The 124,399-nt window shown below is 43.3% G+C and overlaps 14 protein-coding genes and 1 long non-coding RNA gene across 21 annotated transcripts; 7 read left to right on the top strand and 8 right to left on the bottom strand.

Annotated features, from left to right (window-relative positions):
• The first annotated feature begins 26,469 nt into the window (after positions 1 to 26,469).
• LOC108029797 (zinc finger CCCH domain-containing protein 15 homolog) lies at positions 26,470 to 28,104 on the top strand. The gene is made up of 3 exons (XM_017102311.3): positions 26,470 to 26,647; positions 26,794 to 27,228; positions 27,288 to 28,104. Exons 1-3 carry the CDS (start codon positions 26,576 to 26,578, stop codon positions 27,996 to 27,998), a joined length of 1,218 nt encoding a protein of 405 aa, XP_016957800.1. The 5' UTR covers positions 26,470 to 26,575; the 3' UTR covers positions 27,999 to 28,104.
• A 93-nt stretch (positions 28,105 to 28,197) lies between these two features.
• Positions 28,198 to 30,414, bottom strand: LOC108029762 (mRNA export factor Gle1). Its single transcript, XM_017102267.2, has 2 exons — positions 30,306 to 30,414; positions 28,198 to 30,253 (listed from the first exon to the last, which is right to left on the bottom strand). The coding sequence occupies exon 2, from the start codon at positions 30,248 to 30,250 to the stop codon at positions 28,274 to 28,276; it is 1,977 nt and encodes a 658-aa protein (XP_016957756.1). The 5' UTR covers positions 30,251 to 30,253; positions 30,306 to 30,414; the 3' UTR covers positions 28,198 to 28,273.
• Positions 30,415 to 30,791: 377 nt separating this feature from the next.
• On the bottom strand, positions 30,792 to 31,542 carry LOC108029408 (vacuolar protein-sorting-associated protein 25). Its single transcript, XM_017101641.3, has 2 exons — positions 31,402 to 31,542; positions 30,792 to 31,349 (listed from the first exon to the last, which is right to left on the bottom strand). The coding sequence occupies exons 1-2, from the start codon at positions 31,449 to 31,451 to the stop codon at positions 30,875 to 30,877; spliced, it is 525 nt and encodes a 174-aa protein (XP_016957130.1). The 5' UTR covers positions 31,452 to 31,542; the 3' UTR covers positions 30,792 to 30,874.
• Positions 31,543 to 32,235: 693 nt separating this feature from the next.
• On the bottom strand, positions 32,236 to 43,185 carry LOC108029563 (latrophilin Cirl). Of its 4 annotated transcripts, none has more exons than XM_050888141.1 (13): positions 42,659 to 43,185; positions 42,476 to 42,539; positions 41,887 to 42,071; positions 41,454 to 41,643; positions 39,758 to 41,229; positions 39,471 to 39,698; positions 39,205 to 39,415; positions 38,908 to 39,148; positions 37,200 to 37,365; positions 36,917 to 37,146; positions 36,706 to 36,803; positions 34,864 to 36,639; positions 32,236 to 33,885 (listed from the first exon to the last, which is right to left on the bottom strand). In XM_050888141.1, exons 3-13 carry the CDS (start codon positions 41,963 to 41,965, stop codon positions 33,408 to 33,410), a joined length of 5,169 nt encoding a protein of 1,722 aa, XP_050744098.1. In that variant the 5' UTR covers positions 41,966 to 42,071; positions 42,476 to 42,539; positions 42,659 to 43,185; the 3' UTR covers positions 32,236 to 33,407. The 4 variants fall into 4 exon arrangements, with proteins under 4 accessions (XP_050744098.1, XP_050744099.1, XP_016957404.1 ...); XM_050888142.1 differs by having other exon boundaries at positions 39,205 to 39,403; XM_017101915.2 differs by having other exon boundaries at positions 41,972 to 42,071.
• On the top strand, positions 33,885 to 34,623 carry LOC127011057 (uncharacterized). Its single transcript, XR_007764092.1, has 2 exons — positions 33,885 to 34,335; positions 34,394 to 34,623. It is a non-coding gene; the product is annotated as an uncharacterized LOC127011057 (long non-coding RNA).
• Positions 43,186 to 43,596: 411 nt separating the features above from the next.
• LOC108029662 (fibrinogen-like protein 1) lies at positions 43,597 to 46,934 on the top strand. Of its 2 annotated transcripts, none has more exons than XM_017102089.3 (2): positions 43,597 to 44,758; positions 46,105 to 46,934. In XM_017102089.3, the coding sequence occupies exons 1-2, from the start codon at positions 43,644 to 43,646 to the stop codon at positions 46,283 to 46,285; spliced, it is 1,296 nt and encodes a 431-aa protein (XP_016957578.1). In that variant the 5' UTR covers positions 43,597 to 43,643; the 3' UTR covers positions 46,286 to 46,934. The 2 variants fall into 2 exon arrangements, with proteins under 2 accessions (XP_016957578.1, XP_016957579.1); XM_017102090.3 differs by lacking the exon at positions 46,105 to 46,934 and adding an exon at positions 44,823 to 44,894.
• LOC108029661 (uncharacterized) lies at positions 46,926 to 58,693 on the bottom strand. Of its 2 annotated transcripts, XR_006367668.2 has the most exons (6): positions 57,934 to 58,693; positions 49,589 to 49,804; positions 48,751 to 49,095; positions 48,301 to 48,693; positions 47,160 to 48,241; positions 46,926 to 47,097 (listed from the first exon to the last, which is right to left on the bottom strand). XR_006367668.2 is itself a non-coding variant. In XM_017102088.3 (5 exons), the coding sequence occupies exons 1-5, from the start codon at positions 58,552 to 58,554 to the stop codon at positions 47,264 to 47,266; spliced, it is 2,553 nt and encodes an 850-aa protein (XP_016957577.1). In that variant the 5' UTR covers positions 58,555 to 58,693; the 3' UTR covers positions 46,926 to 47,263. The 2 variants fall into 2 exon arrangements, 1 of the variants encoding a protein (XP_016957577.1); XM_017102088.3 differs by having other exon boundaries at positions 46,926 to 48,241.
• Positions 58,694 to 59,447: 754 nt separating this feature from the next.
• Positions 59,448 to 61,966, top strand: LOC108029782 (endoplasmic reticulum junction formation protein lunapark). The gene is made up of 6 exons (XM_017102291.3): positions 59,448 to 59,602; positions 59,707 to 59,936; positions 60,005 to 60,137; positions 60,353 to 60,779; positions 61,228 to 61,404; positions 61,634 to 61,966. The coding sequence occupies exons 1-6, from the start codon at positions 59,576 to 59,578 to the stop codon at positions 61,798 to 61,800; spliced, it is 1,161 nt and encodes a 386-aa protein (XP_016957780.1). The 5' UTR covers positions 59,448 to 59,575; the 3' UTR covers positions 61,801 to 61,966.
• A 2,339-nt stretch (positions 61,967 to 64,305) lies between these two features.
• LOC108029416 (uncharacterized) lies at positions 64,306 to 65,663 on the top strand. The gene is made up of 2 exons (XM_017101652.3): positions 64,306 to 64,583; positions 65,054 to 65,663. The coding sequence occupies exons 1-2, from the start codon at positions 64,569 to 64,571 to the stop codon at positions 65,531 to 65,533; spliced, it is 495 nt and encodes a 164-aa protein (XP_016957141.1). The 5' UTR covers positions 64,306 to 64,568; the 3' UTR covers positions 65,534 to 65,663.
• A 1,207-nt stretch (positions 65,664 to 66,870) lies between these two features.
• Positions 66,871 to 67,642, bottom strand: LOC108029462 (uncharacterized). Its single transcript, XM_017101712.2, has 4 exons — positions 67,400 to 67,642; positions 67,258 to 67,346; positions 67,071 to 67,203; positions 66,871 to 67,010 (listed from the first exon to the last, which is right to left on the bottom strand). Exons 1-4 carry the CDS (start codon positions 67,521 to 67,523, stop codon positions 66,940 to 66,942), a joined length of 417 nt encoding a protein of 138 aa, XP_016957201.1. The 5' UTR covers positions 67,524 to 67,642; the 3' UTR covers positions 66,871 to 66,939.
• A 175-nt stretch (positions 67,643 to 67,817) lies between these two features.
• Positions 67,818 to 69,474, bottom strand: LOC108029407 (histidine-rich glycoprotein). Its single transcript, XM_017101640.2, has 3 exons — positions 69,401 to 69,474; positions 68,665 to 68,726; positions 67,818 to 68,201 (listed from the first exon to the last, which is right to left on the bottom strand). Exons 1-3 carry the CDS (start codon positions 69,419 to 69,421, stop codon positions 67,946 to 67,948), a joined length of 339 nt encoding a protein of 112 aa, XP_016957129.1. The 5' UTR covers positions 69,422 to 69,474; the 3' UTR covers positions 67,818 to 67,945.
• An 8,025-nt stretch (positions 69,475 to 77,499) lies between these two features.
• LOC108029696 (uncharacterized) lies at positions 77,500 to 90,861 on the top strand. Of its 2 annotated transcripts, XM_017102159.3 has the most exons (11): positions 77,500 to 77,884; positions 79,090 to 79,225; positions 79,311 to 80,368; positions 80,898 to 80,972; positions 84,608 to 85,801; positions 86,086 to 86,433; positions 88,072 to 88,389; positions 88,449 to 88,596; positions 88,654 to 88,859; positions 89,181 to 89,364; positions 90,229 to 90,861. In XM_017102159.3, exons 1-11 carry the CDS (start codon positions 77,755 to 77,757, stop codon positions 90,557 to 90,559), a joined length of 4,128 nt encoding a protein of 1,375 aa, XP_016957648.1. In that variant the 5' UTR covers positions 77,500 to 77,754; the 3' UTR covers positions 90,560 to 90,861. The 2 variants fall into 2 exon arrangements, with proteins under 2 accessions (XP_016957648.1, XP_016957649.1); XM_017102160.3 differs by lacking the exons at positions 77,500 to 77,884; positions 79,090 to 79,225; positions 79,311 to 80,368; positions 80,898 to 80,972 and adding an exon at positions 83,456 to 83,785.
• Positions 90,862 to 95,654: 4,793 nt separating this feature from the next.
• On the bottom strand, positions 95,655 to 97,250 carry LOC108029368 (probable cytochrome P450 6a13). The gene has a single exon (XM_017101595.2). It carries the CDS (start codon positions 97,238 to 97,240, stop codon positions 95,759 to 95,761), a length of 1,482 nt encoding a protein of 493 aa, XP_016957084.1. The 5' UTR covers positions 97,241 to 97,250; the 3' UTR covers positions 95,655 to 95,758.
• Positions 97,251 to 97,538: 288 nt separating this feature from the next.
• Positions 97,539 to 99,472, bottom strand: LOC108029367 (probable cytochrome P450 6a14). Its single transcript, XM_017101594.3, has 2 exons — positions 98,225 to 99,472; positions 97,539 to 98,171 (listed from the first exon to the last, which is right to left on the bottom strand). Exons 1-2 carry the CDS (start codon positions 99,327 to 99,329, stop codon positions 97,756 to 97,758), a joined length of 1,521 nt encoding a protein of 506 aa, XP_016957083.1. The 5' UTR covers positions 99,330 to 99,472; the 3' UTR covers positions 97,539 to 97,755.
• A 2,872-nt stretch (positions 99,473 to 102,344) lies between these two features.
• Positions 102,345 to 104,211, top strand: LOC108029347 (probable cytochrome P450 6a14). Its single transcript, XM_017101539.3, has 2 exons — positions 102,345 to 103,699; positions 103,757 to 104,211. The coding sequence occupies exons 1-2, from the start codon at positions 102,586 to 102,588 to the stop codon at positions 104,170 to 104,172; spliced, it is 1,530 nt and encodes a 509-aa protein (XP_016957028.1). The 5' UTR covers positions 102,345 to 102,585; the 3' UTR covers positions 104,173 to 104,211.
• The last annotated feature ends 20,188 nt before the right edge of the window (positions 104,212 to 124,399 follow it).

Below are 124,399 nucleotides of genomic sequence, written 5' to 3'. Positions count from 1 at the left end.
GGATTTTCGGTTGCATTTCAAAAAAGGTTTTTAAAATGTTCAATTATTTGGGTTAACTGTTGTCTACTCCCACTTGTTTGAGCAGACATTAAAGTATCAGTATCTTGGTAGTGTGCTCCTTTATTTCTTTATCGAGCTAACTCCCCTCCAACATTCACTGCGGAGCTCGCTAATTTCTATTGTTGTTATTCGCGTGCCATTATTTTTATTTTCGCAAAGACCACCCAAAGTGCTTTCGGCTGCTGTTTTTTGTTCTGTTTTTGTAGTTGCGGTGGTTTATTTTCATTGCAGTGTGGACCACCCAAAAATAAATTTGTAGCTGCCTTCATTAAACCGAAACCGCCGAGCGTTGTGGGTGGTCGCCCCACCCTCCCCGCCCCTTCCGCTGCGACGTCGGCCTTCAGCGTCAGCAGCGCAGACCGCTGGAGCTTTCATTTCTGTGGGTGTGTGAGTTTGATTGTGGGGAGCGCGTGCGTGGCAGGCTCCTGTGTGTGTGGGTTCGTGCCGCGAACTGTTGGCAAATTTGTTAGCTTTACATTGCTGTGCTGTTGGCTTTATGGCCGTTGTTGCTGCCCCATGCGATGATGTCTGTTTTTGCATGTTCCCGATGCTAAATTATGAGCGGCAGGATGTTTTTGCTTACCCATTGCCTTTGTTTTTGCAGCCTCTTCGCCCCATGAGTCTCAAATATTCGAGAGGCTGCGTAAAGTGTGTGCGGGGACCACCCAAGAAGTGATGTTTTTGCCGGCCAATTAGTTCTAAGAAAAAGTAATATATGTGAGCTGTAATCTACCCTTTATAAATATAATATCTACTTTATTTTGTGCATTAGAAAGCACATTATTATTGTTAGTAATGAAGTTTTAAGTTTCATAAAATAAGTATCTTAGTAACTTCAGAATAAAGTGTTCATCTTTCCAGGATAACTATGATATTGGGAAATGGATCTTCAAAATGGGAAACAAAAAGATTCAACAAAACCAGTGGAGCAATTAAATTAATTCATCAGAACTTATTTCTTCTGCATTTATGAATGAAAATGCATTTGGTGCTTGTGTACCCCTCACACACGCTTTTCCCTTCCAACTGAGGCAACGCCAACAAAACAAACAAATAAAAAAACTCTTCAGAACGACCGCAAAAATTGGCGCTCGCATCTTCAACTCCGTGGAAACTCAAATTCAAATTCGAATGCAACTGCAGCGTCATGGTGGTGCCCCTCTCGCTCGCACTTTGGGGGAGAAAGATACTGAGAGGGAGATGTGGATGTGAATGCGGACCCACCACCGAGCGGGCTATTATAATCAAAAAACAACAACTCTCTCTAACTCACTCACCTGAACTAGCGTTGCACCCATGTCCGTGTGATGTGCTCTCTTTCCAAGCTCACCCGCTCTTCTTGCCCCTCTCTCAGAGTCTGTCTCTTTCACTCTGCGTGTGGCGCATTTTGGCGACATGGGCGGCATTTTTTCTCCAACATGCATATTTCAGCTTTATTCCTCTCCCGATCTCCCAAGATTGCGCCATCTTTGGCTGGCTCTCGTGTTTTTGCTCTCAATGACTTGCAGTTTGTTTTGCTTTCGCTCAATTCGCCTGCAGCTCCAATTCCCCAAGAGAGGTAAAGAGGGAGAGAGCGATGCTCACACACACTCCTGCGCGAGCTGCGCCTGTGTGGCCAGCTGCCAATGGACCACCAACGAAGCGCAGTTCGCTTTGAGAGCTTCATTTGTCGTTTCGTTTGGAGTTGGCGGATGGAGAGAGCCGGAGAGTCGGGGGACGGGGAGAAAGATAAGGTCCAAAGGGGGAGAGACGAAAACAATGTTGTTGTTGTTGCTTTCATGGCTGGAGTTGAAGTTCGGATCTCTTCTTTGCCGGCCTGGAAGCAAAGGCAGCTTTTTATCGGGCGGGATCCACACTCGGTATCATTCACTTTTATGCCTCTTTTTTTCATTTATTAAATTTATTATCTGTCTGCACGTTTCTATTATTTTTAATAACTGTTCAAATTTGGTAAAAAATGCAAAAAAAAGTGGCCAGTTGATATTTATTATAAATTACTGCGTTATACTACGTTTCTAAGTAATTTAATATACTTTTTAGAAGTGCTTATTTCTTGTATCTTCAAGGCAACTTCTTTCAACAAAAAAATGTATTAAAGCAAATAGCAACGCTATTTCGTTAATTCAATTTTTGTTAATGTTTGCTTTCCATATTGCCCAGCAGGTGGCGTAGGTGTTTGTACATTTTCGCGACCAAAATTGAAATGTATCTTGTACTTAAAGAGTTCTGGGTACAACAAACTAACTGAAGAGATACTTGTGTTTTTTAACGTATAACTATCGCGTTTACTTTTACTATCCTTTTTCTTATTTCATTTTCCCGATTTATAAGTTATCACATGTTTTTTTAAATTGAAATGATTTCGCAGGGCTGATCTCGCCTAGCAACCCGTTGCTCAAGCTGGCTTCTAACCCTGATCTCCTCGCTCCACTCCCCCTCCTCCTCGCTCCTCCGTCGACTTTAACGACCGGCTGTTTGTTTTTAATCGCATAATGTCTTAATTTATAGTGCAGCGTTGCCTAGACCTCGACTTGATACACAGTCCCCACGTCCCCCTAACCGATCTCCATGGCCATGCAATTGCATTTGTCATTGGCCTATAGCGCCATTAACATTACCCGGCTGGTTGTATTCCGGTGGTTTCCCCTTTCCCCCCACACACTCATACAGCTGACTCGAAAGAAAGAGCGATCTACTTGCACTCCATGTAGAAGAGTCATACGCCCTTAATCTTTTAATGGTTCTGATATGACAAGATCAATTAAATGTCGTAAGGTTACACAGTTAATAAATTACATAATCAGTTTTCCAGAAGAATATCACCAAATTGTTTTCGGTGTACTCCTCGCTCCGCCACTTACAGCTTAACTGCATCTGCAGTCGCGGAGTGCAAGCAATTTTTATGGCTAAATGTTGACGTCGCTGCTGCATTATTGCGGTGCATTTAATGTAATAATTACTATTTGCCACCGGTAATACGTAGGCCCGCGATTCCGAGTCCCCAGCGACCTGGCGTGTGTGGTTCCTCGGCTCCTGCTCCCCCGGACTCCGGTGCCTGCGGTTTGGGCCTGGGTTTGGGTTAACTCGTTATCTTGGCGTCGGCTTTTGCGGTTGGGTCTGCGATCTGGGGGACCGGACCGGGACTGCAACCTGGCTCGGATCGTTCGGTTCGTTTGTTCATGTAATCAACCGCCCCGACCAACGGCAACTGGCGACCGGCACCCAACATCATCGACCGAGGAACCGGGGAACTGAGCAGTCTGCCCCCGCCCCTCGACGGTGTGTGGCTTTTCCAGCTTCGTGTGTGGTCCTGTCAGGCTTTCAGCCCTGCTCACAGTGCACTTGGCGAAAACATGAGCGAAAATTGAGGAAGTTATGTTGAACAAATGAAAACATGGCTTGATCTAACCAAAATGATAACCATGTTTTCCACTATCAAAAAAATTATTATAACCTTTGCATCAAGCCATTTTGAATGTAATTAAAATAGTCTAAGTAAGTGATGCAAGTGCTAGAAGCTTAAATAGCCATTGCCACTTCTGCTGTAATAAAAAGTTCACTTTTAAGATAAAAGGATGAATCAGGTACTAAAACACTTAGTGTTGCATACATTTTGGCAGCACCCGCAGTCCAGTAAGTCCCAAAAACCTACTGTTCCAAAGCAGAACCTTTTTTTCGACATAACACATTTTTTCGAAGTGTTCATGCCCCAACCACTGCGTCCCATTCAACCTTATTCTCCATCTACGACTGTTTCGGTCTTGGATTTTGTTTTCGATGGGATTGGCTCTTTCTTTTTTGCGGTACGGTTACGGATCGATGGGTTTTTGGTTATCATTTGGCGAACCCACGCGTGGCGACATTTGCACCAGAACTTCATTTCAGCTGGAAGGGAAAGTGCCATGCGGGTGGCCCTTTAGTTTTTGGAAGTCAATTATGTGGGCTGTCGAATAAATTGGGAAGCCCATTCAGTTAAACATAAGACATTTAAAATGATAAACAAAGATACTATCTTGGGTTTATAAAAACACTATTCCTTTTTTATCTCAGTAAATTAGTTCCGTGTCCGACTTTATATTACGAGGATTATTTGGAGGCCACAAGTGATATGAGCCCTGACATCTACGTTCCTTTCAATTCCAACATCTTCGCAATGCCTGCTGCAAGCCCCAACCCATTAGTTGCCTCGTAATCCCCACTCCAACGACAGCAGTAAGGCTCATCGCATAACCCTTTTTGAAGTCGGATGTGTTAATGTGACTGCAACGACGATAACGACAATGAGGGAGGTATGGCGGAGGGCGAAGGAGGCGAGCCAACAACAAGCTTAAGATAGATATAAAAGTAAGGCGATAAGCCCGGAACGTCAGTGGGTCTGCCTCTCGTCGTTGCCGAATCCCCGGGACTGCAGATAAATCCGGGGAGCAGAGGCCGGAGAGGTGTTAGGGGCGGCCGAGGTGGAGGCGAGGAATGTTGACGAAGCATGCGTTTTGCGTTGGCTGTCAAATTAATTTCGTTCGCTGCGCCGACTGCGATTACGGCGACCATGACGACACTGCGACTGCGTGGGCGTTATGCGCTGAGCCTTATTGCCCCGCACCGCCGTCACCACTGCGGGAATTTACATGAATACAGCGGTGTTCAGAGTAAGAGGATAAAAACATTTAAACAACAAATAGTTTAAATTTGCGAAGTAATCACAGAGATTTAGTAACGTCCAAAATAATTATTGGATTGTAAATCAATTGGTTAAATAATATAAGTAATAAAAACTTTTAATATACTGTAATATAGTGTAAGAGCTTCCTACAAAATATCATAGCGTCGGGAGGTTCCAAAAATTAAATATAAAAAAAATAATATAAAATAATATATGTTAATGCACTAAACCAATTCTGCAGGCTTTCTGAGTTTGCCCGCGACTGTCTGGTTATATTAAACATATCTCGGAGACGCATGCTTAATTTGGACTTTGACAGTGGTCACAGGCGGGTACCGTGGGCCATCCTTAGCACACTTGGTACTGGTGAAATGTGAAATGCCCCCAGCTCTCCCCGTCTGCAGAATTCGCCACAAAAGTCATCGACGAACAGACGCGACGCCCCCTCAGCTGGGAATTCGTGGAATGACTGCACAAATCGTTACCTGGGTGGTCTCCAACCCGATTCGATTCGACTTGACTCCACTCGGCTTGGGTTCAACTTAAGTGCACTGAAAACAATTGCATTTTGTTGAGGTGATTACATTTAGGTATCTCTAAAATATTAAAAAAATATAATATAAAATAAGAATATTTTCTAAATTAAATACAAGTCCTCAATTTCTGGAATTAGGGCGTTCATATCAGAATATTTTTGCTTAAACGACATACTAAGCATTTGTACATTTTATGCTCTATACATTAGCATTGTGATATTTGAATTACATTTCTTGAGCACGTTTTTTTCTCAGCGCATAAGTTCGGCTTGGAGCCTGGTGACTCGCCCGGTGGTTTATGAGGCACGTGCGCTGGCGTTCGCTGCTCATTGAGTTGCTTATTTACGGCCCGGAGGTATGCCTCGTTACTCCCCAACGCCCCTTGGCCATTTAACCCCCTGAACCCCACTCCGAGGCCCCATCCTAAGCCCGTCTTTATTTACACTGCCGTGAAGTGAAGTAATAAGAGTAGGTACTGTGTGTGCGAGCCCAACTAATTGAATGTTGAACTCGTGGGGAATAAGTATGAGAGACATGGGTTGATGTTTGGATGGTACCAACCGTGAGTGGGAGGCGCAAATGGCTTGCAGGAAACCATAATCGAAACCAATACTTCTTCGTTCTTTTTTATTTAAACTTATTTATAAAATGCGCTGTTACCAACCCCAAAACTCGATAGGTACTTTCCAAAAAACAGCCTGGCCAGTCACCTACACGCGGATCACCCAGGTGCAATCGAGAGTCCCAACTACCCAAACTACTTTTCCCACTGCTTAATACGATCAATTAGGCAAATGCCCCGGCAGAGTCGTAAAAACCAAACATTAAGCTAGCTTCGGCCTGAGATTAGGTTGAGATTCGGATTGAGAGTAAAACCCAGGACCGTCATAACTCAACGACACTTCACGAGGCCTGCGGAGCTGCGTTGACAACTCAACTTGTTTGGGCCGACATATCTGGCCAGATACGATCGCTGCGGATCGGATCGGCCGGGACCACCAGGCAGTCAAATGTAAGCCTAACCACAGGCCCGCTTTTTACGACTCAAACTCGAGCTCGGATCAAATGAAAATCTCTTTCGAATTGATTTGCAGCGACTGCAGAGCCGGTCGGCCGAGTCCAGCTGTGCGGCTGTCGCTTTTGTGGAAAAGGTAGAAACGTTTCAATCGCTACGGCCCGGAAAATGAAAATCGAGCTGAAACTGGAAATGGACCCCGAGCACAGAGGGACGACCTGACGTGACGCTGGCCCTGCGACCGTATATCATTTGTTTACATTGTATTGAGTTGTTAGCCGCCACCCGCTGCCCTCGGCCAGCGTTTTAATTGACCCAGGGGCGGGGGCGGGCCGCACACGTCGCCCTCTATCGGCTCTTGATAAGCCCAACAATGTCTCTCGCCCGTCGCCGTCGGGGTCAGGCGTGGGCCGTCATCCTTGCCTCCATCCACTTGCTTTTGCCAGCACTACACCAAGAAAAACACCCAATCTTAATTGTCTATAATGCATGTAACCAAAAGGGGAATCCTTTCAAGTTCAAGCTCATTTTCGAGATTTAGAAGCGACTACTATATATCCCCAAAAGGGGACTGTATACAAGGACTGTCAATACTGTGTAAAACTAAAAAAGGCTTATGTTAGGTCCGACGGGGAGCTAGTTGTATTTTTACTAAAAATACGCCTCGAATGACACCTCACTTGTCAGGTTCCGACACCCCGTAAAAAAGTTTCATGCAAAACAAGATTATGGCGAACTTTTTTTAAAATTACATGTTTTGTTAGATTGTAAGTTTCTCCCAAAAAGTGGTTTTAGAGTACGGAAAATTTTAGATAATGACCAACAGCTTAATATAAGAAATATTATTTGTGTCGCTTTTGGAAAAAAAATCGCTAGTTTTTAGTAGTTATATTAATTTCAGACGGCGTAAGTGGAGAACTGCTTAAGCAACAGACAGACAACAGACAGAACACCATAGATTAAAACACAAAGGAAGTTGACTTCGGCAAGCCGAAGTTTGTATACTCTTGCACTTATAGGAAATAATCAATGTTAGTAACACCATGTTAAGTTTTTGAGGATTATTGCCAGCTTCAGTGATATTAAAACAACAAAGCAATATTTTTTTAAAAATATTTATTTCATTATTTCCCCGAACGTTTCTTTGCAAGCTATATGTTAGAGTAGTCCGATTTTTATTAAATTTAGTTCGACATTCTTCGGCTTGCCGAAGTTGGTATACCCTTGCAGTTATAAGAAATAATCAACTTTTGTAACACCATGTGAAATGTTTAAGGAGTGTTGCTGACTTCAGGGATATTAAAAAACAAATTATTTCATTCTTTTTTTCAGACCGTTTTTTTGCCTTCTATATGTTAGAGTAGTCCGACTTTTATTAAAATCAATTCGATATGCTTGAAAATATAAAAAAGTATATTCCCAATATTATAAGATAATATGTCAAAAAGCACCAAAGCTATAATTTGTTTCATATTATTTTCCCACCAATTTTCCGATCGTTCCTATGGCAGATATATGAAATAGTTGTCCGATTTTGATAAAATTTAATTCGAAATTCAAAACCAATTAATAAATGTTATTGTAGAAGTGTAGAATGATATAGGTATGTTAAAAAACTCCAAAGATATAATTTTTTTTTATTTTTTTCCCCGATAGTTCCTATGGGAGCTATAAGATATGGTTGTCCAATCTGGCTGGTTCCGACTTATATACTACCTGCAATAGAAAGAAGAAGGGAAAGTTTCCGGCTGATAGCTTTGATAGCCGTACGGACAGACGGAGAGACCGACATGGCTAGCTCGACTCGTCTAGTGACGCTGATCAAGAATATATATACTTTATGGGGTCGGAAACGTCTCCTTCACTGCGTTGCAAACTTCTGTCTGAAATTATTATACCCTCTGCAAGGTATAACAAGGGAATATGCTACAGTCGATGGCATCGACTTTAGGATACCCGTTACTCAGTAATACATTAGTGCGCACCTAGCGGCTCACTGGCAATTTGTGTATTATATGATTGTGATTATATATGATTTTAACTTGATGAAGATCGACTTGGTGATCCTGGTCAAGAATATGTGTACTTCATGGGGTATGGACGCTTCCTACTGCCTCTTACATGCCCTGTATTTGAAGTGCAATGTATAAAAAATTTCAATTTTTATTAGTTCAAAAACAACTTACGCTGCTTGCTGAATTTTTCCAATTTTGGCAAAGTCAAAATTGTGATACTTTTCAATTATTTACAAATAAATTTAAAATTGGGATGTAAAAGTATCAGACCAATTTAACCTAACGGCACTTATAGATTAATAAATAAACTGATAGCTTTAAGTTTTCGATAAGGAGTACCAACTGAGACAAATTGATAACGCGTATTTATTAATTTGATTGTTTAGTTTCTTGATATCAGAACTTTTCTATGTTTAAGGTTCTTTTTAATTTTCTACGTAAAATACATAATATATAGACAAATATAATAACTTTTTATTTAATGGTTGGCAAAGCTATTAAGCCCATTACCCGAAGTTTTTACTAATCTTTCAGGACTGAATCATTACCGAAAACCGAAATGTGACACTCTCGACTGAAACATTTTTCTTGGTGTACGGAGAACTTAATTTATGAGCTTCAATGTGCCGGAAGTTTCCGATTAGCCCGCTCTAGGCGTGTGCCCATTTATCAAAAAAGCAGAGAGAGTGCGCTGAAGGAGAATCGGAATATCCAGTTAATAACTTGATCGACTCTAAAATGCGGGCTGAACTTTCTGGGGTTCTATATACGATTTCAGTGCTGCGGTAGGTAGAAACTGGAAATGCAGAAAGAAAAGAAGAAACGTTAAGAGCGCGCGTTAAACCTCTTAAGTTCCCATTCAGCTTTGACAGTTTTCCTAATGTATTGTGGCCGGGGCTGCGCTTCCTCTATTCAGAAGACCGAAAACGCACGGAGACAACAGATACGAAGACTCGGACGCCTTTGTTTGGGAACCCACCGGGAATTCGTCTTGAGAATCTATTTGTTTGTTGTCGCACTCGGTGTAATGATCTGCGTTTGTCATTCCGAAAGGTTAACTAAACACGGACTCCCATGCGTTGCGTGGGAGTTGATGCTGGAAAAGGGGCGGGGACGCGGAGGAGGGAGTTCCAGCGAACAGATGTTTCAGCAGAAGTGACAATCTGCCTTTAACGTTTACCCGGTAATTTTTCACTTTTTATGAAATTCATTAGGAATGTCAAACAGTTGAAAAGAGTATCTTCGGAAGCCAACCTTTTGTCCTTTTGGTGTTTATAGCAATTTAAAGCAGTATCTTACGGAAATAATTTGTTCTGATCAGCAAATAAATAGGGTTTTGTTAATCTTTGAAAATCAGAGCTTACTTGCTTTCACATGTGTAGTTTCCACACAGAAGGTAACAGCTCTGTCGTCAAAAAGCCGAATTTAATTTGGGACCCTACCTATGGTTTTGGTGAAAATTCGGTTCATTCGTTCAGTCAATAGGTTGTACAACAGAAAAAGTCTAGATTTACGAGTTCAGTGAGGAGAAATCAATTCGTTCTACCTTCCGAGAACATTGGTTGTTTCAGTTGCCAGCCATGATGATGATGATGGGCCCGTCTCCGAAGGAGGTCTGAACCCATAACTCATCATTAATAACCGAACCTAAATAAGAAGTTTTATTGTTGTAAACCAAATTGAATTCCCGCTGAGAGAAGAGAAAGAGATCAGAGCGGGCTGAGCCCGTAGGTTATCGATGCGAGTCTCCAGATATATCTGCCTCTCAGGTGTTACACGTTGTCGGCACTGGACCAAAGGAACAAGCCTTCAAAGGCCACTGGGAACGGGCAGTCCGTTGTTATTATTGTTATTATTATTATTGTTGTCCCGGCTCACACTTCCTACACCCGGGGCAATGTCATAATTAAAACAATTTCGGGCCCTGCCGTCCAGCCGTACCTACTTCGTATAATCTGATTTGCTGGGAATTCTCCTCGCTGGATTTGCTTTTTTGCGCAAGTGCAAAAGTCGCCGGAGATCAAAGTCAAAGTCGATGTCGAAGCCATCTCGCCCCGGGCGTTAATCTGGCGAATACGGCTTCTGTTACCTGTTGTCGTTGTCGTCGTCTCAACTCATCTCATCTCATCTGCCGGCTGATCTGCTGTCGGATCTGCGGTCCGTCCTCTGTCGTCCCACCTCGGACCCTCTTCTTACAACAGTTTCCGTAATTCCGTAAAAGCGATTTGTATTCTTCTTTCGGCTGGAGCGATTCTGCGAAACTAATTGATTATTTTGCTTTTTGCTGCCGGCAACGGAAGACAAGTTAATTTTCTCACACCTTTTCCTACGAATTAATTTGTTTGTTGGGGACTCCAATGGTGATTTCGGTTAATCAAGGTGGGCTCCCTGATTGCAGATAATCGTAAGATGTTATTATCACAGATTTCGTTGGAAAAGCAATAGAAGTCATTCCCACATTTGAAACAAACAGGTGAATGGAAAGCTCATTCCCCGCTCGCAACCTATTCAAATTCTTCGACTTATAAATAAATTCTTCAAAGAAACCACAGCTAATTCAAGCAGCTTTCAAATAGTAAATATGCTTCCGAATTTCAGCTGAAAAAACAAACAACTTGGGGAGCAAATTACCAAGGCAAATATTTGCTTAAAAAAGATACACAAAGCAATTCCAGAGATATAGCTGATTCCCGGGCCCCCCAAGTAAATATGATTATGCGCCCAATTTAACGAGGGCAAGGCAAATCTTTCGCTTCTCTTAACCCATTAAAATAGTTTGCGGGGGAAAGGAAAGGTCCGCTGCGATGAGGGAAACTTTTGAGGGACCACCACGAATTAACCTACCTACAAATTACGTTGGTATGGCTAGAAGATATTCCCAGATCAGGGTCCGAAATTGACAGACATACAGACATCCGGATTCGTGTAGATCTTTCAGATATACTCGTACATACAGACATACCCAGAACATGTGCTGCCAGCATTGAATAACCCGAACGAAGACACAGGAAAAAACTCTGCGGTCGCCTTACATTTATTGATTTCATCGCAACAACATCGCCGGCGCAGAAAAGCGAAGAGCAGGCTCGGGAGGATTCGGGACGGAGACGGAGATGGGCGAGGGCTGGCCAGGGAGCCGGGGCAAACGGGTCTTCTGGCTCTGCTGCGCATCGCATTAAGCGTAGAACAGTGGCAGCCGCACAGCCCAGAGGGATTTACCCCACACCCATCAACATTTCAACTTAATTCCTTTTTTGAGTCGGCCCGAAGTTGAAGATGCCCCACAGTTGGCATAGGCGACTGTTTGGGAGAGCTCCACTGCTCATGGTTGGAGCCACCTACTCTAATAAGACGAATTCAGGAAAATCTGAAAATATTTATGGGTTTACCTTCAATTCTTCTAAGAGTTTGTAACTGCAGCTAAAACTTTACCTTATATTTTCCTTGGGCTTTCTTAGTACTTTGATATATTTTCTTTGGGAGAAAAACTTTTTGGAAAATATTCAAAGAATTTTTAAAGATGAACCTAATTTAAAGGCATGGAAGGGAACATATTGTTATGTCTTGCAGACACAAAACATTTCCTTAACTTCAGCACCAAAAAACTTAAGATGTGCCGGCGTGCAAAAAAAAGTGCTATATCGGGTTGAATATATATATATGTTCTTAAGAATCTTGATCAATTTCAGCGCTAATCGATTTTGATGTTATAAGTATGGCCTTAATTACTTTAGAACTTCATTTTTATTAGTTATAAAGATCTTTATGTTTTACTATTTATAAAAATATGCAGTATATTATATTTGACATTTATTCTATAACTTTTTATTTCAGAGATGTAAACTTCTTAAGATTTTCTGGAAGTATAGTTTTCGAGCAGAAGAGTTGCCTTTGAAAAGCAGATCATTGGTCTAGTGCTGCTGGCCGAAATCCCTAAACCTTGATGTTTGCGTTGCTGATTGCCAAGGTGCTGCCTGCGATTGCCGCGTATGCCATGAATTTGTTCCACTATACGTGCAAGAGTCCGACTCCGCGGCTCTGTGACTCTGGACCTGGACCAGGCTGCTGGACCAGGCCTCTGGACCTGGCTCCTGGGATGGCTCGATCCCCACACCCCGATCCGAAACCAGCATGCATACATATGTACGTGTGTAAATCAGTAGCTCCGTATTGAGTCGTTGACGTTACATGAACTTTGGCTACGGTTCAATTCGGGCCGAGACCGGCCACTTTACGACTCTTGAGCGGCTTAGGGGAACTTCGCTTTATATTTACAGGACCACTTTGGCCATGGCCATGCCCAGTTGGCTTGATGCGATCGGGCTGACATATCGTTCAGGGAAGATGTAGAGCTCCTCAACTTCTCTTCGGACATTTGGAGACGTCGGTTTCGCTTTCGTTGGAATCGGATCATGAAAGAGAAAACTGCCTTGCAGTAATGCCTCTAAAGCATTTATTTTAGGCACTGTTTTGGCTTGGTTGGTTAAGACCTTTTTAAATATTGCCAGGCCACAGCACCTATGCTTATAAAGGAACGAATGAGTTCCTATGGATGAACTTATAGAGCTATATATATAGAAAATAATAAATATATAAAATAAATTTTCCCAACTTGGCCAGAAAACAAAAAGGTGATCTCTAAAGTTAATTGTCGATTATTGTAAGCTGATATATTTGATCAGTTTTTTTATTAGTAGATTGAAGACGGAAAGGTGGTGGACCAAAGCGCGGGTTCCTTTAAACATTAAAATTTTGGTAACAGAACTTGTGGTTGTAATGATGGTTGGTTAAACCATAAATAAACACCGTATCTCACGGTTATGAATGTAAGATCGTTTCTTGTTATTCTATAGAACCCTAATGAATAATATATATGAATAATACAAAAGCCGGCGGAAATTCTCACGACAGAGTCTTATAATCCTGCACACCTAATCCAATCAGAGGTGAGTAGGAAGTGCAGCATTTGCCATCGCTTATCGCCTTCGTGACGGCCACCCGCATAAGACGTCATCGGAGTGGATTTATGCAGCACCTTACCGCCCGACCACAAACCCAATGCCCAGTGCCCAGTCCCTAAGCCATTAGTCTGTCTTGGCAATTATCAACGCCGGGGCGGGTGACTCACGTATGACACTCAAGTCATAATGGAAATGGAGAAGGCACTTAGCCAAGGGCCGAATGGCCTTTACGGCCAACGCCGTTCGGGCCAAATTTAGACATTATCCGGGGATCCGAGAGACATTCAGATCATTGTTTGTTCAACTGCTTTGCGGTTGTGTGAATGCGTATAATTCCGTTTTATGGCTCCTGTGCACCACCACCGTCATCATCATCAGCAGCAGCTGCGACCACATCCACCTCCCACTCCGTCCACTCCGAAGACGTAGCCACATTCCTGATGGAACGGACCTCAAAGGCAGACGAGAGCCCCAGCCCCCGACTACATAAAATTGTATTTAGTCATGCTACATCACTTTGTAATAATTTTCATTTTGGCGCTTGCTTTGATCTTCAGCCGCTTTCCGTGTGTGAGGCCTCCGGCCCTGTAGCTCCACCTCATCGTCGCCACTTGGCCATAATCTTTGGACCAAAACTGCCACCGTGCGGCGTTCGTCGGGCTGCGTTAAATTTTTCTGAAATTATGAAGTCAGCCGAAACCGAATCCGAGCGCCAAGTTTGTTTTTTCAGCTTTTGTTGATTTGTTCCCCACTTTTTTGAGTTTTTTCCCATTGGTAGACTGTGCAATTTAATTGAGCAATCATCAATTGTGCATCAACCATTCGATTTGCGGTGAGGGAAAAGAATTGCACGGTCTTGTAAAAGATTGGAATGCAAATCTTCTTATGCAGGGAGTGGAGCCCACAAACCACAAAGCGTAAATTTATTGGTTGATTAATTATAGATGTTCGAATAAAAGTCTGCAACACACTGATGATAGCAAATCAAATTTATAAAACTATTTTCCTTTGTTTTCCAATTGTTCGAATTTTTTTCTTTTGCATAGAAAATTTATGTGTGTACCTGCCTTAATAGCAAAACGTTATACTCTCAACGTTAATCGCAAAGGATTTTATTATAGGCTCGTAAGAATAAAAATCTATTTGTACACATTTTTAATATCAAAATAGTTTGAAATACAAATCTGTTTGTACAGTGTACGCACCTATAATATCAACATTAAAATTCACCTATTCACCATTTCACCTTGGTCTGCCCTGAGATCCTTTACCCCATTCCCCGTCCTGATCTGCTACCCCACATGGAGTCTGTTTACCCACAAGTCTGCCACGGCTAAATATTCGGAAAATTGTTGACATGCAAATGGCAACGAGCCATGTAAACTGACCAGCCAAGTGAGCAGTGGCTCATATATCATCGTGTAGGCAGTTGACCGACCATTTTCCCTATAAATAGCACGTGTTGGCTGTGTGTTTGACCTTAGCACGGTTTCCAAGTGCAATGATTTCTTTGGAAATGGCATAGGATCTGGTTTTATGGACTCGACTAACTGCTGTGACCTTGTTTTCCCCCGTTAAAATGTTCTTGGTTCCTCGCATTCAAGTATTTTATAGCTGTTGACGTTGGCAATTAGCAAGGTAAGCGGTTTGAACCTGGATGTTTGGAGACATTCGGGAAAGTTGTAAGATACATTAAATAGATGCAACGTAAAATGGTTATATTTTAGGGTAACTCTAAGTTCGACAAGAAAAAGTTGGGTAGATTTATAAGTTTGATAATAGAATTTCACCTAAAACTTATTTTTTGGTATTGATCAACGTAAGGACTTTAGGCAGTGTTGTATAGTAAAAACCTTTATTTACGAAATTGTAAAATTATTTAAGCAAATAAACATGTAATAATTCAAGTAGTCCCTTCTTACATAGTTTCGGTATATAACATATATATATGCATATACATACATATATGTCAAAAACAAGAAAGATATAAGGTTTAATCCCGATAAATTTAAAACTAGTTTGCGCAGAAACGGACAGAGGGACGGACTAACGGACGTAGCTATACAATAAATGTCAAAATGTCAAAAAACACGGATTTTTTTTTTTTCTGGCAACGCATTAAATTGAAATTTAGTGTGATCTATGTGTTTATTTTTAATTATCTAAAATTCGGAACGCTCTGCACATATTGCTTCCACATGAGCTTCCTTTCTTGTGTTCATATCTCACGTGAAGCAAATTGGATCACCCTAAAGTATGCTGATCTTGGTTGTATACATGTATATATATTAGATTAACTAATTATTCATTGGGATTATTCTGTACTTCAGTTTTATGTAAATAACCTTAAGGGAATTTAAAAGACAGTATGTTTTTTCTGGGTCTAGAAAAATAAATTGAAGTGCCCAGCAACCGCTATACGATCATTGTTTGAAATTTGCATCTCATCCAAGTGCTCGGCTTGACTTAAGAGAGCAATTAATTATGGCCATTGGGCACGGGCAATATGTGTGACAGCCATGAAACACGAGCGAGGACCAGGCATCAGAAACAGAAACTGGAAATGGACATGGGATCTGGGATCTGGGGTCCGGGATACGGTCTCTGGATCTCGGATCTGGGATCTGCGACGGGACCACACGCATCGTGTGTGACGGCGATAAAAATCACAGCATGTTGCAAACAGCCCATTGACGTCCTCTTCGGCCGGCCGTTAATGCTGTTGTTGGGCAAATCTTTTGACAGTTGTGTTGAAGCATAAAGATGCCAAAAGCAACAACATAAGCCGCCAAGTGCGTATCTGAAGCGTCTGGGGCACTCCGACCCACGAAAAGCGCATCAATCAAACGTACCGCCAACCGATCCGCATTCCCAAGCCCCATATACATACGGATGGCTATGGCCATACCCACACGCTCGCGTTCGATCAATCATTTATTATGGCATCGCTGATGGCGGCCCCAACGTTGGTGGCCCCCACCCGAAAAAAATACAAAACACCCATGGCACACACAGAAAGCGACAGAAAATACTAGGAAAATATAGCTAATTTCCTATGGGCCATATAAATTCGTTTTTAGTTTCTGTTTTCGAGGGGGGCGGACAGTTAATTTTGAGCACGAAAAGCAATTGTATCGCACGGCTGTCAGATCCACTTATATGATCGTACTTGATGGGCCGGAGACGCATAATGGGGCATATGGCTTTCTTAATGGCTGGGGATCAAGTATATGAATTCACTATTTTTGGAGCAACTTGACGTCATGAGATACTGCATATAAGTGGTTATTGTTGAATATTTTATCTTTTTAGGTAATCTAGTAAATAACTCTGTAATATTTATAAGCAACTGAAAAAATAAAAAAGGTGAATTGTTTTCTTTGATTTAAAGTACATTTGAATACAACAAATACAGCTTGGTTTTGGAAATTTGAATACAATTTTGAACTTATTATTGATTTGTATAGATGGTAAATATGCAATCAAAAATACAACTATTTATCTGACTAAAATTTAATAAAGAGTTATAGTAAGTACTCAAAACGAATTTGAACCTCTACTACTTGAAGCTCCCTCGTTATCATTATTTTTAATGGCAGCACAGAAAAATGAGATATGATTAATCGTTCGCGCCGGAATACGAATTGCTTAATATTCCCCAGACTCATTTACTTGATTGACATTTTGCGCTTGCCTTATCGCGCCTAGTCCATGAAATAAACATTTTAATTCTAATTAAATTTCGGTGGAATTAATTGCAGCCCGTGCGGATGAAGACACGAAACGGAAGACACGAGCTTGGACCGCCCAAGTGGTTTTTTCTTCGTTGGTGGCCACACACCACATCCACATCCCCAATCAGTCGACAACGAAAATTTAGTTGTTTAGTTGTTGGTGTTTCTGGTGCTTTGGCTTTGCCGTGGCTCTTTATCGCCACCATAAATATGGAGATTTTTCATTAGCGATTTCCGTTTCCGATTTATCTTAATGGCCAGCTGGCTGTGGTTGTTTTGGTTGTTGTAATTAAGAAGAGCTACCGTTTGATGCTTTGGCAAAACATGTTGCAGCCAAAGCAAGCTGGAACCACCAATGAAACCACCAACAACCAAACCGGCAACCACCACACAACCACGACGGACATGGCTCCGAAGAAGAGCTACGCGTGTGGTCTTTTATCAGGCTTTTGGCCAACTTGGGTGGCAACATGCCATTCACCAATCACACATACACAGGGACACAAAAAAAAAATATTTTTATAATATTTCAAATGAATATACTCCAATTCAAATCTTTGTTTCTTTTTCAAGAAAAAGTACGGTTTAGTAAAATTCTACCTTATATAATGTGAGAGTTATAGAAAATCGACTTATCATTATCACTTCTTCAATACTTTAGATCTTATAGAATTGGTGATCTACTTATGTATAAAAGATATTAGTTACTATATATTTTATAAAATATTATATTCTTTAAAGAACTAAAAGTCAATCGGACTTGTCTCTACATTTTTAGAATTGGTGATCTACTTATGTATAAAAGATATTAGTTACTATATATTTTATAAAATATTATATTCTTTAAAGAACTAAAAGTCAATCGGACTTGTCTCTACATTTTTGAAATATTCTGGCTTGCAATGGATTTTTTCAACAAACAGTGAATGTGAAATTAACTTGTATCTACTGAATTTTAGTTGGTTTGTTGCAAATATTTGTCATAAAATTTATTTATAAAAGAAGAAATAATTAAAGGGGATTCTCTCAGTGTGGCCCAGTCTGTCGGCGGCGCCGCACAAAAAAGAAAGCGCGTGCAACGGGCAAAAAACCCAACCGACCGGAACTTCAACTGGCGCTATATGCAATTATACGACTGTTTCTGTGTCTGCGGCAAACAGTAGCAGCATTTGCCTTTTGCCAAGATTGACAGCAGAAACTAAGCTTGGGATGGAGATGCCGGGACCACCGTGAAGTCGGAATGCCCCCGATGTCTGGGGGATATAAGCACACACACAAATGTGCCTGTATCCCCGATCTGAGATGCTCCCAGTTGCTTGTCGCCACGCCGTTGCGTTATATTGTCAAAAGCAACATGTTGCTGCTGCTGCTCCCCTTTTGTTCCGCCTGCAACATGCATCTAGTTTTTGATCTCGCGCTGGAAGTAACACGCCCAACAGCCTCAAACAATTGCGCTTGGTTGTTCGGCGTCCCCAGTGATGGTGATGCAAATTATTCCTATCTATCTTGCTGTCAACAACACAATAATTGTTGCAAACATTCGATACTGGCGTTGCTTGTCATAATTTTATTGCTCCCGCCGGGCAAGTTCTAAGTTGTTTAGGCCAATTGCAGTGGAGCACAGCTCGAAAAGACAGAGTGGGAAACCAAGATATTTATGCACATGCATTTGAAAAAAGTTAAATCATTAAAAAATTGTCAATTAAATAAATCAAAAAGCGAGGAAAAGAATTCAGTAAAAGCTTTCGATAAGCCTAGCAACAATCAGATAATCTCTAAAAGCCAGGGACCGAAAATAAGAACTATTATATTATTTTTGGTCGAGAAAAAACCAGCTTTAGGGGGGTTAAACCGATCCAATTCCGCAATATTACCTTTTTATACCCTTGCAGAGGGTATAATGATTTCAGTCAGAAGTTTGCAACGCAGTGAAGGAGACGTTTCCGACACCATTAAGTACATATATTCTTGATCACAAGACGAGTCGATCTAGCCATGTCCGCCCGTACGTCCGTCTTTCTGAGCAAACAAGTCATCTTAACATTGTCCACTACACAAAAAACCCTCTCCTTAATAAACTATCAAAAATTGAACAAACCAAGCTTATACGGTTACGTCTTGGGCACACTAGACTGACCCATGCAAATAGATTTGTGCAACCGCCATATTGAATGAATGCCCAACCTACCACAATATCAGACCCAAAACCCCAAACTCCGATCTCATCCCCCTCCTAACTAATCCTAGCCCTGAAAACTTCCTCCTTACATTTCTAAAAAAGGCCAACACTATAGACGAATTATAAGGCTACAAAAAACAAAATGTAAAAACACATTCTAATTTCAAGTTTAAGATTAAGAATTCTATGTTTTCTAATTAAGTATTATTTGTTAATTGTAATCTGAATAGATAACCAGCCGAAAGCCCCAGCAGCTATGGCTGTCATCCGTACTACAGCTTAGTTTTTATAAGTAAGCCTACAGTGTACAGATAAATAAATAAATAATAAATAATATTCTTGATCAGCGTCACAAGACGAGTCCGTCCGTCCGTTTCTACGCAAACTAGTCGCTCAGTTTTAAAGCTATCGGGCTGAAACTTTCCCAAAAGTCTTTTTTCTATTGCAGGTGGTATATAAGTCGGAACCAGCCGGATCGGACAACTATATCTTATAGCTCCTATAGGAACTATAGGGGAAAAAATTAATAAAAAATCGGATAATTGGTGGGAAATAATGTGAAACAAATTATATCTTTGGGGCTTTTTGACATATTATCTTATAATATTGATTTATTATTGATTATTTTTTACAACTGCAAGGGTATAGAAACTTCGGCTTGCCAAAGATAACTTCCTTCTTGTTTAAATTGGTCATAACGTGAATCATAAAAAAAGGCTTACAAAACTGCCTAAAGGAATGGTTCTTTTTTTTAGGGTATATTTTATTTTCCCTCCAAGTGATAATTTGCTGATGAGTGTAAGACTAAACATAAAACCTTAAAACCGATTCGCATTCCCAAAAGCCCAACCCGCAATAAAAATATAATTTCGCTTTCCTCAGAACGACAATAATGAACTTAAAGTTAACTTCTGCACACTAGGATCGCCGGATTCCTAGAAAACCGAAAATGTCGAATCGCGGTATAAAGGCAGGGCAAATATAAATAGTGCCCCACGATCGGGACCACACACACAGCGCCCGCCCAGAAGCGCAAAGAATAAAGAACAGAGGAACGCCGGAGCGGCAGGAAAAACGAATAATTGCTAATTTTATGCTCGAATAAATGAGCGCGAGTGAGCAGCAGACGAAGGATCAAAAAAATGGCGCCCCACCATTCGGGCGGCATAAATTAGAGCGAGCGAGATAGCCGAACAGAGACGTCACGCACTATCAAACGAGAAAATGATCAATGGGGGCACAGCTAGCGCACTCGCTCACACTCCAAAGCGGAGGGAGGGAGAGAACTGGCCGGCTAATATGGACCACCCAAGAGGATGACGACGAATTAAGGGCCACCCACGAAGATACACGCCGCTGCTCTCCCGCTCGTTCCTGCGTGTGTATGGTGAGCATGAGGGTACACGGAGAAAAACGAGATAAGATCGAAGATTGAGCCGATCGATTTGAATTTTATAGGTAGACATGAACGCTTGCAAGTTAAAATAAATATTTTTTCAATTGATCGGTACTTAAAATTTTCTTTTATTGCATGAAAAATGGTTAGTGGGCAAGGTTAATTCGCGTAATAAACTTGCAGATAACGAATCTGAAAACCAATTTATCTATCTTTGATAGTTAACAAGATATATAAGTTCAGATTTTTTAAATTTTGTGGCGCGTGGCAAAATTTTTGTTTGTTACATTTTATTTGAACATTCAAATATTAATAATACTTAAATTTCAGTCAGAAGTTTGCAACGCAGTGAAGGAGACGTTTCCGACCCCATACGTATATAAATTTTTGATCAGCATCACTAGACGAGTCCATCTAGCCATGTCCGCCCGTACGTCCGTCTTTCTACGCAAACAAGTCTCTCAGTTTTAATGATATCGGGCTGAAACTTTCCCAGTCTTATTTATTTTGCACGTTGTATATAAGACGGAATCAGCCGGACCGGACATTATTTAGCTGCCATAGGAACGTTCGGAAAATTAGTGGGAAAATAATATAAACAAGAAAGGAAGTTAACTTCGGCAAGCCGAAGTTTGCATACCTTTGCTATTAGTTATAAGAAATAATCAACTTTATTAACACCATGTGAAATTTTTAAGCATTGTTGCTGACTTTAGTGATATTAAAAAAAAAATGATTTCATTTCAGACCATTTTTTTGACATCTATATGTTAGAGTAGTCCAATTTTTATTAAACTGAATTCGAAATTCTTAAAAATATATAACAAATTATATTTTAAGATAATATGTCAAAAAGCTTCAATGCTATAATTTGTTAGATATTTTTTGCCCACCAATTTTTATATGTCAAAAAGCATCAAAGCTATAATTTGTTTTATATTATTTTTCCACTAATTTTCCGATTTTGATAAAATATACTACCTGCAATAGAAAGAAGACTTTTGCGAAAGTTTCAGCCCGATAGCCTTAAAACTAAGAGAATAGTTTGCGTAGAAACGGACAGACAGACGAACATGGCTAGATCGACTCGTGTAATGACGCTGATCAAGAATATATATATACTTTATGGTCGGAAGCGTCTCCTTCACTGCGTTGCAAACTTCTAACTGAAATTATTATACCCTCTGCAAGGGTATAAAAATAGGAAGACGCTTACATCTTGCTGTCAAAGAATCGGAGAGTAATAAAATAACTATTAAAAAAATGTTTTAATATCGCTGGAGCTAGCAATAATCCTTAAATATTAACACCATGATAACATTGATTATTTCTTATAACTGAAGGGCATACAAACTTCGACTCGCCAAAGATAACTTCCTTTCTTGTTTTTTTTTGCTTTTTAAATTCAAATGTATTTCTTTCTTGTCACTGTCATTACCATGGATTTAAACAAATTTTCAGTATTTTTTTAGAATTTAGATAAAATTCCTTACCATTATTAACCCTCTATTTCCACACAAGTACAACAGATTTGTATACAAAGGCTGTGGTGTTATAGGCTTTGAAAACCATTTTGAATAGAAATTGTTGTTGGAACTGCTTTCACCTTTCAAACTTTTGCAAGGGAATTGAATACCCTAATTGAGTTTAAAAAGTATAAAACAAACAAGGACGAACGCTTAGTCGAGTGCCTCGACTATCAAGCTTAAGGGAGCGGCAAAGCGTTACTGTTAAGTGTTATGGCCGTTTGTGGGCGTTGGGGCGGGCGTGGCAAGCTTCATTGTAGGTCAATCGATAGGTGTTGTTGGGACAAATACATTTAAGTAAATTGTTTAAATATATCAAAAAAGTGAGTCCAGCGGAGTCCACTTATAAAACCTATTGAAGTGAAAACCTAAAATGCATCCAAGAAGGCCAAAGACCTGTCCTATCTTTTTTCAAAGCCATAGTAGCTAATTCTGACATAGAGAAATGGGAAAAGAATTTGGTCTCCAGAATCAGAACAGTTTGCTATCGCTAACACCAATTATGTACCAAATGGAAATCGAATTTGGAGTTATTTCAGAGAGATTAGGCGTATAAAGACAACTACTATGTATATACATATACATCAATTTGTTTGAAAATTTAGAAAATTAAATCTGCTGGATACGGTGGGGATAAATGCCCCCGGCTTCCTAGTTTTTCATGCCCTTGCAGAGGGTATAATAATTTCAGTAAGAAGTTTGCAACGCAGTAAAGGAGACGTTTCCGACCCAATAAAGAATTTATATTCTTGATCAGGGTCACAAGACGAGTCGATCTAGCCGTGTCCGTCCTTTTCTACGCAAACTAGTCTCTCAGTTTTAAAGCTATCGGGCTGAAACTTTCCCAAAAGTCTTCTTGCTATTGCAGCTAGTATATAAGTCGGATCCAGCCGAATCGGTCAACTATATCTTAAAGCTTATTAATTATATCATTCGTGTTTTTTAACATATACTTTTCTAAGCTTGGATATAACATTTTTAAATTTGCTTTAGATTGTTCATAGGAACAATCGGAAAATTAGTGGTAAAATAATATTGAAAAATTATATCTTCGGTGTTTTTTAACGTACAACCTCCTACAATTGGAAATAACATTTTTTATTTGGTTTTGAATTTCGAATTAAATTTTATCAAAATTGAACGACTATATCGTATAGCTGCCATAGGAACGATCGGAAAAATAGTCGGAAAACATGAAATAAAAATTATATCTTTGGTGTTTTTTAACATATAACCTTATAAGCTTGAAAGTAACATTTTTTAATTAGTTCTGAATTTCGAATTAAATTTTATTAAAATCTGACGACTATATCATATAGCTGTCATAGGAACGATCGGATAATTGGTGGGAAATAATGTGAAACAAATTATAGCTTTGGGGCTTTTTGACATATTATCTTTTAATATTGGGAATATACATTTTTATATTTAACGTTGCGGGTAATATGAAGCGATAAAGATTGCAACCTGCTCCTCTCCAGTATGAAAAGCATTTTACTTGCATGCCCAAAACTATGCAAACATAATTTGATAAGAAAAAGTTCTTATTAGAAATTTTGTAGTTAAATCGGAAGCATTTAGAAATTTTTATCGACTAAAAGTTTCTAAAATAAATTAATTAAAGTCCTAAAAAATTTATGTAATGCTATAGCCAAATCTCATAATATATATGTATGAGTATTACAGCAAAAGCGGAAGAAATCCCACTTTATAATAGATTTTGAAAACAAGAAAGAAAACTATCTTCATCCAGCCGACATTTCTACACCCTTGCAGCTCATTCGCGTGGGTACATTTTCGACGCTTAGAAAACCAAAAACTAACCACATAAATAGTACGAATCCGTCTCATTTCAATTTACTACCGTATATGTCTTAAAGTACAAAAAAATGATTGGCTTCAAGAGCCGGGCGAGATGCCAATTTTATAGTGCCCCTCTAGTAAAAGCTCGTTTCCCTATTGGCAAAAGTCACGGAGAGCCAATTTTAACAACACTCTCTTGTGGCCAACTTCAGACTGCTGATCGCGTTCGTCGTGGACAGAAACATTTTTCAGTTATTTCGCTATTCAGGGACTACATCAAAGTAGCTAAAAAAAAATAAAAATCTAGGTCTATTAACTTATTTCAACTCTCACAGAGAATGTGCCAATATGCAGGCTGTGAGCAGGTAGGGGATCATTTAAAGAGTGCTCTGTGAAAATTTTTGTTCTAAATCAAACCCAAAGTTTTTGAAAAAGTTGCTTTAAAGAGGAAAGCCTAGGGAATAAGCCAGCAGCAGCCAGAGCAAAGTACCTGCAATAAAACCAGGTCCGATGAAAACAGTTTTGAAAAACGTTCACATGTGAAAACTAAGGTATATCTTGCCAAAAAAATTGAGCTGGACACTGCTACTTAAAGCAATGGGTTTAAACTAACAGGGATAGACAACCCGTTAGACAGGTCTCGTTCAGCCAGATATTCCATAATCCATAAGCTGAGAAGCCAGAATTAATAAAAGTCAATTGTAGCTTAACCCCTTAAGGTTAAAGAGAATACTTAAAAATCCACTATTAACACTAAGAATCTAAAACTTTAATATATAATAAAATCCTACAGACCTAAACTAATTTGCCTTTAAGAAACCTGTCACTTGTCCATAAAATCAGTATGTACGTAATTTAATTTTTTATAACAAATTTCTTTTTATACCCTTGCAGAGGGTATAATGATTTCAGTCAGAAGTTTGCAACGCAGTGACCGACCCCATAAAGTATATATATTCTTGATCAGCGTCACAAGACGAGTCGATCTAGCCATGTCCGTTTGTCCGTCCGCAAATTAGTCTCTCAGTTTTAAAGCTATCGGGCTGAAACTTTCCCAAAAGTCTTCTTTCTATTGCAGGTGGTATATAAGTCGGAACCAGCCGGATCGGACAACTATATCTTATAGCTCCCATAGGAACTATCGAGGAAAAAATTAATAAAAAATTATATCTTTCGTGTTTTTTAACATATAACCTTATAAGCTTGAAAATAACATTTTTTAATTAGTTCTGAATTTCGAATTAAATTTTATTAAAATCGGACGTCTGTATCATACAGCTGTCATAGGAACAATCGGATAATTTTTGGGAAATAATGTGAAACAAATTATAGCTTTGGGGCTTTTTGACATATTATCATATAATATTGATTGATTGATTATTGATTATTTTTGACAACTGCAAGGGTATACAAACTCCGGCTTGCCAAAGTTAACTTCCTTCTTGTTGTCAGTTGAATTTAAAAAAAAAAATTACGCCAGCGCCAAGGCATATACCGGACGGTAGCGCTACTACCGGTCATACCGAAAAAATAATGGTATGATCGATTCTGTTTTACGCGTTAAGATAGATTTCGATTTAGATTTGTATGGGATAGAGTGAGAGTCTAATTTTTTCCATTTTTTAAAGTTTAATATAATAATTGTTTCACAAAAATAAATATATTTACAACCATTTGGTTAAACTATATTGGATATTACTGGCAAAATTGTTGATGCTAAGCCACTAGTTTTTGTCATCAAGCTTTGATGTTAACCCTTCTGGTCAATGGTGGTTTTTTAATGAGGCAGGGTATCCACCCAGTTTTCGACCAGTTTCCATTCGAGAAGGGCTGTTTTAATAATAACAAAACGTCTATATCCGATATGTTCAAACTTTATCCTGCCTAGTTTACCGCCAACTCCGGAGAGAGCGGTTTTTTATGACAGACGAACATCGATTCGACTAGTGATGCTGATTAAGAATATATGGGGTGGGAGACGCCTCAATCCAGCTGTTAAATAATTTCTAACTCAGCTAGTATAGCCTGTTATTCTACGAGTTACTTTTCAGGTCTATACCACAAACACACCACAAGGCCCGGCGAATTATACCCGTATCTCTCAAAGTAAAAGGTATATGGTAGCGTTTATTCCTAGACGTGTTATTGAAATCTCACTGACAGCCGATACGAATAGCGGTAGGTTGTTGTGTGGTGTCCATTCCCCTCGCACTCCGCTTACCTGAGTAAAGGGTATCTGATAGTCGACGTTGTCGACTAAAGTGTTCCTTTAGTTTGTATTAAATTATACAAGTTTTTATAGAGAAGTTTAAAAACAATATTGTATAAATCAGTTGGCTTATAGTCGCTGTAAAACGCAAACCCAAGTTCCGAACACACTCTTAGTAAAGTTATCCACCATAAAATTTGTTAACCGAGGGTTGTAATAAATTTTTTTAAATTAATGGAATTTTAAATTTAAAAGTTAAAAAAAAATGTATAAATAGTTGCCAAGCTGAAATTTATCAAAATATCAATGTAAATATTGGACAAAAACGTCGCGATAAAAATATTTATTCCAATACTATCGATACATTGATAGTCTTACGCATTTGTTACATCTCTACTCTTGGGCCAGCGTGGTTGCAAAAACCTTTGGTTCGACTTTATTTCTAGATTTGAGTTGTTAAATTCCCGTATCCCGCTCGAAAATGCCCCCAAAGAAGGCGCCGCCAGGTCCCAGCAAGAAGACGGAGCAGAAGAAGAAGGAGAAAGTCATTGAGGTAGGCTGCGCATCCGGGAAAGCCGCTGGGTCAGCCCCGCCGTCCACCTCCCGCCACCAAGACTTCCTGATGTGGAAACCCGGCGGCGAGAAGTTCAATAAGATCCCCTGATCCACTGACCTGAACTTGTGTTATTCCACCGGCAGGACAAGACCTTCGGACTGAAGAACAAGAAGGGCAACAAGCAGCAGAAGTTCATCCAGCAGGTGCAGAAGCAGGTCCAATCTGGTGGCCAGCATCCCCGCCAGGATGGCGACAAGCGCAAGGAGGAGAAGGAAAAGAAGCTGGCCGAACAGCGCGAAATGGCCGCGCTCTTCAAGCCTGTGCAAACCCAGAAGGTGGAGAAGGGCACCGACCCCAAGTCTGTGGTCTGCGCCTTCTTTAAACAGGGCCTCTGCACCAAGGGCGACAAGTGCAAGTTCTCCCACGATCTGACGCAGGAGAACAAGGTCGAGAAGCGCTCCATCTACGTGGACATGCGCGACGAGGACGATCCGATGACCAACTGGGACGATGCCAAGCTCAAGGAGGTGGTCGAGAAAAAGAGCTCCGGCGAGAAGCAGCGCCCGACAACGGACATTGTGCGTTTAAGGCCGAATATCTTCTCGAAACTCCAAACTAACCACTCTAACTTTTTCAGATCTGCAAGTTCTTCCTAGAGGCAGTGGAGAAATCCAAGTACGGCTGGTTCTGGGAGTGCCCTAATGGGGGCAAGTGCATCTACCGACACGCCTTGCCCGCCGGTTATGTGCTGAAGCGCGACAAGAAGAAGGAAGAAAAGCCCACGGAAATCTCGCTGGTCGATCTGATCGAGAAGGAGCGCGCTGCCCTGGGGCCCAACCAGACGCGCGTCACATTGGAGTCCTTCCTCGCCTGGAAGAAACGCAAGCTGTCGGAGAAGAAGGCCAAGCTGGTCGCCGAGGAGGAGCGCAAGAAGAACGACTTCAGCAAGGGCAAGCAGTTCGGCATCTCGGGTCGTGAGATGTTCAGCTTCAATCCCGACCTGGTCGACGATGGCCCAATGGAGGAGGGTGACGCTGCTTTCGACATTTACAAGCGCGAGGATGACGACGACGACAATGCCGTCGAGTTCAAGGAACTGGATCTGGCCGCTCTGTCGCTGGCTGCCCAGGAGGTGGACGGCTCGGGCACTATTGCCTCTACCAATCGACTTCTGGACCAGGCAACGGAAGCAGCCAAAACCGCCGCAGCCGAAGATGCAGCGGCCGATGAGGCCGGCCCTTCGTCGTCTGCACCCGCCAACGATGCTGCCCCCATCAATAAGGATCTCTTTGTTGATCTGGCCGGCGAACTGGATGATTTGGATCTGGACGATGAGGACGATGACTAGTCCCCCGTGTAGTTTGTTTGAAATGAGTTCATAAAATGATTTCTGCCTTCTAGCTACCTTTTATCAATAAAGTTGTGGCTTTCAATTGTTGCATTTCTGGAAATAACCTGATGTCTTTGTCTGCAGTATAGGGAAAATGCCTAAAACATCAGATAAAGTCATCTTTATCATCCTTATCTGATTGATAAACATTTTTAAGTACTAGAGAAATTATATATTTTCCTTATAAATACGTACAATGAATTCAGAATATCAGAACTAGATAAATTGTAAGACTACCAAAAGCCTGGTGGTAAAACTCCGATGGCCTGCGGAATCTGCCGCTCGCGCAGGAACTTGGCCAGGAGCATCTCCAGCCGCGTCTTCGGACCGCCTTCATCATAAGCCGCCAGCTGAGGCATGTAAATATTTTGAATATACATTAGCAGTTTTACGAACTGCTTGCCGTAGGTTCGCCACATCTCAAAGCCTAAGGTCTGCAGGATTTCCATTATCAATGTGGCACTGATGTCGGGCAACGGCTTAACATTAACCATATGAGTTAGCCAGATCCAGCCCTCCTCCAGCTCAAAGCAGCGATCCGGTCCGGCTGCCTTTCGACCGTGCGTTATAATAACCGCTGCGTAGAGGCGAGCAATGCCCGATTGACGCTTAAGGTAAATATCCGGTTTCTCCAGCTCATTTTTGTCCGACACCCGGTAGCCGATGGTCTTCAGGTACTGCTCCGGAGTCTGTCCTTGCTGCTGGGGTATCACATAGGGCACCAGAAAAGGTGACTCTTTGTACATGTAGGCTAGGAAGACCTGGCCAAAATCGGGCAACAGCTTCCAGAAGGTCACTATCACAGAGGCAAAGGGAAAGGCCGCCTGAGGATTGCTGGATATTGCTGTCTCCGTTTGGCTGACAAACTTCTTGGCCATTAAGAGCATACAATAATCGCGGGCAAGCGGGTGATCGTTGATGGTAATGGTTGAACCATTCATCACTTTAGTCGGCTGCCCGGCAAAGAAGCTGTAAAGCTTATCAAAATTCTGGGCCAGGTGCTGTGGACTGACAGCTGATATGGCGTTGAGAGGCAAGTTAATGGCTCTCTGGCAGCCAGTGCGATACTGCTTCAGGGACTCCTCTGTTTGCAGAGGCTTCACTGCATCAACCTTGGACTGATATAGGGAAATTATCTCGTTGTATAACTTCAGCCTGTCTGGGTGGACGCAACTAGATATGGATGTGGCGACTGGTGGCACTACTTGGGGTTTCGGCTCCTGGGGATCCGTATCTTTGGCGGCTTCAGCCTTGGCAGTCTCAGCCAGTTGCTGTTTTTCCTTAGCCTCCGCCTCTTCCTTTTCCAGACGCTGCTTCTCCTCCTCCAGCTGCTTTTGATGCTCCTCCTCTAGCTTCTTGGCGGCCTCCATTTTGAGCTGCTGCTGGATCTGCTCAGAGAACTCTGCCAACTGCTTGATGATGTCCAGCTCCAAGACGTCGAGGCTCCTGCAGTACTCTTCCGCCTTGATGATGTAGCAGAGGAACTGGCTCTGCAATTCGCATTTGCCCACTTTGACGTTACTCACTAGCTGATTGAACTTCTGGCCCAGCTCTTTGAGCTGTGTGTTTTGGGCGGCGCACACCTTCACCGTTTCCTTGTCCAGGGAAAGCAGTATCCTGGCGATGCCCTCGTACTTCTGGCTGAATCTGTTTTGGCAGCGGGACACGCCCTCTAGGGCCAGTTTGTGCAGCTTCTGGTCAGTCTGATGGCGCAGGAGCAGCTGCTCGCGTTGCTGGACCTCCAGTTGGGCCGCGGTCATCTGGTCCGCCTTCTGGATTAACTCGCGCTCCCGCAGCTCTTTTTGCTGCAACTGGTCGCGCTGGCGCTCATCCTCCTTGTGCTGGGCGGCGCGTGAGAGACGCATTGCATCCTGCTTGTCCTTGAGGGCCAACAGTTGCCGACGGACACACCTTTTGCCCTCCTCCGCCATCTCCCGCTTCACGATGCTGGCGTTGATGGCCTGTGCGTCGGGAAAGCAGGATATACTGGGCTCCGAATCGGTACACGCCGGCAGGTAAGTCTCCTCCTTGGGAGCAGACAAATTCTCCGGCATCGCGGGTGCCTCCGTCGTACTCTTACTGCCCTCCACCCAAATAGGCTCCCGGTCCTCGCCCAAGGTCCTTCCTGCGCACGCCTTGGACGCTAGGGCCGCGTTATGCAGCGTTGTCTTCACTTTCAGCCAGTCAAGCGCCCGCATCATATCGTCCATGCTCTGCAACTTCACGGTTAACCCTAATCTTTGAATTTTGAGAAGTTGTGCTCACTATCTTCCTTTTTCGTTGTTTTGACAAGATTTGTTTGTTCTTTTAAAGCTGCAGGCGGTTCCAAACTAACTTGTATAGGTCGGTCAACAATAATTTTTTGAAGTTCTTAAAAAATACCAACATTTAATAAAATACTTATCCCAGCTTTTTGTATTAAATACCACGTAGTTCTGCGCGTAATGAGATTTCTGTTATTGTGAATGGATAACAAAATATGGTCTTACTTTTTTTTAAATATCCATAATCCATATGATTACATTAATTTCTAACATCTAGAAATGTATATTAAAAAACAGTATAGCATAATAACTTTAATATATATATCTGTGAAAAAAATCAAAAATTAAATATATCAACATTTGTGAAGGAATCTTGAGGGCACTGTAATAACTTTTTTTAAAGTAAACTAAAGTAAAGTAAATTGGGAAATGTATCCAATATACATTTAACAAACATTTTCGTTTCCCAGATTAAAACAAACATTAATGATTTAACATTCATTTAGTATTTAATAAGGGGGAACATAATTCGCATTCGGACAAGGCAGTGTTAACAAATAGAATGGTCGCTTAGAAGAATTTGACGCCGTGGCTGCCGTCCATCTCGATGAGCTCACACCTGCCCTTGTCCTCGAGCAGCCGCAGGGCACTGAGCAGCACCGCCTCGTCCACGCCGTGGAAGTCCAGCTGGGCGGTGTTCTCCCCGGAGGCGATCTCGTAGAGGGTGCAGATGGAGTTCGTCTGGCCGGTTTCCTGTACCCAGTCGTAGACCATGTTGCCGTACTCTTCGAGCGTGTGCCAGTACACCTGCCACTCCTGACGACGCTTGTCCAGTGGATTTGCATGGCCAGTTCGCTCCAGCTCGGCTAGGATCGCCAGGACGAGCTCAGGCGAGAGGCGGCGTTTCAGGGATTCGTTGTGGAACAGCGGGGAGTTCTGGTCCCCAATGCTGAGCGTAAATCTGTTCGTGTGTCTGAGATACTTGAGGAAGAGATCCGTCCAGACCTTCAGCTGCTGCTGTCTGGTTTCTTCGTGGGGCTGTAATCTATAAAGCCTGGCATTATCCCATGCTGGTTCGCCCTCCTGTTGATACTCACGTGAAGAAGGGGGGAAAGGTGTACTCCCAGGGCCATTGGAAATCCGTCATCTTGGTCGACTACGAAATAAACATTTGTTTTGCCAATGAAAATTACTAATGGTTCAGAGTGACCGTACGGGGTTCCCTGGAAAATACCCTGTGTTTAAATGAACAGTCTTAAAACAATGCATGGGGTTTTGAAAAAGAGACTCGATTCTTTCGCTACTTTTCCCCACATCCTTAACGTATCGAACCCAATTAACTACAATGATAGAATCGAATTTATTAGCTTCTTGGTTCTTAAACCCGCCTTCCCATTAAAACACGCATATTCATTTTACAGTAAAATGCAATCCATTTCTTGTATTTTGTCTTAATTAGAAAAAATTGTGTACATCAACATTTTCATCGGGCTTTTCCATAAAGTTTGATTTGGGTGTCTGGTTTTCGGCTTCATTTTCAGATCTCAGATTTCCCAATCTCGCGAATCGATTTGGTGAGGAGTTGGCGACGAAAAGGGGATTGCAGTGGCTTGCATCATCAATATACATTCACATATATACTCGTATCTGATATATCTGGTTTAATATAAGTAAAGTACTAGGAGGCGCAACACTATACATTCAATATCTTCTATTCTGTATTCCTCTTCCGCAAATTGGGTTTTCCACTCCGGTTTATACACTAACTGTGTTGTATGCTGCGGGTGCTTAATTACTAAGTTTATCGATTGTGTGCTTATGTTTTCCTTCAAGTTTAACTTGCTGATCGGGTCAAATGGGATCGAGCGGGCGGCTGCCCATGGAGCTTCCTTGGCTTGTTATGTACGACATTTAGTAATATGGTAATCATCTTGTTTTGCACTTTATTTTATTTGGTTTTTGTACACATGCGTGAAATTCTAGAGAGAATGCCATTTAGGGAGTAGGGACAGTACAGTGTGGGGTGTGGAGTTTAGCTGGCTAGTGTTTAAAGAGTTTTCAGTTAGTTCCTAGTTAACAAGTGAGGTTTGGTTGAAATCTTTCTTTGCTATATAGGTATTTCCGTATGCTGCTCTATCGGTTTCGGTTCGGTGCACGCAATGCAATTTCCAAGACATTTACATAGCATTGGATTTATTTCATCTCCCTTCTTTATACCGTATAAATAATAAAGCATTTTACTTTCTCTCAAAAAATATAAATAAATGCCCCTATACGTGTGCTTAAAGCATCTATATTGATGAAAATGTACATTCAAATGCCTCGCTCTGGTTCGCTTACAACGTAAAAAAATGCAACAACAAAATGGCATTATTCCCGCGAAAAGGTGTCTTTACACTTGTTTTATAGTTGGAAGGAATATTTGGTTCAGAGGTGTAAAACGGCAGTTGGATAGCAAAAAATTACAAAATTTCGAAACGTAGGTTTTCTTTTTGGTTTATGAAACACGAAACAAATCTTAAGTCTGTGTTTATATATATCTTACGAGCGTAATCAGCGAAAATCAAAAACAATTGATTCCTTACAAAATACATAAAACATAATTCGCCTGCATTCTATATATCATGTACATACAGTTCTCAGATCTTATACATATACATCCATATATATACTTGATTTTCTGGTTGTTTAAATTATTTTTAAGTATTTAAAAATGGCATGTGGTGACATGTATTACAATACATTATACATATATGGTACATACATTTATATTTAATATCGATTTCCAAGTTGGTATAAAATGCATGCAAGTCGAAGGACCCGATCCCTATCCCACATCCCTTGTGTTTTGGTTTAGCTTGCACGGCTCCTTATTGGGTCTTCCCGCGAGTGTGTGGGATGGATGTGTCTATGGTCTAGGTTTCAGTTATTTCATATACATTCATAAAGTTTTGGGATTCTCGAATCACTGCACGTATAGCATGACAGCATGTTGTTTCACACAATGCTCCATATTTCGACTAACGACTAATACTAGGTATAGCTAGAGATCCTAAGCTACAATTTTTGCCTAAGACTGTTCCGGGGGAGTTGCGTTATCGGCTCACTTAGCCAGTGGTTCCAGATAACACCGCACCGTGTTGTTCTCATCGAGCATGGCCGACAGGTGGCGCTGCTGGTGGTGCGGGGGATGATGCGGATGGGGTTGGGTAAGCTGGTGGGGATGTGGATTGGGGTTGCTGTGTGATGTATGCGACGACGAAGATGTGGTGGACTGTGGTGACAGTTTCTGTAGCTGCTGACGCTTCTGCGCGGGCGTCTGATTGGCCGGCGGCAGCGGTGGTCCGGCGATGCCGTGGCTGCCGAACAGCTCATTCACTGCAAGTCGACCGGCTGGCGACTTGGCAGCCAGTATTTGTTGCTGCTGCTGCCGGAACGCGCCGCGCATGGAGCCCTCACCAACGCCGCCGCTAACCCCAAAAACCGCACCGTTGTGCTCGGGGTGCGGACCTGCTCCTGACGCCGTTCCCGGCGGCAAGGCCCCGTAGTCTAGGGGCGCTCCATTCTTGCGTAGCTGACGTCTAAAAAGAAGATCGAGTAAAAACATTAAAGTTAACTCTTAATAAGACGATTAACAAGGTTTCAATAATGTCACACAGAATCTTAGAAAAGAGTTAAGTCATTGTTTTTTCTAGGTAAAATAAAATTCACCATGTTTGAATTTCAGAAAAAATATATATATGTACATGTTTCTATGCATCAGGAATTCACATATTTGTTATTTCCATGGTAAACAATGATTGTATTTTAAAGATTGTTTTCTTTGAACCCGGATCCAATACACAGAGATCCTTGGACCGAAGAATATATGATACTGATTTCGATTACGAATATACTCGATGCCCTCTTCAATGGCATAACAATATAATGATAATAATATAATAAGTGATAAAGTACAACCATGGAATATAAAAGACTTGCGCAGCTGACTCGAGTTCAGTTTAAAAGTACAAATCAAGATGAGAATACTGGTGAGTAAGCCCATCGGTACAAAAAAGTATTCCAAACATTAAGTTTTTATCACCTTAGATTTTCCTGTTTGTCCTGCTGATCGCTGTTGTTGTTCAGTCTAAAAATAATGCTAACGATAAGCAAGGCCCATGCGTCCTTGGTGATTGCGACCCCTTCCCAAAAAAATGAAAAAAATTGATTCAACGAAAATTATTTAATTCTCTACGAATTGGAAACCAAGCAATCGCAATGTGAAAACTTCCTTTTTAAGTATTTTTGTATCTATTAAAACTAGTTTCTGAAGTAAACACGTCTTTAAATCAAAATGTTACTCGGGTATTATGTATACAGGATATCGAATCTTTAAGGGTGCCAATACTGTGACTCTTCTAATTCTTTCTTAGGATCGCATATGGGCTTTCTATAGGTGTTATTGCGAAGTTGAACTAGACCAGTAAGTGTAGTTTATATTGTGAAAACCTCTATTAACTATTTTCAGTTATATTTTAGGCTATGTTTATATTATATTTTTAGCTATGTGTACTTACTGAAACCGCCGCTTAAAATCCTCGTCCTGCATCGCCATCAGGCGCCGCATGCGCTCATCGCTCTGGGGTGGTAATCCATGAGCATCGTCCTCCAAGTCGCTCTCGTCCTCCTCATCCTCATCACAGACGCTGTCGTGCAATTGCTCCGCGGCCGTTGCCTCCTCATCCTCCTCGTCGTCCTCGTCGTCGTCGTCATCATCTGCCGTGCAGCGCCGAGCCGATCTTTGCTGGGCCAGCGACTGTTGCTGCTGCTGCTTCTGGAGCTGCTGCTGTTGGCTCCTGGAGGAGACACTACCGCCACTGAGGCTTCCGCCACCATAGCGGTTCCCGCCGGCGGCCACTGCGGCTCGCATGTTGTTGAAGACGCCGGTGCCAACGCTATTGTTGTACACCTCGTCCACATCGAAGTCACCCACCTCGTAGTGCTGCACATCCGAGTTGCGGTTGCTGAGGATCTCCTCGTACACCGGCCCGCCATCCGCGCCGCCGACGCTGCCCTGGTTGTAATAGGCATCGCCCATGCCAAGATCACAGTTGGAATGCTTATTTCTATACTGGCGCTGCATGAACTCCTGCTGGTACTGCGCCATATGTGGCGGTGGAGCGGGAAGCTGTTGCTGGCCACCAGCTCGTCGTTGCAGGTGCAACAGGTGAGCGTGTTGCTCGGCCTGTTCCTCGTCCGAGGAGAGTTGCTGCTGCTGCTGTTGCTGCTGGTGATGTTGCTGCTGGCGACGCAACTGTTGCTGCTGCTGGTAGTAGGCAGCCGCGTTGCCAGTGGCCTGCGGTGGGTCCAACGCCTCCGCATATTGCGGATATCCGGCTGCCTGGCCCGGCTTGGTCTTCTTGTACGATGGATAGAAGAGCACTTGGGAGGCGGCGGCCGTGCGACTGTGCAGGGATCCACTCGGCGAGGCGGGAACTCCACCCCTCTTCTTTTTGCCATGCTGACCGCTGTTTGGCTTCTGAGTCCAGTAAAATACCTCGTGCGCCTGCTGCGGCGAGGAGGCAGCTGCTCCTGCATTATTGTAGTACTCCCGCTGGGCCTTCAATCCTCCGGCTCCAGTCGGTGGCTGCTTCCAGCTGTAGTAGTCTGGCTGATGGTAGTATGACTCGCCCAGAGGTCCTTGTTGTTGCTGCTGCTGTTGCTGCTTGTGGGCGAAGATGAGGTGCGTGGATCCGGCAGAGCTGGTAGGTGAAGCATGACCGGTGGACCGCAGGGTGCTCCCTCTTTCTAGGACCACGTGGCCGCCAAGTGTCTGCGGTGGCGCTTGAAGTGTACCAGTCATCAGGCCACTCTTCAGAGTCCTTCTTTGCTGGGCTTCATTTAGCTCACAATCAGAGCTGGCTCCCATTATGGCATCTTCGGTGACAGGCACTCCCGCCTGCTGTGGCTGCTGGGGATCATCATGCGCCTCTTCGCTCACTCCCAGTGGCAGCTTGGGCTTCTTTGAGGTGGAAACGCTGCAGAGGGTTCCGCCTGTAGGTCCATTGCCCGCCACAATGCCCGAGGAAATTGATGTCTTAGAGCACCGCAAACATTTGGGCAACCAGGCATGCTGTCTCACATATTTGCGATACTCCCGTCGGATCTTCTCGTTCTGAATGCAGTGGAACACGAAGATGTAGAGTCCCAGCAGTGTGTTGAAGCAGATAAAACTGTAGCCATATACATCAGCCGTGTCCTCGTCCATTTTGGCGCCTCGCAAATAGAAGTAGGCGGAGCACCAAACGGCGCTGAGTAGCAAGAGGAACACAAAGGAGCACCGTATGTCGAAGCTGGGGAAATAGGTTGGGTTTTACGTTAGTCAATGGGTTCCGTGTGGTCTTTAAGGGATGTCTTACCGCACGCTAGCCAGGCGAGTATGCTCCTTGGTCTTCAGACCAGTGCGACTCTTGCGGCACATGATGATCCAAGACAGGAATGTGTAGCCGATGGCAGCCTGAAAGAAGTACAAGTTTGGGAGTGGTAAGTACCTGTACCAAGTTCACGTTCATATTCTTTAATTCATGAATTTAGAAACAGAAAAATATCTAAGCTTCGGTAGAAACATACCACAAAGAAGATGAGCACTGGTACCACAAAGGTGGCATAAAACAGGGCATTTGCTTCCATCAGCACGCAATAATCGTTCTGGGTGTAGGTGCTGGGGTCGATGACCAGCGAGATGGCCACCACACTCAACGACAATCCGTAGGACAACAGGTAATAGCAGTTCACCTTGGGCGTCTGATCCACCTCCAGTAGGAGCTCATCCGAGGTGAGAGTGGAGTACGAATGGAAGGCTGCAGGGCGACAGGTTAGCGCTGAAAAGTGAAGGCGAATAGGGTCATCTTACCTTCGTAGCAGAACCAGGCGGTGCCAGATAGTATGGCACAGTGGAGGAAAATGGTTATGAAGCCGCAGAAAATGCTTGTTTCGGTCTGTTCAATGCCCAGTAGAAAGAGCAGCTCGATGGCCAGCAGGCAAAGGTAAATGCTGGTATAGATCGAGGTGCGGGCGGACTGGATTGGAAAGTTAAATGGAGAAGACAGAGTGGAAAGTTTAAATAAATTTTAGAGGTAAGTAAGGTTTCTTTAAGAGCAAGACCAGCAGAGGGACCCTAAAGATTCAGTCGTAAGGTTGGTCGTAGGGAGACTCATGGAAAATAGTTTATAGTAACGTTTTATGTGGAGAAATGGGTTTTAATTTTGATAGTCAAACTTAATATAAGCTTTGATTTACAATAATTTGGTAGGTGGTGGTGAAAATCCAAAGACTAAGAGTAATAAAAATATTATACGCATCAAAACAACAAAATGAACAAGACACGAAACAAGCATAACATACAGGAAATATATAGGTCTACGAATTAAATGAGCAAACACAAAATGCAATATTTACAGGACAAAATTAGCAACATTTGTATATTTTATTAATTAATTAAATACAAGAGAAAATTAGAAATTTTTTAAGGTATTAAATGGTACGATGTCTAGGTTAAATTTGTTAAACAATGAATGCACATAAAGGGGTTAGGATATCTCAAAAATGATTAAATAATTAAGTAACATGCCAGAGTCATCAGATTTCAAATAAAACAAAAAAGATAATCTTGTCTTTTTTTGGGGAAAAACACGTATTCCTTTGAAAAATGTGATCTAAACTTAAGCTATGACAAATAACTAAGATACATTAATATAAGTGAAGAGTCTTCACGTGTTAGCTGCCACTGGGATGCGGCGAATTGGGTAAGCTGATCGTGCTAGTTCCAGAGTAATCTTCGCTTCCCAGCACAGCATTTGAGTCTTATTTTTGAGTCCTATCAGAGAGAGTTCCATTAACAATTTGAGTTACTTAAGCATTATATCACATGTGTCTCTCGATCATAAATACGTAAGTCTAGAAGTCCTAGCCAGCCTAAAATTTGTGTTTGTTTATCTTTCTTTTCACCACCACCACCACTTATATTGTAAGTCATCCATATTGGCCTGCATGATAATGTTGTTCGTGTTGTCCAAGCCATTGCCGTCCGCATTCAGGTTGTGATTGCGGTGCGGATGTTGCTGCTGCTGCTGGCCATGTTGCTGTTGCTGGGCATGCTGCTGCTGCAGATAGTTGTGGCTAATGTTGAGGTTGTTGCTGGCGTTGCTGGCCTGCACTGCATGTTGCTGCAGCGCAGCGGCAATCGAGGCAGCAGCAGCTGCAGCAGCCGCCGTCTGCTGACCGTGCTGATGCAGATTCAAATTAAGGTTGTTCATGGCATGTTGCATGTTACGCTGCGGCTGATTGGACAGCACCACAGCAGCAGCGGCTGCTGCAACTACTTGTTGCTGCTGATGTTGCTGCTGCTGCTGGACATTGTAGTTCAGATTGTTGCGATGCGAGTTGCGGATGGAATTGTGCTGGATAAAATTTGTGTTCCCATGGCTGGGCGTCGACACATTGGTCTGACTGGTGGGCGTGGTCAGGGTAAGGGACTCGTGGGTCTGGTCGCGAATATTGTTCTGCTGGCGCCTGCTGCCCGCCCGCTGATGCGGCATCGGGTTGGAACCACCGTTTCTTACCTTCACAAAGACCCCGTTGAAGAGCTTCAGCGTCAGCAGGGCAATCACAATGAACACCACGCAGATGGCGATGCTGATGTAGATGAAGATGCGCATGTTGCCGTCGAACATGGTGAACAGCGAGTGCTGGTGCTCATCCACCACATCCATGAGTATGGCAAAGATGGTCAGGTGGTTGCATTTGCAGACACTGTGTGTGCGATTCGTGGCCTCCAAGCTACAACCATTGGCAGACCAGGCACTAGAAAGGAAACTGAAATTGGTACATATCCTCCCAGAAGTTAGGTAATCTCTTACTGGTCAATATAGTTCCAGAACACGCAGGTGGGATTCGTCACATTCTCGGTCTTTAGATGCTTCAGGGTCAAAGTTATGGGCTGAGAGAGCTGTATGTGCCGACCCTTGCCCAAGCTGGCGGAGATCACCTTGCTGTTCAGGATGCGGAGCCGTTGCTGCATATCACCCGCACTGGCATCGCTATCGTTGCTCAGGATAGCTGTATTGCGAACTAATAGTAGATTTAGATTATTTTATTCTACAAAGTGGGTTTCCCATGGACTTACCGTAGCTGCGAGAACTTTTCAAATCGAAGTGATCGTAGCTGGGTTTGAGGATGGACTCCAGACGATCGAAGGCTGCGAATACGATGCGCACCAGGCCGCCTTCACTATTATCGATCAGAGCAGCTCGGGGCAACTCAATGCGATCGGAACTCAAGGGCCACTGATCAGAATCGGGAAAGATAACGCTGGACTGGATGGTCTTGGTTTCCAGCACTCGGACGGAAAGTACTAAGCAAATACATTTCTATGAGTACTTACAGATGCAACCATAAAATAAAAACACTCACATATATTCTTGACCTTCTGCACCACACTGCGCTCCCTGATAATCGTATCCGCCAGCAGGAAGGCATTGTACTCCAGACCAGTTAGCAAGGACGTGGCCACGCGCATTTGATCCTCGGGATTGAGATCCAACCACGAGGACAGCTGGGACTCGTCCAGCAGGTTGGAGCCAGTCTTGACCACGCAATGCAACAGCTCCATGATCATGGCCTCGCGCTGCCGCTGATCAGGGAAGGTTTCCTTGTCGTGCAGCATCTTCTCTGAAACCGTTTGGATAATCTTGGTGGTAACCAGCATGTCACCACCGTAGAGCGTCTTGCTACTGGTGACCTCGGACATGTCGTTGGCAATGGAGATCAGGGAGGAGTCCCGCTGGTTGACCCGCATTTCCAGGTTGTTCAGCCAGAGGCTGCGGCACTGCGTCAGATCCGGAGTCATAGGATGCCAGGTGGGCTCGAAGTTGCGTAGGCGCTGGTTTACCTTGTGTGCCATGCTCACCGGTGGCTCGCAGCTGCTGCTGTTGTGCAAGCAGTCTCCCCCGTTAGGCGCTGCAGTTGTTGAGCTCGGATCATCATCGTACTCATCGTAACCAGAGTCCGGCATTCGCTTCATCAGCACACAACGCCACTTGGCTATACCGGCGGCTCCGCCAGGACACGGTTGGACATTCACATCGCCCACACGGGTCATGTTCCAGAAAAGATTCCGGGCATGGGTAGGCCCGCAGAACAACTTGGACTCATCATCGCCTCCGGACATTCCAGCTGCATTCAAATTGATGTTGTTGATGGTCCGGACCACGCTGCCGTTCCCAGGGGCGGCGGATCCACTGGCCGCAGTTCCCGGCGGTCGGTTGGGGGAGCTCTTTGTGGTCAAGAGGGTTCCATCATCAGTTCCGGATCCGCCCACTCCCGTAAGGATGCGGGTGTTGGAGGGAGCAGTCGCATTGCCGGCAGCGGGAACCTTACTGCTCGGCTTGGTGGGTGTGGCGGCCTCTTCGCCGTGGTGGTTGTGATGGTGGTGTAGTTGCGGCGGCGGTGGCAGTCCATCGTGGCGACCAGCCGGGTGCTTGGTGGTTGTCGTGGAGGTGGCCACTCCCTTCAGACGTCCGCCGCCCACAGCTACAGTGCTGCTCGAGGGCGTGGAGTGGGTGACGGCCGTGTGTTGCGGCGGCACATTGAACAGTCCAGGATTCCCGCTGATTCCCACCACTCCGGGCAGCGTGGGAAGCCGCGGCGGTGGCGGCGGACCCCCTCCGACTCCAGGTGGGTGAATCAGGCCACTGCCGTTGCCAAAGATCGGCGGACCATTACTGAGGACCCACGGCGGGGGACTCGGTCTGTTGGTCGTCGTCGAGGTTTGGGCAGCACTGATGCACTGGTAATGCGCCTCCAGATATTTGTGGGTTCCGGGACAGGGATCCCCGAACATGCTTGTGGCTGCCAGCACACCGCAGCTCTGCTTGTGGGCACACCTGCAAGATGGAAGAGGTTTATTGTAGCATATAATCGAAAAAATTATGTCACATAAAATAGTCATATAACAGGGGTTTAAAGCTGAAATTTATGGGAATTGGTGGTTCTTTTTTGTGTAATAATAATTCTTTCTTTATGGCTGGAATAAAGATTGCATATTGACACATTTGTTTACCGGGGCATTTACTCTTGGAAGATACAAATAAAATTTCTGAAATCCTACCTTGAGTTAAGTACGCTGAGTGACTTTGGAAACATGCAGTTGACACTCCACTCGACATTTCCATGGTCGTTGCAGATGGTGATGGAGAATCGGCCGTAGTTGGCCCGTATCAGGTTGATCACATCTCCGGGATCGCACTCAATGGTCAGTTTCTTACCTTCGCAGGCGTAGGCGGTTTGGTACTTGGAAACTGCAAGGCAAACGGTTTATGAGTCGTGGGCTAGTGAGCAGGGTTTGGGTTTGATTGGACATAGGATATATATGGCATATAGAGAACGAAATAATTAGTGGCGATGCGCTGGATGTTGTAGTTTGGTTTGGTTTGGTTTGTTGGTGGGCCTGCAAAGACACTTAGCATCTAATGACATATGCACATAGGATATAGACAACGTGGTTGGTAGCATGATACGCTTTTACACTGCCTGGGATATACTTAGTATATGTTGTGGTTGATTGTGGATTTGGTGGGTCGTTAGCGATGGATGCTTGGTAGCAAGTAGAATAGTAGTCATAAATACCAAATCCTGCCGGCCCAGATCACCAATCTTCGCACGGTCTTCATCGGATCTTATCGGCCAAGATCATTCGGGACTTTTGGCTAGTTTCCAAGTATTCGAACTGAAAGGTAGATAGAAATAAAGCCCTGGTTACTGCGTATAGACAAGAAGTGAGTGGAAGTTTCATAAGAGATGTTTCATACAAACCGATCTCACTCAAAAATTATTTCATACAAACACATACATATACATATTAAAAAAACTAAAAAAACTTGAAATATTTGGTATGGTATCTTAGCATCGACATACTTGAAAAAATAGCATACTGATTCTCGTTTCACTCAGTTTCTTAAATGTTCAGTTTTTATGATATCCCTCAAAAATCGGCAGTATCATTATTTCACAGTTTATTTTTTGGGACCAAAAATGACCACTGTGTTTTTTAAATATGTGTTTTTGAAGGTATTGTTATTTGCCGAAGTGAACTAGGGATGATGACCCATTTTCGGGTCGGGCAGTACACACCTCTTCGCATTTCCACGTCCAGTTTTCCCAGGCAAGTCGGGCTCAACAGCACTCTTCAACTTATCTGAAAGGAAACAGCCATAAGGTAATTGCTTACATGTTGAACACACAGGCAGACACGAACGAGCAGGCAGACGGCAAACACAAGATAGGAAATCTGGGAAGGGGGCCTAAAATACACACCCTTCGCGAGGCAGTAGTGGCTGCACATCCATCGATTTGTGGGCAGAACAAAGACTCGTTTTCTTTGTACACCCGATGCGCTGCATGTGTGTGGATGAGTGTAGAGAAAAGTTGCTGCAGCTGCGCTTCAAGTTTTTCTTGCCCCGTGGAGCCCCACTTCGGACGGCCCTTTTTGTTCTGACTCCAGACGCGCTTTTCATGGCGAAAATAGTTGGTTTTCCCTGACTTAATCGGAAATGGCACATTTCGGCACTAGAGGATACGACTTCTCTTGACTTTGGTGGTTTATTAAAGATTTTCAGTGGGGCTTGCTGACGTAGGTCTTGTTTTTGGAAATGTCCCAAAGAACCAAGGGTTAAGTTGCACTTTTCTTCTGTAGCTGCTCTCAGGGGATTGGCAGAAAAGTGATATTAGTTAGCTAATAGGCTGTAATTTCACTTTTTCACTGATCGAATCCCATTGATTTTCAGACCGTTCCTATTCGTTTGAGAGCTCGATTCACAATCAACTTTCTTTCAGAAAAATTCTGTATACTTGAATGTCTGGTTGAAATCGGACAGCGTTGCCAGCTCAGAAACCGCGTTTCGGGACTGCCCACTCGATGCCATTGAGAGCGCGCAGTTCAAACTGGAATCAATATCTTTCGAGTTCTTGGAGCGGGATAATGAGAAATTATTTGTAAGACTACGCATTCATTCAAACTAATAAGTATATATATATAAATATTTAAATTATCGAATTAAAAGATACATCCTATTCGGTTTTAATGTAAACTGCACTCTTTCAATAACACTTTCTGAGTCAGCTCGAAAAGTATGCTTCTTCAAGTTCAAGTGCAGCCCCAAAGTTCGGAATTTCTTATCTGCAGACGGCTGAGCACTAGCCATTGTTTCCTGATTTGCGCTCGGCTTAGGGAAATGCATTTCGCTTGCGATTCCAGTTGCATTTTGACTTCAGTGAGCACGGTTCGAAAGATCCAATCGGAATGGACTATTGCTTAATAGTTCTGAACATTTTGCTGGCCTCGGCCTATTCCCTTCAAGTCGCTCCAAAAACAAAGAACACCAAGGCCCCTGTCAAAGAGGCTTTACCCACCAATGCAACTCAGGTTGCAAATGCGACAGTAGCTCCAGCAGCGGAAAAACTGGCGGAAGTCCACATCGATCAGCACAAAACCATTCGAATTAGTAAGGGTGATTTGGACGATCTCCTCGACGTCTATATGGGAAGGATCGCAGAAAGCGCGGCCACTATCAAGGATAAGGAGAACGAGATTACCAAACTGCAAACCAAGGACCATACGGATGACGAGCTGTTGCAGAAATTTGAAAATCTCACACAGGTGTGCAGTGCCCAGAACTCGTCATTCACGACTGCCGTCAAGGACAAAGATGAAAAGATCAGGGAACTGGAGCAGAAAGTCAAGGTCTACGAAACGCGACTAAAGAGGAAACAGCATGTGCTGACGGAGCTGAGAAAGCTGAATACTTCCAGCACATTACTGATTGAGCATCTCAAAGGAAAGGTTGTGTATTTCGAGAGGAAGTTCCGGGAGAAGAAGGACGATCTGCTGGCGGATTGGGAGGCGGCTACCACGACCTGCGTCCCCTATGGTCGTTCTCCCGGAATCCATTTGATCCACCTGCCAGGATTCCTGCCCTTTCTGGTGGCCTGCGAGGGCCAGACTGCCGCCGGACCCGGCTGGACTTCCATTCAGAGACGGCTGGACGGATCCGTGAACTTCTATCGAAATTGGGACGCCTACAGCAAGGGTTTTGGCAAACTTAATGGCGAGTTCTTCATCGGACTGGAGAAGCTGCACCGCCTGACCAGTTCGCAGCCGCACGAGCTTTACATCAGCATCAGGAGATTCGGCGGCGAGACGAGCTATGCCCACTACGACGACTTCCTTATCGGCAGCGCGGAGGAAGGCTACGAGCTGAAGCTACTGGGTCACTATCAGGGCAACGCGAGCGATGCGTTGCGCACCCACGACAAGATGAAGTTCTCGACCTTCGACCGGGACAACGATGCGTTCACGCACATGAACTGTGCGGAGCACCATCAAGGAGCCTGGTGGTATGACTTCTGTTCGCGGAGGTAAGGCACATTGGATTTGATAAATCAGAACGAATTAATTGAACTGCCCATTTTAACTTATCAGTAGGTCTTTAAAATATTTATCATATAAAAATGAAGACTTCTCTGAGATCTACCAACAATGATAAGGCTTTTGCTATGAGCAATTCCCCAACCTTTCATATAAATAGATTGTTCAGTGACCAATTAAAACGACAATTGAATATCCCACAAAAACCCCAAATCATACCATGTCTTGCAAAAGGCTTAGACAAAATAATTGAAAAAATGTTGTGGTGTTTTTTCTGACAACCAAACCCATTCACATCAGCCAGTTCGGACTTAGTATAAGAAAATCAGTTATAGACAGCCTGCTGAACGTAGACCTCCTATCAACAGGATCTCTCTCTTTAAAGCGCCATAGAAATCATCATTCAAGCCACCAATTTTTAAACAATTTTCACCATTTCCACCATTTTCTCTACACTGACGGCCTTATGGCCACCGGTATAATTAGTTATGGCGTAACCAATGAAACCAATGCTATTAAATCAGGGCTCATCCCTCATCTGTTCTCTCCAGTGAACTAAAAGCCATCCACAAACCTGTAATAATTGCGCTAAAAGCCCCGGGCAAACGTGCCTTCTCCTCGGACTCCCCCTATGCCCTAAAGTCCCTCAATCACTCCACTAACCACTGCTATCATCCCTCATAAGAAACCTTGTCCCAAACCACTTCCCTAAAATCAAACTTCTTTGGTTGCCCCCGTCACATCGTTCGAACCCAGACAAGCCCAAAGCCTTAGTTGCTAGCGCTTTAATATTAAGATTGCTCATCATTTTAAACATTAAGTTTTAAGCTTTACATATATATAAGTATGTAAATTGTGGTACTTTCGGAGTATCTTTAAACACAACAGAAATGTCAAAGCTGTACTTTGAACTTGATCAAGTTGTGCCCACCTCAAATGTGAATTTTCTTATACTACAAATGAAATTTAAATTGATGATTAATATATTTTTTATTGATTGGATTACAAATTTTAAGTAATTATGATTGCTCAAATTTAAATAAATATGATTTATAATTTTATAGTTGTGTTCATATTACAATTTATAGCAATTATTAGAATGCTTTATATTGAATTAAATTTGATCAATTTACACCCACATTAAATGCGAGTTGGACTCAAATAAGTTTTAAATATTTTAGATAACAGTTTGAAGATAGGAGATTTATATATTTTAATGAATCGTATTTTAAACATTTAAGTTATTATAATTGTTCAATTTTAAATGTACATATTTCAACGATGGGTAGCTTTTTGATTTATAATTATAGTGCTGTGTCCATATTTAAATTTTCAGCAACTTGAATGGGAAATACTTCAAGAGCGAGGTTGACAGTCCGCAGGGCATATACTGGGAGCCCTGGTACAGCTTTCGATCCCTGAAGTCCGTGCAGATGCTCATCCGCCCCAAGAGCCAAATGGAGCTAAAGGACCTGCCCAAGGCAAAGCGTCCGCCGAGGGATCCAAGAAATCACTAATTATTTGCTACATCCGAGTGCCCAGGGCAGTAAATTCGAACTATATAAATCTCACTTCGGTGCCATCACCTATTAATCTCTGCTGCCTCTCCGACGCCCCCTTCGACAGTTGATTGGGTTTCGATTTTGTTTGCAGCCCCGGTCTTCGGGCAATTACTCCGTTACAGTTCACCGCGTATCGCTCTAGGTCTAGACTTTTTGTTTGTTTCGCACACAAGTCATTGGGTGCAATTAATTTTCATTTTCCGCCGGTCTCGTAATTTGCTCTGTTGCAACAATTTAATGAAATCTAATTGAGTGTGTGCACTGGGCCGATAAAAATGAAATAACTCTGGACACTGGGAGATTCCTCCGTGTCATTTGTCACTTGCGCTTTCATCGTGGCGACTGGAGCCGCTCAATTGGAGTCAATAAACGTTCGGCAAATAAGCCAAAGAGGCGGTATCTAAATTAATATCGATTCGACGGAAGATTTACGACTTCGGCAAAGAGTTATTCATTCGTTCATTCCAGTTTATTATGGAAAATACTTATTCCAACCGGTTGAAACCAGTTACAGCTCTTTGACATTCTAAAATTTCTCTTCTAGTTGATAAGAACGAGGTAAAGGTTAAAAATAAATACGTAAATCGCAAAGAGGTTCTCTAAATACATTTGTATATTTTTGGTTTCACTTTCAATGACTTTGGGATCCGGCTCATAAACCAGTTACATGCATTCTACAAATGGCCGGCTAACCGTCTGATTACGACGATAACAGAACTCGCTTACAGAACATGAGAAGCAACACCTGTAGCCAATTATCAGACACTCTTAAATAGAAAATAAATAAATTACTTAGTGGTAGATTAACGATATGATAGGTAGGCACTACCTTCAGACGGCTGTATTTTTAAGTACACGGGCACACATCTAACTCCTTATGATTGCCTTGTAAATATTGTGGAGTGCAGAGGAGAGCCTTGAGTGGTTGGGGTACTACTTGTCGCCGCTTTGCCCCTCGGAGCTGTGCGTCCTCTTTTTGTGCCATCGCAGACTGGCGAATTGTGCAAATCGCTTGTGGCACGTGCTGCACTTGTACTTCTTCACCGCCAGATGCAGCTCCGTGTGCTTCTTGAGGTTGCCGTAGGTGGTGAAGGTCTTGCCGCACACCGTGCACAGGTGCTTGCGGATCGCCCAGTGGGAGTTCATGTGGTCGGTGAAGCGGTTCTTCTCGTAAAAGCCCTTCGCACAGATCGTGCAGTGGAATGTCGACTGGTTGAGATGCCTGCGCCGATGGATGTCGAAGAAGGACCACGTCTTGAAGGATTTGCCGCACAGATCGCAGATGTACGGCCGCTCGCCAGTGTGAGTGCGCAGGTGGATGGCCACCTCTGTGGATGTGGCAAAGCGCTTGTCGCACTGCTCGCAAGCATACGGGAAATCCCTTCGATGCCGTCTGATATGCACCGTAAGGTTGCAGGGCATCTGGAAGCCCTTCCCGCACAGCGTGCAGATGAAGGGCTGGGTGCCATCGTGTGCGGACCGGTGCACCTTGTACTGATCGCAGGTCTTGACGAGCTCCGAGCAAACATCGCATCGGAAAGGTCCGAGGTTTTGGTCTAGGAACTCGGACAGCTTGGCGTGCATCAGGGAAACACTGCTGGTGGAGTCCCCAGACTCAGTGAGTATCTTTCGCTTCTGGGCCGAGAAGTCTTTACGCAGTTCGAACAAGGTCTTCTCCAACTGCTCTGCGGTGAAGGATGTGTGAAAGGTGGTGTTTGTCTCTTCCAACATTTGACCCAAGGCCTGACCACGATACGTATTCGACCGAAAGTCGGGGTGGTCCACATCCCACAGAGCCGAGTAGTTGCGGTAGATCTCTACGAACTGCAATTGATCATCGGAATTGTCAAACTGGATGGAGCTGGCATCTATGAACTTGGTCTTCTGAGTTGTACCCACCACTCCCACTTTCTGGAATACAAAATATATAAATGCGATATTCCACGCAATCGTAGTTCTTAACCCTCTACCTTGCTGATCTTGTTGAAGATTTGTTCCTGCAGAATGGGCTGCAGAAACTCCATTTCATCGTAGCACCACAACTTGGGCAGGTACAGGCCTTTGTGCTTGATCACCATGCGCAGCTCCTTGCGGTAGCGAGTCCTCAGCTTCTGGATCTCGTTGAAGCACTCCTCGCCGCTCAGCTCGTAGTTCAGTTCCTCCTGCAGCTGAGCTGAGATGTCCCGGAACAGCTCCTTCTTGCAGCAGCGGGAGTAGTCGAGGTGCATCGGATTCCACAAGCACTCCAGTCGCTTGAAGCAATTCAGGATGAAGCTGAGCACCTCGTGGTACAATGTGGACTTGCTCGAGGACTCCACGTCCGTTTCGCAGGACTTCTCACTCTCGGTGGTCTCATTGGACAGCTGAAAGAATTATGGTGTTTAAATCTACATCTGGACAGAGCACTCTGTATTCCTTACCTTGGCTTCCCGCTCGGCTCGTCTGTTCTCTATGACGCTTCTGAGGAAGTGCATCTTGTCAAAGTACCACAACCGCGACTTGTACTTCCCGCCGAGGGCGTTCAGCTTGTTCAGCTCGCGGCGGTACCTGCCCCTTAGCTCCTTCACCACAGCAAAGATCTCGGCTCCCGTCAGCCGCTTGCGGCAGACGGCCTCCAGCGGACCAGCCAGTTCCTCATAGACACTCCGCTTGGCATTGTACTTATAGTCCGGGTGGCGCGGGTTCCACAACTTCTCCACGCGCTCGTACTCCGCCAAAAGGGACCCCACAAACTCGCGGTTGCGCTCCAGCTCCCGACGAGATTTCTGGAATGGAATGAACAAGGTGGGTAAAAGAACATCATTGTAGTCGCACATAATTACGTTACATTACGTGGAGAGTAATAGGAGAGTGAGTATTTCCTCCAGCATTAATTTAAAAGTTGTTGAGTAAAGTGGTTTTAAATAAGCATATTAACAAACATTTTCACAATTTATTTAAATTGTGCTGAAGTTCTAAACCTTACTTTTAACTTAAAAGGTACTTTATTTCAGATAAGTCTGGTGTAACAGGCACTAGTTAACAATATAAAAGTGTTTAGGTTTATAGTTTACACCACTTTGTGTCAGTCAGGGGCTTCACTTCCAAAAGTTTGGCTCTGTTTTAAAGAATTTGTTTTACTTGAGTTAAAACTTAACTCTTGTTTACTCGATTTAAACTTAACCGACTAACTTTTGAGAATACAGTTTTTGAATATGGGTTAAAGTAGAACCCGTTGATATTTTCTGGTCGAGTGGCGATCGGTAGGGGTTTGCTTACCGTTTCGAAATCCACGCAGCTCGTAGTGCTGCTCGAAGGCGAGGTGGCCGGCAGAGGGGTTGGGGGCGTGGCTGGCGGCGTCAGTTCCAGCACGTTCTTTTCCGTCTGCCCTCTTTTTTCCTGCCCCTCCACCTCCACCTCCCTTTCCACCTCTGCCGTAGCCACCTCCACCTTAGCATTCTGGTTTTGCGCCTGGCGGAGCTTGCGCTGCAGTGCCTACAAAGAGAAGTATAAATATTTCGCATAAATAAATAAATTTGTAACATTTGCTATTGGTGGTGTATCTCCGCGATAAGCAGCGCCCAGCCACATGATCTCGGCCCGGGTTTATCGTAGCGCTGGAAATCGTACACACAGACCTCGTAAACAAAAAGGGAAAGTCTGCCCCCGGCTCCCTCGCTCTCGATACTATATTCTCCAATATCAGCGGCTATTGGCCCTTGAGTCGTCGTCATTGTTCTTATCGCACTGCATACTTCCATATTCCCATAAAATACTTTATTATTTTTTTGTCCCCTACGAAGCAGAGCTGCAAAACACACTTCCCCCTCAACTAGTTAAATATCTTATTTTGCAATGGGTTATATTATATCATATAGTTCTTGAATGATTCAAGGTATATGGATGTAAAATTGTGCCAGATGTAGTTCGGATTGGTCGGAAAGCTGCAGGAAAGCTGGCTTTGGCAAGCCGAAGTCTGTATACCCTTGCAGCTTAATGCATATCATGTAGTTCAAATATTCCGAAGTTTTGTATATATTTGAATAGCATGATATGGCCGCCAGATTCAGATCAAATTTAGAACTCTACACTAATCAAAATTCTAAAGTCCTAAGAATAATCTGTACCATTGCCCTAAGATCGAAAATTTATATTATTATTCCTTAAATTTCCATAAAAGTTATTCTGGTCCGACTTATTCCGACTGATATACTGGCTGCAACAGAAATAAGACTTGTGGTAATCTTTCATCGCGATATATTTAAAACTTACTGACTAGTTGGCGTAGAAGCGGACGAACTTACGAGCGGACATGGAAGGGTTGCACGCTTCTGAGTGAAATCATAGGACTCTCCCAAGTGTATAAAGATAAATTTATAAAATTCCTATTGCGTGATAAGTTAAGAATTTCTTAGAACAGGGGAAGAAACGTACGTAAATCTTTTTTATAAGCCATGATATTCCTGTACTATTTTCTTTTGCAAAAAACCGGACTTTACTGAAGTTTAACTATGCCAGATTTTTTGCAATTTCTTAGAACAGGGGAAGAAACGTACGTAAATCTTTTTTATAAGCCATGATATTCCTGTACTATTTTCTTTTGCAAAAAACCGAACTTTACTGAAGTTTAACTATGCCAGATTTTTGCAGCTGGTTCCTAAAGTTTATTGCTGTTCCCAGAATGGAACCCGACCTACCCCCACATACTTGAGCATTGCTGTCGATAAGGTCCCGGAATGCCAGTGCCCTAATTAAGAATTCCTAAGACCCAAATTAAAACCGAAACAAAATTCGTTTTTGCATGCAAATGTTTTGCTTTGGCAAACATTGCATACAGTACCCGTATACGATTAGCAGTTCCAACCGGTTCCCAAAAAAGTGCGTGGAGACAAACGAAGCTTAGTATACCCCTCAGGTATAAGTCACATAAAAGCAAATTAGAAATGCCTCTTTGGGTAATTAGTCTGTGATATGAGTGCGCAACAAAGTTAGTCTTAGCAGCTCAGTACTTTTGTTTAGAAATAAATATATTTGCATACATTTAACGAGACTCGAAGGGAAAGCACTCTTCAAAAGGGTATTTTGGGTTTCGAGTCTAAACTGATTAAGTTTGTCAAGTATTTTGTTTGGCTATACTTGGTAATTGAAGTTGACGCCTGATTGTCTTGAAATGAAGGCGAATCGCCAGTGACCACAGCAGAAGTCGATATTTCAGCCCTCCAATACATTCCACCCACAAAACGTCGATAGCGCTAATGGGCCTAGATAAAGTGAAACGCGGACCGAACGCATTAGGAGTTATTTGCTATTTGTAATTAGTGTTCTATTAAGTGGGCTTGCACTTATTGATCCACTTGTCCTGAGGTACGGAGTGTATTTGAATTGGGAAAATTATGAAACTGGCGTAATTTATGTTGTGGTATCGCATTTATTTTGGTAGTATCAGAATAATGGAACTCGCTTTCATTAGAAAAACTACATCTGTGCCCTCAACAATCCATTTATTGATTGGGGAAGAGGGTTAATGGCCAAACGGCGGCTGATATATCGGATTGCTTTACAACAGACACCAACCACCAATCATTCACCCAGTGAACAGGGTCCTGACCTTTCGTCGATCCCACGAAAGCTCCACTACTTTACCGAGCTAATTGAATAACTGAAAATTGCAAAAGGGAAAAAACAGGAAAAAAGCCCCAGAAGCCTTGGCCCCAATTAAGAATGCAATTTCAAACGTCGAAATGAAAGTTGCGCCCACTCTGGCAAAGCGAGCGAAAGCGTTTTCAGTTCGGGCGACTGGAACGGAGCCCCAACTGGGGTCACACCCACTCGAGGTAAGGACCCCAAACCACTCGAGGCCCTGCGGAAAGGTGAGCCGGGTAAACCCATTAAAACCACCGCCGCTCCCTGCTGACCCTGCCAATCCTTGGCGTTTGTGTCTGCCTGGCAACAGGAAATAGTTCCCCATCGGAGCTCCATTGCACTGCATTGCACACCCACATGCGTTCGTTTCAGTCCATATCGAACAGAGCAAATGGTTGAGCAGCTGTCTTATATCATATTTCTCGTCACTCCGCTGGTATTTTAATGGCGAGGGTATGCGAAGGGTATTCCCATTTCACTTCTATGTTTTAGCGAGCCCTAGGACCCTTTCCAAACCTGCGTTCTGCTCCAAGGAAACCCAGTGCTAGTTCTCCCTCGAGCCTTTTCCGTTCCCTGTTATTCTTTTTTAAATGTTGGCGCAACAAGAGACCCAACCATTTGTCGAGCGGAGTGGGGCAAACAAAGGCTCGGCTAGTTCGAACCGCCGAGCGTAGAAAGTTGGTTTAGCCCCCTCTGGACAGTTGAGTCGGCCCTGGACACCCACGAACGGTGGGGTGTGGCTGGTCGACAGACTTGCCCTCCCTTTCCCCGCACTCCGACCGGAATTCTCCCTGGACTGCGTCACAGCTTGTGTTTACCGAACACGCAATTGAAATAATTGATCCAGTTAACAAAATTGCATAAAAATTCAATAAGCAACAACGGCGCAGCGCACTCTGTCTCTGGGTGTACTTCCCTCGATGTGTATGGAAACCCGATCGCAGAGCAATCTTATTGAGTTAGTTCAGTGCTTCCCCCTTTATGTTTATTTATAAATTCTTCAATCGAAGGGGTCGATACTCGTTAGAACTGTCATAGTCTTGAGAGGCGAGCTAGGGAAGGGAAATAAGAGCGAGGGGATCGTGCGTCGAAGCCACAAATCGATGTACAGCCGCAGAATGGACTTGTAGGAGTTCACTTTGACTCCTTTGCTCTGAGGACAGACCACAGAAGTCTCCAGTTTCCAGGACCTATAAACAGATGCTTATACAAGCAATCTTTTCTTGGGTTATTTTAATGGTTTGAAGAGAAAATAGGTCTCAAAGATATTAGTAAATAATACATTTCGATTTGTCAGGATAGGGGCATATCGGCGGTCAATGTCATTTTAACTTTACCTAGGTCCTCCAAATCTTGTTAATTGTGTCTGAGAAAACACTCCAAACTCAACATCACAATGAGAGAACGAACTTGTCTTCCAGAACACATCAACATAACTTGCTGGTCCCCAACATGACATTGAGAAATAAGCCCTTAAAACTTCTAAGCTGTTACCAAATAATTTTAATTTTAGTAGTTCTAAGTACCTACTTCATGTGGAATTGTATTTTAAAAAGAGATTACAATTTGTAGGAACTATATTTTACTGAAAAGCACTTACTGCTGATATCCTTTCATTAGTAAAACTGAAAGGTTGCATAACGCACTACGTAGTCAACTTCCTCGATTAGCCACACTTGCAGTGCGGTCCATATCAAAGTCGGGAATCCGCGGGTCAAACAGCGTCAGTCTAGAGCAATTCCGGGCGCGAGCAGCTGCGTCATCGGGCTCTCAATTAAAAGCTATTGTTTATTGCATTTGTCACCAGGCAAAGAGTTGCGGGCAGCGCCAATCAAAGTGCCTTTGAAGATGATGCGATGCGATGCGGTTCGGTGCTGAGATGTCCCGAATGAATTAATGGAAACTCTTATTTTGATACATTTTCATTGCGAGGGGCGATTATCGGCGCTGGCCTGCGCCTCTGGGACTCTTAATTGGACGTGGAATGTGCGACACTCGCACCCAAAGCGGCAGGGCTAAGCCTCGGAACTTGCGGGCCAAAGGGGACCTGGCTGATGTGCAAATAAAAGATTCATGGGAAAGCCCATTAATACACCATTTGATACCGTTGTAAGGCTTTGGCCCCGAATGGTGTCAGCGCCGGGACATACACACGTATTACAATCGGCCACGGTCGATTGCCAGTTTGCGAGCCGCTTTTACACCGCTCCGTTTGACTTGCGGCCCAGGGGAGGGCTTTAATTGATCGAACGGCGGCTGTCGGCGAGCGTCTTGTTTTCCACACAGGCTGAGGGCCTGCGCCGAGCTCCCACTTTTGTATGCTATATAAAGTGAACCCGCGAGCCGTGTGACAACGAACAAAGGTAAATCGGTTTCAGGCCAGCAGCGACATGCGAAATCCGGGAGAACACGAGACTCAAACGTAATAACGCGAACGTGAGCTAATAAATTATGAAGAATATTTCGCTTTGTGTTTTTTCACGCAGCCCGTGGCAGGGTTCCGTTCGCCTTTATGGCCGAGCATAAAACCCGTCCCCGCCCCAATGGAAGCCCACCGAAAACCACAAAAAATAACCGGCGGGAAACCCTACAGAGCACACACACAGGAACCGGGAAGCAAACAAACGAAAGCCAGATTCACGCTAATAAGGGGGCATTAGGTGCCATCAATTTCTGGCAAAGCACAAACTGCGCCTGGCTCTGTAAACTTTAAACAAACAACTTTCCAGTCCGCGTCAGTCAAGTCACAAGGCTGCCCTAACTTAATTAGACTGGGTATAAACCTCCTCGCTTGATCGATCAGGGCCGCTTGCGGGTGGAAAGCCACCAAAGCCCCTCTCCAGGCGTCCGCCTGCCGAAATGTTTGGTTAGACTTGTTAATTATTTAATGGGCATGGATGTGGCCGATAAGAACTGAAGCAGTGGCTGTCAACGTGTCCTCGTTTTCTGCCTGAGCGTGATTAGCGTCCACATAAACCGAACTTCCGTGGATTTGTAAAATGCCTAGGGCAAATTATCGCCTGGGAAGATAATAAACGGAGCGCATTGATACGACTCAAGATTAGATTATGGGCGATGATATATGGGGGTGGATCGGTGCACTCACGACTGTGATTTCAATGGGTGGGGATTATTTAGAGGGGTCCTAACCGTTTGACAGTCACACAAGGCAAAGCCAACAACTAATCGACGGTAATAGCTTCAGAGATTTGTCAGACTTTCTGCAAAGGCGGTTTAACAAACCGTTGGGAACTCTGTCACCTTTTAAGTGGCAAGTAGCGAGGCGTTATTAAGTCGCCCGCCAGTAACTAGCCATTATTCAGTGGCTTTTCAGCCAAATCATCGCCAAGCAAGTATATTTCGATTCGCTCTACTGGACAATGATTTATGGGTCCGAAGGTTTTTATGGCAGGTGCTCTAAAAATGCCCATTTACAAGTGTTTAAATGAACATTAAAACCTCCTTAGTTCGGTTCCGCCGCGCCTTCTTATCTCTAAGCCATTTTCAATAGCCGGCAGTATCGACGAAAATCTAAAATTATTTTATTACCCCAGCAGCGATATGATAGGGGTCTGGGTCGGGCGACGACTTCCACGATAGATTGATCGGTCACATCTCGAATACCTTAAAGTGGCGGAGCAGCGCGGCATCGATGTTGATGGATAAACCATAATGAGCGTTACAAGTGGCCTGAGCAGGAAGCCGAAGCAATGGCAAAGATTTGGGTTTATGCACGACTGCGAAAATCGTAAATTACCCAATATCGGAAATCGCACAACCACGAAATAACGTACTTTCAATGCGCAGCCCATGACGCCTGCCCCACTGTGGCCGGCGTCGTCTGCGAGTGCTCACCAAATCGAAGCTTAGATAATATTCGCCTGTTTGTTTACCTCTTTGGGGTCTAGATAAAGACCATGTCGGCCGACAAGCTTGCCCAGTGCTGATAGTAGCAGAACCGAAAAAGCCGAAATCTCCAATAATTCCATTGCAAGTGTCGTGTTCGCAGCCCACGGGCAATCGAACACGGTTTTATCGACCCTCCAATTTCTATTTCCGAAAGTACAGCTCAATGCCCCGGATATCGGGCGACAGATAATAGTAACCACCATTCCAGCGGTCTGCCCACGTAAAACCCCTATTCGTTCGCCTTTGTCTGGCAACAACTGCATTGGATTACTCAGATGTATTTATTCAGACTATTTTCCTTCAATTATCATTAAATTAGGCCGTGTGCGAAAATACTACTTATTGGCATTTACATTACGTCAACGGTCTGGCCTATTTTTGGCCAAATGAAAACTAATGAAACCGCGTCACGTCGAAGTATTGGAGAACCAGCAGATTTCCATCTTTATTCGAAAGATTTCGGCGATTGTCGCAGTGCATAGAAAAAGCGTGAAGTGCCTGTCAAACACAGGAAACAATTTAACTTATTGACGTTTAAAGTACTCTCTCAGTGTGTTGGTACAAACAATTTGCCTAAATAGGTCTGAAGGGAAAAGTGCACTCCTTAGAGTGAGAATTACTGATCCCAGTGGGTGTTGAATGCTACGAAGACCATAAGTATATCCTGCGACTTACACCACGCCATGGTTCGGTATCTGTCGCGTTCGTGAATAATCATCTTAATTACCATTTAATAGCCATTTATTTTTAAAAGCGTCCACGGAGCAAAGGCCTCCGCCAAACAAAGAAAACGCGGCGAGCCGTTTTCCAAACACCGAATGTTTGTGTCCCAAATATCGAGTGTTTTTCGGCCTCATTGCTATATGTGTATCTTTTAGCACATAAATCGCTGCGAATGTACATTGTACAACAAAAGATATGGCTGTTTTTTCGACCAGACATTTCCATGTCCACAAAAATGGAGCAAAACAAAAGTGGAAACCTGAAGAAAAGGCTAAAAAACTGCGTCGGTTTGGAAAACAAAACAAAAAGCACTGAAAATAGCAGGGAGAGTGACATACTGACGGACTGACGGAAGGGCAAACTGACGAACTGACGAACTGACGAACTGACGAACCATCCCCTCCAAAATAAATAAGAGTGGGTAAAAAACAGAGCGGACAGCAAACGGGACTCGAAAAGGGGAAGACGAGAACAAAGAGAAGCATGAGCGCGCAAAATGCGCGACACACTTTTGCTCAACATTGGTGTTGTGTGCCATTGCGCCGTTATTTTGAAGGTCAAGTGACCAGGGAACCTTCTCCGGAACTCGCCGCGCCCCCCGCCCACCGCCCAGCGCCCCTGCGACCCCTGCCCTTCCGACAGCAGCGGAAGGCCGTTTTGCATTACAAAATCGCATGAAGAGGGGAGGCAGAGGTACAGTGAAAGCCCGGTATGGGTACCAGCAGAAGGTATGCCTAGTGTGTGTGCTCGAAAAGCACCACCAAGAGCGCATGAACAGCCTTGAAAACACGGTAGTTACGTTCACCCATGCATCCAAGAAAGCTGGGTTTAGAAATATGCAAAGCAGAATGGGAATTCTTCAGTGTAAGGTTCGCCGATGAGGAAAATCAATCAAATAAGAAACATACGATTTAGCAAAGAATCCCCTGATATAGGTACAACAATAAAAATGTTAGGATTGAAAGTAAATAAATTAAGTACCACACTTTAATGTGGTGTTTCTATCGTGATACTCTTCGCGGATTTCACTTCACTTGGATTTTTTTAACCAACCAATTTCGATTTTCTAACTTTTAAAGTACTTCTTTAATACTTATCTTATCGACGTCAAATCATGCAGAATAGTGTAGAATTAGTGTAGGAATAGTGGCGTTTTTATGACTTTGTGCCGAATAAAGCGAATATTGTGTTATAAATTGTTTTATAAAGTAAATCTATAAGATTCTATGGTCTCAAGACCAATAAATCTGTAAGCCGGCATAAGGGCACGTTGTGCTACCGACTGCCATTTCCGGTAGCGGGCGTCCACTGTAGCTGGGAGAGGGAGTGCGCAGCGGTGATTAACTTACCACGCGTCGTGTCTCGTAGCGCGGCAGTGGAGCCGGAGTCGGAGCCGGCGGAGGAGCAACGGGAGTGGGCGGAGCGGCCACCACCTCGTGCAGTATGGCGAAGGGATCCAAGTCGAAGGACTGCAGGCAGTTCCCCGGCAACTCGTCGCCCGAAACGTCCGCGGAGGGCGGCGGCGAGGGTGGCAACGGACTTGCCACCACATAGACCAGGTCTATTTCGGGTGTCTCAGGTGGTGGAGGCGGTGGGGCGACATGCAGGGCGGGAGCCGGCGGAGCGAGGCTCATCAGCTGGATGTCCATGTCCGCCTCCCAGCTGGCCTTCCCCAGGCCCTCCGGCGGGTACATCTCCGGGCAGTCGAGCTCCATTATCATCAGGTCGGTCTGCGTCTGCTGCTGGCTCCGGCCCTCCCCGGACTCGTAGCGCCGCCGCATGTCCTGGGTGTGCTGCACCCGGATGTGGTCCATGAACACGGAGAACTGCAGGCAGATCGCCGGGCAGAAGGCGCAGTTGAAGCCGAAGCTCTGCACGTCCGGCGAGGCGGTGATTTCCCCGCACTTCCGGAAGAACGCGTAGTCCTCCAGCTGCCAGTTCGAGGACTGCGGCTCCTGCAGCGGCAACATGGCTGGCACTCCTCACTGGGGACTGCTCTCTGGGGACTGCCTCTCACTCAGGTCTTTGAATTCTCGCTGTTTCTCGGCGCCTCGCGACGACGGACTTCCGCTGCCCAACCGCTTCGGGGAGCTTTCTGATTCAAACTGCGATCCAAATCGAAACAGCCGGGAGTAGAGATGGGGGAGAAACTTATCGATGACAACCGGTGAATCAGATGTGCAGTGTGACCGAGGCGACCGCATCCCAAGTGGGCCTTATGGCAACCCTAACCAGGAAAGTTACCTTAAGGCGCTGTTTTCAAATGGAAACACCCTTCGCTTATTAAAAGTCGTGGCAAGAGCGTAGTTTAATTTTTAGCCAAATGAAAATATTTTCAGAATTAAATTATATTAAAATAACGTCTTGAATGTGGCGCTAATTAAAGCTTTTAATGTTTGAAAATATATCCTAAGTACTTAATAATTTTGCTAGGAACATTATTAAAAATTTTAATCATATGCCTAGTACATAATCCTCATGATTTAACTACAATCTCCCCTTTCACAGAATCGAAATTCAAATTTTAAGATTGAAAACAAATAATTTGGACGGCATATATAAATTATGATTAAGATTACAGAGTTGTGACATGGTATCGGGCAATGGTAAATATTTTACGAAATTTTCTTTTAATATAGAATTAAGTTTTGATGAAGCTAAGAAACATATACTTCTGTGATGTTTTTTACGAAGCTGAATCTTAAACTTTAAGGAGTGAACCCGTTTCGTTCTATAAGACCAAGGTGGAGGGTTTTAGACTACGGTGCACTTCCAACAAGAACTCTTTCCGGCGGTTCGAGTCCGTGCTACGTCCCGAAATTTTCTGGGGGTATTAGGTATTTTTCTGGGGTTCCTCGGCGATTTCGAAAGGTACAGCCACGGTCACGCTAGCAACAAATAATTTCCTAGGCAAGCGGGCGGTTTGATAGCAAAATAAGCAAGTAAATGTTTGAGTTTGTTCGCTTCTAGTTAAATTCCTACCTAAACACTATGGGATTCGTGCTGTCCAAGTTCCGGGTGCGTATGTACGACGGTCGCCCCCGCAGCCGTCGCCGAGAGCGAAAGTGCAAATATACTAAGACCCCGAAATATGTGTCGTGAATCCACGAATCTAATTATAGAAGGAAAAGTCTACGGAGGCGGTCTTGGAGGGGCTGCAGACGCAGATCCAGGCGTTGGAGAAGTACATGATTAACACCGAGGAGCGGAAGCGGCGGTTCGTGACCAACTTTGTGGGCTTCACCATAGGCGCGTACATCGTGGGCTTCGGCCTCTGGTACTTCTTCTACTTCCCGCCGACGGTGCAGGAGTGCTTCATGTACCTGGTGCCCCTCCTCCTTTTTCCGATTGTGTGAGTACTGCCAGAGATCCCGCTGAATCCGGTTGTTGGCTGACCTTGATCTTCCCCGACGTCTCTAGCATCATCTTTCTGCGGCGGCTGTTTACGTGGTACTTCCAGCGCAAGCTCAACAAAAATGGCGATAAGCTCTCCCGCCTGAAGGAGGACAAGCGCAAAATACTGGAGCAGGTCATGGACAAAGAGACCTATAAGGTGGGGTTCCGGATCCCTGTACATGCGTAGCCCCTTTTCAATCTCACACGATCTGGGTTATTATATGAGTTATTAATTTGACTGGATAAGAAATGTGGCTTAATTACACATGCTGGTCTTATATCGCAGCTTAATCAAAGAAAGTAACTCATGTAGCAACTCATATCTTGTACATACCCCTTGTACCAGTGCTTATACAATAATACACTCCCCAGGTGGCAGTGAATCTCCTGGAGCGCTTTGGCGATAAAAAGCAGCTCCGTATCAGCGGTCTGCCGACCGGATCGACGCCCAGCCGGTCGCTGGTAGAGCGGTCTCCTCAGCCGGCCGCAGCTGCCGCACGGACTGCAGTAACGGGCGGACAGCCACAACAGCGCTCGCTTGCACCGTACACCAGTGTCTACCGCAACAATAATAACAATACATCGCTGAATAGCAGCGTCATCAGCACCCAGTCACTGGCACCGGTGACGTCAGCGTCCCCGCAGTTGCGCGCCGTTCAAGAACTGCGTCGGCGATCGCCTTTCCCCATCGTGGACGACCGATCACGGAGCGCCCTGGATCGCATCGTGGACTTCATCGTGGGTGACAGTCCAAAGGATCGATTTGGCATGATCTGCAAGGAGTGCCACGCCCACAACGGTGGGTTTAATCATTTCAGTAGAATTTCTACAGAAAGAGAACCTTATTGCATTAAGAAGTTGATAAACCGGTTGGGCTTTCGTTTTTATTTCCATTTTGGCTAGCGCTAACTTAAATACTTTTATTATATTCACGAAAAGTTCATTTAAAGTCTATTAAAACCTGTTTTATTTCGTTTACGTTATATACATTTTCTAATTTATATTTAAAATTATATAAATATTTTGATAACGAAAGATGCACATTTTGAGTCTTAAAATCTAAACTCTTATCTTAAGTTATTATAGTACTAGTTTAAATATGCCTTGGAAATATCTAATCGTTTAAGTATAGTAGTTCATCACAAAAATACAAATCTTACTTGATCATACGTATGCCAGCGCTGAATATTTAGATCTCGACTGAGCAAATAAATTACGTTTATTAACGTTTATGTTGTACCTTACAGGAATGCTGCCCAAAGAGGAGTACGAGTACACTACCTTCAGGTGTGCATTCTGCAATGTACTTAACCCGGCAAGGAAGAAGCGACCAGTGGCACCGCGTCTCTCCCTGGAGGCACCATCGAAAACAGCAACTAAGCGAAACGACAGCTCAGATAGTGAATCATCCGATGATGACTCTGGTACGCATATAATATGAGGGGAAACCCCAGGATGAAGTTATTTTATTGTATTCGTTGCTGTGGGTTCTTAATATTAAGAACAAAAAGTTTAGTACACATTCAGAAATTCTATGTAGGCTTTACAATTATAAATATGAAGGGGAAGCTCAGCTTACTTGTTTACTGGTAAAATGGTTTCCCCTATTTTCACTAAAAGCATTTTATCATCTAATACTTACTGAACTTGCAGATAAGGAGCCATCTGTGCGAAGAGCCCTGCTTCAGAATGTGCCATCGAGTGAAACTGATATGGATGCCACCACCGTAACGGAAGACATGGCAATGGAGACTGAAACAACCGAGACTGGATCTACTGCCGCCGAAGGCAGCCGAACTGAGGTGACTGCGAGTTCCTGAGGGCAAACTGCTCGGATGTACTCCTACTAGGCGCCAGTCAAGCAAAATTCTTGGATTATTTGCTTATTAGCTTACTTATTTAATTTTTTATTGGTAAGCAAATTTCAACGATATTGTTATCATGAATTTATTGTCGAAGAATGAATACATTGAATGAAAACATTAATCTTCGAGTAGCCCGCACTTTCTTTGGGTCAGCCACCTAGTCGCCCGAGGTGTGGGCGGCGGCACTCCCACAACTGTCAGCATAGGAGGAAATTGATAATTAAAATCTAGACAAAATAAGGCGACAACTAATGGCATAATAATTTAAAGCACGCCGCGGCGTGTGACAAAAAAGGCAAACCCGACAGCGCTGGCGATATCACTTGGCCAGCAGCGATACTTACTTACAAGCGCGAGAACACACACATGCGACTTGGACTCCAGACTAGCACTGCATTATGCGAAAGGTCAACAATTTCAATTTCGCTGGCTTTTATTTAGCTTTATTCTGTTTTTCCGGGCCATTGATCAAGGCTAACGAGATCGATCGGCTGGTTGGCTGGCTGGCTGCCTGGCAATCTGGCGGTGCAGCAACGTAACATAACGCATTAGCCGGCCAACACCAGCACCACCAGCGCCCACCTACACACGAAAAAATACCCAAATCTGGGCGTTAGTTCACTGTTAATTCGGCAGGAAATAATTTATATACTATGGGTTCGTTATTTCCTATATAAATAGTTTACCATCGTTAAGTAATATGAACAGACATTTTTTTTTGAAGTTTTGTTACTTATGTGAATCATAGAAAATGTATGTTAATCACCTTTAAAATTACAGATATGACGGGGCCCAATTAATGTTTAATTTTTTTAGATCCCAAGGAATCCCAAACGTGTAGTTAAGTTTGTGTTTCTATAAATATTAATTGTATTGTTTAAATTATTTTATTGTGAACAGTGCGTAATACTATGGAATACTCGATGTTTGTAGAACTGAGGTGGTCTTGTTTTTCTCTGTACAGCTGCGATCGTGGTGGAGCGGCGGGCAGGGATTGGACTGTGTGGATTGGACGGTGCCGCGCCCGCGCAAATTCCTGCCAATGGCTGGCGGCAAACACAAATTATAAGAATTAAACTAAATCTGTTACACCGTTGCCAACAATTGGGCACGTCTGTCCCCCAACATAACATGTTCATATATGTAGCCATGTGAGCCCGGTCGTCGTGTGCCGACCCGCGGGCTCTGGGCGCTGCCTGATTAGCTCATAATTTGTGTGGCCGTGCGATTTTCGCTCTTTTCCACGTAATTGAATTTCCCAACAGCATGGCGGCCAGGAAGTCGTCGGTCGCTGGTGCGTAAGGCGGTCCCCAGTTCAGTCTCACCGGCACTGCGTGGTGCGAATGAGTGAATGGCCGTCAACCTATAACGGGTTATCGGAGATAGAACTGCCAACGGAAAAATCAAAACTAGGGATGGAGTGCGATTGTACTTATAAGATGTAGATCAATTCAAGTCATTTTGTCATCTAGGATGGTTTTTTGTTGCTATTCAAAAGATTATATTTTGAGCAACCAGATGCATCGTAATGCAATACTTTCATTAGGAAAGTGTTAATTTATCAAAAACGAATGTTAAAGCTAGTGATGGTTTTATCTTGCTTGAACTTGGAATGTGTGTGTATTGTATTGCATTTGAATATTCTTAGAGATTCGTTATACAAAATTTATAATTATTATACTTAGTAGTGTGTGGTGTTACCCAATGTCAAAAATCTATGGAACACTAGAGTCATATCGCCCAGCCCTAGCACCTAGAAGCGAACCTCGGGCCGACGCCGCCTCTCAAATGCATTGGGATCTAGTGCAAGTTCGCTGCACCGAAACCCGTTTGCAATGACTCGGACCACCGCTGCCTTCCGGGCAGACCGGGCGACATGTGGCAGTGGCATGCCAAGGCGATGGTGGAACCAATGGCAGAACCGACGGCGACCTGTGCCTCTTACACGATCCGAATCCAAGTCCAAATCCGAATCGGAGCAAAGTGATTCACGAACTGCTGATCCCCCATCTCGCTGGGCTGGCGAATGCGGATCGAAAATCGGCCAAACGCCAACGCGGCGTGGTCAAAAATACGCGAACACACAATACACAAAACCAGCCCGGAGATTTCTTTTTTTGGCCGAAATGCAAGTTGGGGGCTTAGTTCATTGCTAATGACGGCATGTCGGTAACTCGATATAAGTGCACACTCGCATGTGTTTGCATAGCTGGGTGTTTAAGCATATTACCCACCCGTATACATGTGCAGCGTACACTTATGTGCCTGTCCGTCGGCCCCGTTCGATTTATTTGTCCGCGCTCCACAACAAAGCCTCATAATAATCTGTTGGGCCAATCAAGTAAAATATGCGCGAGATCAGTCAACTACAAAAACAAAAGCAAAAGTGAAGCAAAGTAAAGCAACTGCAGCAGCAGCAGCAGCAGCAGCAGCAGCAACAAAAGCAAAAGCAACAAACCAAGCGGCAATAGCAATGAAAGTGAAACCGAGTCTGGCCGAGAGACTCTGGCTGAGATTGAGACCCGGCCAAGAGTCGGTTCTAGCCAGCATCAGCTATATAAGCTAGACGGCCGGGCTCGGCAGCAGCAGTGCAGCGCTGACCAGGAACCCAATTGGAAGTTTGAGCTACGACTTCATAGTCCAATTCGGCCAAGGATTACCATTGCCCCGACTCCAGAACCCACTTCAAATCCAGCACCGCCCTCCCACTCAGCACAGCCAACATGTTCTTCAAGCTGGTAAGTGGCCTTTGCAACCAGGCTCTGATCGAGACTAGTGTCTAAGAATAGACTATTCTATAAAAGGGGCAGACCAGACAAGTCGAAAGATTTTTTAACTTCTAAAAATTCTAATCCTGTTGAATAACAGAAGAATCTTCAAAAGTAACTTCAAATTTTAATGTTATCAATTTTAAAATATTTTCTTTCTACATGAAAGGAAAAAAATATCCCATCTACATATTTCTTATGTCAATTGTTTACCTCTTTTTTGGAAATATTATAATAAACTAAAAGCAAGTTTATATCGTATATTTTTTGTTTATAACTCAAAATTTACTTATAATTTTAAATAGTTAATGTAAAACTGTAGACATGTAGAATAAATTATAAAATTGAGATCAACACAAAAAAGGATAAATGCACACACACACTCCTGAGTTTACCTTGGTAATAAGATGTTTCTAACAATTGTCTACCCTTCCCTCCAGATTTTCGCTACCTTTGTGGCTCTGGCGGTGGCCAAGCCGCAGCACCAACCTGCCGCCCAGTATCCGGCTGGCGTTAATCCCCAGGACTGCCCCAACTTCCCCATCTGTGATAACGCGCGTCTGCACAACCCCCAGCCACAGTGGGGAGCCCCGCAGCCGCAGTGGCAGCAGCCGCAGCCACAGTGGAACCCCCAGCCGCAACCCCAGTGGCAGCAGCCGCAGCAACAGTGGAACCCCCAGCCCCAGCCCCAGTGGCAGCCGCAGCCCTCGTGGAACGCCGCTCCGGCCCCCGCCGCCGGCGGCGATAAGTATCCGGCTGGCATCAACCCGCAGACCTGCCCCAACTACCCGTACTGCGACGTGAACGCCGGACACGCCGGCGCCCCAGTGGCTGCTCCTCCACTCCCGGGCTGGACGGAGCGCCTCTACCCCGCCGGAGTCTCGCCGCACCAGTGCCCCAACTTCCCGTACTGCAGCTAAAGCGGTTCTCTTGCGGCTTCCCGCAACTTCCTCTAACGCTTCGCCTTTCCCCAGTTCTCAATTAGTGGACATTCATCTGAAATTCTTTGTTGTTGGCGCCGAAATAAATGCAAAATGTTGGTCAAAGAAATTCGACTTTATATGGGTTAAGGGGGAGAGTTAATGTCTTTGCCTATAAGAAAATAAAAATAAACAAGATGTTTTGTTCCAGCATCTAAAACTTAACCTTTCATTCTTCCGTAAAAATAAGGAAAAGTAAATGTTCTGTGTTCTATTTTACTGACATTGAATATAGTTGAATAATTAAGATGTTCTTTAGTAAAATACATATGTACATATCAGACACTTCCTTTTAAATTCAGAAACTGCTTTCAAAAATACCAGTAAATTTTATACTTAATGGTGACAAAAATATAAAGGAGGAAAAGAACAAAAGATGCCTATGGAATTTGAAATTCCGAAAACAAAGCAATTAAAACAATCTATTATTATCTATTTTTATTGCAAACTACTTCCATATTTACATTGTAAAATTTTACATACGAAGCTTAAAGAAAATATTAATGAATTTAAAGGAAATGAAAAAGATTCAATATAATGTGTTGTTTGACTAAAACTTTCCGAGGACCAGTTTAATCGTGTTGAACTAGGAACTGTCGCTCTCATGCCCCGAGAATGTGCCCTGCCACGCCCCTGCAGTGCAGCACCACGTGGGCAAGGAGCGGAGTGACCGGACCGGATCGGATCGGGTCGGTCTGGCAGTCGACCTCAGTCGGAGCTGCTTTGTGAAAGTCGTTCTTGCAAAACTTCGGCTTAATTGCCGCCTTCGGGAGGCAAGCCAAGGTCAAGTGCAACTGCAAATTACAGTCTTGCAATGGGATTGAGTAATGGAGCAATGGTCCAATCGAAAGTATCCCTTTCCCAACCAATTCACCTGAAATGTGCGTGCAGTCGAAATTCGATTTATCTGTAATTAATTTGGCATTGCCCCATTTTTTGGCGCTGGCAATAATTTTTAATTTTCCTCATGAAAGTAGTTTTAAAAACATGTGTATGTTTATAAGTACGTTTTTATCGTTTGGATTTGAACATTTGCACTCTTGGAATCTATAAAAATAAAAGTTTAAGAAGTAATCAATTAAAGGAAAACTAATGGGGTATTAGCCAAGCCTAATATTAGTAATCCGCGTTGGGTTAATCAAAATAGATAGTAAGGTTTTTACTGGTTTTTAGAAGTGTTCTTTGTAATCCGGTTGGATTTGCCCACCCTTGCCAGCTATTGGTGGACCAGTGTTCTGCGACCCTAACCCATAAATCTGATTAAGAAGGGCAATCAATTGTCAAAAAGCAGATGATTTTATTGCTACTATCACAGTACAATTTAACAATATTTGGTATCAGGGAGATCAGATGAACAGCGCTCCTCCTAGGGCTGCGTAAAAGGAGTAGGCCACCAGCCAGAAATATAGGCATATAACTGAAGGTTTTAGTGGTGATTGAAATAATCTGGAAAAGTCAGGGGTGCAGCGCTACTCACAGAACATTAGGGCATATGTGACCATCACCCAGTACCAAATAACGAGTATAACGTCGGATATTATCAGTATAACCATGGCCAGAATTTTGATCAACGTCATTATTATATAAAAGAGCATCCAGCTGCTCCTTAGCTACAAGAAATAATTACGTTCCGAGGGAAATTGGAAAATGGGATGGGATCTCACCCGGAAGCAGCCGATGATCAGGAATACGCAGCTCAGTATGTGCAGCATCATGAAGATAATGAACAGAGTATGGCCCAAATCGGGAATGCCTTGGGGATAATCAGGTCAACCTGTCCTCTAAGCTCCTGAAAACTTCACTTACCCGACTCCCCAAACAGGGCAATGAAAGTTCCTCCCAGAATATCCGCTATAATATGCAGAATCCCAATCACAATAGTACCGATGCGCAGGTCCACGCAGCAGCAGCAGCTCTGTAGGTAGATCATATTGCCGGTGTCTTTGAAGTCTTAGGGTCTACGCTTTCAGTGGGCTAATATTTGCGATTCGAGAGTGTGGGATTTATGTTGTTGGGGAGGCGGCTGTTTCAGTTCTGACGTTATAAGCAAAACTACTAGGTGTAATCCGTTCTTATTAGTTATGATATCCATTAAAGCTATTTATCGGTGCTTTAATAATTAGCAAATGAGCTGGGAAAAAAGAATGTTCTGGATATATATATTCCTTGGGGTGCATTTTTTAATAAAAAACTATGGAACCCCTGCAATAAACACACCAAGAGCTCTTGTGTACAGTCGAAATGTGATTTTATTTACAGTCATTAACTTAGGCATTGTACAGTATTTACAGGCTGCTTTTGAGTGGACTGGCCGAGTGGGTGGGATGACAGACGAGCAGGCCAGCTGGGGGCTTACAGCCAGCCGTGTCCGTGGTGGGAGCTCCAGCCGTGGTGGTCGTGGTGGTCGTCGAAGACGTGGTGGATGGGCACCTCCTCGTGGTGGACGTGGTGCACTGGCACCGGGATCTCCTCGTGGTGGACGTGGTGCACGGGAACCTCCTTGTAGATGGGCACCGGCACGTGCTTCACCACCGGCACATGCACCTTCTGGACGTGGTGATGATGCACCGTGTGCACCTTGTACGGCACGTGGATGGTGTGGTGCTCGCTGCGGATCGAAAGTGAAATCGGTCAGATTGGCAGCCACATAGCCACGTACCCATCGCGTATTAGCTAATCAGTGGCTTGAACTCGGCGTCTTGGCAGCCAATCGGAATTGGCAATTAGTTCGCACAATTATGCGCGCATTACAGCGAATTAAATGCCAGCCGCTGCCTGTGAATTCCTAAGCCGCGAGCCAAGCCAAGATCGGCTAAGTTCAATGGTAGCCGTGGCTCGATGCAAAGACTGCGATTGGAGCGGGGCTCTAAGTGCTACAAGCGTTTTGATTGCTCAATTCGATCGCAATCGGACACATATTTTATATACCCACAGCCCAGTCGCAGCGTTTAAAAACCCATGCGACCGCTCGTTAGCCTGGCATAAAGCGGGAAATAGGTATTTTTATCGATTCGCTCGGGTTATTTATGGATCGGTTCAGGTGCAGATGCAGATCGGCCCGCGATACTCACTGTTTGCCAAAGAAGCCGGGACTGGGGGCGCAGTAGGCCACGGCGAAGAGGGCGACGAAGACCTGAAAGGGGGTAAGGAAGTGTTTAGGCCCGAGTTAGAGTGCAAAATAGCTCAAATTGAAATTAATCAGTATAATTAATATTAATTTGGCGCAAGCTAGATAGCCGCTACTGATAGTTATTCAAAGGCTCTGTGATCTATTTTCCCGACATTCATCAAACATAGTCGACAAACATATTTGTAGTTGACTTATAACTATCACTTATAACGACTCGGTGGGAAATCCTTTTGCTCGGATCGGGTAAATGAAAAATTTATTTAGCCATAATGGATAATATTCATCGGGACAAAAAGTATCGGCGATATAAACTTTATGTAGACGGGACGATGTATTTTGAGTAGTTATTACCAAATTTAAAAAATGATTGTTTTAGTTTTAATATTGGGGGTGTCCCAGCAGGCCTATATTCGACAAAAGACATTTCTGTGACACCACACCACCCTTTAAAAAACTTACTAAAAAGATGGAAATACGTAAAGAAATTATAAGAAACAAAAACCTTCTTGTCCATTTAATTGATTTTGAAGTTTTAAGTTTTAGATTTGAATATTTTTAGTTTGCGATTTTTTATTTCCAATAGTACTTATAGTTGTTCTGTTTTTCACTATAGTCCACTTGGGGTTAATCCTTTTAGGCTTTTCACACTGATAAACCGACATCCTTGGCGCACTTACGAATGCTTTCAGGGCGGACATTGTTGGTTGGCTGAACTCTGCGGCGAAAAGGCGATACGAAGCCGGAGCACTGTCAGGTGGTGACTGATAACCACAGGCTGCGACTCATCCGTTTTATACCCGGCGCCGACAGCCGTTTTGTTGTTGCCAATTGCCGACTGCGCTGCACGAGAAAGACGTGACGTTGGTGCAGCGCGGCAGCAACAGCAGCAGCAACAGCAGCAGCGGCGAGGCCCAACAGCAACATCGGCGGCAACAGCAACATCAACAGCCAAGCGACAATAACCATAACAGTGGTCGACCGACTGTTGGCCACATGTGAGCCATGGGCATTACCTGTCGCCGACTTCTGTTTACGAGGGTTAAGAGCCATTGGGTGGCGGGGAGGCGGGGAGGCGGGTTAAGAGCGGTCCATGCTTCAGTTGTCCACAAAGGCAGACGATCGAACTTTGACTTGCCGGGCTTTGTGTAATACGAGGCAAATTACATTCATTTCATAAGCATAATCGCAAAGCAGCGGGAGTGGGGGTAAAATCATTCCAAGTGAGTGACCAAGTAGCACATATATCGTTGCTGAATGGATCACTTAGCGGCCTTCTGCAGACCGCCACAAAAGTGAACGTGGACGGAGACAAAGCCAAGTTGTCACGCTAATCCAAATTTTGGCCCTTCCATATCGGCTTGGAGCCATCTCCGGCGAACGACCTTGAAGGTTTTTCCCCCTTCTTGTGGTAACTGTCGCCGGTGGTGTCAATTAATATGGGTCGGCGTTGGAATTACAGGAGTCAACTCTTGGATGTACACGGGCACATCACGACACATGAAACTCGAAACACGTACGCCGTAAATTTGCAATAAAACGCATTTCGGGCCATTACTTAACACTAACAGTGGAGGCGATAGTCGGGCAATGCATCACACGACTTTACAGAAATTCGATTTCGATGTTGGTCTTTTTGGCCCATTCTATAATGCCCCTGACATAACGCTAGCCACGCCAGCTGCTGTTGCAACTAGTGGTTGCATGTTGCTGCTGTGTGTTAAATCAACTGTCAAGAGCTTTAATTTGCGGGCTTTAACCCGTTTAAGGCTGGACGGGGAGGTCCCCGTAAGTGATTCAAATTGAATAAATACTAGAACTATAAACGAAATGGTTCGCATATAATAATCTTAACTGGTTTCCAAAAGTAATGCGGTTTCTTTAACTATGTTGTCTGAAAGGAATTTTCAATTAAAAATATTATACAAAATGTTAGTCGGCCTTAATGGGTTAAACTACTACTATCTCTATTTTACTTTCTCCTTCTCTCTCTCGGCTTTTCGGTGTATATGTAGGCCAGTGTGTTTCAGCTGCGTTTGAGGGCGCACCACTGCCATCCTGCCCCACCGAACCACCGATGCGCCGAACCACCAAGCCACCGGCCTACCCCAGCCCCTTTGCCGGGATATTATTGCATTTGCGGCAAATTGCTCGTTTTAGACATGCCAAATTGCATAATGGATATTTGTCTGTGCGATAAATATGCCATGGCTTCCATGCCACGCCCCCTGCTCCCCGCGCCCCTTCTAACCATGCGTGCCCGTGGGCAAAGCCAAACAATAATCCACCCGGTGGCCGCTGCGGTGGATGATTACTTTCGCTTTCTGCGAACGCGCTCGCGAATCGTTGTGGATCGGGATCCCGAGATCTGCACATGCAAATACTTCCTGTTGGGTGAGTTTTGATTTCTGTGAATGTGGACCACACTAAAAACTGGCACCAGTTCCAGAAAGTGCACGGGAAAAAACGGGATCTAGCATCAGATGATCACATAGGGGATCATTTTGTATATGAACGTCCATGCGATCTTAGGTTAGTTAATGGTATTCTCTCCAGTAGTAAAAAACTTATATTTGACTTAAAATATATCTCAAGTTGTTTCTGAGGTATTGATGATTATATGTAATGAGGTAATCATAATAATTAAACAACATTTTTTCATCAGCCAACCTATAAGATAACTAAGGCTGTGGTAGTGTAAACTAATTGGTAGCGTTCTGTGATATTGGACTTATAAAACAAGTTAAAAACCTTTACTTTGTTGTACGTTAATAACTATTTTTTCAGTGGCTCAAGCGTTTTTTTAAATGGGTTTTAAAACCTTTTCAGAGCATCTTAAAAATGGCACAGTCGAACAGCTGGCCACTAGGCTCAGATTCCAATTGGGACACTGACGCACATGCGGACTCAATGGCCACTCAGCACCAGCATGATGTAAAGCACGCCAAGTGCTCCTCGTTATGCAGATAGATACGGCCAACGAAATAGCTGTCTAATTGGACGGCGGAACATGACCGGCTGTTCAGTCGATTGGTCAAACATGAGTGGACAAATCGTTTTTGATAAACGCCAGCAAGATTGATACGAGATATCCAGCTCATAAATCAACCTAACGCGTTCCAATACAGACTGATATGCACCAGCGTATGGGTTTCATCTGACTAATGGAGTTTCAGAAGCAGAGATCAAGGAGCTGGATTAAAAACTGTGTACTGGAAATTGTATGAATCTACCGACTACTGTGAGTCTTCTTTTGCAGGCAATGCTTGTGTTATTTCTTCTTCGTGAAATTGCTAATTTATTTGTAAGGTTGCTAATATGTGAAGCTGTTAAGTGTATAATACGTTTTAGCTAACACTAAAAAACGGTAACGTTATGGGCGCACTAAGTGAATGGTCGTTAAATATGTAGGTACGGCAAATGGGTAAATGAAAGACTTGAATAGATGTTCAGAGCGATGATAGTTCCCATAAGTTAATAAGGCAATTCTATTAGGTAAAGTTAAAAATTTGAAGAGGATATACCTCAGCTTTCCATCACTTTCTTCTTTAAGGAAATACTTCACATTCTTCTTCAATCATATTTCCTGGGACTAGCATATCCGTGCGACTAAGATAGATGCGTGACTTTGGTACGTGTCACTAGCGGGTCTTCCTGCTGGCCCACAACTGTCAATCAGCTTTCGGACACAATTTATGCGCCCTCGCAGAATTCGTTTACCCAACCGATGCGGTTACATGACACGGCTGGAGGCATGGGTTTCCTGCGAACCACACTCCGCTCTGATCGGCAATCGGTTCGACATCGTATCGTATCTGCCGCCAATATCTCCCAGTTAGACACGACCTGAAACTGAAATTGAAATTGAAATTTTAACGCAGATATGCTAGAAACGTGGTCAGTTCGCGGCCCCATATCGCCGATCGGAGCCTCACCCACTTGGCAGGCGGAGTGCGTCCGCCAAGCGCCGATCGCCACCGCAAGTCGGGTGAATTTTGATGCGATGCGATTTTGGACTTCGATAGGGTCGAGGGACAAGTGCCAAACGCTGCACATCCAAGCGGAATGAGCGATATGTGGAGCAGCCCCCAAAGCCAAGTATTCACAGGCACAAACTATTGGGCAATGCGTGAAGTGCCAGTGCCGGCTTCTATTTTGGCCACTTGGGTATTAACTGCTTGGCGAGGCAGACATGACCTGCTTGGGGCGGAGTCCCTCGGTCATTTATAATGAAGAACGACCGCGAATGGCCTTTGCGGTGAGCCGAATAATATTCTTTGTTCCCCTTTTAATTTCTTAAGAAAATAAGATCACACGACAGTGAGTTGAAAATTATACAGCAGTGTATTGTGCTTAAAGCAGTCTTAAGTGTTCTATTTTCATTATATTTTTGCAAGTTTAAACGCAAAACTGGAAAAAAAGTGTTGTTTCCTGAATAATAGTAAATTAAAATCGATTAAGTCATATTTGTTAAAAAGAATCAGAGGTGGAGTATAGAAATTGGGATCTGTGTCTTACAGGTCACATAGAACATAATTATAAAAAAATTACATCATCTTGTTAAATAATTATTTAGCAATATAATAAAAAATGAGTATATTTGTCTTTTTTAAAATCGATAGTACTTATAGTTACATTGAAAAAGTCATGTTGTGACTTTAATTAAAAAACAAGAAAGGAAGTTAACATCGGCAAGCCGAAGTTTGTATACCCTAGCAGTTATAAGAATTAATCAACTTTAGTAACGACAATTATAATTTTTAAGGATTGTTGCTGGCTTCAGTGATATTAAAAAAAAAAATGTTTTTTTTTGACATCTATAGGTTAGAGTAATTTTCATTAAATAGAATTCAAAATTCTTAAAAATATAACAAATTATATTCCCAATATTCTAAGATAATGTGTCAAAAAGCCCCAAAGCTATAATTTTTTTCATATTGTTTTACCACAAATTTTCCGATCGATCCTATCACAGCTATATGATATAGTCGATCGATTTTGAAAAAATTTAATTCGAAATTCAGAACTAATTAAAATATTTTATTTCTAAGCTTTGAAGGTTATTTGTCAAAAAGCACCAAAGCTATAATTTGTTTTATGTTATTTTTCCACGAATTTTCCGATCGTTTCACTGACAGCTATATGATGTAGTCGTCCGATTTTGACTAAATTAAATCAAAATTCAGAACAAATTAAAAAATATTATTTCCAAGCTTTGAAGGTTATATGTTAAAAAACACCGAAGATGCAATTTTTTCATAATTTCAGACTAATTTTCCGATTGTTTCTATGGCAGCTATATGATATTGTCTTCCGATTTTGATCAAGTTTAATTCGAAATTCAAAACGAATTAAAAAATGTTATTTCCAAGCTTAGAAGAATATATGTTAAAAAACAACGAACATATAATTTTTTTTTTAATTTTTTCACCGGTAGTTCCTATGGGAGCTATAAGATATAGTTGTCCGATCCGGCTGGTTCCGACTTATATACTACCTGCAATAGAAAGAAGACTTTTGAAAAGTTTCAGCCCGATAGCTTTAAAACTGAGGGACTAGTTTGCGTAGAAACGGACGGACGGAGGTCAGACGGACGGACAGACGGACATGGATAGATCGACTCGTCTTGTGACGCTGATCAAGAATATAAATACTGAAAAACTTCTGACTGAAATCATTAACCAAGGGTATAATAAATTATTTTACTATATATTTAGTTCAAAATACCATATCTATGTATCTATGTCTACGCTGTCTATATTATAAGAGTTTAGTTAAGGTTTTATAATGTTAGGTACTTAAAATTATAAATAAATTTTTTAAGTTTTATGAATTTTGAAACGCTAACAAAAACAAACTTGTTTAAAAGCCAATTATATGTAAACAATAAAGTAATTATAGTCTAGATAAAGAAGTAATTTTAAAATATGAGAAATTCGTAATATTATTATTTGCTTAATAATCTTCTTAATTTTAAACTATTTAAAAAGCCATTTATATTTAACCAAATTCATTGCTGTTCTAGTCAAGATAAAAAGTAATCTTAAAATGTGAGAAGTCTTTCTCATTATTATTTGCTTAATAATCTTCTTAAGCTAATATTTCATTGTACTTATTTGGCTTTTGGCAATCCCCATTCTGATGACTGGCTAAGGGGCGTGGCGTTTGCACAGACTCAGATTTCCTAGGAGTTCCTGGTATGCAAATAAGCTGCCTAATGAGCTCATCTTGCCCTCGGCGAATCCCATTCCGACTTCGAATACGAATCTCCTGCCTCTGCTGGCATCGAAGTCGATGTTGACTGCGACTGCCGCGCATGCGCCTGCGCAGACTGCGGCGCAGATTTGTGAAGTCGATGGCGAGGCGCTGATGAAGAACAACCCCGGCCTGAATTAGACGACGCCAGCGAGCATGACAAGGTCGGCACTTAAAGGTGTCGCCAATTATGAGACCCACCTCCCCCAACCCACTGCCCGGTCATCACAATCTTTCGGTTTCCCCATCTTTCGAAAATCTCTTTTTCGAGCGTTTTGTGAAAACTCGCTCGAATTAACGCTTGAGTTAAAACCCCAAATGCACTTGTGGGCAGCGGCGAAGCCGGTGGCTGTCCGTTAAATTTGAATTTCACACCGCTTAGAGCGCCCAGCAATGCGGAAAGGAAACTCTCCAGCGCCAAACTAAAAGTCTCGGATTGTTTGCCTCAGGCGCGGTTCTGAATCGACTGCTCCACTGATTCCCGTATTCTTCTCCAAGAGTTCTGCCTCTAATTGCATCAAAAGAAACACAGAACACATAAACAATAATCACGAACACTTGCCTTTATTTTGATGTTTGTAATGAGGGTAGGTATATGAACTGATCTAAGCCTTTTGGAACCACTTACTACATTGTAAGAACAACTACAGCCATGTTGACCCTCCCTATGGTTTTGGCTCTTAATTTATATATTTTTGCAGATGCTATATATTTATTTAAGTACTGCGTTACTTTTTACATCGATTTTTACCGAAGAAGGAAAAAACACAACTCTTGTTGTTTAAAAAAATAATATGAATATACTGTGCTAACATTGGAACGAAAGACGTATTCTCAGTTCATCTTGATCACACATCAGGAAGTAATATTACATTTTCTAATTTCCGTTTTTATACTTTAAGCTATAACATTTAAAAACGAAAGGGTATCAGACATTTTCTGCCTAGGTAAGTTACTTTTCCTGTTACAATTTCATTTTAAACAATTTTCGAGAGTCACTGCCAGCGACTGGGGAGGGGAAATGGGAGGAAAATAGACGAACTCCCAAGTAGCTCCTTCCCTTTCCCTTCCTCGCCACCTGTGTCTCAAGTGGGCGCAGCGTGGGCAATGCTAATGATGATAATGATGATGACGATCTGCAGAGCCAAGCTCCAGCGGCTGTTGCTTCTCATCCACTCCCCCAAACACCTTACGCCTCGTGAGAGATACCATCTAAATAAACAACAACTAAATTACACTTGGAAAAGGGTTCAAGCGTTTGAGGGTAATTAGAAGTTGTTATTAAATTCTAAACCAACTGGAAGAAAAACCTACAAGGCAAAGAAATTTGAGTCGGTATACATCAAACTAATGCTATAAACTACAGGAGAAAATAAAATCATACATATAAGGAAATAACAATAAAATAACAATACCTTTAAAAACGTATACTCCTAAACCGAAGAATCTCGTTTATGAAGCCTTAAACTAAATATAAGTTCTAAAATACTTATTGGTGGTTCCCAATTTATCTCAGTGTGGCAACAACAAATGGCCACGGGAGATGCTTACCTGCCAGCCGCTGCCGCTGCCTCTGCCCGCGGCTCTGTCGCAGCACTGTCGCGTCTGCGCCGCTTTCTGCTCTTCCGATGAGTTTCGAACACAACTAAATCAGAATTTTATTCAGTTTCAATTGTTTAGCGAGTGCGGATCGGCGTCGAGTGCGCGGGCAGCGAAACAAGCCGGAGCCAGCGAGACGGGCCCAAAAAATTAAACAAAAACAGAATCAATTCAAAACATAAAACAAGAACTAAAAAGCAAGTTGAAGTAGGTGTGTGTTTTGGGGCTTTCTTGTCATTAGCAGAAATTTTGGAGATTCGCAAAGTGTCAAAGCGCAACGGAAATGCCGTTACATTCGCTACATTTCCCAGCATAATTTGCCTCGCCCCAAAAAGAAAAGAAGAAAGTGGCTAACGATTTTCACCATAAGATTGTATTTCCCCTCATACGCTGAGAAGAAGTCTCTACCTTCAGCTTAATTAATCATCAAGATTCTTCGCTTAATTGTTTTTTGGCAACTATGAAAAAATAAGTTATTATTGTTTTAGGTAGTTTCGGCATTGGGATGACAAATGCTAAATTTACGCATTGATGAGCACTTTGTCGTTAGAGTTTTAATTACCGGGAGACTCCACAGGCTTTGGTCGAAAGGTCACAGGCACCTGTGCAGTGAACTCTGACGTCATCGCCTGTAAGAAGGCTCCGTAGCGCTTGGTTGGCCAGGTTATTGACTCTCGCCCCCCTCTCCCACTCGAAGTTACAGCCCAGACCCATCATAATTATGTGGATTCGGCTTCTTCCGCAAACGCAGAATCTTGAGCCGCCTCTTGGCCGCGAGAACCCGTAAATAAAGCCGATCTTGGCTCATTTTAACGATCTGCATATTTTGGCAGCATAATTAACGGTGAAAAGAATGTGAAAAGTAGCGAATCGTAACGCGAAAGCCAGAAACACAAACCGAATAAAAACGAATACAGAAAGATACACGCGACTGCAAAGAAAGGCGGAAGAAAGAAGCAGAAGGTTTCTACGCGCCTCGAGCCAATCTCCACCTCTCAGTTCGAAATCTCGCGTCCATCCCGGCGGTGCCCCGAGCCTATCTTCTGGCCAAAAGCCCCAGTGAAACCGCAGATAATGCCAAAAGGGAAGTGCCAAAAAAAGCGAGTTAAGTGAGAGCCAATCTAAAAGAAAGCATCATCATATCGGATTGTGCCGCGGGGTCCCAAATTAATCGGTCCCAATGATCGCGACAGGCGATAATACGCTCGGGAAGCGAATTATGCGCTTGCAGGTAGTGTTTCTCCTCGTCGGCCTTTGGGATTCTACGAGTGCTCTGACCGTCGACAACCAACTGGTATCCGCACGAAATGGTAGGTGAAATATTGAAAGTAAGGGTGATCTATCACTGTGGGCGGCCGTGTACGTAGTGACGAATTGCACTCACAGAATGTGGAAGGGATGTGTGTCTATCAATATCAGCCAAATTAAAAATGAGTACAATAGTTGGACAAAAGGGCTAAGGCCTTTCATTACCTAACTGGTTGAGCAGTAATTCCGTTGTATAGTATAGGAGTTAAATTAGTAAAGAACCTATGTGAAGCTTTATAAATCTTTTCTTTTTTTCGTCACAAAATGGTATACTTTGTGTATTGGATGTGTACAAGTATGATTATTTTTATAATCCAAAAATAAAACGTCGAAAATTCAATAGATTTTAGTTGATAATTATAAATTCGAGAAGCATTTGATGTAAGTTAAGATGTTAATAAACACCACTCAAGCTATTATAATCGGACAATTGGTCGTTAAAACCAGCTTAATGCCCTTTTCAGAACTAGCCTTTTACAAGCACTGTAGGAATGGGAAAATATTCGCATTATAACTATTTAAAGAGTGGTTTTATATACCAGCATTTGTTATTGACCCTTTCTGGCTTTAGTGACAGCGTAAGAGAAATTAATTTTCAAGAATAATAAGTACTAAAGTACTAAATAAAAAATAATTACTCAAAATTCCGAAACCAGCTTCATCGAAGAACTTTGGGGGTGCGTCAACTAGAATTACGCCCCCACAATAGACCTCTCCCTAAATTAAATCTAATTGTCATTGCCCAGGAAATATTTAAATATATTCTAAATGAGATAATTTCTTGGAAAAGAGCAGACCAATCTAACTACCATAGGCTGGGGGCCAATCCGTCAAGCATGTCAGACCACAGACACCGCAGAGCAATGTGTTTTGTTTATGGTTTGACCTTTTTGAATTATTCATGCACTGACAAAAATTCTATGGGTCACCCAAGTGCGCCCCGCCAGCACGCAAAGCTAATAAAATTCAAATTCAAATCCGAATCCGAATGGAGAACAAAGCCAGCAAACAATCGAAAAGAGACAATTGCAGAGTCAATAAAACTAACCTACCGTAGAGTGGACGAAGTGGAGCACCAGCGGTGGCCTTGAAAGTGCAAGTGGGGTGACGCAATTGTTCAAAAGAAGGGGGGGGGGGGGGGGGATTACTTAACTGCAGTCGAACCTTTTGCAATTTCGATCTTACGTTTACCATCTGGCATCGGCAGACTGCTTCGAGCGGATTGCACTGGAGGCGATGCTGCCATTTGAGAAGACCTTCCGCACCGAAGACACCAACTCGCTGAAGATGTGCAAGGAGAAGTGCCTGCAGGCGGGCGAGAAGTGTCAGGCCATCTCGTTCGGGTGAGTCTTCCTCCACCTGTCACCCCTTGATTGCCCAATTTCCATCTTATGTATATATACCCTACTCTTGTTTGGATTTATGCAGTGTGCACCGACGCGGAAACGGCACTTGTCAGTTGTCATCGGAGCAGTACGGCTCCGGGGGCGGCGGGCGTCCGGGGGGCTTGATTTTCGATCCCGACTTTGATCTGTACACGCGCAAAACTAACTGCTTCGACTTGAGCGACAACTCGATTGCCCCCGGTCCTCTGCCTGTGCCCGGTCCCAGTCCCATTTCGCCCGGGCCGACGCCGCTGGATCTGCCGAACCGGCCTTTGGATGTGGGCAATACGCCCGTGCTGGCGGTGAACCCCACGCCCCACACTTCTGGGGGTCCACCTCCTCCGTTGGGACCCTCCCTGCCACCACCGGGCGTCGGCGACCGCCTGTACTTCTCGCACGATCTGTATCCCCTCTACAAGTACCCCACGCTCTACGAGAACAACTACCCGTCGCCCAACGAGGAGGCCTACATTCCCGGGGGCTATGCGGCCAACGCCCCCGAGGTGGATGAGCGATATCGACCGCACTATGGACCCATCGAGCATGCGGAGGAAGAAGGCGTCAGGCCCACGCCCCACAGCCCGCCGAGACCCATCTTTGGGTTGGGCTATGGAAACGGCTACAGCTACGGCTCTCCGGAGAGGTATACCCCGCCAACGGTGAGACCATCGAGTGGTTCCTCTGAGGAGCGTCCCAGCTATGCGGCCAGGCCCCCTCGACCCACTGCCGACCGTCCGGAATACCAGCCCGGTCCGCCACGTCCCACTGATGATCGTCCGGAGTATCCTCCTCGTCCCTACGACAGCTCCACACCGTCCTCCTATGGACCGCGCCCAAGTCCCAGCTATGATCCTCATCGCGAGCCTCGGCCGGACTACACCAATCGACCGGATCCACCGGCAATGTCGCCACATGGCTACGGAATGAACGGGCCTTCGGCACGTCCACCGCCTCCTTACGAACGACCTCCACCACCACGAGATGAGTACGTACGGCGGAACGGCAGCGCCATGAGACCAGGAGACGGATACGGAGGCTACGACGACGACAAGACCATTGCCACGTACTTTAATCCCGATGACTTCATGCAAGGAAATAACAGTGAGTACGGAGGGGGCGATAGCCGTTTGTAATGTTAGTATTTTATATGATAGTATCATTTTTATCATGATGATATTTTGTCTACATCGATATTAAGTTAATGGAGCACCTGACCTTATTAAGTTCACAATTTTAGTTTTTGGTTTGTTAGAACAGATTACCCAGATAGGATAAGATCTTTATGTCCTATCAAAGCAATTGTAGTTATAAGCGCGGCAATTATTTCAAATATTTTAAAACGGTTTGTACCGGTTTTATATTTTATGGGTTGTATGCTTTTAATTTTCTTTAGATATTCCTTAAGAAGTAGGTGTCTAAGTTTTATTTATATTTCTTCATTAAAAGTAATGTAAACGAAACACTAATTTGTTGCTACACGATTATTTAGGATCAAGGTTATAAATTTAAATCGCTCCATCCCTTGAGGATTATTTCAGATTTTCAATAAGAACATTGGGCTTAACATATATATGATACAATAATCGTAAGCTAAATGAAACAACCTTTTAAATATATATTTGAACTTCAGAACGACCCATGCCAGGCGACAGAGATCGGGATAGGGACCGCGACCATTTGGAATACCCCATGGACGAACTAAAGGGTGAGTAAACCTGGGGTGTTCCTTATCCTCGTTCCCCTACCTTCAACTAATTCGCGGATTCGCTTTGCCCCGAAGCTAACCTCTAACCCCAAAGACAGGCAATTGTGCCTATAACCCTATAAAGAGGCTTTGACACGGGTCACTTGAGAGTTGCAACAACAATAAAACAACTAAAATGTAGAATTAACTTGGCGCACAACTAAAACTCATTAGCTTTCGGGGCCCACGCCGACAGACTGGTCAAGTGACAGATGACAGACCCCCGATTGACCCACATTCCCCGGCTTTTATTCGCGTAACAAAACTAAACCCATTAGCCTGGCATAATGCTCATCGGATCCGGGGTCTGGGGCGAGTGGGCGGCTGCAGTAAGCATCGGCATCATTCATAGTCGCATAATATAACAACGGAGCCGAAAGCTCCACCAACTAACCCACCCACCCACACAACGGTATAACAAACCAGGCTGTGGCCAAAGTTTTGATAAATGGCAAGCACAGTAAATGAAAATGCTCAAATTGGGGCCACATGGGTTGTTTGGCTTGTTCGGTTAACTTTGATCATTTGGCTAGGAAATGTTTTAGGTGTATATTAAGAACCCATGCAAACCCGTAAATTAGCAACATATTCGTGTGTGCAAACTAACAACATGGGTCGAAATTACTCACAGCTAAGTGTTATTGTAGGCTTTTTAGCTTTTTCTTATGAGGATAAATAGGAAATAACTAAGAAGATCTTATTTATTTAAATAAAAATCAGGATTACTAAGTAATTCAACGACTCGTAAAATCCATAAATCTACAAATTTAATTTCCAACGGAAATGACCTTCACAATGATGTTGGTATCACGTTAATTACATCATGTTTGCAAATTTAATCCCCCCAAATTAAAGTTCACCTATTTTCCGGCCTCTTCAGTTGTGATCTCATTGCTTTACAGAAGAAATTGAGTTGTCAAGTGCAGAAGATTTATGACACTTCTGAAACTGGCAAGCCAGATCATCAAAGAACGATTTGGGTTTTGATTTCGACGCGACTTCCTTTCGGGTTTCCCAAGTGTGACGGAGTGGAGTACGTGAACCCAGCGGGTGGCGGTGACATAAGCCTACTGAATACCACATGCGCCCAAATGCCAAAAGAATCCAAGTTCAAATGTCAAACTTGATGACGTTGGCGCAATTAATTGTGTTTCTGAGGTGGCGTGTTCGCCAGTTAGTTGCTTGCTTTTATTTGGCGTGGGACAGATCGTAATTTACACTTGGAGATTGGGCTCCACAGTGTGCTGGGAGGCGGAAGCGATCTTCGCTATGTGTATCTCTAGTTTTTGGCGGTTCTATGGGGTTGTGCAAGATCGGAATAGAACAGAACGGAGTGGAACTGCACTCAGCATGCACACTCCTCCGGCAGTCATTGTATGCAAATGCGGCACGAAGTCGGTGCACAAAAACCACCCACACTTGGGGTTCGAGTTTGTAGCACCACCGCGGTGGTGCACCGCCTGACAGCAGTGACATTGGTTCAGAAACGGAAATGCACGCAAGTGGGCTGCTTGGGTGGCTGGGGAGGGGCGCTATGACCGATGGACTTATACCTGTGGTCAGGCTTGATTGGGAAATGCCACAGAACGCTGAGAGGTTTTCAGCAACAAAAGACTCAGGCAAGAAACTTGAAAGTACAAGAAAGTGGTCATTTACCGTATATTATCATTGTTAAAATTTGTTATTTCCGTGCGATATGATAAAAAAAAGTAGTGCTTTGGATTTTCTACTAAAGAATTTATTAGTTTAGGTACATCTATAAAATTTTTTCATTCAATTTAATTAATAAATACAGTAAGCTATAGATATCTTCTGTCAAACATTCGAGTCATAGGGGACTGCTAAATCGGTGTCTAGTTAGTTGGCTCATAAACACCCCGTAATGCCACATTGTAAGCAACTTGGTCCATCCTTGAGCTAGAAACAAAAAAAAAATTAATAACTGAGATGGTCTGCCATTATTCTACTTTATTAGCCCATGATCAGGCTGGTAACTGTTTAGGCCAACTTTCCTGGTACCTCATTAAGACCGCTCTTATTGAAACGAAATAATAGGCGCCCTACCAAGTTGCGGCATCCTTGAGCGAGGTCTGTTCACGGTTGGCTGCCCCGTCAGCATCGCATCTCGCAGCGATCTGTACCCTCGTATTTTCATCTGAATCATCGGCGAAGATAGCCATCTTCCACCGAAAAAACAGCCACTGAAAACGCTCATTATACCGGAGATCCAAGGCTTCTGGGCAGTACGAAGTGCTCTCCGCGTGGCGTCGGAAAAAAGAATCCGCTGGAATGGGAGTGCAGGCAGTTTTCAGATTTTCTGAGCGTCGGAGCGAAAAGCTCCGGCTCAGAAGCGCAGAAGCGAAAAGCTCGAAAATCGCTAGCGATTTTCTAACGCCGTATAAAGCCGCAAGCTTGACCACAGCCGCTGTTCAGTCGCGATTAGAATCGCCAGCGCCGCGCGTCGGAAAAACCGTCCGGAAATCGTGTTCGCGTCTCCGTGTCCTGGGTTCGCGCGGGATGGCCATTTGGCCCATTGTTTCGAGCGCTTGACATTGCACAGAAATTAATTAGCCCAGAACGCAAATCTAGCCATTACGCAATCACATAAAATCACCGCACAGTATAATAGTCTCCCAAAAATATGAGGAGTATCTGTGGGCTCTTGCCACTGCTTGTGCTCTTGTGTCGCGTCCACGACGGCGGATCGAAGTTCGTTAGTCCTACGCGACACACCGACCTCAGCAGCACCATCATCATCGTGGAGGATGCCAAAGGTAGGGGCCCTGGTTGTAGGTCATTCCACTTGGGGCCCGGGCCCAGCTCTCGGCCGATTTCGGAGTGCGTATTAAAGTAATTTGCATAATTTCAAACGTTCTGCGTGAAAAACACTCTGTCTTGGCTGGTAATTTTCCCGGAGATAATCTTCGGTGGAGTACACGGCACCAACATGACTCGAACATAATTTACTCAAAACGGCGGCGGATGTGCCGCAGAAACACAACAGCGAAACACAATTCGACCCGTAAGAGAAACAGAAGCCGACTTGGCCCTAAATGCACTGGGACAAGACAGATGCTCCTCCTGACCAATTTTTCAATTAAGCTTCTTGGTGAAAAGTTTAATAAGTAGCTCTTCTTTTGTTGTTGAATTCTGGAGATACTTTTCTACGATGTTTCATGAACTCCTTTAAGAAAGATTGGCTTTTACTTTCATTTCAATTAGCCCAGATGCTAGGTTGTTAGGTCTGAAACTGATGTAGTGATTATTGTAACACAAAACAAAGCAGTTCTTTTTAACACAAAAGATAGGGCAATTAAGCCTTTTTTAATTAAATTTCCCTTGATATTATTTTTGTTGATATTATTATATTATTCTGAGATATTAGGATATTTTCTTCTTTTAGTGGCGAATACCTTCTTTTTCTAAGTGCAGACACCCATAAAGTAACCCAGCCCCGATCTTGGGTTCTGTCCTCGCTTCACTGCCTCCAAACGTTGAACGGTCGATCTTTGTTCCGCCCTTTTTCGCTGCCCACAATTGCGTAAGACGCAGCCTCTGCAACTGGCACTGCAACACCAACTTGATCTCCTTTTCAGCCTGCTTCCGGCGAGTCCTGGCCGGAAAGAGGATAGCCCCCCACTTCGTGCGCCGCTCCATATCCTGCGAGCGCGTGGAGGAGTGCATGCGGGAGTGCGGCCGGGAGCGGCGGTTCATGTGCGAGGGCTTCAACTACCGGCTGGATCCCTCGGGTCACGGCCAGGGCGATTGCGAGCTGGTGGAGATGCCGCTGGCCCAGATGGACCTTTACTCCAGCCCGGATCGGCGAGACACCAATCTGCTGAGGCATCCCGACTACGACTACTACGAGAGGGACCGCAATGCTCCAAGCAGCTGTCGTCGCAGTGCTTGCCAGGATTGCTCCAAGGGCCCCGTGAGCAGCCAGCCAGTCTACTTCAAGCCCAGTGGAGGAGGAGGATTTGGAGATAGGGATCGAGACAGGGATCACTATCGCCCGCCGAGCAGTACAGCAGTGGATCACTACCGCGGTCCATCGGGTCCTCCGGGGAGTTCTTACGAGCACCGACCGCCCATCTCCACGGAGTTCCATGGCTCTCACAGCTCGCACAGCTCGTCCTCCTCCGCGTCCTCTTTTGAGTTCTCCTCGCATGGTTCTGGTTCTAGTTCGGGTTCCATTTCCGGATTCTTTGGTCACACCCCGCCCAGCAGCTATGGCGGAGATCACCCCTACGTGGATCGCCACGATCCGCTGCACTATCGCCCTGGTAGACCAGATCGTTGGGAAACTCTGCCGAGCAGCTCCGGCTACGACAGCTCCGCGTACAGACCGCCACGTCCGGAAACGGATCGCATCGACAAGTACCGTCCACCCTATCGTCCTGGCTCAGATTACTCTCCCTACCGACCGCCCAGTCGGCCGTCCCACAACTACCTCGATCGAGACAACGCAGGTCCTCCGGGTCCTCCAGGCTCGTACAAGAAGCCCAACAAGTTCGTACCCTATCTGATTGGTGGCGAGGACAATTGGGGACACTACGGAGGCAGTTACGGCGGGAGCAGCAAGCACTCCTCCTATTCTTCCTCCTCGTATTGGGGTCTTACTGAGTCGCAGCGGCGCAAGGATCAGCAGGACTTCAACTATTTCCAGCTGGGAGCGCCACACCGCGAGTCCAACTCGGTGCTCAGTTATCCGGGATCAGGTTACGAGGAGGATTACCCCAGACGGCGCAACGACTATCGCCAGCAGTGGACGCGAAGGCCTGGACAAGATGGTAAGTAGTTCTAGAAACCCGGATAGTTGTATAAATAGGTCTCCATTTTCGGATAGGATCCATTAGATTCTAATTTGAAGCGCACAGAATTGACTTAAATTCGAATGGTTTTATTGTAAAATTATAGTTCTGTTAACTATTTTCGGCTCCTTAGTGTTGTTTTTGAATATAATTATATATTGAACGGATTTACCTTAAATAGAATTGGGAAATGTTTTACTAGGGCTGCTATTTATATTTTTAGCGTAGATAAAGTTTCGTTATTTTGTAATCTTTACCTTCAGAATGCTCGGCCAAAACCAGCGAGGGATTCCGACTGCACAAGACCGCCGTGAAGCACGCCTTCAACGTGCCCACCTTGACGGAGTGCGAGCGCCTGTGCTCGGACCAGCGGCCCAGCTTCATCTGCCACACGTACAGCTACCGCTACAACCAGGCGGGCAGGGACAACTGCATGCTCTGCGACCGACCCATCAACATGCTCGACTACTACGTGGACATCGAGCCGGACCGGGACTACGACATCTACTCCATGGCTGACGACATGGACGTGTGCCGGCAGCCACCTCCCCGACGACACGATACCGCTGGTCCCGGGCCCAGCACTGCGCTCTCGGATCCCAGAAACGCACGTAAGTCTGGTCGAATATTTAATGGCTCTTCTCTTGAACCCCTACTACTAAATGAAAACATTGCTTAAAAGGGCCAAACTGTGTAGATAATATTGTTCCGCATTATACTCGCTAGTCGTAAGGTAAACCGGTCTACTAAACTCGTCGGAAAGTAGGTAACAGGTATTTACCTTAGCTTTTCCAACCCCAAAATAAAGCGTCTAGAATTTCGGGATTTGGCATGAAGACTCTTAGGCTTCCACTCTGACGCCCACAATCGACCAAATCACGTGAATTAATATTTAGTGTAATATTTGAAAATATTCAAATGAAATTGTGTTCCTTTTATTAATACGCATCTACATGCCAAAAATTAACTATTTATTATAAAGCTATGACCAATCAATCAGGATTACTAGGCGAGTCGATCTAGCCATGTCTGACTGTCCGTATAAATTGTTTTGTTAAAATCTGTCGGTTTCGTTGGGGATGTTGATTAATATAATACATATTTATATTTATTTTTTTAATATGTTACGTTTGATATATATGTTAAGTTTGATTTATAGGATTGAACATCTCAGTGTTGCGGTGGAGGGCGAACAAAAAAATCTGTAATTAAACAATTTACATAATTGAATTTATATAATTATTTAATTAAAGAATCACTTACCTGAATTAAACTTATAAACTGGTTCTGCTGACTTTGACAGCGGCTTAGTGTTTTTGCCTTCTGAAATGCCCCTAGGAAGCGAAGAGCTGGTGTCGAAATTGAAAGGAGAGGAAGTATTTGGGAACATAGGAATAAGGATAGAAGAGTGTTGGATATGTGTGGGAACTGTTTTGGACTAGTAGGTTGGAGACAAGTCCTTAGGGACGATGTGATCTAAGCGGTCTATTAATTAATCCACTGTTTTGCCTCTAAAGTTGGATCTGGAGCATCCCCAATAGGGAATCAAGTCGTTGAATTTCCTAAGAGGACTGTGGGACGACTTTTTCGGTTGCTTATCCGAGATCTTTCGGTGGGTATCAGTGATGGTTTGGTCAAATCTCAGTTGGTCAACCGATAGGTATAGACGAGACAAAATACATACTAATTTCCATTTCAGGTACAATTTTTATTCTAGCATTATAAGTCTGGGCGGTGTGTGGGCGTGGCTAAGAGACCTTAATCTGAAGTCCCAGTTCCTAGCTTGCTGAGATTACAGTGTTCATAGGGACGACTTTTTAAGTTGTAAGGAGTCTGTTGTAGTGTTGAGGTACTGGGTTTTTATGAAGTGTAGAAGTGTTGAATATGGGAGCGGGGTGGTTTTGTGTTGCGTGAATCTAGCGAAAGGTTAAGCTTTTAGTTTTGGGGTTCCCCCATTTCACAATCGTATGAAACGTAGGTTAACCTGCGCGCTAGCTTGCACTTGCATTGATTGTATCGTAATTCTGGGATATTGTTGTTTAGCCTGTTTTATTGTATGTTTTGTAGGGGGTTTTTTAGCTGATCGAGGCACGGCTGATCTCAAGGAGAATACAATTGGAATTGAATAATCGGTTTTAATGTTTTGTCTAGTTTTGTAATAAGCCGATTAGTAACAATTATTTTGATATCTTAATCTTATTAATAATCTTATAAGACGGAATTATTTATTTGCCAAATCACCTTTCCAGAGTGCTTCTTCCGAGCAATCGATGCCACCCGATTTTTCAAGTCGATCGTGCGCGACTCGCTGACCGTCCGATCTGTGGGCGAGTGCGAGATGGAGTGCATCCGCTCCACTAAGTTCACCTGCCGGGCCTTTGCCTTCCGATATGGCCAGCAGCGCCATGCTGGAGTCATCGACAACTGCCAGCTGAGTGACTGGCCGGTGAGGGACATGGACAAGGAGCGCCATCTCATTCTGGACGCAGCCTTCGACATCTTTGAGCGAGCGAGCTATGGACATGGGTGCGAGATTCAACCAATTGTGGATGAAAAACACAAGAAATGTGGGTTCATAAAGATATCTCTGCTCCTTAAGAAGTTGTGTTAAAGTGTCTTACCTCAGTATGCTATTTGGGATATGGATCGCCGGCTAGACTCCTGCCCCCGGCCATCAAGAAGGTGATATCTGTGCCCTCGGAGATGGCCTGCAAGAAGGAGTGCATTCGCTTCCGGGACACGACCCCGTTCAAGTGTTTCGCTTTCAGCTATGGGTTAGTATAAGAAGATACAAATGCCTAATGTAACTTAAGTCCCTTTCTACAAACCAGCTCCCATGCCAGCTCCTTCAACTGCGAACTATCCGATCTGGATCAGACCGAACTGAAGCTGGATGTGCACTATGCACACACCAAGGATCGCGACTTCTGGCTCTTCGCCTGGAATCCCTTCGACTGGACCTGCCGGGACAAGGTCAACACCATTGGAGGATCGCGGGTCAACAATGACCGGCGTATGGACATATTCCGGGAACCGGGTAAACTCAACCTACTAACCTGTTGCACCTCGATCCAAGTGTAAATAACCGGATCCGGCTGCTCTAAACGGGCAGCGGACTAGCATTAGTTGTGTATTACTAGCATTAGAACCTGTGTAAATTAGTTTGTAGCGGAGAATGTTGTGTAAATAACGTTTACTAGCATGTACAGCGCTCCCAGTCCCAGAATAACCGAAGGCGAATCCCCCAAAAAGCTACTAACCGATCGTTTGCATGCCACCGTACTCGAACTCGATCCCGATTATCACCCCCAAACCCCGTGCTCTCGACCTCACTAAACCCGCTTCTTGTCCGCTCAAGGCGACGTGGCCTGGCGCCACTACACCGTGTCCGGAAAACCCTGCCGCCGGAGCAGCCCCTGTGCTAAGAATCTGATCACGGGCTTCTACTCCTGCGAGACGGACGCCTCCGAGGTGGGCTCCTGGGACTACTGCTGCAAGGCGGACCACCCATGTGGCTACAGCAAGGGCTTCGATTATCCCTGGTAAGTGAAAGGAGCCCGTGTTCCATCCTTAACATATTACATTATCCATATGATATGTCCTTAGCTTTTGTCCTGGTGTTAAACTAAAACAATGTTTTTATAATTATACCCATTACTCGTAGAGTAAAAGGGTATACTAGATTCGTCAGAATATATGTAAAAAGCTAAAAGGAAGCGTTTCCAACCCCATAAAGTATATATATTCTTGATCAGGATCACTAGCCGAGTCGATCTAGCCATGTCCGTCCTTCCGTATGAACGCTGATTTCTCGGAAACTTTAGGAGGTAGAATATTCATACTTGGCATGCAGATTCCTTGTTTCAGCGGGGTGCCACGACCACTCTAACGCCCACAATCCGCGAAAATCTATAGAAACAAAATTTTAACTGAAATGCATTTGTCTTATCAATACATATCCACTCACCAAAAAAAAGTGCCATCTAACGCCCACAAATGGCCAAAACGCTTAAATCTGTCTGCCGCCCGCTTAACATCTACTGAAAAAGCCGCTCTAAAATATCGCGCCCTAAAATATCGCTTTGCTGCTTAAATACCTTCATTATCCTTTTGCTCCCTTAAACTGAGTAACGGGTATTTGATAGTCGAGGCGCTCGACTATAGCGTTCTTTCTTGTTTTGACTTAGCCTGCATTCAAATTATAAAAAGTGACTTAAATTATGCAACAATCTATTTGAAACACAGAAGTAGAAAAAATTTATTCAAAAAGACTATCCATAAAAGTAGTACCTCTTAAAGCAAAAGGGTTTTGAAAAAACATAAGAAACTTTGTGCCACCCTTTTATAAGTCAGTGATAAGTGCTTTTTAATACTAATTTTCATCCATGATTTTCCAATTTTTGCAGGTGCTTTGTGGGTGACGAGTCGGACCAGTGGCGCAAGTGCAGCGACCGGTACTTCCCCGGCAAGAACGGCACCCAGCCGACGCACTCCCACCTGGGACTGCCCAGTGGCAAGGAGAAGCAGAAGCATCCACTCCCTCATCCCCATCACTCGCAGCCGGCGACGGCGGCCAGCAGCGAGTACAGCCAGCATCCACCTCGACCGGGCGGATTGCAGAGCCTGAGTGACTTTGCCGCCGCCCGTCTGTGGCCCGTGACCTACCTGTACAGTGAGGGCCCGCCCAACGCCACCGAGTTCAGCAACTTCGTCGACTGCAACAAGGAGTCGTGCTAGTGGGGCGCAAATCTAGATTATGAGTAGCTGATTAAGACATACTTGTGTACAATAGGAACCCCAAACCCGAAACCCCGCATACCTCTAAAATCACAGATCTACTCGGACCGCGTGGACGTTGTCGTTGTGATCATCATTGAGATTGGATACCATTGTCGTCAGAACCAAAACCAATTAACTTATTAACTTAGCCCCCCAGAATGTTGAATGCAACCTTAATGACAGCTTGCGTGCAGGCATTCTTTGTACCTATAAGCTGAATTGTATGTATTATTAATAAAATTAGTTTTTATGAAGAAAAAGTGGCAATCATGCGTCTTGGGACAATTATTTTGTATTAAGCGGGCGAATCGACACAGAGGGAAATTTAACTAAATAAGTTGAATACAAACTTCAAGAAAGAAGGTATGCCTTGAATTTTTTAACTACTCATAAAAATGTGGTTGATAAACTGGTCAATGCAGATAGTTTCGTTACATTAAAAATGTTACGTTACTATTAACAAGAAAGGAAGCTAACTTGAGCAAGTCGAAGTTTGTATACCCTTGCAGTTATAAGAAATAAGGGTGTGACACGACCACTTTTCCAAATCTAAGTACTATAGCTCGCGAAGTTTATTAATTAATGCCAGAAAAACGGGTCAAAGTGCACATAGGACAATGCGTTGTTTACAATTTCCGAATGGGGTAGTGTTTCGTACAGATTAAGTATTATATCAATAACTTTGTCAATTTTATAGTTGATAAATAATAATAGCTTTGTGAGATATATTTAAACTATAAAAAGAATTCACTGGCTTTACTTTATGGTTATGTTTTGTTAAAGTAGTTATTTGACTGCCTTTTTATGTTTACATAACTATTTTTTATGGCAAGCCCTACGTTAATGTGTTTTGTGAAAGTAACTAGTAAATGGGTGATGCTGTGTACGGGGGATGATGTGTACTGTGACTCTACTCCTTCAATGAAGACAGTCAAAAATTGGTTTAACGAGTTTCAACGTGGTCGCACGTCGGTTGTTGATGAGCCACGCCCAGGTGCCCCGAAAACCTCTACCACGGAGGATAACGTGACAAAAATCCACGATCTCATATTGGCAGACCGCCGATTAAAGATACGCGAGATAGCTGAGACAGTAGGCTTGTCAAAAGACCGCGTGGGTCAAATCCTGCTTGAAATTTTGGGCAGGAGAAAGCTGTCGGGTCGATGGCAACCGTGTGACCACTTCAGAGCAGTGTTTGGTGCTATTTAAGCGCAACCCGAAGGCGTTTCTGCGTCGTTTCGTGACCGTCGACGAAACATGGATCCACTGGTATACACCAGAGACCAAGGAACAGTCGAAACAGTGGTCTTCACCCGGCGAACCTGCTCCGAAGGGGGCGAAGACTCTCCCATCGGCCGGAAAGGTGGTGGCCACCGTTTTTTGGGACTCTACGTCGACTACTGGAGAAAGGCAAAATGGTCACAGGGCCAATTCGCCACCGAATTGCAGAAAATAAGGCCCCATTTGGCGAAGAAGGGCTCTTCCATCATGACAACGCACCGGCTCACACTTCCTCCCTCGCCAAGGACAAATTGGTCGAATTGGGCTACGAGCTGCTACCCATCCACCATATTCTCCAAATTTGCGCCCGAGTGACTTCTTTTTGTTTCCAATTTGCGTCGAATGAGGAGGTCGTCGCCGCCACAGGCCTATTTTGCAGACCTCGAGAAAGCTTACTTTTCAGACGGGCTAAGGAAGTTGGAGCAACGCTGGGTCAAGTGTATCGAGTTAACAGGAGATTATGTTGAAAAATAAATCATCCTTTTCCAAAATTTTTTTTTTTTGGAGGGTAAGAATAGAATATCATCTTAATCGATAAGGCAATGTAGATCTATTCGATTCATACTTTTGGGTTGTTGAGAAGGGCTAACGCATGGCTTCCTAAGCCTTATTTTAAGGAAGACGAAATTGCACCATGAAAATATTCATAGTACTTGATCAACTAATACATTTAAATGTTTCTTTGAAAAACAGTTTGGTCTTCTATCGTGCAAAACTTTAACCCGTTTTCCTAAAAAGTGTTTTTTTTTTAAGTTGGTTTAAACTTGAAAAATTTTTTTTTTTGGCGAATAAACCCACCCCCCATTAAACATTTCTATAAAATTATGTCGATTTTTAATGTTTTGACAGTTTTTCGGGTACAAAGATATTTCCTCATTGGTGAATTTCAAAAAAATACCTTCAAAAATATGGCATTTTTACCAAGTAAAACCTTTTTAACGTAGTGATGGACTCCTTAGCTTTTGCACATGATAATTTCGCCGAAAGGCGTTATCCAATTCAACCACCATTTGAGTTTTGTAACAGTGAACTTTTTTTGTTTTAAGAATAACTGACATAGAAAAAGCCGAGAACCGCAGAATTTGTCTGTTAATTATGTGTTCTTTTCAAATTAAAACTATTAAGCTTGTTCCAAAGGGCTCTTTTTTTATTTAATAAGCTTATTTTAGTTCACCACAAGGTGGATAAATAATTTTTAAATTTGCATAAACTATTAAAATAACGACGAATAGCTTAAATGGGTACAAATAACATTATTTAAAAACATAAATCAATACTTAAAAATTTTGACATTAATTTACTTCTTGCATTCGGCACCCTTCATCAAAATCAAACAACTAAGCAAATATTGTGCCTCATGTAAAAAATGCACTAAAGTTGATATCAGAACTTTTGTTTGCTGTGGGTGCGAGATTTTTCGAGTGGATTTTTACTTTATTAATAGCTGTTTTTGTTTGATATCAGAAGTTTTTATACCCGTAACTCGTAGAGTAAAAGGGTATACTAGATGCGTCGTAAAAGTATGTGAAAGGCAACAGAAACAGTTTTCGACCCCATCACATATACTTGATTTTCGATTTGATGAATTCTTGATTTGTGATCATGATCACTAGCCGAGTGATTAGCCATGTAAGTCTGTCCGTCCCTCCGTATGAACGCTGAGATCTCGGAAACTATAAAAACTGGAAGACAAGTTCAGGAGGGTGCCACGCCCACTCTAACGCCCACATTTCGCGGAAGACTAATCATGTTTGAAAGACGTAAATTGTATATCGGAATACCCTTCCAGGCACAAGCCTGCAGCTTTAGTCGTTCACAAGTTACATGTGTGCAAAATGTTGCTATCTAGCTGTTTTCTCGCCAAACTATCTATTTTCTCGAAAGCGGTAGAACCGTTTCTTATATTAAGCTGTTTAACATCGTCTACAATTTTTAGGATCGTATGTGTGCCTTCGCACACCCTCCCGGTGATTCCCTTTTACTGATGGAAGGGGGAACTCGGCTATGACTCTTGGAACGCAAGGGGACGAGATCACAGCCGTGGATATTGGCACGACCCAAAACGATGGCATAAGTTTGCCCAACCTGACCACATGCAAGTGCCCAGGCCACAAAAAACTAAAAAGGTGCTGCATGACAACCATCCCGAAGCGTATTCGGAATGCTGTGACGGGCCTCGAAATATGCCAAAACGATGGAGAACAGGCCAAAAAGAATGATTTGCTACGTGTCGATCTCCGCCGTGCAAGAATGGCTTACGAAGATGCAGTGGTTAAAACTTAGTCGCGCGTCTGAGAGCTGGGCTACTAGTCGATCCGCTGACCAACCCAATCAGGGCAGCGATGTAGCTGAAGCAGATCTTGTGGATAAAGGCCGCATTAGCTTAGCCGAGGATGCCGGCATTGAGCCCGAAACCCGGGAGGACTCTTTCGTCCCCATGGCGCTATAGAGATACTTTTTATTTGAATTTCATTTCTTAAATATATAATAGCAAATGCAAGTTTACAGGGTAAACGGAAAGAAGGAATAAAAGTCAAATCGATAAATGTTTAAAGTATTTCAAAATTATCTTTTTACAAAATTTTGCAAAAACCTATAGCTTACAAGTTAGGGATATTTATAGCTAACGAGTTTTTTCAAAAGTGGTTAAGTTTCATATGTTAAGACGTTCAATATCATCTTAAATTTTTAGGGCCTTTTAATAATCTTTGGATACGCAAAAAAATATGAGTGCATACAAAATGTGGCTATTTTAAGCTGTGGCTATTAAGCTACCAAAAAAGTAGAACTAATGTTTCTTTTATTGCGCTGTTTATTATTGTCTAGAATGTGCTGAACTCTAAAATAACGTTTTTTCGACTAACTGAGGTTATGACAGTTAGGTACCATTTGACGTGTGAGAATACTACTATGTAAATAGCGGGCCCAAAAGAACAAATTTCCAAATTTTTATTTTTACTCTATTACCGCTCTTTCTTCCAAGCCAATTGATTTTCTTAAAGTCTTTGTATATTACTTACTTACTTTTCTTCCTGTATATATAGTAGTCCCCCTACGTGGACTGCCGACAAAGTGATACGACTGAAAACTTTAGGCATACGACAAAATTTTGAGATTTTTGATCATAGTACCAAAATTAGGACAACTACGATTTTGGAGGCTTAATAACAATTGAACCTTTGTAGGCTAAAATTAGAGCGTATGGTAAAAGCATTTTGATCTCCTAACTTCAAAATAGAGCATGTGGATTCTTGAGTTCTTTAGTTTAAATGCATTTTAATAAATATAGTTAAATTGTTTTAAATGGGGAAATGAAGATCCAATGTAACCAAGCAGTGCTATGTTTACCATACGAATAGTAATAATCTGTTAACTATTTAATAAAGAACATTGGCTAAGACTTTTCTAAACCTGTGAAGTGATGGAAAGTTTTTAAGCTTGGGGCTGTAATCCACTGGTGAAAATTCTTTAAGATTATGTTTTTTAAATGGGGAAATGAAGATCCAATGTAACCAAGCAGTGCTATGTTTACCATAAGAATAGTAATAATCTGTTAACTATTTAATAAAGAACATTGGCTAAGACTTTTCTAAACCTGTGAAGTGATGGAAAGTTTTTAAGCTTGGGGCTGTAAATTCTTTAAGATTATGTTTTTTTAATAATGGTCTTTTTTTGTGTACTGGTGCTATTATTTTCGCTTTGGTTATAAAGCTTTTGTGAGAAGCATTCTCAGTGAGAGTGCATAATAAGCTTTTTCATGAAAGACCATATCTTTGTGTTCATATGTATATTATAGGAATTAATGCAATCTAGAACGGCAATAATTCGAAGATTACATTTTTAACATTTTTAATTTTATGACTAATACACGGTTTTTTACGGTGCGGCCACTCTGTCCATTTGCAGATGAACTCCTTCTTGGGTGGAAATTAGGAAAGTGCGACTCGAAAACTTCAGCGGGATCTGTGTTTTCTTTGATCTGCTGAACCTGAAGTCCTTCAAAAGGTAGACAAGTCCCACCTTTACTTGTAATTTGCCGAAGCGGTCGCCTATGCAATTCCGAGGCCCATCGCCAAAGGGCAGATAAGCAAAGGGAGGTCGGGCCTGGACCTCGTTCGGCTCAAAGCGACTGGGATCGAACTTCTCCGGATCTGGGTATAGCTCGGGATCGTGGTGAATACTGTGCACAGGTATAATTATCTTAGTTCCCGACTCTAGAACTAAGTCGCTATCCGGTATTAAATATTCCTTCGTGGAACGTCTCATTAAATGGGGCAGAATGGGATACTTTCGCAGCGTCTCGGCCACCACTCGATCCAAGTAAGGCATTTCCTGTACGGACTCGTATGTGAGTTTTTGGTTGTTGCGCCCCAAGACTTCCAGGACCTCAACTCGCAGTTTATCCTGGATGTCCGGGTTTAAGGCCAGCTCAAACAGGCAGAATGACATGGTGGTGGATGAGGTGTCGAATCCGGCCAGGAAGAAGACCAGTGCCTGGGCTGCGATCTGCTCGAAGGACAATGCATCCTTGGCCCCCTCCTCGCCCAGTTCCATGAGCAACTGGATCAGGTCGTTGCGATGGATGTTCTCCCGCCGTCTGTACTCCAATGTCTGGCGCACAGTGTCCAGGAAGAACTCACTGACCTCCGGACGAAACAGTTTAAAACGTAGCTTCCTGGCCAGATCCGGCTGGGCGAACATGAAGCCCTGCACGAGCATCGAGTGGAGGGGATTCGAGGTCACCGAGCGACCCATGCGACGGAACTCCGACTCCGGATCCTGGAGGCTGTTGCACTCCAGTCCGAAGGCGCAGCTCCCGATCACATCCGTGCTAAAGCGGGCACACAGGTCCTTGGCCTCGATCTCGCCGAGCTGCAGGTGACAGGCCTGCGTCAGCTTCTCGCCCACCTCCACCATGGTGGGGAACATGAACTTCATCTTGCCCGAGGTGAACACTTGCGTCAGGTTGTGGCGCAGCCAGCGCCACTCGGGTCCGTCCAGGAACAGGAGGTTCCCCGTCAGCGGATCGTCCTTTACGTTGTGGAAGAGTCCGCGATCGGCGAAGCTGCCGAAGTCACTAATCATGATCTTCCTGATCAGCTCCAAGTCCATGACGAACAGGGCCTTGCTGAGGAAGGTGAAGAAGCCGCAGTAGCGCACTTTTCCCCGAAACTTCCGGTAGATCCGCAGGTTGATGTCCGTCCAGTGGAGCTCCTTGCCTAGTCCACTCATGTTTCCGCGGAAATACACCGGAGTCTCGCCAGTCACGCCCCGGCGCTTCCAGTAGGCGTAGTGCCAGCGAAGTTTGACATACAGCAAAAGTCCAGCGGTCAGTGCGAGTACCAGGAAGGTCAACATGCTGCCCACAGTTCGACGGAATAGCAACTGAATGGAAAAGTGGGGCACACATGATTTGCAGGCGGAAAAGCTTTTTCTACACTCTCTTCAAATGCCTCGCTCTCAATCCGACGGTTTAATACAGTCAGAACTGCAATTATCCAAGCACACATACAATATATTGATTGCGTCACCTGTAAAACTCTTTAAAAGATTGCCGCCGAACGCTTCAAAAATATTGTTAAACTGGAATTTGAATAAGCCGGCTAGAGTGAGAATGTTAAAATATATATAATTTTTATAAATATACCAAAAAACGTACAATTTTTATTAATTGATTTATTTATTAGCAACTTAAAACAAAAACATCAATAAAAAGTACGATTATGGCGGCACAAACACTTAAGATAAACCACTTTAGCTTTTTAGTGGTACCATGTCTGTTGATAAGGGGTAATCAAACATTGTTTAAAAAAGTTTGCACCGTTGGCGCTTACATTCGAAGAAAGAAGATTAAATATTCTCAAAATCGGTGGCTAGATGCGTTCTACTTTCAAGTGAATGCCGTACTTGGTGGCCAAAGTAGGACTGCGGGTGTCCAGGGTTAGGGGAACCTCGGTTAGTTTTGAAATTCCAAACTTGAAGCGTTGCAGCAGGGAGACAAGACCAATCTTGGCTTGCATTTTTCCAAAACGAAAACCAATGCAATTTCGGGGTCCATCGCCAAAGGGCAAATAGGAAAATGGATGACGGGACTTCGACTCCTGCGGATCAAAGCGACAGGGATCGAAACGGTCCGGGTCAGGATATAAATCGGCATCATGGTGAATGTTGTGAACGGGTATCAGAAGAGTAGTTCCCTTCTCTATGACCAACTCCGTATTGGGAACATTATAGCTCTCATTGGTTTCTCGCAAAAGTTGCGCAACAATGGGATGTTTCCGAAGTGTTTCTGCAAGAAATGTTATTGGCGGCTTTCTTTTTTCAGTAAAATATTTTTCTTACCCGCCAGCACCTGTTCCAAATAGATCATTGCTGATAGAGCGTCGTAGGTGATCTCCTCCCCTTCTAGAACAGAATTAATCTCCTCCCTTACCTTTTGTTGAATCTCGGGTTGCAGCGCCAGTTCGTATAAACAGAACGCCATAGTACTGGAGGATGTTTCGAATCCAGCCACGAAAAAGACGAAGGCCTGGGCTGCCAATTGCTCCAGGGTCAACCCTTTGGACAGGTCGATCCCCTGACCCTTCTTAGCCGCTTCTTGGTCCTCGGCTCTAAGTTCTATTAGTTGATCCATGAAATCGTTTCGCTTTATGCCGTTTTTGATGCGATATTCGACTGTGTTTTTCACCGCCGACAGGAAGAAATCGGTCAGATCATCACGAAGAGCCTTCATACGCAACTTCTTAGCCAGCTTGGCATTGGTGAATATAAAAGCCTGCACAAGCATGGAGTGGCGGGGCTTCTCGAAGACCATGCGACCCTTTTCACGGAACTCGGCGTTGGGATCCTGCAGACTGTAACACTCCAGCCCAAAAGCACACGAACCAATGACGTCCGTAGTGAAGCGGGCACAGAGATCCTTGATCTCCACATCGTTGTCCTCCACTTGGGCCTCCTTAACTGCCTTGTCCATGGCATCGGCCAGGCGGTGACCCACCTCCACAACCACTCCCGACATGTGCTTCATCTTTCCGGAGGTGAAAACAGGAGTGAGCTTCTGCCTCATCGATCTCCACTCGTCGCCCTCAAGAGTCAGCAGGTGTCCTGTCAGGGGATCGTCGCGCGGATTGTTGAAGGCGCCGCGATCCTGAAAGTGATGAAAATCCTTGACAAGCACCTGCTTGATGAGGTCCAGGTCGGTGATCATTGCTGTTCGCTTGAAGAACATGAACATTCCCGCAAAGGGAGCCTTGCCCTTGAATTTATCGTAGATCCTCTGGTTGATGTCCCGGAAATGGTACTTCGACCCGATTCCCTTCAAGTTTCCGATAAGAGGCAGTGGAGGCTCATGAGGCACTCCCTTCCGGGCCCAGTAGGTGTAGGAATTGTGGTAGAAACTATAGGCCAGAAATATGGCCACGCCCAGTAAAGCTAGTGTTAATAGCATGGCGATTGCTATACTTTTCTAGCTCTATGTGTAATAAATCCGGTTATTACAGGGCTTATAAATTATCCATATATCGCTGGAACATAAAAGTTCGCAGAAACCGATAATAAAGAGAATACGAGAGTACGAATTTGTTTTGTGGAAGGCACAAACAGAACTGAAAAGTGGATGCGAGACATGTCAAATATAAGCAAAAAGCTTTTGCATAGTCTCTCTATTCGTCTTTGAACCTGACCATCAAAACAAAACTGACAGATAAACATTTGGGAAGCTTTTTTGGAAGCTCCCTGTCGTCAAAGCTTTCTTCCCATCCGACGATCAAAACAGAACTGATAGATTAAACTATAAACAAATACGAGAATGTGCCGGGGAAATGCTGAGCTGACTAAGAGAAAGGTAATTTTTTTGTTTTTTTGGCGCACTTCTATCGCACAAAACAGGGTATTAGAAAGAGAACGTGAGACTAAGTTTCAACTCTCTTTCTGATTATATGAAGCCAAAAAATAGTTGTTTCTTTCGTATGGGAACTTCCCAGGATCGAGATCATATTCTTCACCGCGCTAAAAACTTGTGAGCAAAGCCTGGGCTTACAAAACACCTACAGAAAAAAGTCGAGCAAAATATATGATCTAAGATACAATTCAATACAATATGCAAAAAATGTTATAGTCGTATGAGCAATTTTAGTGGAATTAAAACTGTTTGTTTTTTTAATATTAATATTAATTTAGTAAATAAAGCTATCGTTTCAGATGGGGAACTCATTTTACCACAAAAAGTAAAAAAAATGTGCAAGATGCCATAAGTATTGTACTAAAATTTTGATTAACTTTAGAATATCCGATAGTAATAATCACCAAAGCTTTTAAAGACAAACTCATTTCTGTGCCTTTTTGCTGTTTTTGTTATCAATAAATGCTTTCTTCTACACGACACGACCACCACAATAAAACGTATAGATAAAGCAGCAAACAAATGTTCTGTTCACGATTTAAATTCAATGCCGGTACAATGCTTTGTCAAGTGAATAGAGCTAGAATATCAGTTGGCGTTCTGCGATTGTGCGCGTATTCAAAAATAAACATTGAGCAAATGAACTTGACTCTTTTAAAAAGCGTTTCTTTATAAGCAAAAGCAGAAAACAGTAGTTGGCTATCGTGGCTCGGCTCTATGCCAAATATTTCTTTAAAAATGACAGCAATTGTTGTTGGATGCTCAATTTAAGATCCTTCAGAAGACACTTTTCCAATCGACTCCTTGCGTGTTTGTCCTTTTAATTGAAATGTGAGCCTGGGTGTAAACAGGGAAGCAAGGCAGGCTTTTATTGACAGTCAGTTGATGATTTGTAGACGACTTGTTTGTTGCCTTTTGGCCTTTGCATCCCACCTTTAATTAAACTGGGCAGGTTGCAGAAACCAAATCAAGCGTAAACTCAATGAAACTGACATAAAATCGGGACGATGGCGTCAGTGAACTCCCAGGTTTATTACAAACTCGCGGGAAAATTTATGCGAAAGCGATTAAAGGCCCATTAAACGCCTTTCCAGATGGACAGCGAGTTGCTTGCCGCGACCAAGGCAGTGAAGTGGTTCCAACGCCCAACTTCCTCCCCGCAGGACCCCTATCTGCTACTCCTCACTAAATAATAAAACGGAGTCGCGCCTAAAAGCATTTTGGGCCTGTGGGCGGCCGTGTGTGCTGCTGTGGGTGCTTAAAGGATTTGCCCTAATGCTTACGGGCCGTTTTATGCCGCTAATGCGCCATCTTCCAATCGACATAAAAATCGTAATGCCGCAGTTAAAGGCAGCTCCACCCATAAAACTCGCTGCGTGACAAACCAAAACAAAAGCTGGAATTAAATAATCAAGCTGGGCCTACGCAGATTATGCTTATTATAAATGGATGGCTTTTTGCCGCTTTGATCGATTTGCGGCTTTAAGTGAAACAAGGGAAAACTTTACAAATGCATACATTGTAACATCGCAAAAAAGTAAAAGCAAAAAAACAAGCTTAGATAATTCTAATGGGACTTATTTAGTTTTTCTTTTAAAAGGTTTACAAGTGTTTAATAATAGAATACCTAAGTTCAGGTTTAAAATTATCAAAGTGTAGTTCAAGTGCGGCATAATTTAAAAGATAGATAATGATTGCTGGGAACCTACCTCTAACTATGACTAACACAAATTTTATTGAGTACAACTGTAACGATTATTTTGACTCAAATGCGAAGCATTCTCTCATTCATTCCTGCCAGAGCTAACACGTATAAAGCAGCACCTCAGTGCTCAATAAATAGAAATGAGTACACTTGAAAAAATAAAATCAGATTTTTTCGGGGAGATTTTTCTGTTTTTTTAGGTAAACTACCCTTAAAGTATGAAAAAATGTTAGGAATCAACTGCGCTTTTTCTTGAAATTATTATTAATAACTTTTTTAGGTTATTTGATTTAGTTTCCTTTTTATACTTTTACAGAGGGTATTATAAATTCGTCAGGAGTTTGAAACGTACACTCAGAAAAAGATCAAGTATTCCAAGCTTGAACTAAGTACTTTTGGTGTCAAAACTTCGCCAAACGTGGAAAATACAGAACAGAATTGAAACAAATAATAGCTTCGGTGTTCTTTGTATTTTTAAGAATTTCGAATTAAATTTTATAAAACTAAAAAAAAATCATATAGCTGTAAAAAACACGGTCAGAGAAATACTAAAAAAATTATTTGTATAAAAATTTTGCTTTATTGATTTATATCGTATTTTCTTTTACTCTGCGGTATTGAATATTTTACATTTTCAGAATTATGATTATGTGTATGTGGTAGAGCCCAAGCTCTCTGAAGTGTTAAAAAGCTTTAAAAAAAATCTATTATCATCGTGTTTCGATGCAAATTCACCAGTTGTCACTGACTGCTGGCCATGTGAAAATTTCGTCACGCATTCGCTAAAATTGACATGTGGTTATTTCTAATAGGGCATTGTTTAAATGTAATAGTTTAACAAACCAATTTTTTTTCCTTTGACTTTTGTAATTTTTTTTTCGACATATACATACATATTTCAGAACTTGTAACTTGTTTGCTGTGGATTCGATTTTGTTTGTCGTTTAAAGAAGCCATCAGTGCAATCTCTAAAGTTAAGAGAGAGATTAGGGCCTTGCTAAAAGCTCGATTAAGGTATAAAAAGGCAAAATAAGCGGCTACCCGAACAGTGTTTCTACAGTTTTCATCAAGAACTACGTGAAAAAGTACTAGCTCGCAATGCTGCTTACTATTGCCCTACTGGGCCTACTCTTGGCCTTGGCCTACCATTTCTACGTAAAAATCTTCACCTATTGGGAGCGCAAAGGGGTTCCCTACGAGAAACCTCTTCCAGTGATTGGCAACATGAAGGGAATCGGGGATAAGTACCATTTCCGTGACATCAATCAAAGAATTTACGACCAGTTCAAGGGAAAGGCTCCGTTAGCTGGAATGTACATGTTCTTCAGACGAACCGCCATGATCACTGATCTGGACCTCATCAAGCAGGTGATGATTAAGGACTTCAACTACTTTCAAGATCGCGGTGCCTTTAACAATCCCCGCGACGATCCCTTGACGGGTCACCTCTTTGCCCTGGAAGGCGACGAGTGGCGATCGATGAGACACAAACTTTCTCCGGTTTTCACCTCCGGAAAGATGAAGCTCATGACGGAAGTGATAGTAGACGTGGGTCGCCGCCTGACCGACGCCATGGATGCGGCAGTAAAGGAGGCCAAGGTGGTCGATGACAATGTGGAGATCAAGGACCTCTGTGCACGATTCACCACGGATGTCATTGGTTCGTGTGCCTTTGGGCTGGAGTGCCACAGTCTTCAGGATCCCAACGCAGAGTTCCGACAGAAGGGTAGGGAGATCTTTACGACACGTCGCAATTCCCAGATGGTGCAAGCATTTTTGTTTACCAACCCCAAGTTGGCTAAGATGTTACGCATGAAAGTACTTCCCGATGACATAACGAATTTCTTTATGTCGGCGGTGAGGAACACCGTCGATTATCGCCTCAAGAATGGCATAAAACGGAACGACTTTATCGACCAGTTAATAGAAATTCGTGCTGAGGACGAAGAAGCGGCTAGGAAGGGTATGGGTATCGATCTTTCCAAAGGACTGACACTTGAGCAAATGGCTGCCCAGGCCTTCGTGTTCTTCGTGGCTGGCTTCGAGACCTCCTCCAGCACTATGTCCTTTTGCCTGTATGAACTTGCCTTGCAGCCAGAGATTCAGCAGAGGGTAAGGGATGAGATCGAAAGTGTGCTCGTCAATGTGGAAGGCGAAAAGCTTACCTACGACGCCCTGGCCCAAATGTCCTACTTAGATCAGGTGGTGGCTGGTAAGTAAAATTATTTCAGACCTAATTACATTATTTTAACCTAATCATTTTTTCCAGAAACACTTCGAAAGCACCCTCTTCTTCCCCATCTTATCAGAGAGTGCAACCAAGAATACCTGGTGCCCAACACAGATATTGTGCTCGATAAGGGCGTCAATGCCTTGATCCCCGTTCACAATATTCACCATGATCCTGAGATATATCCTGAGCCGGAAAAGTTCGATCCTAGTCGCTTCGATCCGGACGAAGTCAAGTCCCGCCACCCCATGGCCTATTTGCCCTTTGGCGATGGACCACGTAACTGCATTGGACTTCGTTTTGGAAAGGTTCAGGCAAAGGTTGGGCTCGTATCGCTGCTTCGTCGTTTTAAATTCTCAGTTTCGAACCGCACTGAAGTTCCTTTGATTTTGGCAAAAAAAGCGTTTCTCTTGGGTACCGAAAATGGCATGTACCTAAAGGTGGAAACCATTTGAATTTTAATAAAAGCCCTTGTGGTTTCTAATTTGCGTTTGGAATTAATAAATAGTCATGGGTAATATGTTAACGTAATGATTACTTTACAAAATTATCATACTATAATAGGCTAGAACGAAACTAACCGATCGATTCTATATGTATATAATATAACCATATAGTCGAGTGTCTCGACTATTAGACCCTTTACTCAGCTTTTAAATACAAACTGGAGAAAAGTTAAGTAAAAATACTAAGTTACCCACGCTGCTAATTAGGAATATATCACTTACGGCAGTACTCGTAGAGAAATAGAAAGGTATCGCCACTACTTATAAAATTGCATACCGAAACTTTAGAATTATCAGTGTGTTTGGGAGAAAAAGTTTGTATACCATTGCACTTATAAAAAATAATCAATAATTTTATTAAATTGAATTCAAAATTCTTAAGAATATAAAAATTTATATTCCCAATATATATAAGATAATATGTCAAAAAGCCCCAAAGCTATAATTTGTTTCATATTATTTCCCACCAATTATCTGATCGTTCCTATGACAGTTATACATATGAAATAGTCGTCCGATTTTAATAAAAAGTAATTCGAAATTGAGAACTAATTAAAAATGTTATTTTTAAGCTTATAAAGTTATATGTTAAAAAACACAAAAGATATATTTTTTTATTTTATGTTTTCCGACTAATTTTCCGATCGTTCCTATGACAGATATATGATATAGTCATCTGATTTTGATAAAATTTAATTCGAAATTCAAAACTAAATAAAAAATGTTATTTCCAAGCGTAACCTCCTACGCTTGGAAATAACATTTTTTATTTGGTGTTATGTTATGTTAAAAAACACCGAAGATATAATTTTTCAATATTATTTTACCACTAATTTTCCGATTGTTCCTATGAACAATTTAAAAGTAATTTAAAAATGTTATATCCAAGCTTTAAAAGGTATATATTAAAAAACACCAAAGATATAATTTTTTGAATTTTTTCCCCGATAGTTCCTATGGGAGCTATAAGATATAGTTGTCCGATCCGGCTGTATTAAAGCAGAGGGAGACTATTTTGAATAAAATAAAGTAAAACTAAAACTAAAAATAAACGAAAAAACTTTTTGTTCTGTTTTGTTTTTTAAGTCCTGTTTACTTTTGAATTCACCTTGTAAGAAATAATGAACTTTAGTAACATCATGTGAAATTTTTAAAGATGGTTGCTGGCTTCAGTGATATTAAAAAAAAAGTCTCATTATTTCTCTGACTGTTTCTTTGACAGCTATATGCTAGATTCGTCCGATTTTTATTAATTTTAATTTTTAAACATATAATTATTTATGTTCTTAAACGTTTAAAAAATTATATTCCCAATATTATAGGATAATATGTCAAAAACACCGAAGATATAATTTGCTTCATATTATTTTTTCACCCATTTTCCGAACATTCCTATGACAGCTATATGATATAGTAGTCCGATTTTGATAAAATTTAATTCAAAATTCAGAATTAATTGAAAAATGTTATTTCCAAGCGAAGAAGGTTATATGTTAAAGAACACCACAGATATAATTTGTTTTACCCTTGCAGAGGGTATAATGATTTCAGTCAAAAGTTTGCAACGCAGTAAAGGAGACGTTTTCGACCTCATAAAGTATATATATTCTTGATCAGCATCACTAAATGAGCCGATCTAGATATGTCCGTCTGTCCGTCCGTTTCAACGCAAAATTGTCTCTCAGCTTTAAAACTATCGGGCTGAAACTTTCCCAAAAGTCTTCTTTCTATTGCAGGTAGTATATATACTATATATATTTAAAAAATTTATATGTTTGGTTTTTTAACATATAACCTCCTACGCTTGGAAATAACATTTTCTAATTAGTTTTTAATTTCGAATTTAATGGTATCAAAATCGGACGACTGTAGCATTTAGACCAAACAACCAATGCTACACGCTAATGCTTTATGTGTCCAAAAATATATTCCATTTTGCTAAATACTCTTCTTATAGTGAAATTGTCTGAATATAATAGATTTAACGTTATGACAAAAAGTTATTTTTTATAAGCATTTTTGACTGTTAGCGCAGAATCATGTCTAATGATTTCTTTTTAAATTTTAAATCTTATAGCCCTTAAGATTAGTCAACACCTTCTTCTTCAATAAAAAAAGCATTTCACTGCCTTCTTGAATGCCCAAAATTGTATAAGATAGTAACTATATATATTTATTGACCTTCTAACTGTTGAACACTTCTATAATACCCTTTTAGGAACGAACGCTCGAGGATGCTTTTGCTGGGTATGCAATATTAGGAACAGTCGCTTTGCTGCTTGCATATCTCACTCTCCCTCGCACTCTCCTTAGCTGAGTACAGGGTGCTTGATAGTCGAAGACGTCGACTATACCGTTTTCCTTTATCGTTTTTACGGCACTCATTCGGTCCCCAAGTTTTTCATAACCGTTTTCATTTAACGAAAGGATTTAAAAACTTTAATGGGTTTTATAAGAGCTTCTTTGGGCGAGGATTAAAATATGGATTTTACTTTTAAACAAATACATTTTTCAGTCTTATAGATACAATATCTCTCTTTGTATACCCATTACTCGGCTACAAATAGATAATGTCGATATTCATAACCAAATTAGGGCATATTAATTACAAAGGAAAGTTTAACCAGTGGCCGAAACTTTGCCAAATCGGATAAAAAACCAATTAAATTTGTATTTGCTGAAATTTATTGGATTGGCTAACATCCGGTTAACTGATCAAAACTTCTTTAGCTAAAACAATTGTCCCGGCTGGATTTGTTTGTCTGCCCCAGGCAGCTACTATAAAATACAACGACTTAGTTCAGTTCTAGAAGTGCGGCTACTTACTGAGCAACGCTTTCTATACATTGGGGGAGAAGATGCTTTCGCGGAGTTCGCCTTACCATAACTTTGAAAGCAAACGGCCGAAAGAATAACAAAGTATGCTCCCGCTAATCTGGAGGCAAAATCCGGCTAAAACTTTTCCGTGACTCGCCCACTAATTCGCTCATTTCTCATGCGTTACTTGCCAGCTGCTAACCGACTACGACTGTTTTGACAGAATTGCATGTGCTATGCAATATGTTCGCCATTCGCGGGCGAACGGGGAGCTCCCGTTCTCGTCTCCAGCCTGGCAGAAGTTTCGCCCCGGCACTTTTTAATAGTGCAGTCACGCCACCGAATCCTTGGGGCAACGAAACAGAGGAAGACAAAAACTTGGAGCTGCAAAACAAATGGAATAATTAGCCGGAATAAGATGAACTTGCTCACGGCAACAGGAAAACTCACAGAGCGCAGACAGGTGCAGCGAGTATCTGGTATTCGTATTCCCCAGATAAACCAATACCAGCCATTTGTATCTGTTTCCAGTTCTCTGTTTTTGCAGCTTTGAGGCGGGGAGTGGTGTGTGGTATCGAAATGCCTTGGAGTCCCCACTGAATGACCGCCGGGCGAAACTAAAAACAAAAACAGAGGCGGTTACAGTGAAGAAGTGCAAAACAAGACAAAGACCACGCGCTCTCAGTGCACAGTATCCAGTGTCCAGTAGCGCCTGATTGGATCTGGGTGGGTGTTCCTGGGCGGCTGTATCTTGGCGTCTTTGTGTTTATAGGATACTGGCCGACTGACTGGATTGCCATTGATTTTCGCTCAATTGGCGGCGTTGTCTATTTGGAAAACAGCTGCCGTGATGAGGCGGAAAAAACAATATCGCATGCCTCCGTCGCTGCTTTTCTCACTTTATTTTTGTGCGGGCCATAATTCATTTAGGCCAAATTCCTCTTACTTGCGCATAGACAATTTGAGTCGATGCCCTGATGCCTCATCACCATCGCAGCACGAGGGCCACGCATCTCGCCACACCAGTGTTCCTATTATTATGTTATTTACATTTATTATTGATTGATAACAAATTGCTAAGCAGTGACTAACGAGCGCACATTGTGGCCAAAAGGTCAAAGTGTCGGCTCCACCTTCGCACCTTCCTGGCCAGCTCGAGAGTCCGGCTGGCGCACGTTATAATGTGCAATTTTCCGGAAGATGAGTTGATCTGCGGATCCATTGGTTTCGGGCCGCTGGGTCACGTCGCTTGTGATGTTGTATCTCAAGGTGTTTATCTGCCTCTTTAATACAAATGAAAACGAACTTATGGGAGTTTAAATGCTTGAAGTATTCCTTCAGATGTGCCAAGCTATTGATATTGATTTTGAGGTTCGACACTTCAAGCCGATCAGCCCTGCAAGGGTATTCAGCTGTTGTCTTGCCCTCCGCCTGGGGGCATTTCCTTGCTGACCCGAGATTTATGAGCTGCGTACTGATATAAATCATGCTTAGGTAGCATTCATTATGCTTAGGTGGAGCCGGTTAGCCGGCCTCCGGCGTAGTTCTGGACAGCACACTTTTGCGGGCAGCGCCGAGGTGGGCAAGCGGTGTTGAACTTTTATGGCCCAGTCGGGCATTTTGTAAGCGCTTTGCGTAATAAATGGCCCGACCAAAAGCCATACAAATTGCTAATTACTTGAGCTGCAAGGTGTCAGAGTCACTTGAGTGGGCTCTGGCCAGCTTGGGGATCTCCATTGAGAGCCGACGACACGGCACTTTACAATTTCGTTGGTCGCTTTATTTATGTTGTTTACCCGGGCTTTTTCCCAGGACGCCCATATAAATTACAGGCGAAATATTAGCTGGCCGATGCGGAAAAACATTCGGTGCAAAGGCATTTTTAGATTGCCCTGGCAACCGGAAGCATTCGACTGGATTATAGTGGTTTTGTGGCCTCGTTTTTCCATCTGCATTATCTGACGATTGCTGCAAGTAAAATCCACTTTTGTGGCTGGTATTTGCTGTTGGCCAAAAAAGATTAAATTATTTTCCCAAGTTTCTAGTCATAGTTTTCGGCACACACCGTACACCCCCGAGCCCAACCCAAAGCACTTTCAATTTCGAGCGAAGCTGTCGAATTGTTTATTGGCCGACCATTCGGCTGCCGAATTTCCTTTTGGCAATTGATTGTAAGTGTGGACACAATCAATTCTTCCAAATCGTTTGGCAGACAACACGCATTAAGCTGTCAGAGGACATCAGCAGCCAGCCAATTCAGCCAGACAATAATTTATCATCCCGCTCGGGGCCTAATCAAATCAACTCTGATTTGATGAAAGCCAACGCGAAACTGGATGTCAACTAGCGCTGTCTGCTGTGCATTCTTTTTGGCAAATCCCCGAGCAAATCCTTTGACATAGTTCTCGCCAAGCAGCTTGATAAATGGCATTACTACCTGCCACTTACCCGGGCACACACGGCGTATGCTCATTTTGCGGAGCATCTGCAGCGATGAAGGCAACGTCAACGGGTTGTCAACGGCAAAAGTGCTTCTCCTCATCCTCCTCCTCCTCCTCCGACGAACCCTCCTGGCTTCTGCTGCTCGGCAATTTTCTGGCTCGGTAGGTGCTATTAGTCTGCTAACACCTTGAAACCTTTGGGTGGGACAGCTCAATTGCTCCTGGCTTTCTCGATCGAATGCACTCCATTGGAGGCGAGCAAGGGATTTCGGAATTAGGCTGCACACCGAATCTGGTAATGGGCTGTCTTCTCATCGTGCGATTGCCACAATGTGTTCCCTTTCGGCCAGGTGCCTAATCTGCTGGCAAACGAGATTATAGGAGGGGCGGCTAAGTGGAAGCTGGAACAAATAATGTCTGTGGTGTCCCCTGATTTTTCGTCTTACCTTTAAAAAATAGCTAGCTGCAGCAATCTTTTTTCGAATTCCTTGTCTTTATTTATGACATTTATTTCCCATAATCTCCCATGTTCGTGTCCTTGAGAAAGTTATGGGCTCAAATTGCAGCTCAATAAATATTCTGCAGAAGCAATTTTTCGTGTTAGGCTGCATAGTGATTCAATATTCAGCATTTTTTACAAAAGCATACGAATATTTTCATTTTCCCAATTCAATTACCAGTTTGCAGCTGGCAAATCGTGCGTGAAAAATCTAGGAGCAAAAAGTTCTCCAATGCAGTTGAATAAATCTTCCAGCATTTGTTTTCACAGACATCATGCTTTCATAACCTTGGTTGCCTGAATGTTGATTAACTTTGCGGAACCCCGAAGAAACCAGGAAAGAACGTTGAAATTGAAACACTGTTGCAGAGGAAAATATGCAATAAAACCACAGTGAAGGAGTACAGGCCCAGGAACTGGCATAGGAATAAGAGCTTTGGCTGGAGACTTGAGTTTCACGGCAAGCGCGTTGACAAGCAGCAATTGAATTATTTAATATTATATGGGCTTGTTCCCGAATGTCTGCTTAAAAATAAATGTATTTTTCCAATAATGGGAGTTGTCATTAACGGGTCAACTAATTCTTCAATTAAATTTGGTTTGCTTTGGCAAGCTGTCGGTAAGGAAAATGTTAGCAATGACAATTGATGGAAATTACATTTAAACTGAATGCGCCTAAATAGGTCAACACGAATGTGAATGCGCCTAAATAGGTCAACACGAATGTGAAATCTTTAGCCTTCGACGAGCTTAGGTTGTTTCCTCGAATGGCCTGTAATAGTCGGAAACCAATATGCGAGTATGTGTGCGGTAGACATATGCTTTGTATTACAAAGAACGACCAATAACTAATTAATATTTACCAGGGAGTTTCGACCGAGAGACGAGCTCAACTGCACTCTAGACTTTCCGGCGAGGCGTTAACCTTTCGACGATTAACCTGATCCTGACATGGCCCGGGCCACTTGTCAACTGAAATTAAGTTGCCGTCTTATTCGGGCCCTCGCAATGTGTGTGCGCAATTATCGTATGTTTGCACTGTCTATCTGTGTCCCGGAGAAAGTTATCTGGCTTTCACTGCGATATTGTGTTCGACTTTTGGGTCATATATGGTTAACACGTTCGTTGGCCCGTAATAACCGAATTATCCCGAGTTATGTTCGAACGCTGAACTGCTGGCGAGTCGTTGACACGCTCGTTCGTCTAGAATGCCATAATTTAAGCGGATTAAGACAATGGTCAACGCTTTCCCCGCACTTTCCGAGAGGCAGCTGTACGCCCTGGTAATTTATGCGAGTTTCGAGTTTTCTTCGTGTTATTTTTTGCTTTCTCGTGGCTGCCAAACTCATTTGCTGTAATGACAAACGGAGTTGGCAACAATTGTAAAATACATGACATGGGTCGCACGCATTATATTTTGTGTGAGGCGGCAACTTTGCACAGAAATCGGAGGGACGGGTCCTAGGACACATCTAGAGCACATGTAGCAGGGGCAATTTCCTTGACGGCGGTGTCTTGGGTTGTGAGTTATATGTGCAACTTAATTTGCTGCTGTCACACCTGTGGCTTCCGCCCAAGGAAAGTGGCAACCTTGGCCCTGTTGACATGAATTTATGAGCGGCTGCATAGGGAGGCGCTCCCTTTGGTCGCAGAACGGTTAGCAGATTTAATAAAATATATTCAGCTTAATAAATAAATTCGCCCGGCAACATGTCCCCGCACTTAAGAGAGTCCGCAGGCCAAGAGAGGAATGCGAAAGCCGAAAGTAACTGCTGTTAACGCAGCACGTGTTGCTTGGCTTTCGCTTTCATCTGCGCAGCATCTCTGCTAAAATTTCCCTCGCTTCTGGCCATCATGTTGGCGGCTTCGGCTCGTCGGCTGCTGGCCCAGTGTGCGAATCGCGCCCGCTGCCCAAGGACGTGTCCTCGTCAGCTCGCCGGGGAAACTGTTACGACCAAAAGACGAGTCCTTTCAGTCGAAACGAGCACTTAAAGTACTGTTTGCACTCCTGCGGCCGGTTGTCATCAATAAACACAATTCGACGCGCATGAAAAAACAGATTTAAAATTAAACTCTGCACATGGCTGGATGATTAAAGTGTTGTGGAAAAATATGAAAAGTGAGCAAACAAATATTGGACAGCTTAAAAAATGGTGATACCTAAAGTGAGTGACTAAAAACAGCAATATTTGTATCGCAAAAAGTACCGAAAACGTGTTATTAATTGGATGAAGGGCTTTTAAAGGCACGCATCATTTAAAACGATTTCGACAAAATTATAAAGTTAAAGCCTCCTCTTCATAACGTCAACGGGATGTAAATGTAAGTAACCAAAAGTCTCAGCTCATCCAAACCACGCATTCAGCCATTTTGCCATGCCCAAAATCCATTCCACTCTTGTTTTTAGCTTTGTGAACCTCCGCTTAAAAACTAAACGAAGTTCGCTGCCAGCCTTTCGGCCAAACAATTAGGCGAGCGCACAAAAAGTTCATCCAAAGCTGTACTAGAAATCAATTTTTTCCTCTCATCCGCCCGCCAAAGAACACATGTCCCTCTGATAGACCACTTAATAAAGCGTCAAAAAAAGGCGACCGCAGCGAGATTTATGGTCAACACGTGTGTGTATGCGGCCTGATAATATTGCCGAGGAAAAAGAATACCCAATCCATACACACTGTGGCCAGCAATTTATGGGCGCTAGCCAGAATTATTGCTATTGATTTAGTAGCAGGGAGATGCCAAGACCCCGTCCCAGGACTTATTGCCGGCCATAAAAGTTGGCCAATAAAGCGTTTTGGGCACGAGTTACTACCGGAATACTGTTCCAGCGGAGCCCTGCCATTGGAAACTAATTAAAAATGTATTATCGGGCGACTAAATGGTTTGCATTTTCCAATTAGTGCGGTATTAGTTCATTGCGCCCCATTTGTCGTTATTGAAATGCACATTTTCCGGGATAAGCGCGCATTTAGGAGCGTTGGTTGAATGGGAGGGCCGCCAGAGCTTCGGCGTCCATCAATTCATTAGCGGCATCATTAGGTGGTGAATAATATTAAGCCCCTGTTTCGGACGGCGAACAATGAGCTGCAATTGCATCGCTGGGCAAACAATTATTCGAGTTATTTCGAAATTCAGCGGTCGTTCTTCGGGAGGAATTGCATCCAGCGCGCTCAGGGAAGGGGAAAATTGTTTGCCCGTACGTGCGTGATTAAATTTCATTTTGCCAACTGCCAACCAAACAGCGGATGACACAGCAGTAGCGGCATGATATTGCGCATAATTTGTCTTTGTTCCCTAATTGTCGTGTAAGTCGAGCTGGCTTGTTCTGCCATCGAGCTGACCCCGTGTCCCCGGGGAAAATTGGGTTAAAAATGCATGCGCCAGTGAGGACAGAACCGTATGAGAAAATTAAAATTTAAAATGGCACGGTCCTTTGCGTCCATTACATGCACTTGCAGCCAAGAGGTTTTTCGCTCCGTGCTCGCCGTATAAAATCCACATAAAAGCTAGCTCATTACAAATATTTTAGGAAACTTTTCGCACTCGAGGTGCAGCTGGTCGCCGCTCCCCATTAATTCAATGCTATCCAAACAAAGCAGAGCCATCGGCACGCTGCAGGATCCACTCACGTTTTCCCGGCCATATTTCCAGCTTTCCGCCCCTCCTGCAGTGCTGCACTGCAACTTTCGGCGCCCACGCATTTGCATCGAGTGCTGAAACAAACTTGCAGCTGCTGCTCGTGGAACTCACAAAAGGATCCGGCGGAAACTTTCGGGCTGAGGCCCGTCCTTATCCCCACCTCGGTTCACGGAGCTCCCGTTTATTCCTTTTACGTGTGGAATGGCGACCAGCAGGACGGCACATCATTGTCAGCCAATGATTCCGCCTGCAAAAGTCAGCCATTTCCGGATGCCTCCACGTGAGCTCCCGTCTAGCGGGAAACTTTTCCGAGAACATTGCTTTTACTTACATTTGCATAAGCAGTTTGATTATGCTCTGCAAATTGCTGGATAGTACGAACTAGCCGGGCGGTTGGGACGAAATAGTAGGATCTTACGAGGTCTTCACTGTTCAGTTTTTTGTTAAACATTGCTCTATCAATTCACCAATATAGCATACCTTCTTAATGAAACGCTTTCTCGTAAAATTCAGTTGGGTAATATTGGGGTTGGTAATACAATCGTTGGTACCATCGATAGTATCGATGGTCGAAAAGTTTAGCAAACATCGATGATTCGGGTCCACCATCAATACTATCGTTCCATAAAAAATGTGTTTTCTGAGAAATTCTTGTTTACGTCAAGAACAAAATAGTATACTGCGGTATATTTTTGCGAGCCTCAGAGTTTTCCACTTTAAGGACACACTGCAACTCTACAAAATTAAAGAAGGATTAACGTAAGTCATTAATATTGCCTATATCTAGTGGAATGCATTATATTAGTAGTTCAGTAGTGTTGGCAGTGGTTCGACATAACAAAGTCAAGTGTTTATTGGGCCAGAATATGTATAAAATTTATATGAATATAATTTATTAATTACTTCAATAATTACTTATTAAGTAGGCACGCATACTTCAGATAAACCAATTGTGAAATATATAAGAATATTTTACAGACAGATTTAGATGACGGCCCGGAAGTTTAGGAAGGGAAAAGCGCGAACTAAAAAAAAGGATGTCAGAAGTGAGAACACTTTTCTCAGGGATCTGCAAGATTTCGGCTAAGCGCGAACAATTTTCGATTTTATCGATAGTGAACACCATCGATAGCCTAAACATCGATAGTGTTCACTATCGATGATTTGACAAGCCTTGCTAATATATAATTCAAAAATACGAAAATATTCAGTTTCTGTAATAGGGCTTTTTTATTAAAATATTTTTGGTTAAACCTTAAAAAGAATTTGAGGCTTTGGAGTTTCAGAGCAGAGTATTCTCACAGAAACTTAATGTGCTTTCATCCGCTGATGGCTGATTCCATGATTTTTAATAAATTCGAGATTATGTGCAAACTTTTACCCGCCAAATTGTGCGAGTTCCCGAGAGCTGCTAATTCTGGGACCCAGCTATGCGAAGCGCACTTCTGGTGAGTGTCTCCGCCATTACGGTTTATTAGATGCAGGCGCGGCGGATCGCAGGGCCGGAGTGGGGGCCCGTGGAGGAGGTCGTCCCGGCCCGCGGCATTCCTGTAAAATTTTTATAAGCTGTGGATGTGCAGGCGGCGCCAACGACCGTGACAACGACGTGCACACGTCACCAATTATGCCCGCGAAAGGGGGGCGTGGCCGGGCCCACGGAGCTGCTCCTGGCCCTGTTCGACCGGCTCGGCACTCGGCAGCAGCTCCCCTGCACTTTCTTATAAACATGCCATTGTCTACGCCAACTTGGGCCGGGATCTTCATTTGAAATTCAATGGCGTGCGCGAGCTGCGTGATTTCAGCCCTCCGCCGCATTCCCAGCCTCCATGCCGCGAATTCCAATCACGGGTGACTCCCGAGTGCCCGCCCAGCGCGTGGGCGAAACATCGCCAATATTTGCATTTGCCGTGGCAGGGGAGAATTTGGCGTGGCAAATTCAAAAGAGATCTTCTGTCGATTCCACTGCGATAGCAAATCTCGCAATTAGTGACTTTGTGGGTGGCAGATACTCGCGGGGGAGCCGATATTGCTTTTCTCCCCTGGCTCCTGGAATTTTCAATCCTGGCAGCAGCACGTACAGGTGGCTTTCGAATACCAGGTGTGGCGGCAACCCCCTGGAGCACACAATTCATTTTGCTGGAATTTTGCTAGCTGGCTGTTCACAAAATTCACAAAATGTTAATAAAGGCTGTGCGTTTGCATTGTTCCATGGACAAATGCACTCTGAGAATCCCTGCAGACGTTTTTGTAAGCATGATTTTTTTAGTATTTCCGTGGAATTTGGCTCAAAATTAATGAAAACCTCTACAAAATGCAGTCTAATGAATAAAAACGTTGGCAAACATGAAACATGTCAAAACTATGCGAAATGCAATCTTCAATGCAATTTTTTTCATTTTTTTCCTTTTAATCCCGCCGCAATATGTATGAGATGGAACCAGAAATAATTTAAATCACCCACTTTGGCAGGTTTCCTGCCTTGCAAACTGCTGGGCCAGGTATTATTACCCTCAGCAAGTGTATGAAAACCCACCCACCCACTCATACATACTCGCATAGGGCACTTCATACAAGTTCTTATCGTTTCGTTTAGGGTTCGAGGGCCCTTTCTTTCGTTGGTCGTGTGTGGGATGGCACTTCAAAAAATATCCATCTCCTGAATAAACGTCCGTTTCTTGATAAATGCCCATCTGCACGGAAAAACCTGCAAACTTTTGCTCTGGCGCTGAGGGGGAAAGTCTTGAGCTTTTCCTGCGCACATTTTTTATGCCTCGATTGGCTTAAAATGTTCTTTGGGTTCTGCCCACCTGGCCCACCGCCGCACCTGCCTGCCGATGCTGCAGTTTTCCTGGCCCTGCCCTCCTGGCCACTTGGCCGGACCTGGAGTGCCTGCTCCTGGCCATTGTTGCGTGCCGTTTTAACTGTTGCACTGTGGCCAGGCCATTTGATTTGACGATGTCTGTCTGCTGCTGGCCATATCCGTGCTCGTTCGGCGACGGAGGGCCTCTTTTATGGCCGCGCCTGATTCAATAACTGCCGGATTGTAAAGCAATGTAATTTAATTGCCACAATTTGCATTGGGCGTAGCTTGGATGTTTTGTTTCAATTTGCGAAATTAATTAAATGCCCGTCTGTTTATGCGCGATGAAGATAATAGAATAATTAAGGTCTGGATTGTTTTCGTGGTAAATTACTATATTTGGCAGTTCCGGGGAACTAAATCTCGCAAGCGCACACATTGCGCTAAACGATTTAATGGTTTCCCCATAACATTTACGCCTTTTGTTATTAAACTTTAAGCTGCCCGAAAGCCAATCAAAAGTGTGTAAAACTTCTAAGGCACACACTCGGGCACTCCGCACGCAATTGGCACGCACAAAAGTATGCAATAAATTCGGGAGCATTTTACGACTGCTCATCGATTTGCAGCAGGGCTGGAAAAAGGGGCTGAGAGCGGGTGAAAGCGGGCGAAAGCGGGCGAAAATGGGGTCTAAAACACCAACCGCAGGTACCACTTCCAGCCAAGGAAAATGAACGAAGAAAGGCTTAGGGCGCCGCACAAAACAACTTTAATTTTATTGCATTTGCCATCGGGGAAGCCAGCCATGTTGGTTTGGGCTTGGGTTCGGGTGGGAATTGAAGAGTGGAAAGCAGCAAACAAGACAGACACAACGGCAGCTTTGCTTGCTCAGCTTTCGCCGGAGATGTCTTGGCAAGGGAAAGTCTTACAACAGTGTTGCCGTTCCAAAAGAATTGGCTTTCAGTGGTCAATAAAGGCGAGATTTAATATCTTAGACCTTGAAATGGCCCAGAGTAATGTGTATTGAGCGTTTCGTTTAATTCATATTCTGCTGCCACAGTACGTTAGCTTAAGTATGATAAATATAACTTTATAATAATCCGGTATGTTAGTTTTCGTATGGTACACTTTACTAGTCTAGCACATCTTTAAAAAAGGGGAATTTAAGTGGTTTTCGGGAATTTAAGTGGTTTTTGAGTTAGCTCTTAGTTGCAAGTGCACGGCTAACAAGTAAAACAATGACTAGAGATACTTTTTAATGCCTAAACAAGCTTTTGCCTATGGACTAGCTGACAAGGAATATAGGTACTTTCCAATTTACCTTCCTAAACTATTGGGTTTTAAAGGAGCCAATACATTGTTTCACCCGCCATGATTAATCCTCAGTTGGCAGCACTGTTGGCTCCAGCGAGAGCGCTTGGTTATCAGAGGGCGTTAAATGTGGCACATAATAAGGTTCTGGCAGCAGAAGCGAGGAGCCCGACATGTGCGGATACTCAGGGCTGCGGAGTGGGCAGGGTTCAATTCCGGGCTTGCCTTTTAGCGCAATGCAATAAAACAGCATAAAAATGTTGAGCATGTGGCGCTTATTTATAGTGTACGCCCGGCAAATGTAGTTTGTCCTGGCGGGAGCATGGACCGGTCGCAGGGGCTGCGGATGGGGGTAAAGAGTGGTAGTGGGACTGGGATTCCTCTGGTAAGTCTCCGGATTGGACCTCAGCCACGCCCCCGGAACAGCTGGCTGTTCAAACATTTTTTTATGTGTTTTATACAAATGCCTTGTCTTTGGTGGCCATTGAGAGCATACGGGGCGCATACGCAACATTTGAGTGGCGCCACACAACAAGAGATTCCAATAAAAACAACAGCAGAAATGGCCATAATGAAGACTATCAGATGGGCTCGGCATCGGGGGAGGCGGAGATTGAAGTCGTTGTGGCTTTTGTTCGGCCTTCGATGGGAGTTAGTCGCTGTTTGCTTTTCCGCTTTTATTCTTTTTAGTTCGAGCGGCTCCCGGCGTTTCGGATTTAAAGCCAACTGAAGTCGGCCGCCATTAGCCAGGCCAAAGACGACACATGCACTAAGCAAAATTAATTAACGGATCCGGTTTCTTGACCCAGATCCCAGCTCACAGCTCCTCGCTTGATTTGCTTTACTTAATTAATCAGCAGTCAAGTGTGGCGTTGGTGGGAATCCGGATGGCCCGGGATGCTATGGTCCAAGACGGATGCTGTCCACGGCAACCGAATGGCCTGACAATATTTTCCAATTAGGCAGGAGCCAGTTTAGTTGGCTCTTTCGGGTGCATTCGGGTGTGAAATTACCGCTTGCAGTAAACAAGCTTGGGCAAACAATGAAGTTCCTGTGAAACAATCAGTGGAATGCCTTCAGCCCTCAGCGTGCGAATAATGCCGTCAGAAACTATTATTCATTAAATTTGAGCTACCCTTCACTCAAAGAAACTGAAGTGCGAAGACAAACAACACGTCTTAGTCCATCAATTGTGGGGTTTGTGTGAAAAGATTAGCGATGGGTAATGTATATACATAAAAAAAATATTCTTTATATAAGCTACATTCAAAAAATAAAGTGAAAGATTGACAATTTGAAATTATTGATAAAAAAAGTTCTTCAATTCTAGTACTATATTCAAACTGTCAACTGCCTCTGACTAGACTTATGTAAATGGAGTACAAGGTAACTAATAGTTTTTATGCATCATTCCCAATTTGAAATGTAAGAAAGTTCAACAACAGGAATTAAATTTAATATAGTTTACTACAAAGTTTCACAACAATGTAGGATAATATTTTAAGAGAATTCTGCCAATTTACGTTTTCCAATCTCCTTACGTAATAAAAACATTCTTATATACCTATGTTTGGCTTTCGAAGTACATTTCCTGTGTCGTTCGATCATGTCTTTTCAGAAGTTCGACAACCTTCTGCTCTTGCATGAGTACATCGTACACTGATAATGGTGCTTATATAGACTGTTGTCGATCAGCTGGAAGTGTGTTGTCGGGCTATTAAGTACAAAAGACGCGGTTTAGACATTTACGGAGGCGAGGATTTAAAGTCCCAGTGGAAGATGGGCGCGAATTTCGCATCGTCGGTGTGAAAAAATCAGACCGGGGCAGCGGATACTATAGAAAATAGTTACATTAACATTATTTATGTGAAGCTGTATAGGGAATGGTTATTCAGTGCGGTTTAATGGCGCAGACTATCAGCGGATGAAGCAGAGGTTCTACTCTATTTTGTATAGTAAACCAAACTAAGCGGCTTGCACATACAGCGGAGGTACTTTTCATTATTTGCTGGCATTTGTTTTCCCGCTGTTGTGGCACAAAATGCGAGTATGCATGCACTGCTGACAGTTTCGTTGCAGTTTTGAGTCTCTTGTATTTAAATACAAATCACAGAGACCTAGGAAAAGATTTATGTCCCAGCTAAGGCCCAAATGGAAGTAAAAAAGGACAGATGAAAATTCCATAAACAAACAACCACTTGAGAAAAACGGACAAAAGCAAAGGGAAAATAAGCGGCAGGAAAAAGTTATATTTTTACGGTAAATAACTTTGCCCAGAGCTGGAAATAAAGAAAAATCGCCGCAGCAAAGGGAACAAAGACATTGCGCATACGCCATGTGGGATTGCAGGGTGCATGGCTCGCAAAATATGAGAGTGACAGGCGGAGGCGGGTTTTTTTTCGAATGGAAAGGATGAAAGGAGCGAAAGGAGTGAAAGCCAGTCGCCATCACAGTTTTTTCAGGGCAAGTAAACTTTGGAAAAAATATGTAAATGAAGACGTCAGCAGGAGGGTTTTCCTTAATTATATATTTCAACTGACCTCATGCCGGTATTAACTGAAATGGCATGTGCATGGGCTAAGTTTTCTCTCCACTCCTCCCCGTTTGTCCGCCCTTGGTTAGCCCGGGGAAATATAATTTACAAATTGAATGTCATTTTCGGGCGACAGACTCTTGGCGAAATAAACAAGCGTGAATAAGCTGATTACACGCATATTTGCATTTTTACAGCTCCATTTCGGCCACCTATAATCGTAACGAAATGTATTCAAATTTTTATCATATTTTAGTTCAAGTTTTCCCCGCACTTTGACTCTTGTGATTGCTTTTTTACTTCCTCCCTCGCCCAAAATATACTTTGATTCCAGCTCGAAGGCGGGCCAAAAATGAAATTTTCGCCGCAGGTGTAATATTTCTTCATTGTGTGATTTAAATTCGGCTTTTTGGAGTGGAAAGTCGGAGGAGTTGTGCTGGGAGGTGGGTGCAGATTGGCCTCTAATACGATTTCATTGTCGTTTGCCAGACCTTGGATATTTGCATATGCCTGGGCTCGTTTGATTCGCGTTTAAATGCCCAAGCGGGCCTTCAAGCATCTGCATATCGACAGAAACACAATCAGAGAAGCCAGAATCGCAGTTGAAATATCTGATACATACTTTTTTCAATCATAGTAAATTCAATATTTAAACATATTTAAGGTTTTGATAGAAATATACGTTTTCGGAGCTCAGTGTTAGACTTGCAGATAAGAAAAGTTTGGAAATTTATGACTGATGGACGCTTCCAAAGTGATGTTGGGCGCGATATTAATGTCGAAAGTTTTTAACGAAGACTTTTGCCAATAAATTTCTTTGGCTCAGAGTGCGTTACTTGGTCATATTTTTCAGAGTGTGCAATGCGAACTGCTTTCCCTTGATTACTTTAACCGTTTTAAAACACAATCTTGGCAGAGTTTACAGCCGGGCCTGAGGCATTTGCATAATATGCTTGTGTACTGGACAAAAACGGTCAAAGACTCGAGCTTATTACCATTTATTTAGACCTACGGCTCTGCACAAACAAATTCGATCTGAAGAGCGGCTTCGAGGACAAGGTTAAAGAAACTATGTCGGCAGACAAACTCGGTTCAAAGTTAAACGAGGCGACAGAGTCACAGACGTCTATGTAGAAAAAGAAAAATAAAGAAAATGACGAGAGTCGTGTATGGCATGCAAAAAAACTTTCACTATGAACTCTGCAGCAGACAAAGAAGACATTTTCCCAAAGTCCGGGGACTGGGGGAGGGTGAAATATTTGCGAGTCCTGTGAAGCATGAAAATTTCCTTTAAGCCGGATTTTATTAAATTGTTTGTGTCGCTCTTAGCATTACGAGAATTTTATTCGCGTGATGATTTGCATGATCTACGAGCCGGTTGATGGTTGCTGCTAGAAAGTGTTTAAGCATATTATTCCCCGCCCCAGGGACTCCACTTCAATTGCTTTCCGGGGAATGCCAAAGCCGTCCTTAATTTCGGAAAATGTAGTGCGCCAGATGGGGCCACGTACTGAACTCGAACTGAAAGTGTGCCGCATCAACATGTCATCTGGGCCGAGTCGCACGTTTGAGCCAAGTGCGTGATGAGCTTTTCCTCCTTTGGGGTCCAAGGGTTTTAGTTACCAGTTCGGCCTCCGTTTTCCCATTTTCCAGCCACTGCCAGCGGGGCCATAAATCTCGGCCGAATTGCATTTGCGAGTGGGCCGCCTCTTTTGTGGTCAGCTAGCTGGATCCGAGTTCTCTGATTCAAAGTCCACCTTTGTCATGTGTCAACCGGAGTTACTATGTCACATTTCCACGAGTTGGTCTCAAATCTACGAGCACTATGCTCAGGACGGCCCTTGGCGATCCCAAAAGGTTAAGTCTTAGAGACAACAAAACATTTTATTTGTTGCTTCTTGGAATCAAAGAGCTTAAGGCGATTAAAAATCAGCTATGCACAAAAAGAAATACATTAAAATTTAAGTCTTAACAAACACAAACGGTTGTGGCCATTGAGTTTAATGCATTTTCTTTATAAAGGTGTAGTCTACATAAATAAAGTATTATTGGACTAGACAATTATTTTATATAAAGTACAATTTGTTGTTTAAGTTACAAGGTACTTTGAAAAACAGTAACCAGTCTAATTTGTTTCCTATTACGAATTGTATTTTAAATTGATAGGTGTGGGTAAGTTTATATCAAATATCTCTCCGTGTAGTATTTTGGTTGGATATCGTTTCCCGCATCCACATGCAAATCATTTGGCTGCCAAGTCAGACGTAAATTAAATGCAGACGCGTCGAGCAAGACGGGCTCGGGAGAACAAATTAGATGATTATTTGCCAAAAATCACATAAGCCACAAATAAACAACTTATGGGAAAGCACAGAAAAACGCCCACATAGTCGGTAGTGAAATGGCTGCGTGAATTACGCAGATTTCCTGCAACTTAATTTATGTTTGCATGGCGACAAGCAGACAAACATTTCCCAATAGCATTTACTTGGGCGCACACGAGTTAGGCAAATATCGAGGCCGCCACACTTATCGGACGCATAAATTTCGCCATGCTGACAATTAAGGGTCTTGATTGCCTTAAGGTATGTAAATAATAGGGCCACTCAGGAAAGCAAGCTTAAAGTATTATGAGAAAGGGGAGAATCATTCGAGTCTCTTTAAAAAATGATAGTTGGCTTTACAAAAAATACATTGAAAAATCGCTTAAATCGTGCAGTTAAAATGCGTAGAATATTTTGGGGCTTAACTGCACAAATATGTGTTTCCTTACGAGTTATCTTAAAATGCAATATGTTTCTATGACAGGTTTCCTTGCGTGTTTCCCTTAGATATCGAAACCAATTCAAGCTTATTCTGAAATAGAGCGGAAACAGGCCCAAAACCTTGATTAAAACCATCCTTTAGTTTGCATGCGAGAGACGAATGCCTTGGGACTAATTATAACTTGTGGTTCTGGGAGGTCAGCAGAATCTGCAAATACCTAGAAACTGTTATCAAGTATGAAAATGGGAATTCTTACCTCCGGCAAGTTTTAAATAAAAGATGTTAAGTAGGGTCGCTCATTGTTTTATGTCCGTAGAAAGCAGCACAAGAAGCATGAACAAATGTAATTGCAGCAACTAAGCAAAAACATTGTAGCGTTTGCCCCTTGGCATTGCATTAAAAAGGAGTGAGAAGTTTCCTTATTTGCGACTTTATCATTGTAAGGGGAAAAAGTGACAATTGACTGCCGTTGAGCGGATAACAGTCGCATATAACGCACAAATGGCATTTGCAGTGCCAACAAAATGTCAGACAAGAGTGAAGAGTGTTGGGAAAATAGAAGAATAAATAAATCAGATTGCAGCAGCAACAATGCCATGAACTGCACTTTTTTTCAATGGTATAACTAGTTAAAAACACACAAAAAAATGTAGTTGGTCAAATTTTCCTATGACTGTGACTGAATTAAACAGTAATTACCTGTTACAAGTGTTTGCAAGTAACTAAATATAGTTAAACGACGATAAAAGTAGAAATGAACAACGGACCTTATTCCATATAAAAGTTGTAACAATGACTTTACAAATTGTCTATTATAATTGACTCGAAAATATATTTTCAGTATTTCTTTGTCAGGAACTAACAATAATTTTAAGATCGTTTTGAATGGTGCCCATTTTTAACTTTGTTCCCGGGGATGGAACACTTTTTTGTAATAAATAAATTTAAATGAAATTAATTGGAAAATATGCCAATTAGTCAAAGCTTTTTAAAAATTCTACAGGAACCATTGAGGTTCCTTCCCTCAATTGCCGAAATTATTTGTTTATTTTTCTACAATAAGGCAATTCAAACGTTTAGGGAATACCTAGGTTACTTCCAAGGGTACATTCGCTGTTTTATGTGCATAGTCGGGTAATTTGAAAAGAAACTTTTATAAACTACTTGACTTGCCCCCTTTAAACGAGGCCAAGTCGTAAATTGTGTGCAGTTTTCAGATTAAAATTCCCCTCACAATGTTGAGTTTAATTTCCCGGCAAGTGAGCTGTTAATTGGATCATATTATGGGCTTCTAGGACTGGCCATTGTAATAACCACCAACCGATTTCCAGCTTTAATTAATTCATTTTACTGCCGGCTTTCTGTTCACC

The sequence above is a fragment of the Drosophila biarmipes genome, chromosome 2R (assembly GCF_025231255.1).
Source record: "Drosophila biarmipes strain raj3 chromosome 2R, RU_DBia_V1.1, whole genome shotgun sequence".
NCBI lineage: Eukaryota > Metazoa > Arthropoda > Insecta > Diptera > Drosophilidae > Drosophila > Drosophila biarmipes.
Note: the sequence above shows the minus strand (reverse complement) of the source record. Positions and strands in the feature narration are given on the sequence as shown.

Excerpts from the sequence above, each read along its gene's own strand:
- LOC108029662 (XM_017102089.3), top strand. The coding sequence starts at position 43,644 with ATGGACTATTGCTTAATAGTTCTGAACATTTTGCTGGCCTCGGCCTAT. Across the intron at positions 44,759-46,104 it reads TATGACTTCTGTTCGCGGAG|CAACTTGAATGGGAAATACT; the intron begins GTAAGGCACATT and ends TTAAATTTTCAG.
- LOC108029782 (XM_017102291.3), top strand. The coding sequence starts at position 59,576 with ATGGGATTCGTGCTGTCCAAGTTCCGG. Across the intron at positions 60,138-60,352 it reads TGGACAAAGAGACCTATAAG|GTGGCAGTGAATCTCCTGGA; the intron begins GTGGGGTTCCGG and ends TACACTCCCCAG. Across the intron at positions 61,405-61,633 it reads ATCATCCGATGATGACTCTG|ATAAGGAGCCATCTGTGCGA; the intron begins GTACGCATATAA and ends CTGAACTTGCAG.
- LOC108029368 (XM_017101595.2), bottom strand. The coding sequence starts at position 97,240 with ATGTTGACCTTCCTGGTACTCGCACTGACCGCTGGACTTTTGCTGTAT.
- LOC108029347 (XM_017101539.3), top strand. The coding sequence starts at position 102,586 with ATGCTGCTTACTATTGCCCTACTGGGCCTACTCTTGGCCTTGGCCTAC. Across the intron at positions 103,700-103,756 it reads CTTAGATCAGGTGGTGGCTG|AAACACTTCGAAAGCACCCT; the intron begins GTAAGTAAAATT and ends CATTTTTTCCAG.
- LOC108029563 (XM_050888141.1), bottom strand. The coding sequence starts at position 41,965 with ATGACTACTATTCTACTTGCTACCAAGCATCCATCGCTAACGACCCAC. Across the intron at positions 39,416-39,470 it reads GAAAAGTTCTCGCAGCTACG|TTCGCAATACAGCTATCCTG; the intron begins GTAAGTCCATGG and ends ATCTACTATTAG. Across the intron at positions 36,640-36,705 it reads ACTCGCCTGGCTAGCGTGCG|CTTCGACATACGGTGCTCCT; the intron begins GTAAGACATCCC and ends CTATTTCCCCAG.
- LOC108029696 (XM_017102159.3), top strand. The coding sequence starts at position 77,755 with ATGATCGCGACAGGCGATAATACGCTCGGGAAGCGAATTATGCGCTTG. Across the intron at positions 80,369-80,897 it reads CTTCATGCAAGGAAATAACA|AACGACCCATGCCAGGCGAC; the intron begins GTGAGTACGGAG and ends TTTGAACTTCAG. Across the intron at positions 88,390-88,448 it reads GGATGAAAAACACAAGAAAT|TATGCTATTTGGGATATGGA; the intron begins GTGGGTTCATAA and ends GTCTTACCTCAG.
- LOC108029407 (XM_017101640.2), bottom strand. The coding sequence starts at position 69,421 with ATGTCCGCCCTGAAAGCATTC. Across the intron at positions 68,727-69,400 it reads TGTCCGCCCTGAAAGCATTC|GTCTTCGTCGCCCTCTTCGC; the intron begins GTAAGTGCGCCA and ends ACCCCCTTTCAG. Across the intron at positions 68,202-68,664 it reads CCCGGCTTCTTTGGCAAACA|CGAGCACCACACCATCCACG; the intron begins GTGAGTATCGCG and ends TTCGATCCGCAG.
- LOC108029762 (XM_017102267.2), bottom strand. The coding sequence starts at position 30,250 with ATGGACGATATGATGCGGGCGCTTGACTGGCTGAAAGTGAAGACAACG.
- LOC108029462 (XM_017101712.2), bottom strand. The coding sequence starts at position 67,523 with ATGATCTACCTACAGAGCTGCTGCTGCTGCGTGGACCTGCGCATCGGT. Across the intron at positions 67,347-67,399 it reads TGCCCTGTTTGGGGAGTCGG|GCATTCCCGATTTGGGCCAT; the intron begins GTAAGTGAAGTT and ends ATTATCCCCAAG. Across the intron at positions 67,204-67,257 it reads TGATCATCGGCTGCTTCCGG|CTAAGGAGCAGCTGGATGCT; the intron begins GTGAGATCCCAT and ends TATTTCTTGTAG.
- LOC108029367 (XM_017101594.3), bottom strand. The coding sequence starts at position 99,329 with ATGCTATTAACACTAGCTTTACTGGGCGTGGCCATATTTCTGGCCTAT. Across the intron at positions 98,172-98,224 it reads TTTGGAACAGGTGCTGGCGG|AAACACTTCGGAAACATCCC; the intron begins GTAAGAAAAATA and ends CATTTCTTGCAG.
- LOC108029408 (XM_017101641.3), bottom strand. The coding sequence starts at position 31,451 with ATGACGGATTTCCAATGGCCCTGGGAGTACACCTTTCCCCCCTTCTTC. Across the intron at positions 31,350-31,401 it reads ACCTTTCCCCCCTTCTTCAC|ATTACAGCCCCACGAAGAAA; the intron begins GTGAGTATCAAC and ends CAGGCTTTATAG.
- LOC108029661 (XM_017102088.3), bottom strand. The coding sequence starts at position 58,554 with ATGTTGCCGCTGCAGGAGCCGCAGTCCTCGAACTGGCAGCTGGAGGAC. Across the intron at positions 49,805-57,933 it reads GCTACGAGACACGACGCGTG|GCACTGCAGCGCAAGCTCCG; the intron begins GTAAGTTAATCA and ends TTCTCTTTGTAG. Across the intron at positions 48,694-48,750 it reads GAGCCGAGCGGGAAGCCAAG|CTGTCCAATGAGACCACCGA; the intron begins GTAAGGAATACA and ends TAATTCTTTCAG.
- LOC108029797 (XM_017102311.3), top strand. The coding sequence starts at position 26,576 with ATGCCCCCAAAGAAGGCGCCGCCAGGTCCCAGCAAGAAGACGGAGCAG. Across the intron at positions 26,648-26,793 it reads AGAAGGAGAAAGTCATTGAG|GACAAGACCTTCGGACTGAA; the intron begins GTAGGCTGCGCA and ends TTCCACCGGCAG. Across the intron at positions 27,229-27,287 it reads AGCGCCCGACAACGGACATT|ATCTGCAAGTTCTTCCTAGA; the intron begins GTGCGTTTAAGG and ends TAACTTTTTCAG.